At 41.6% G+C, this 144,179-nt stretch overlaps 5 protein-coding genes across 13 annotated transcripts in view; 3 read left to right on the forward strand and 2 right to left on the reverse strand.

Annotated features, from left to right (window-relative positions):
• LOC307058609 (protein FAM24A-like) overlaps nucleotides 1–509 on the forward strand; it is a gene marked incomplete at both ends in the record, with an annotated part of 1,227 nt that extends 718 nt beyond the window's left edge. The window contains one exon of the mRNA XM_079712144.1: nucleotides 332–509. Within this exon, the coding sequence (XP_079568270.1) occupies nucleotides 332–509 (178 nt within the window). The remainder of the gene's footprint in view (nucleotides 1–331) is intronic.
• A 26,129-nt stretch (nucleotides 510–26,638) lies between these two features.
• Nucleotides 26,639–42,804, reverse strand: LOC307048090 (ATPase PAAT-like; the record flags this gene model as incomplete). Its single annotated transcript, XM_079696980.1, has 6 exons — nucleotides 42,628–42,804; nucleotides 41,660–41,863; nucleotides 40,767–40,839; nucleotides 37,728–37,934; nucleotides 32,138–32,592; nucleotides 26,639–26,873 (listed from the first exon to the last, which is right to left on the reverse strand). The coding sequence occupies exons 1-6, from the start codon at nucleotides 42,789–42,791 to the stop codon at nucleotides 26,639–26,641; spliced, it is 1,338 nt and encodes a 445-aa protein (XP_079553106.1). The 5' UTR covers nucleotides 42,792–42,804.
• A 12,651-nt stretch (nucleotides 42,805–55,455) lies between these two features.
• Nucleotides 55,456–67,124, forward strand: PSTK (phosphoseryl-tRNA kinase; the record flags this gene model as incomplete). Its single annotated transcript, XM_079701617.1, has 6 exons — nucleotides 55,456–55,671; nucleotides 58,048–58,339; nucleotides 58,584–58,782; nucleotides 62,685–62,760; nucleotides 63,293–63,386; nucleotides 66,912–67,124. The coding sequence occupies 6 exons, from the start codon at nucleotides 55,456–55,458 to the stop codon at nucleotides 67,109–67,111; spliced, it is 1,077 nt and encodes a 358-aa protein (XP_079557743.1). The 3' UTR covers nucleotides 67,112–67,124.
• A 3,584-nt stretch (nucleotides 67,125–70,708) lies between these two features.
• Nucleotides 70,709–83,042, reverse strand: IKZF5 (IKAROS family zinc finger 5; the record flags this gene model as incomplete). Of its 9 annotated transcripts, XM_079701574.1 has the most annotated exons (7): nucleotides 82,915–83,042; nucleotides 82,093–82,164; nucleotides 81,803–81,901; nucleotides 81,234–81,382; nucleotides 74,510–74,694; nucleotides 72,259–72,441; nucleotides 70,709–71,652 (listed from the first exon to the last, which is right to left on the reverse strand). In XM_079701574.1, the coding sequence occupies exons 5-7, from the start codon at nucleotides 74,640–74,642 to the stop codon at nucleotides 70,709–70,711; spliced, it is 1,260 nt and encodes a 419-aa protein (XP_079557700.1). In that variant the 5' UTR covers nucleotides 74,643–74,694; nucleotides 81,234–81,382; nucleotides 81,803–81,901; nucleotides 82,093–82,164; nucleotides 82,915–83,042. The 9 variants fall into 9 exon arrangements, with proteins under 9 accessions (XP_079557700.1, XP_079557698.1, XP_079557701.1 ...); XM_079701572.1 differs by lacking the exon at nucleotides 81,803–81,901; XM_079701575.1 differs by lacking the exon at nucleotides 82,093–82,164 and having other exon boundaries at nucleotides 82,915–83,009.
• A 204-nt stretch (nucleotides 83,043–83,246) lies between these two features.
• Nucleotides 83,247–119,355, forward strand: ACADSB (acyl-CoA dehydrogenase short/branched chain; the record flags this gene model as incomplete). Its single annotated transcript, XM_079698917.1, has 11 exons — nucleotides 83,247–83,288; nucleotides 105,291–105,450; nucleotides 105,663–105,763; nucleotides 108,211–108,417; nucleotides 108,970–109,140; nucleotides 110,468–110,593; nucleotides 111,800–111,892; nucleotides 115,032–115,121; nucleotides 116,041–116,178; nucleotides 118,454–118,553; nucleotides 119,285–119,355. The coding sequence occupies 11 exons, from the start codon at nucleotides 83,247–83,249 to the stop codon at nucleotides 119,353–119,355; spliced, it is 1,299 nt and encodes a 432-aa protein (XP_079555043.1).
• Nucleotides 119,356–144,179: the final 24,824 nt, after the last annotated feature.

The raw sequence follows: 144,179 nt of genomic DNA on the forward strand, positions 1-144,179 counted from the left end.
TGCTGGAAGGTGAATCCCAGCACCCAGGGGACGGCTGACTTTGGCACCTGTCATGCTCTGCACTTGGAGGACGTGCCGTGATCATCTCGTGACCCACACTTGCAATTCACTCTCCCTTATTTGCTGTAACCTGATTTTACATTTCTGGCAATGTTAGGAGAGAAAGGGATCAGACAGGACCTTGGGACGGGGGCGGAGCACTTTAGTCTTGGGCTGGTGTCATGTGTCTGATTGGCTCCAGCCCCAAACTTTCCAGATACCCCTGACAATTGTAACAGATGGACTGACATGAAAAATTCTAATTCCATACTTTGTGTATATTTTTCTGAAGTGCTGCAAAGGACCTTGTTGCTATGACCATAACCAAGAGTAATCGAGATGAGGTCGCCAAGGCTACAACCTCCATCTCTGAGTCTTATTCCAGCCTCCAGTGCTGCGAAGAATGTAGATTGCCTGTCGACTTTGACCCCCTGCCATCGTGCTTCTGTGACATAAACGATGGACTCTGAATACAGAATGAGTAGTAGAAGCTGTTTATAAATACTAACTGCTACCATCTGACCAGTTAAAGAAACAAGGATTCTGTCATATTTCCTCCTTATTTGTTACGAATATATTATGTGTGTATTTACATATATTAAGCAAATATCTTTGTTTTCTTTCCTCTCTTATTTCCATATCATGTAACATAAGATATATTGACTTTATATCAGCATTTAGTATTTAATTTTACATCATAGAATTTAAGTTACAGGATATCAGGAAAATAGTGAACATCACTCAAGGACTTCCCTGCTCTTCTGGAGAATGAACTAGTGTGTTTTGGGCTGCACGCAGAATAGCTGTATCATGTTAGGTGGAATTATGACCTTATTATTGCCTTTATCTGGAGATTAAGTATGCTTTACGAAGATGCATACGAGTGCCACATTGACTAAGGGTGGACTTGTGGTGGTTAATTTTATGAGTAAACTCTACTGAGCTAAGGGATGCCCAGATCGCTACTAAACCATTATTTATGGGTGTGTTTATGCGGGTGTTTTCAGAAGATATTAGCATGTGAATCAGAGACTGAGTAAAGATCTGTCCTCACCCGTGTGGGTGGGCGTCATCCAATCCCTTGAGAAACTGAATAGAACAAAAGGCAGAGGAAGAGCAAATTCATTCTCTCTCTTCTTGAGCTGGGACATCAATCTTCTGCCCTCAGACATCGGAGCTCCTCTTGGACTCGGGGACTCACACTAGCAACCCCGCCACCTCATCCCCCCTCCCCTGGTTCTTAGTGGCCTCGGACTGGGAGTTACACCACTGGCTCCCCTGGTTCTCAGGCCTTCAGACTCAGACTGAATTACACCACGGGCTTTCCTGGTTCTCCAGCTTGCAGCAGGCATATTGTGTCATATCTCATTCTTCATAATTGGGTGAGGCAATTCCATTATACGTGTCCTCTTATATATCCTATTAGTTCTGTTTCTCTGGAGAACCCTGGCTAATAGAGTTGGATAGGACATGAAAAGCACTTGGAAACTAAAGCATTTTTAAGTAATATGAAAAGCAAACAAACAAAATCCCCTTAATTCTTCTCAGTGTATATTTTCTTGAGCACCTCCTGCGTCTAAAATAGTGGGTTCAGCAAGACAAAGTACAGACACAGAAGCTTTGGTTCCTGAACTCAAGTATCTGTCTACAGTGTAAAATCATACCCTGGAAACCTGTAGGTCAAACAAAATTCAGGTTTCATTAGAGGCACAAGCAAAGGGCATGGAGATCCAGTGGAAGGAATAATTAACGGTGGGGGAGGGCGGACAGGTGCGAGCCTCAGGGGAGGCCTCCTGGAGAGAAGACATTAGGATTCGAGCAACTGGAGGAGGGGATGGAGGGCAGGCCCAGCAGCCAGAGGAAGCGGCCCAGGCTCAGAGGTTTGAACACGTGTGGGCTGTGGGATGTACAGTGGGAGGTGAGGCCGGATAATAAGCTAGGCTGAGACAGAGATGGTGTTGGAGGCCATGCTAAGGGGTGTGCCTTCCATCCTGCCCTGTGGAGCTCCAGCTTCAAGCTCCTGGGGGCTCTCCACTGAGTTGAGGGTGCATCTGTTAGGGGAACCACAGACCAAAACCACCCGTCCTGGCCAGAGTTATGAGTTATCTTACAACAGGAGGGCCTGGTAAGAAACGTGGAACTAACACCCCTTACCCACCCACCCACAGGAAGAATTCGGGAAAGGTCAAAAGGAGAGAGGAGACTCCAGTCCATGTGTCCTACCAGCCTCCCAGAATCCTTCTCGCTGGAATCCATCTCGGCTGAGCAATGCACGCGCCACCAGGAAGGACCCTGAGTCAGACCGGAAACGGGCCAAGCAACATGATTGGCCAGAGACCACCCCAAAACTAACCCCAGCACCATAAACCCTGAGACTGTGAGCCACGTGGCAGAGCAGTTTTCCTGGGTTCCCTCACCCTGCCGTTCTCCGCCCGGGCGCCCCTTCCCAATAAAGTCTCCTGCGTTGTCAGCACGTGTGTCTCCTCGGACTATCCATTTCCGAGTGTTAGACAAGACCCCACTCTCGGGCCCTGGAAGGGGTCTCCCTTCCTGCAACAGATCCAACACTCCCACACGAACATTCCTCCATCTACATCTCCTGCAGCTCTGAGTTAGCAGGTCTGGCTTTGGCTCCACCTCGCTTACCCTTGTGTGTGGCATATAATTCCTCCAAACCCGATTTTTCTTGTCTGTAAAATGGAGGTAATAGGACCCACTTGATAGGGTTGTTCTGAAGATTCAATGGGATGTTGAAGAGGAAAGATCTTTATTTAGAGACAAATACGGTAAAAATATAAGTTTCTCCTGAGAGGATAAGCCTCTAAGCAATACAGTGCTTACCACTAAGACCGAATTTGCAATAACTTTCAGAGCAGTCTTTTTCTCAGGCTTCTAAAATATATTTTCTTGAAAATAAGAATTCTTCTAGTAGTCTGCATGACATTAAACTCTTTTGTCATTTTAGTGTTTGCTTTTGAATCACATCACATAATTGTATACATAAAGTTACAGTGAATATGAAAATTCGCTAAAGTTGCACTTTTGATATAAAAGATTCAGGAGTGTCTAAAGCTTTTCTTAAGAAGACATTTTCTGAGCTTCCCTGGTGGTGCAGTGGTTGAGAGCCCGCCTGCCGATGCAGGGGACACGGGTTTGTGCCCCAGTCCGGGAAGATCCCACATGCCGCGGAGCGGCTGGGCCCGTGAGCCATGGCCGTTGAGCCTGCGCGTCCAGAGCCTGTGCTCCGCAACGGGAGAGGCCACAACAGCGCGAGGCCCACATACCGCAAAAAAAAAAAAAAAAAAAAAAAAGAAGACATTTTCTTCAAACCTTGTAGAGACTTCCGGGGAAGATGGCAGAAGAGTAAGACGCGGAGATCACCTTCCTCCCCACAGATACACCAGAAATACATCTACACGTGGAACAACTCCTACAGAACACCTACTGTACGCTGGCAGAAGACCTCACACCTCCCAAAAGGCAAGAAACTCCCCCACGTACCTGGGTAGGGCAAAGCGGAGAGATTCCCACACAGAGGATTGGTGCCATCCGGCACTCACCAGCCCGAGAGGCTTGTCTGCTCGCCCGCCGGGGCGGGCGGCGCTGGGAGCTGAGGCTCGGGCTTCAGTCGGAGCACAGGGAGAGGACTGGGGCAGGCGGCGAGAACTCAGCCTGAAGGGGGCTAATGCGCCACAGCTAGCCGGAAGGGAGTCCGGGAAAACTCTGGAGCTGCCGAAGAGGCAAGAGACTATTTCTTCCCTCTTGGTTTCCTGGTGCGCGAGGAGAGGGGATTAAGAGCGCTGCTTAAAGGAGCCTCACAGACGGGCGCGAGCCGGGCTAAAGGCGCGGACCGCAGAGACGGGCGTGGGACGCTGGGGCTGCTGCAGCCGCCGCGAGGCCTGTGTGTCAGCGCAGGTCACTGTCCACGCCCCCCTTCCGGGGAGCCTGTGCAGCCCGTCACTGCCGGGGTCCCGGGATCCAGGGACGGCTTCCCTGGGAGAACAAACGGCGTGCCTCGGGCTGGTGCAACGTCACGCCGGCCTCTGCCGCTGCAGGCTCGCCCCGTACTCCGTGCCCCTCCCTCCCCCCCCCGGCCTGAGTGAGCCAGAGACCCCGAAGCGGCTGCTCCTTTAACCCTGTCCTGTCTGAGCAAAGAACAGACGCCCTCCGGCGACCTACACGGAGAGGTGGGGCCAAATCCAAAGCTGAGACCCGGGAGCTGTGAGAACAAAGAAGAGAAAGGGAAATCTCTCCCAGCAGCCTCAGAAGCAGCGGATTAAAGCTCCCCAATCAACTTGATGTACCCTGCATCTGTGGAATACATGAATAGACAACAAATCATCCCAAATTGAGGAGCCAGGAGTCAGTGCTGTGCCTCTGAGGTGGGAGAGCCAACTTCAGGACACTGGTCCACAAGAGACCTCCCAGCTCCATATAATATCAAACGGCGAAAATCTTCCAGAGATCTCCATCTCAACACCAGCACCCAGCTTCACTCAACGACCAGCAAGCTACAGTGCTGGACACCCTATGCCAAACAACTAGCAAGACAGGAACACAACACCACCCATTAGCAGAGAGGCTGCCTAAAATCATAAAAAGTCCACAGACACCCCAAAATACACCACCAGACGTGGACCTGCCCACCAGAAAGACAAGATCCAGCCTCATCCACCAGAACACAGGCACTAGTCCCCTCCACCAGGAAGCCTACACAACCCACTGAACCAACCTTAGCCACTGGGGACAGACACCAAAAACAACGGGAACTACGAACCTGCAGCCTGCAAAAAGGAGACCCCAAACACAGTAAGATAAGCAAAATGAGAAGACAGAAAAACACACAGCAGGAGAAGGAGCAAGATAAAAACCCACCAGACCTAACAAAAGAAGAGGAAATAGGCAGTCTACCTGAAAAAGAATTCAGAATAATGATAGTAAAGATGATCCAAGATTCTATTTCCCAGATCCAAAATCTTGGAAATAGAATAGACAAAATGCAAGAAACAGTTAACAAGGACCTAGAAGAACTAAAGATGAATCAAGCATCGATTAAAAACACAATAAATGAAATAAAAAATACTCTAGATGGGATCAATAGCAGAATAACTGAGGCAGAAGAACGGATAAGTGAGGTGGAAGATAAAATAGTGGAAATAACTGATGCAGAGCAAAAAAAGAAAAAAGAATGAAAAGAACAGAGGACAGTCTCAGAGACCTCTGGGACAACATTAAACGCACCAACATTCGAATTATAGGGGTTCCAGAAGAAGAAGAGAAAAAGAAAGGGACTGAGAAAATATTTGAAGAGATTATAGTTGAAAACTTCCCTAATATGGGAAAGGAAATAGTTAATCAAGTCCAGGAGGCACAGAGAGTCCCATACAGAATAAATCCAAGGAGAAATACGCCAAGACACATATTAATCAAACTGTCAAAAATTAAACACAAAGAAATCATATTAAAAGCAGCAAGGGAAAAACAACAAATAACACACAAGGGAATCCCCATCAGGTTAACAGCTGATCTCTCAGCAGAAACTCTACAAGCCAGAAGGGAGTGGCAGGACATAATTAAAGTGATGAAGGAGAGAAACCTGCAACCAAGATTACTCTACCCAGCAAGGATCTCATTCAGATTTGATGGAGAAATTAAAACGTTTACAGACAAGCAAAAGCTGAGAGAGTTCAGCACCACCAAACCAGCTTTACAACAAATGCTAAAGGAACTTCTCTAGGCAAGAAACACAACAGAAGGAAAATACCTACAATAACAAACCCAAAACAATTAAGTAAATGGGAATAGGAACATACATATCAATAATTACCTTAAATGTAAATGGACTAAATGCTCCCACCAAAAGACACAGATTGGCTGAATGGATACAAAAACAAGACCCATATATATATGCTGTCTACAAGAGACCCACTTCAGACCTAAAGACACATACAGATTGAAAGTAAGGGGATGGAAAAAGATATTCCATGCAAATGGAAATCAAAAGAAAGCTGGAGTAGCAATTCTTATATCAGACAAAATAGACTTTAAAATAAAGACTATTAGAAGAGACAAAGAAGGACACTACATAATGATCAAGGGATCGATCCAAGAAGAAGATATAACAATTGTAAATATTTATGCACCCAACATAGGAGCACCTCAATACATAAGGCAAATACTAACAGCCATAAAAGGGGAAATCGACAGTAACACACTCATAGTAGGGGACTTTAACACCCCACTTTCACCAATGGACAGATCATCCAAAATGAAAATAAATAAGGAAACACAAGCTTTAAATGATACATTAAACAAGATGGACTTAGTGGATATTTATAGGACATTCCATCCAAAAACAACAGAATACACATTTTTCTCAAGTGCTCATGGAACATTCTCCAGTATAGACCATATCTTGGGTCACAAATCAAGCCTTGGTAAATTTAAGAAAATTGAAATTGTATCAAGTATCTTTTCCGACCACAATGCTATGAGACTAGACATCAATTACAGGAAAAGATCTGTAAAAAATACAAACACATGGAGGCTAAACAATACACTACTCAATAACGAAGTGATCACTGAAGAAATCAAACAGGAAATAAAAAAATACCTAGAAACAAATGACAATGGAGACACGATGACCCAAAACCTATGGGATGCAGCAAAAGCAGTTCTAAGGGGGAAGTTTATAGCAATACAATCCCACCTTAAGAAACAGGAAACATCTCGAGTAAACAACCTGACCCTGCACCTAAAGCAATTAGAGAAAGAAGAACAAAAAACCCCCAAAGTTAGCAGAAGGAAAGAAATCATAAAGATCAGATCAGAAATAAATGAAAAAGAAATGAAGGAAACATTAGCAAAGATCAATAAAACTAAAAGCTGGTTCTTTGAGAAGATAAACAAAATTGATAAACCATTAGCCAGACTCATCAAGAAAAAAAGGGAGAAGACTCAAATCAATAGAATTAGAAATGAAAAAGGAGAAGTAACAACTGACACTGCAGAAATACAAAGGATCATGAGAGAGTACTACAAGCAACCCTATGCCAATAAAATGGACAACCTGGAAGAAATGGACAAGTTCTTAGAAATGCACAACCTGCCAAGACTGAACCAGGAAGAAATAGAAAATATGAACAGACCAATCACAAGCACTGAAATTGAAACTGTGATTAAAAATCTTCCAACAAACAAAAGCCCAGGACCAGATGGCTTCACAGGCGAATTCTATCAAACATTTAGAGAAGAGCTAACACCTATCCTTCTCAAACTCTTCCAAAATATAGCAGAGGGAGGAGCACTCCCAAACTCATTCTACAAGGCCACCATCACCTTGATACCAAAACCAGGCAAGGATGTCACAAAGAAAGAAAACTACAGGCCAATATCACTGATGAACATAGATGCAAAAATCCTCAACAAAATACTAGCAAACAGAATCCAACAGCACATTAAAAGGATCATACACCATGATCAAGTGGGGTTTATTCCAGGAATGCAAGGATTCTTCAATATATGCAAATCAATCAACGTGATACACCATATTAACAAATTGAAGGAGAAAAACCATATGATCATCTCAATAGATGCAGAGAAAGCTTTCGACAAAATTCAACACCCATTTATGATAAAAACCCTGCAGAAAGTAGGCATAGAGGGAACTTTCCTCAACATAATAAAGGCCATATATGACAAACCCACAGCCAACATCGTCCTCAATGGTGAAAAACTGAAACCATTTCCACTAAGATCAGGAACAAGACTAGGCTGCCCACTCTCACCACTCTTATTCAACTTAGTTTTCGAAGTTTTAGCCACAGCAATCAGAGAAGAAAAGGAAATAAAAGGAATCCAAATCAGAGAAGAAGAAGTGAAGCTGTCAGTGTTTGCAGATGACATGATACTATACATAGAGAATCCTAAAGATGCTACCAGAAAACTACTAGAGCTAATCAATGAATTTGGTAAAGTAGCAGGATACAAAATTAATGCACAGAAATCCCTGGCATTCCTGTACACGAATGATGAAAAATCTGAAAGTGAAATCAAGAAAACACTCCCATTTACCACTGCAACAAAAAGAATAAAATATCTAGGAATAAACCTACCTAAGGAGACAAAAGACCTGTATGCAGAAAATTATAAGACACTGATGAAAGAAATTAAAGATGATACAAATAGATGGAGAGATATACCATGCTCCTGGATTGGAAGAATCAATATTGTGAAAATGACTCTACTACCCAAAGCAATCTACAGATTCAGTGCAATCCCTATCAAACTACCACTGGCATTTTTCACAGAACTAGAACAAAAAATTTCAAAATTTGGAAAAACAAAAGACCCCGAATAGCCAAAGCAATCTTGAGAACGAAAAAGGGAGCTGGAGGAATCAGGCTCCCTGACTTCAGACTATACTACAAAGCTACAGTAATCAAGATAGTGTGGTACTGGCACAAAAACAGAAAGATAGATCAATGGAACAGGATAGAAAGCCCAGAGATAAACCCACGCACATATGGTCAACTTATCTTTGATAAAGGAGGCAGGAATGTGCAGTGGAGAAAGGACAGCCTCTTCAATAAGTGGTGCTGGGAAAACTGGACAGGGACATGTAAAAGTATGAGATTAGATCACTCCCTAACCCCATACACAAAAATAAGCTCAAAATGGATTAAAGACCTAAATGTAAGGCCAGAAACTATCAAACTCTTAGAGGAAAACATAGGCAGAACACTCTATGACATAAATCACAGCAACATCCTTTTGGACCCACCTCCTAGAGAAATGGAAATAAAAACAAAGATAAACAAATGGGACCTAATGAAACTTCAAAGCTTTTGCACAGCAAAGGAAACCATAAACAAGACCAAAAGACAACCCTCAGAATGGGAGAAAATATGTGCAAATGAAGCAACTGACAAAGGATTAATCTCCAAAATTTATAAGCAGCTCATGCAGCTCAATAGCAAAAAAACAAACAACCCAATCCAAAAATGGGCAGAAGACTTAAATAGGCATTTCTCCAAAGAAGATATACAGACTGCCAACAAACACATGAAAGAATGCTCAACATCATTAATCATTAGAGAAATGCAAATCAAAACTACAATGAGATATCATCTCACACCAGTCAGAATGGCCATCATCAAGAAATCTAGAAACAATAAATGCTGGAGAGGGTGTGGAGAAAAGGGAACATTCTTGCACTGCTGGTGGGAATGTGAATTGGTACAGCCACTATGGAGAACAGTATGGAGGTTCATTAAAAAACTACAAATAGAACTACCATATGACCCAGCAATCCCACTACTAGGCATATACCCTGAGAAAACCATAATTCAAAAAGAGACATGTACCAAAATGTTCATTGCAGCTCTATTCACAGTAGCCCGGAGATGGAAACAACCTAAGTGTCCATCATCGGATGAATGGATAAAGAAGATGTGGCACATATATACAATGGAATAGTACTCAGCCATAAAAAGAAACGAAACTGAGCTATTTGTAATGAGGTGGATAGACCTAGTGTCTGTCATACAGAGTGAAGTAAGTCAGAAAGAGAAAGACAAATACCGTATGCTAACACATATATATGGAATTTTAAAAAATGTCATGAAGAACCTAGGGGTAAAACAGGAATAAAGACACAGACCTACTTGAGAATGGACTTGAGGATATGGGGAGGGGGAAGGGTAAGCTGTGACAAAGCGAAAGAGAGGCATGGACATATATGCAGTACCAAACGTTAGGTAGATAGATAGTGGGAAGCAGCCGCATAGCACAGGGAGATCAGCTCGGTGCTTTGTGACCGCCTGGAGGGGTGGGATAGGGAGGGTGGGAGGGAGGGAGATGCAAGAAGGAAGGGATGGGGAAACAGATGTATATGTATGACTGATTCACTTTGTTATAAAGCAGAAACTAATAAAAAAATAAAAATCCAAAAAAAAAAAAAGATAGAGAACTTTGGGGATTGACATGTGTACACTGATGTGTATAAAATGGGTGACTAATAAAAAAAAACTTGTAAAAGCTCCGTTTTTCTTTTCCATGTTAAGTTGAAGAAACCACTTGACTATTTTATCACTTAAGATTAGGTGTGATTATAACAAAATCTCAAAATAGCAGTGGCTTGAACAAATAAGAATTTGATTTTTCTCCTCTTCAAGATGCCCAGCATCAGACAGTCAGGCTGGCTGCCTTTCCCATGTCAGGGGCCATGGTGCTCTACTGTGGTGTGTTGGGTTTTTTTTTTCCCAAAGTCATATCATGGTCCAAGATGACTGCTGGTTCTCTAACCTTCATGTCCAAATTTTGGACAAAGAGGAAGGAGGTTGAAAAAAGCTGTGCATTCCATTTCTCTTTAAATCCCCTGTGCTAGATAGAACTGAATCACATAGTCTCACCTAGCTGCAAGGGAAGCTCATAAATGTAGTTTTTTATTCCAGTTGTGAATGTGCCCAGTAAACATCAACGTGGTAATAGACATTGCATGTAATGAGCTATCTTCACCTCAATCATGAAGTGATTTCTGACAGCTTATCTTCTAAATATTCATATAAAACACGTTTTGATTATGTTAATTCACATCTTTGCGGTAAAGCATTAACATTTAATATAATCCTTATCATCAGAGTCATTATTTTTCCCCATTAGTGCGCTATTACATCTCATAAGTGAGTGAAGGCATGTAACACTTAGAACAGTGCCTGAGGATGTGTTCCATAAATGTTAGCCTGACTAACACACATTCTGTGTTAGCACAGAAATGGGCAGCAAGATGCGCCCTTGACTGTTCTGGTGCCTTCCACTGAGCCTCTAGCACCCCTTTCTAAGCACAGACTCCCCATCTGTAACCACAATTTGTACTTCCTGTGATAACAGAATGCTTGCTTTATAAGCATCACATGTTTACTTAGAGTTAACTAGTGACAGGTGATTACCTACTAAAAGGGGTAAAAAAGATAACTTGGAAATGAAGGAAACAGCTACTTCCTCTGGGATGAACATAGAACTCAGCATCTTCCAAAGGCCCCCTCTCTGCTGAGTTTCAGTCCTCTCAGCACAGGGCTTGGCTGATGGAATAGTCAGCATTTCAGTGATGCTGAAATTTGCCAGAAGGGCTGATGGGGACAAACTTCCTAGAGGGTGAGTGCTCCCAGCCCCAGTACAAGTTTTAAGAAGCAAATTTAGAATTGCATCTTCCCTGGAGGCTGCTCTGAAACGCTCCACTTTGAAATGACCTGTCCATCTTGAGTTCCAGGACACTTTCTCTGCTCCTCTCCTGGCATCTATTCCCAGGTTCATCTTAGGTGTTCATATGCCTTCCAATTTTCTCTTGCCGCCAGGAAGTTCCATATCAGACATGAAGGCAGGACTGTGTCTCATATTCAATTCTGTATTTCCAGGCCCTAAAACAGTAACTAATGGATATTTTTTGAATGAATGAAAGAAAGAAAAAGAAGAAGGCAACACCACACACACACTTGTTCTTTTTAGTCTCACCTTGGACACCAGGATTCCTTTCTATCATCCGCAAAATGTAGTGCCTGAGAGACTTTAATGTGCCTTCGTCAGGCTCTCTGGACATAGTAGTTTGAAATTCCTCCAAACTGAACCTGGATCTGCATTTCCTTTTTCCTCCTGATCTTGTGCCACCTCCCTACCCCCTCCCCCTCAGGGTCAGCACCCTGGCAGGCTCAGAGGAACCCAGCTGGACCCAGAGTTTGCCCAGGTGCCACACTACCTGCCTCACATGGCTAATCCCTTAGACTCCGAAGGCTTTAATTTTGCAGAAGAGCAGTGAAGGCTTAAGAAGTCAATGGTGCTACCCGCTTCATGATCTGAACAAACAGTAAGGCAAAGGCACAGTCCCAAGTCAGTGCCACGAGGAATTAGTTGTGCCTACTGTGTGCCAGGTGTTGGAGATCCCCTGTGAAGAGCTTTAGCTGGGCTCCTCCTGCAAACCTTCCAGGAAAAAAATTGGGGAGAGCAGACACTCACTGTTTGGGATCGCTGATAATAAACCAGTCACACAGAAGCTATATTCTCACATAAATCTACCCTTTGCATAGTCAGACTGACACACTTCCCTAGAGGTGGCCAGGAGGCTTATGAAACTAGATAGTTATGAAATACAGAAAAGTATAAAAGTCTGCTTACCCTCAAGGCTGCCTCCTCACAAAGATGGAGGCTGTGAGAAGGGTCATCCCTTTGGCCCTTTTAACTGAATCATGTTTGGTGGAGTTGGATTTGACCAAGTCTGAAGGTAAGAAAATTGAACCAGGTTTTTCAAACGAAACAGGGCCATTCAAGAGGCACCTGCCAGAGACTTAAAAAAATTTTTTAACGTTCTGCTGCCCGCAGTGTGGAAAAATTTACTCATATATACTTAGTGGAAGATTAATTTAGTACCAGCTTTATTCAAGGTGATATAACAATATTTATAAAAATATAAAAAGCACAAGGAATTTTACCAGGTATATTACTTCTAAAATTTTAATCTTTAAAGAATTAATACGAATCCTTCCAGAAAACAGAAAAGGAAAGAACACTTCCAAACTCATTTTACAAGGCTAGCATTACCCTGATCCCAGATGTAGACAACACAAGAAGAAAAAGTAACAGGCCAATATCCCAGATGAACATAGATGCAAAAATCCTCAATAAAAAATACTAGCAAACTGAATTCAACAGTACGTAAAAAGGATCATGCACCATGTTCAAGTGGAATTTATCCTTCGGATGCAAGGATGGTTCAGCATACGTAAATCAATCTATGTGAGACAACACATTAACAGAATGAAGGATAAAAATCATATGGTTATCTCAATAAATGCAGAAAAAGCATTAGACAAAATACAACATCCTTTCATGACAAAAGCTCTCAACAAATTGGGTATAGAAGGAACATATCTCAACATAATAAAGGCTATATATGACAAGCCCACAGCTAACATCATACTCAGTATGAAAAGCTGAAGGTTTTTCCTCTAAGATCAGGAACAACACAAGTATGCCCACTCTTGCCACTTTTATTCAACATAGTACTGGAAGTCTTAGCTAGAGCAATTAGGCAAGAAAAGGAAATAAAAAGCATCCAAATCAGAAAGAAAGAAATAAACTTGTCTCTGTTTGCAGATTATATGATGTAATATATAGAAATCTCTCAAGACTCCACAAAAAACTGTTAGAACTAATAAATTCAGTAAAGTTGCAGGATACAAAATCAACAGACAAAATCATTTGCATTCCTTATACATAAACTACCACAGAAATTAAGAAAACCCATTTACAATAGCATCAAAAAGAATAAAATATTTAGGAATAAACTTAACCAAGGAGATGAAAAATCTGTACACTGAAACCTATAAAACACTAATGAAAGAAACTAAGGAAGACAAAATAAATGGTAAGATATTCCCATGTTCATGGACTCGAAGAATTAATTATGTTAAAATGTCTATACTATTTCCAAGCAATATACAGATTCAATTCAATCCCTATTAAAATTCTAACGACATTTTTCACAAAAATAGAAAAAAGAATTCTAAAATCCATGTGGAACCCTGAAAGACCCCAAATAGTCAAGGCAATCTAGAGAGGAACAAAGCTGGAGGCATCATGCTTCCTGAGTTCAAACTATATTACAAAGCTGTTGTAATCAAAGCAGTAAAGTATTAGCATAAAAACCAACGAAACTAATAGATAGCCCAGAAATAAACATACATATATTTAATTAATTTTTGACAAAAGAGCCAAGAATAAACAATGTGGAATGTATAATCTCTTCAATAAATGGTTTTGGGAAAACTGGATATCCACTTCCAAAAAAATGAAACTGGACCCCTATCTTACACCATATACAGAAATCAACTCAAAATGTAGTAAAGAGTTGAATATAAGACCTGAAACTAGGGCTTCCCTGGTGGCGCAGTGGTTGAGAGTCAGCCTGCCGATGCAGGGGACACGGGTTTGTGCCCTGGTCCGGGAAGATCCCACATGCTGCGGGGCGGCTGGGCCCGTGAGCCATGGCCGCTGAGCCTGCGCATCCGGAGCCTGTGCTCCGCAACGGGAGAGGCCACAACACTGACAGGCCCGCGTACAAAAAAATAAATAGAAAAAGACCTGAAACTATAAAGGCCTAGAAGAAAACACAGGGGGTAAGCTCCTTGGCATTTGTCTTGACATTTTTTTTTTGGATTTGACACCTAAAGCAACAGCAAAAAAAAGCAAACAAGTAGGACTACATAAAACTAAAAAAAATTATTCACATAAAACAAGTCAAAATGAAAAGGCAACCTATTAAATGGGAGAAAAATATCTGCAAACTACACACACAATAACGGATTAATATTCAAAATATACAAGGAACTCATACAACTCAATAGCACAAAAACAAACAACCCAATCAAAAAATGGACAAGGGCCTGAATAGACATTTTCCTAAATACTATATACAAATGGCCAACAGTTATATGCAAAGGTGCTCAACATTACTAATCATTAGAGAAATGCAAATCAAAACCACAGTGAGATATCACCTCACACCTGTTAGGATGGCTATTATCAAAAAGTCAAGAGAAAAAAAAAGAATCTTATTTTTAAAAATGTCAAAAGATAACAAGTGTTGGGCAAGATGTGGAGAACAGAGGACCCTTGTACAATGTTGGTGGGAATGTAAATTGGTATGACAATTAGGGAAAACTATATAGATGTTCCTCAAAAAATTAAAAATAGAACTACCATATGATACAATAATCCCACTTTTGGGTATACATCCAAAGGAAATAAAACCTTAAAGAGACATCTGTACTCTCATGTTCATTGCAGCATTATTCAGAGTAGTCAAGATATGGAAACAACGTACATGTCTGTCAACAGATGAATGAATAAAACAATGTGAGATATATTTGTATATATAAAATGGAATATTATCCAGCCTTAAATAGGCTATTTGTGACATGAATAAACTAGGATAACATTATGCTAAATGAAATAAGCCAGACACAGAATGACAAATATGGAATGATCTCACTTATGTGGAGTACAAAAAAGTCAAATTCATTGCAACAGAGAGTAGAATGGTGGTTACTAGGGGTAGGTGTGGGGGAAATGGGGAGATATTAGTCAAAGGGTACAAACTTACAGTTACAAGATGAATAAATTCTGGAAACCTAATACACAGCATTGTGATTACAGTTAATAGTGCATAGTATGTACTTGAATTTTGCTAAGTGAGTAGATATCAAGTGTTCTTGCTACACACACACACACACACAAATGGTAGCTGTGTGAGTGGTAGATATGTTATCAGCTTGATTTCGGTAATCATTTCATGATGTATATGTATATTAAAATATCATGTTGTATACCTTACATATATACAATTCTTATTTGTCAATCATACCTCAATGAATAAAATAATACTAGTAAAAGTGTTATCTTTATTAAAAACCTATAAAATACTATTTTTATAAGGATATCACTCATCAGCCACAGAGAAGAAAAATAAGTTTTTTTCCTCTACAAGTGGAGTTACTAACCATTAGATTCTATTGTAAAGTATGTGTTTGTTCACACTCAATTAAAGTTTCTTTTTAAAACCATCGTTCTTCAGGTCCTAAGAGATTTTTACTCTTTATGAATGCTATGTAGAGAAGTCATAAATGTTTTTCTCCCCAGAGCTTCACATTGGGATGTAAAGTCCTGGTAGTTAACTGTGATTAGAGAAATACAGTTCACTTTTAACAACATGGCTGAATGGGGGTCTCACGTGGGTAGGGCAGGCCCACAAAGCCCTGATCCTGAAACTCGGCCCCAGTGAGGATTGCACCTGAACACTAAAAGACCAGAAAGCAAAGCATCAGAATCATCTTTGCCCACTTTCAGCAAGTAGAGACTTTGGTCTCCTAACAAGGGTGGTTGAAGTCTCTGGCCATATTGAAAACTGTTGGAAAGTCAGCTGCTTCTAGATGATGATGATAGTCATGGCTGATAGTCACTGACTGATGGCTGTGCCCCCAGCTTGGGCTCACGGGGACACTGAGAATTTGTCTCAGGTCATACAGTTTGTAAATGGAATGACTGGAGTTAGTACCCAACTAGTTCCAGATTCTAGGCCCTAAGACACTAAACTTCTAGTTCAGGACTTTGCTACGTATTATAATCAGCCAGGGAGCTTCCCCAAACCCAGATCTGCAGGCTAAACACAATAGAATTAGATCACAACCTCTGGGGGTGGGACCCAAGCATCAGTGGATTATTTTCAACTTTTTATTTTGAAATAAATATACACTCACAGGTGTTTTTGTTGTTTTTGTTTTGTAAGTGCCCAGGTGATCTCAGTGTGAGGCCAAGCTGAGAACAGGGCACTGAACTGCAAGACTATCTCGGGGCCTCATGGGAACTGCCCCAGTTAATCCTCTCAACAGCCAATGAATAAGAAAGTCCAGAGAAGTCACTTAACACAACCAAAGTCACATACTAATGGAAGTGGGAGAGGATATCAGAAGCACCTGGAGAGTTTAAAAGTACAATTGCTGTGCCCTACCCCTCAATTCGCTGATTCAAATAAGGTGGGTGGGGCCTGAGAATTTGCATAGGTTAACAACTTCCCAGGTGATACTGATGCTGCTGGTGGAAGAACTGCATATTGAGAATCATGGCTCTACAGCATTGATATTAAATTCACTTCTCTTTATCTCTCAAAGAAATAAAAGAAGGGGGACTTTCAAATTTCCTAGAATTCTAGGGTTATTAAGAATCATATACATTATTCCTGATGTGGAAAGAGAAAGAATAAAGCATGGAAAGAGTGAGGGGAGAGGAAGATTAACAAGTAACATTTATTGGCCACCTCCTGTGTGCCTGGCCTGTGCTAGTTGCTTCATGTTCAGAATATTATAAACCTCACACAAGATGGAAACTGTGATAGACCCATTTTACAGAAGGGAAAACTGAGGTTATAAAATATTAAATCACTCACCCAAAGTTATACAGCAGTTAAGTGACCAAGATGGAAGAACTCAGATTTATCTATCCTTGTGTTTTTTCCTCTAAGTCATCTTGGAAATATGTTCTCCAAGAACATTTGGAGAGAAAATGTCAAAATGGTAAAAAACTTAAATCCTGGGCTGCTGTCCAATGCAGGGCATAGGACTGTCCTTAAGAAGGAGGAAGTAGTGATGTGAGGAAAGGAAGGGACAACTAGGAAGATGCTGTACTTGCTTTACCTTGAGAGAGGTGGCCACGGAAGAGGAGTCACTTCTCCTTTCAACAGCCTTGGATTTCAAATGTCAAAGGGGATCAGTTCCAAGTAAGAAGGTTCTATACCAAAACCCACATGGGCACGGGGAACAGAGAATGGAAGCAAGGGGAAGGAAAGGAGTCCTGGATTCCAGGCCCATCTTCCCCACTTACTTAATAGAATGGTTGGCAAAGCAGTTCAGCTCCCTGAGCCTGTTGCTTCTTCTTGAAAGTGAAAATATAATGAATAATGTGTGGCTTGACAATGGGGGTGGTGGCTATTAATGTCTGAGAGGTTTCAGTGAGAACAGAGGTGTCACCACTTTGTAAACTGTGATGCCAATGTGAGCAGTTGATCCCTTTGATGGTGGCTCTTCTCCAACCACAGACGTGTTCCGTTCACAGGCTTGATCCAGATGGAAAGTGTGAAAGTGAAAACATTAAGTTTTTGATAGAAACTCTAAAAAGGGGTCTCTAGTTAGTGAAAATCTGCAGTAAAAATGACTGCATTCTGTTTGAATCATTTTGTTTCATCGTATTTTAAGAATTCTGACTCTGAAGAAGTCAAAGAACTGCCTTTATCTTCTACTACTTCTCTTCTGGAACCCATAGTTCTTGTTTAAAATGAAAACTTCAGGAGATACAGAAGGACACGGGTTTTTTTCCCCTCCCCCTCATTTTTTTTTGTGTTAAAATAAACATAATAACATCTTAACAATTTTTAAGTGTACAATTCAGTTGTATTAAATACACTCATAATATTGTGCAAACATTACCCTCATCTATCTCTGTAACTTTGACCTTGTGAAACTGAAACTGTACACCCATTAAACGGTGACTCCCATCACACTCCCTGCAACCCCTGGCAACTACCATTCTACTTTCTGTCTCTGTAATTTTAACTCTAAGTACCTATAAGGTGTGGCTGGCTTCTTTTTCTTAGTATAATGTTCTCAAGGTTCATCCATGTTGTAGCATGTGATAAAATTTCTTTTCAAGGCTGACTAATCTTTCATTCTCTGTATATACCACATTTTGCTTATCCATTCATCCATGGATGGACACTTGGGTTGCTTTCACCTTTTGGCAATTGTGAACAATGCTGATATGAACATGGGGGCACAATATCTCTTTGAGACACTGCTTTCAATTCTTTTGGGTATATACCCAGAAGTGGAACTGCTAGATCATATGGTAAATCTCTTTTTAATTTTGGGGGAAACCTCCATACTGTTTTCCATAGTGACTATACCATTTTACCATTTTACTGTGTACCAAAAGTGCATGAGGGTTCCAATTTCTCCACATCCTCATCACTTTGTTTTTTCAATAGTAGCCATCCTAATCAGTGTGAGGTCATATCTCATTGTACTCTTGATTTGCATTTCTCTAATGATTAATGACATAGAGCATCTTTTCATGTGCTTATTGGTCATTTGTATATCTTCTTTGGAGAAACATCTACTCAAGTCCTTTGCCCATTTTTGAATTGGGTTGTTTGTTTTGTACCGTTAGGTGTTCTCCATATATTCTGAATATTAATCCTTTATCATATATATCATTTGAAAATATTTTCTCCCATTGTGTGAGTTGCGTTTTTACTGTGGATAGTGTCTTCTGATGCACAAAATTTTTAAATTTTCATGAAGTCAAATTTGTCTATTTTTTCTTCTGTTACCCATGGGTTTTATGTCATATCGAAGAAACCACTGCCAAATCCAATGTCGTGAAGTTTTTTCCTATGTTTTCTTTCTGAGAGTTTTACTGTTTTAGGTTTACATTTAGGTCTTTGATCTATTTTTTTTTTAATGTCTTTTTTTTTTTTTTTTTTTTTTTTTTTTTGCGGTACGCGGGCCTCTCACTGTTGTGGCCTCTCCCGTTGCGGAGCACAGGTTCCGGACGCGCAGGCTCAGTGGCCATGGCTCACGGGCCCAGCCGCTCTGCGGCATGTGGGATCTTCCCAGACCGGGGCACGAACCCGTGTCCCCTGCATCGGCAGGCGGACTCTCAACCACTGCGCCACCAAGGAAGCCCTGGTGTTTTACTTTTTAAAAAAAACATTTTCATTGTTTTCAAAAGAAACCAGGACAATTAATTCATTTGTGCTATATTTTGGTAATAAACAAAATGTCATCAATCTACAAAATATATGTGGCATTCTAAAAAAAAAAAGAGGCGGAATATTTCTTTTAAAGTGGTTTCATTGTTTTCTAAAGCTAATGGATTTTTTTTTCTTTTCTTAAAATGTATCTCGCTAGAGTGCAAGGGGAGCATTCAAATCTGGCCATTCACTCTGTAATTAGGAATGGATCCTAGAAAAAAAAGTCAAAAAATATGAGTTTAAAGAATTTTTCTTTTTGAATTTTATTTATTTTTTTATACAGGTCCTTATTAGTCATCAATTTTATACATATTAGTGTATACATGTCAAACCCAATCTCCCAATTCATCCCACCACCACCACCACCCCCCGCTGCTTTCCCCCTTGGTGTCCATACGTTTGTTCTCTACATCTGTCTCAACTTCTGCCCTGCAAACCGGTTCATCTGTACCATTTTTTTAGGTTCCACATATATGCGTTAATATATGATATTAGTTTTTCTCTCTCTGACTTACTTCACTCTGTATAACAGTCTCTAGATCCATCCACGTCTCAACAAATGACCCAATTTCGTTCCTTTTTATGGCTGAGTAATATTCCATTGTATATATGTACCACATCTTCTTTATCCATTCGTCTGTCAATGGGCATTTAGGTTGCTTCCATGACCTGGATATTGTAAATAGTGCTGCAATGAACATGGGGTGCATGTGTCTTTTTGAATTATGGTTTTCTCTGGGTATATGCCCAGGAGTGGGATTGCTGTGTCATACGGTAATTCTATTTTTAGTTTACTAAGGAACATCCGTACTGTTCTCCATAGTGGCTGTATCAATTTACATTCCCACCAACAGTGCAAGACGGTTCCCTTTTCTCCACACCCTCTCCAGCATTTGTTGTTTGTAGATTCTCTGATGATGCCCATTCTAACTGGTGTGAGGTGATACCTCATTGTAGTTTTGATTTGCATTTCTCTAATAATTAGTGATGTTGAGCAGCTTTTCATGTGCTTCTTGGCCATCTGTATGTCTCCTTTGGAGAAATGTCTATTTAGGCCTTCTGCCCATTTCTGGATTGTGTTGTTTGGTTTTTTAATATTGAGCGGCGTGAGCTGTTTATATATTTTGGAGATTAATCCTTTGTCCGTTGATTTGTTTGCAAATATTTTCTCCCATTCAGAGGGTTGTCTTTTCGTCTTGTTTATGGTTTCCTTTGCTGTGCAAAAGCTTTTAAGTTTCATTAGGTCCCATTTGTTTATTTTTGTTTTTATGTCCATTACTCAAGGAGGTGGATAAAAAAAGATCTTGCTGTGATTTATGTCAAAGAGTGTTCTTCCTATGTTTTCCTCTAAGAGTTTTATAGTGTCCGGTCTTACATTTAGGTCTCTAATCCATTTTGAGTTTATTTTTGTGCATGGTGTTAGGGAGTGTTCTAATTTCATTCTTTTACATGTAGCTGTCCAGTTTTCCCAGCACCACTTATTTATTTATTTTTTGCGGTACGCGGGCCTCTCACTGTCGTGGCCTCTCCCGTTGCGGAGCACAGGCTCCGGACACGCAGGCTCAGCGGCCATGGCTCACGGGCCCAGCCGCTCCACGGCATGTGGGATCTTCCCGGACCGGGGCACGAACCCGTGTCCCCTGCATCAGCAGGCGGACTCTCAACCACTGCGCCACCAGGGAAGTCCCCAGCACCACTTACTGAAGAGACTGTCTTTTCTCCATTGTATATCTTTGCCACCTTTGTCATAGATTAGTTGACCATAGGTGCGTGGGTTTATCTCTGGGCTTTCTATCTTGTTCCATTGATCTATGTTTCTGTTTTTGTGCCAGTACCATATTGTCTTGATTACTGTAGCTTTGTAGTACAGTCTGAAGTCAGGGAGTTTGATTCCTCCACCTCCACTTTTTGCCCTCAAGACTGCTTTAGCTATTTGGGGCCTTTTGTGTCTCCATACAAATTTTAAGATTTTTTGTTCTAGTTCTGTAAAAAACGCCATTGGTAATTTGATAGTGATTACACTGAATCTGTAGATTGCTTTGGGTAGTATAGTCATTTTCACAATACTGATTTTTCCAATCCAGGAACATGGTATATCTCTCCATCTGTTGGTATCATCTTTAATTTCTTTCATCAGGGTCTTATAGTTTTCTGCATACAGGTCTTTTGTCTCCCTACGTAGGTTTATTCCTAGGTATTTTGTTCTTTTTGTTGCAAAGGTAAATGGGAGTGTTCCTTAATTTCTCTTTCAGATTTTTCATCATTAGCATATAGGAATGCAAGAGATTTCTGTGCATTAATTTTGTATCCTGCAACTTTACCAAATTCATTGATTAGCTCTAGTAGTTTTCTGGTGGCATCTTTAGGATTCTCTATGTATAGTATCATGTCATCTGCAAACAGTGACCGTTTTATTTCTTTTCCAATTTGTATTCCTTTTCTTTTTCTTCTCTGATTGCCATGGCTAGGACTTCCAAAACTATGTTGAGTAATAGGAGTGAGGGTGGACATCCTTGTCTTTTTCCTGATCTTAGAGGAAATGCTTTCAGTTTTTCACCATTGAGAATGATGTTTGCTGTGGGTTTGTCATATATGGCCTTTATTATGTTGAGGTAGGTTCCCTCTGTGCCCACTTTCTGGAGAGTTTTTATCATAAATGGGTGTTGAATTTTGTCAAAAGCTTTTTCTGCATCTATTGAGATGATCATGTGGTTTTTATTCTTCAATTTGTTAATATGGTGTATCACATTGATTGATTTGCGTATATTAAAGAATCCTTGCATCCCTGGGATAAACCCCACTTGATCATGGTGTATGATCCTTTTAATGTGTTGTTGGATTCTGTTTGCTAGTATTTTGTTGAGGATTTTTGCATCTATACTCATCATTGATATTGGTCTGTAATTTTCTTTTTTTGTAGTATCTTTGTCTGGTTTTGGTATCAGGGTGACGGTGACCTCATAGAATGAGTTTGGGAGTGTTCCTTCCTCTGCAATATTTTGGAAGAGTTTGAGAAGGATGGGTGTTAGCTCTTCTCTACATGTTTGATAGAATTCACCTGTGAAGCCATCTGGTCCTGGACTTTTGTTTGTTGGAAGATTTTAAATCACAGTTTCAATTTCATTACTTGTGATTGGTCTGTTCATATTTTCTATTTCTTCCTGGTTCAGTCTTGGAAGGTTATACCTTTTTAAGAATTTGTCCATTTCTTCCAGGTTGTCCATTTTATTGGCATAGAGCTGCTTGTAGTAGTCTCTTAGGATGCTTTGTATTTCTGTAGTGTCTATTGTAACTTCTCCTTTTCCATTTCTATTTTTATTGATTTGAGTCCTCTCCCTCTTTTTCTTGATGAGTCTGGCTAATGGTTTAGCAATTTTGTTTATCTTCTCAAAGAACCAGCTTTTAGTTTTATTGATCTTTTCTACTATTTTGTTTTTTTTATTTCATTTATTTCTGCTCTTTTATGATTTCTTTCCTTCTGCTAACTTTGAGTTTTGTTTTTTCTTCTTTCTCTAGTTCTTTAGGTGTAAGGTTACATTGTTTATTTGAGATTTTTCTTGATTCTTGAGGTAGGCTTGTATAGCTATAAACTTCCCTCTTAGAACTGCTTTTGCTGCATCTCATAGGTTTTGGATCATCGTGTTTTCATTGTCATTTGTCTCTAGGTATTTTTTGATCTCCCCTTTGATTTCTTCAGTGATCTCCTGGTTATTTAGTAACGTATTGTTTAGCCTCCATGTGTTTGTGTTTTTTACATTTTTTCCCCTGTAATTCATTTCTAATCTTATAGTGTTGTGGTCAGAAAAGATGCTTGAGACGATTTCAATTTTCTTAAATTTACTGTGGCTTGATTTGTGACCCAAGACGTGATCTATCCTGGAGAATGTTCCGTGCGCACTTGCGAAGAAAGTGTAATCTGCTGTTTTTGGATGGAATGTCCTATAAGTATCAATTAAATCTATCTGGTCTATTGTGTCATTTAAAGCTTCTGTTTCCTTATTTATTTTCATTTTGGATGATCTGTCCACTGGTGTAAGTGAGGTGTTAAAGTCCCCCACTATTATTGTGTTACTGTCGATTTCCTATTTTATAGCTGTCAGCAGTTGCCTTATGTATTGAGGTGCTCCTATGTTGGGTGCATATATATTTATAATTGTTTTATCTTCTTCTTGGATTGATCCCTTGATCATTATGTAGTGTCCTTCCTTGTCTCTTGTAATATTCTTTATTTTAAAGTCTATTTTATCTGATATGAGTACTGTTACTCCAGCTTTTGTTTGATTTCCATTTGCATGGAATATCTTTTTTCATCCCCTCACTTTCAGTCTGTATGTGTCCCTAGATCTGAAGTGGGTCTCTTGTAGACAGCATATAGATGGGTCTTGTTTTTGTATCCATTCAGCAAGCCTGTGACTTTTGGTTGGAGCATTTAATCCATTCACGTTTAAGGTAATTATCGATATGTGTGTTCCTAAGACCATTTTCTTAATTGTTTTGGGTTTGTTTTTGTAGGTCCTTTTTTTCTCTTGTGTTTCCCACTTAGAGAAGTTCCTTTAGCATTTGTTGTAGAGCTGGTTTGGTGGTGCTGAATTGTCTTAGCTTTTGCTTGTCTGTAGTTTTGATTTCTCCATCGAATGAGATCCTTGCCAGGTAGAGTAATCTTGGTTGCAGGTGCTTCCCTTTCATCACTTTAAGTATATCATGCCACTCCCTTTTGGCTTGTACAGTTTCTGCTGAGAAATCAGCTGTTAACCTTATGGGAGTTCCCTTGTATGTCATTTGTCGTTTTCCCCTTGCTGCTTTCAATAATTTTTGTCTTTAATTTTTGCCAATTTGATTACTGTGTGTCTCAGTGTGTTTCTCCTTGGGTTTATCCTGTATGGGTCTCTCTGCGCTTCGTGGACTTAGGTGGCTATTTCCCTTCCCATGTTAGGGAAGTTTTCGACTATAATCTCTTCAAATAATTTCTCGGGTCCTTTCTCTCTCTCCTCTTTCTGGGACCTCTATAATGCGAATGTTGTTGCATTTAATGTTTTCCCAGAGGTCTCTTAGGCTGTCTTCATTTATTTTCATTCTTTTTTCTTTATTCTGTTCCACAGCAGTGAATTCCACCATTCTGTCTTCCAGGTCACTTATCCATTCTTCTGTCTCAGTTATTCTGCTATTGATTCCTTCTAGTGTAGTTTTCATTTCAGTTATTGTATTGTTCATCTTTGTTTGTTTGTTCTATAATTCTTCTAGGTCTTTGTTAAACATTTCTTGCATCTTTTCGATCTTTGCCTCCATTCTTTTTCCAAGGTCCTGGATCATCTTCACTATCATTTTTCTGAATTCTTTTTCTGGAAGGTTGCCTATCTCCAGTGCATTTAGTTGTTTTTCTGGAGTTTTATCTTGTTCCTTCATCTGGTACATAGCCCTCTGCCTTTTCATCTTGTCTATCTTTCTGTGAAAGTGGTTTTTGTTCCACAGGCTGCAGGACTGTAGTTCTTCTTGCTTCTGCTGTCTGACCTCTGGTGGATGAGGCTATCTAAGAGGTTTGTGCAAGTTTCCTGATAGGAGGGACTGGTGGTGGGTAGAGCTGACTGTTTAAGCTAATGGATTTTAACTGCACCACCATACTGCACATTAATAATGGCAAGCAGGTGAGGAAAAGTATTCAAATTCTAATATAGGTATCATTTTTAAAATTAATTCATGTGGACTCAGAAATTTAGGCTTAAGGGAATTTTGCTATCTTGCAAATCCAAAGTCTTAGCTTACATTAGTCTGAACTGAAGACTTCATCTCCTTAGAGAGATTTTGGATTCTATAAACTGGAAAATTTAATTGAAGAATATTTTGTATCATGTCTTTTCAATATTGTACCTTTATACATCTTTTTGACATGACCATATTTCTGTTTCAGATGTAATCAAGATGAGACTTGTAAGATGAATCATGTATCTGGAAGGGGGCATTTTGTAAATCAACAGACTACAACTACCAGAAGCTGTAAAACTTAACTAAAGGGTTCAGCTTGCAGTGAGACAGATTTCTCCTGAACAAAAAAGGAAATACTATCTTACAGCTATGTATGTTGTGAATGTCCCATAAATTAGAAAAGACTAGAAAAATATGCAGATTTTCAAGTGGCTGTAGTTAGAGTATGTTCTATATACTGTGTCACCTTTGTAGTATGATACAAATGAACAAAGAGTATATAAATTAGCCCTCATTTTAAAGAATGACCAAAATATCAATTGTGAAACACCCCTTTCCATAAAAATACAACATTTTAAGCAAAGATTAGTTGAAAATTAAAAATTTGTATTTACTTAGACAAGTAGTTTACAGAGTGGATACATTTATTTTTTAAATGCAAATACATCACCCTTCAACACATATACAATAGTTATAATTTCCAAAAATTAAGTGTGCCTGAGAGAATTGCAGTCTCCTTGATTCATATGCCTAACCCTTCAAAGCAGAACCTCAGAATTTCACACTTTAAACATATAGAAGAAGGTTCTGGAAAGAGGAACCTGTATCAGCTCAGAAAGGGAAATAGTTCCTTATATTTTCTGGGTTGACTGAGATAAAACAAGATGACTTCTCTCATTTTACATCAAACATTAAATCTAAAATAATATTCCTAACAAGGAATAGGCTAGTTGTGATTTTTACTTCCCTATCTACTGCTACACTGTACTGAAACAAATAATATTAACCTCAGTGTAAACTCATTTTACACATGCCAAACAGTGCACCTTGTTCATTATCTGAGATAAACAATACAAAATGTAAACTAGTGATTTGAATTAAAGGTCTTAAGTATCCAATTTTCCAAAAACAATTGATTAGAAAAAGAAAAATTATCAAATACTCTAAGCATTATTTTTCAGTCGCCTAAGACTATAAAGTCTTTGTATAAATAAAAAATGTACTTCTATGAAACACATATACAATACGAACTAATGAACTGCTTTAGAAATCCTTAAAATCTTAAACAGTTAATCCAGAAGTATACATAAATTTCAATGAGAGTGAATAATATTGCAAACAAAAATAACTTATGATCCTATCATGTTAACTCAGTGTACAGTACTGGATTCACGAGTGCAGTAAAAATGAACACTGAGATCACTTTAAGTAAGTGGTGATATTTCAAACGACATTAAATACCTGCTTTTCATAAACTTTTTTGGGGGGTTCGGCTTTGTAATAAATATGTAATAAATATCTGTAGTACTTTGAACATGTTCAGTGCTATCTTTCTCCATTTGAAAGTCTTTCTCCAGAGTCATAATGCCTTAGAGGCATGCCAGAGGGTGGGGAGTTGGGACTTTGCAGCAAGTCTACTACCAAAGCAATCTTATTATCTATGTGCTCCTGGAGTTTATATATTCGCTGATCAATGTAGTCCATAAGTTTCTTTTCCATCAGTTCCATATTTTTAGAAAGAATCTTTTCCAAGTAGGAACAAATGGATTGCTCTTCCATTCTAAAAATAAATTAAAAAAAATAATAGAACAATTTTCCCTAATATTATAACAAAACAACCAAACTATAGTACAATAAGCAGCCAACACACATTGCTAAAATTTGTCTCCACAACTATACTCTGTCTCCTTACAACATATTTCCAGGTTCTAAAATACATATGCAACAGGCAACCACAATCCTGAATGCCCAATGGATTCTTACTTCTTAAATTCTTTAAACATTTAAGCATAAATTGAAATGAGAATATAAAAATGAAGATGATAGAATTTCTACCCTCAAAGAGTAGGTCTTTAGACAGAAAGGGTCTTTTTGGTTTTGAGCCTCAAATCAAAAGCGATCTTACTGACTTTTTTTAAGGTCTCCATGTTTGTCTTCCAAGTGCTTCCCCAAGCAGCCCTACAATTTAAAGAGTTTTCTCTTTTTTCATCCAAACAACCTTACTAAAGCAGTGGAAGGACAAGGACAGTGAATTTCAGAGTGTGGTCCACAAAACCCTGGGGTCTCCATGACTTTTTCCAGGGGTTCCATGAGGTCAAAAGTATTTTTATAATAATAATAAAATATTATTTGAACATGAATTGTACAATGAATGTACAATGAATTATCCAGAGGTTATACCATGTATAATGTCATTACTCTGATAACTAATAGCATGTATGGTTGTATATTCTGTTTCCTAGAATTCCTTAAGGTAGTAGGTTTACGGTACAGATAAATGTTTTTCTCAGCGGTAACTCAATTTGTCCTCAGTATTTCTACTGTGGCCTTACTAGCTATGTATGTTTATACATGCTATAATGCAACATATATGAGAATACAATCCAAAGCTAATAAAGTTTTACATAAGTTTAAAACAATACCGAACTTCCCTGGTGGCGCAGTGTTTAAGGATCCGCCTGCCAATGTAGGGGACACAGGTTCGATCCCTGGTCTGGGAAGAGCCCACATGCCATGGAGCAACTAAGCTTGTGAGCCACAACTACTGAAGCCTGCGTGCTCTAGGGCCCGCACGCCACAACTATCGAGCCAACGTGCTGCAACTACTGAAGCACACGCACCTAGAGCCCATGCTCTGCAAAAAGAGGTCACCGCAGTGAGAAGCCCGTGCACCGCAACGAAGAGGAGCCCCCACTCACCGCAACTAGAGAAAGCTGGCACACAGCAACAGAGACCCAATGCAGCCAAATAAATAAATAAATAAATAAAACTATACAATTCTCACTAAACTTTTAAAAAAGAAAATATGGGGCTTCCCTGGTGGCACAGTGGTTGAGAGTCTGCCTGCCAATGCAGGGGACACGGGTTCGTGCCCTGGTCCGGGAAGATCCCACATGTCGCAGAGCGGCTGGGCCCGTGAGCCATGGCCTCTGGGCCTGTGCGTCCGGAGCCTGTGCTCCGCAACGGGAGAGGCCACAGCAGTGAGAGGCCCATGTACCGCAAAAAAAAAAAAAAAAAGAAAGAAAATATGGTATTTTTTCATAAAAATGTTTATGTTACTAGGTAATGATCTTATTGTTATTTCTAAACTAATAAATATTTTTATATAGCCTACATAAATAAAAGTTCTTTGGAGTGCTCAATTATTTTTAAGAGGGTAAAGACCAAAAAGTTTGAGAACCACTACTCTAGAATATACAAGGAGCTTTTTATTTTTCTCTTTATTTTCAAATAATTATAGATTCACAGGGGTTGTAAAGATACTATATTCCCCAGTGGTCCCAATCGTTACATCTTACTTAACTATGGTATGATATCAAAACCAGGAATTTGATGTTAGTACAGTGTGTGTGTATGCCATTTTATCACACGTACACACATTCATGTAAACATCACGTTCTTGACAGAATCAAGTTCTGTCTCGATTGTAAAAACCACAATAAAGAGACAGAACTATTCCTTAACTACAAAGATCTCCTTCCTGCTACCCTTTTATTGTCACATCCATTCCCCTAATCTCCTCTATCCTTAACACCTGGTAATCACTAATATAGTCTTCATCTCTATTATTTTGAGAATGTTACACAAACAGAATCATATAGTATGTGACCTCTTGAGATTCTCTTTTGTCAATCAGCATAATGCCTTTGATAGATAACCAAGTTGTTGCATGTATCAACAGATCATTCCTTTTTATTGCTGATAGCATCCCATGATATGGATATACCTGGGTTAATTTAACCACTCATCTATTATTTTAAGACATACTGGTAGTTTTTGGCTTTTACAAATAAAGATTCTATGAACAATTGTGTACTGGTTTTTATGTGGAAAGAAGTTTTCATTTCTCTGGGATAAATGCTCAGGAGTATGACTGCTGAGTCACATGTAACTAAATGTTTAGCTATTCGAAATTGCCAAACTTATTTAGAGTGGCTGTACCACTTTAAATTGCCACGAGCAATGTATGAGAGATCCAGTTTCTCCACATCCTCATTGGTATTTGGTTTTGTTATCATTTTTAAACTTTTTATTTTAGCCATTCTGTGTAGCGGTTTCTTGTGGTTTCAATGTGTGTTTCCTTAATAGCCATGAGGTCAACAGCACTTATATTCATGTGCTTATTTGCTTTTTGTACATTCTCTCTGGTATAATATCTCTTTATGTCTTTTGCCCATGTTCTAATTGGATTTTTTTCATGTTGAGTTTTGAGAGTTCTTTCTATATTTTAGATATAAGTCATTTGTTGGATATATATTTGCAAATATTTTCCCTCACTTTGTAATTTGTATTTTATTCCTCTTAACAGAGAAGAGCAAAAGTTTTACATTTTCATGGCATCTAATATATCAAATTTTTGATTACCCTGCTTTTGGTGTCATATCTAAGAAGTCTTGTCTTGTCTTAGGTACCTAAAGATTGTTTCCTATGTATTATTAGAAAAATTTTATAGCTTTATGTTTTACATTTAAGTCTATGATCCATTTTGAGCTAATTTTTATATAAGGTATGAGGTTTGGGTCATGGTTCACTTTTTGCCCTTTGGATATCCAATTGCTCCATCACCATGTGTTAAAAAGACTATTTTTCCTTCATTGAATTGCTGTTGCACCTTTGTCAAAAATCAGTTGAGCATATTTTTGTGGGTCTATTTCTGAGCCCTCTATTATGTTCCATTGACCTATGTGTCTGTCCCTCTGCCATCACTACATCATCTTGAATACTCTAACTACATAAGACTCGACACTGGGAAGAGTGATTCCTCCCACTTCATTCTTCTTTTTCAAAGTTGTTTTAGCTATTCTACCACTTTTTTTTTTTTTTTTTTTTTTTTTTTTTTTGCGTTACGTGGGCCTCTCACTGTTGTGGCCTCTCCCCCTGCGGAGCACAGGCTCCGGACACACAGGCTCAGTGGCCATGGCTCACGGGCCCAGCCGCTCTGCGGCATGTGGGATCTTCCCGGACCGGGGCATGAACCCGTGTCCCCTGCATCGGCAGGCGGACTCTCAACCACTGCGCCACCAGGGAAGCCCCAGCTATTCTACCACTTTTGTTTTTCATATAATTTTTAAAATGATCCTGCTTATGTCTGCCAAATATTGTGGTGGGATTTCAGTATGCACAATATTAAGCTTGCATATCAATGGGGAGAATTGACAACTTTACTATGTTAGAAATTGAATTGGTAATTTAACAGTTTCCAGGAAAGAAATAACCAGGCCCAGCTGCTTTCCTTAGAGACTTCTACCAAACATCTTAAGAAGAGATAATACCAATTTTACATAATCTCTTCTAAGATGTAGAACTCATCTTATGAGGCCAGTATTACCCTCATGAAAACCAGACAAAGACAGTATAAGAAAAATACAGACCAGTATCTCTAATGAATTAGATGTAAGAATACTCAACAGAATATTAGCAAATCAGATCCAGCATTGTATAAAAAAGAATTACAGCCCACAACCAAGTGGGATTTATTCTAGGTATACAAGGCACGTTCAGTTTTTGAAATTAATGTAATTCACCATATGAACAGACTACAGAAGAAAATTTATGATCATATGAATGGCCATAGGAAAATATTTGACAAAATCCTATACCCATCTATGATGAAAGAAACGCTCAGATAAGTAGGAACTAAGGAACACTAAGCCTCACAGTCCCTGATCAATCTGACTTCTTTCCACCTTTTATAGTCTTTGTATGTTTGCTGTATTATGTCCAGGGATTTTTATTGGTAAAAAGGGGGATCTGAGAGAAATGGGGACATTCCATCTCAGCTGGACCCAGGAGCAGTTTTGAAATCTGTATAGGTTTTTTTTTTTTTTCCTTTGGGTTTTATTGTTTGTTTGTTTTGTTTTGCTATATCACAAGTTAACACTGATTAGACTATCAACAACTAAAGACTGGAACGTCCCTGGTGGTCCAGTGGTTAAGACTCCGCGCTTCCAGTGCAGGGGCACGGGTTCAATCCCTGGTCGGGAAACTAAGAACTAAGATCCCGCATGCCACACAGCACGGCCAAAACAAAAAACAAAATAAAACAACTAAAGACTATTGTTATCTTTCCTTATCCTTCCCAAATAAGAACCACTTGTTCAATAACGTCAACTCCTCAAATTGAATGCTATTGGAGACATTAAGAAAGTTTCAACCAATACAACTCCCTCATTTGACATGGGAAAAAAGGCTAAGCCAAAAGATTTAAACAGTAAGGCAATAGTTAAGATAGAACTATGATTAGAGTCCTGAATTCCAATCTAGTGTGAAATCTGGACACATTACGTCTATATAAAGGATGGAGAACATACTAAACACTTAGCCACCCCTCAATCAAAGCAGGACTGGAAAAAATGGAATTATGAGATCAGGGGATAAGGGCCTGTACACTAGAAATAATTTAGAGCTGAAAAATGTTTGGATGACTCCAAAATTAGCCTGGGTCACACACGATCTACAGAGGAAATCTGTTCCAGTGGCTCACTTCATACAATCGGGCACAAAATGTCCATATCATGGTCCCCACAGCTCCTCTCCACTCACGCACACAGCTCTCTACTCTGACCCTACCTGCTGCCTGTACCCCTTCCATCAGATGCCTGAGAAGTGCTCGGCACCTCCAGTTTTACCCACTTCTTTCAAAGCAATCCGTCCTACTCTGCTGAGTATTTCCTTCCTATAGTGTGTTAATGGTGAAATGTAAAAGCGCCTAAAATCCTCTCTGGAAACATTTTCAGGCAGTAGTTATTGAAACAAACCTGTTTTCCTCCACCTGCCTCCCCCCTCCTGCCCCCAATCTCAACCACACTTGTCTTAAATACTCACGTAACACCAACAGCGCCTTCGCCGGGCTTGGTGATGCTTTCCTGCCACTTGCTGTCGGGTCCCACACGGAGATGGTTCACTTGACTACACAGATTCTGCAGAACAGGCAGCAACTCAGAGTTAGGTATATGTGAGTTGTCACTTGCTTTCTTTGGTAACAAAGAAGATATTGCATTCTTAAGATCATTCTCAGGAAGAGAATGGTTTTGTGGCACAATTTTACACTCTTGGAGGCTTGTCATGTTTCCTCCACCAGCTGGCTGTGTACTTTGATCAATGTAAGCTTTTAAGTCTTCAGTCATGTTTCCAGATGTCAATCCAGTTCTGGAAGGGAAAGGTGTGGAGGATGACTTGTCGAAGGCTCCTGAAGTAGATGATGATTGCAGTCCAATCATGTGTTTGTATCCAGTGCTTCCCAAAACTGCCTGAAGCTGCTCTCCAGTGGGAATACAATTCTAAGCCAGGTAAATAAGAAAATGTTATTATTAACATTAATGATAATGACAGGTAACCTGTGGAGTAACTCAGAGTCAGGCAATGTGCCTTCTTTCATTTGATCCTCAAAACTTTCACATGGAGTAGGCTATAGCTACTATCCCAATATTAAGTGAGGAGACCAAGGCTAAAGTTAACCTGGCCAAGGTAACACAACTAGTCAGTGGCAGAAGCAGGACTGGAACCCAGGCCACCGAACTCCAGAGTCAGGACTTCTAATCATTTCACTAGTTTTCCTAAGGAAAATATTCAAATAAATACACGCATACTTAGTAAAATTGCACGGGCTTATTTGAATGTTTCCTTAATTTACGGTAATAAAATCTAGTACTCTCAATTCAGTCACAGTAACTGATAACTTTCATACAATTAAAAACCATCTGCCTTGGACTGGAATAAAAATGCAGACGTAGAGAATGGACTTGAGGACACGGGGAGGGGTAAGGATAAGCTGGGACGAAGTGAGAGAGTGGCATGGACATATATACACTACCAAATGTAAAATTGATAGCTAGTGGGAAGCAGCCGCATAGCACCGGGAGATCAGCTCGGTGCTTACTGACCACCTAGAGGGGTGGGATAGGGAGGGTGGGAGGGAGACGAAACAGGGAGGAGATATGGGTATATATGTACATGTATAGCTGATTCACACTGTTATAAAGCAGAAACTAACACACCATTGTAAAGCAATTATACTCTAATAAAGATGTTAAAAGAAAAAAAATACACAGGAAAAAAAGAATCATCTGCCCACCGTCACATATGGTAATTCAACCAAAGAATATGCAATTTATTTTCATTGGAAGATAGACCAGATAGTTACATACTTAAAGTATGATGTTATATGAGTACTTCTGTGACATTTTCAATGACTAAAACGAGCTACCTTTTGGCTAAGTCTGCCTTAATAATTTGTAGGGTAATGATTATGTTTTGTGGCCTCAACTCAACCGGCTATGCTATATTATTTCCTGAGAAAACTCTGGCTCACCTTTGAGAGCAGGTTACACTGTCTCCTATACAGGGCCATGTTCTTGCTATGCTCTTCAATTTTTCCACAAGAGAAAAGCAAAACTACCTCTAGCCTATCTAACTGTTAATTTATATACCTCCATCTTAACTTCTAAACACAGAATTCTACTAGGGATTCTTATAGGGGATATCATCTCATACTTAATGTTGCTCAGTATCTAGTTAAGAGAGACTGAGAAAAATACTATACAAGATTGGCAGAAAACACTCAGTCCGTATATTTTCTGGATATTCTAAAAAATGCTTCTTGGATTAAGCCAGCCCCAAACTCATTCATTCAACAAATATTTACCAGAAATCTGCTCTGTGTTAGGTACTGTTTCAGGGACTGGAAATAAGACAGTGAACAAGACAAATACAAATTTGCAAACATACCCTCAGATTTCTGAAAAAAATAAGTATCTCTGAACATCTTGTAGGATTTCTGAAAGTTCTGTCTTTAACTTTTAAAATTATCATAAAATCCAAAAAGTATCACCTTGAAAAAGCAAGAAAAAAAGATGTTTTTATCTTTTCAGATGAAAAAGGTAAACAGTGAAAATCTTGAATAACTGAATATATTTTTGTTGAGAAAATGGGGCACAGCTTTTCCTCAGATAACATTAAATGACAACTATGCCAGGCACTTTGATTCAGAATTCCTACTCAATTATTCTAAATTGCTAAAGCAAAAACAAATGAAACTCAGCACATATGAACTTCAAATACAAGGAAATAAGAAATCACTTTAAGAAACTTTCCAGAAAACAAGGAACCACAAGGCAAAGGTGAAGCAGGGAGTCTAGAAAGCTGTTCCCCAGGTCCTTTCTTTCCTCATCAGAACAGGCCCTGCCCCAATTAACATATGAAGGTTGCAAACGGTGTGGGTTTACGCCCCTTCCATAGAAGGAGAGGTTCTGATCATGAACCATCCCTACTTTATACTCAACAGATAGTTACAGAGCTTATATGACACTTTCCAGGAAGACATTCCATGGATTCCTTGTTTGTGGACAAAAGCAATCCTAGAGAACCAGGTGTATCCTGTGAGAATCATTCATAAATATAGCCTCCCCACGAGAAAGAAGACTTTTATTAGCATGTTTAAAAGACGATTTAACAGGATCACCTTCTTTCTTCCCCAGGGGGGTTTCCCAAATGTCCCCACAGATAATGATTTAGCACGTGTGTTGGGGGGTTACAACACACGTGCTGTTGGTTGGAGGACTTGTGTTTCTATATGATAGAAAATGTGACAAGGACACACACCAAGCTGGGAAACAGGATGAGAGCTGGGAGAGCACTCTTACAATATACCTTATGTACTTGCGAATGGACGGAAATTCATAGCAAAGAAAATGTATTATTTTGGGAATTTAACAAGAAACCCTAAAAACATGGGCAAAAAACCCCACAAACTACTATTCATGTCATTTCTTTCCCAAAGTCAAGGTTTTAAAACATAAAAATCAGTCCATGAACTGATTTTACTGAATTCATTAACCCTCTCTAATGTTTCCAACATGTTCCACACACAAAAAATTTCTTCTGTTTTTAAATGTTTAATCTCTATGTCCACTGGATCCTTCCCCTCAAACATCTGTTCTTAAACTATGCTATGCATAAGACTCATCTGGCATTGCCTGTATAAGATAGGTGAGTCCTGAATCACAGCCTCAGTGTTTCAGGTCACCGGTGAGGGCCAGGATTCTGCACTTTATAAACATTCCAAGGGATTCTGATACCGGCAGGTTCCTTATCTCTATCATTCTTGAAACAACCCACTTTACCCTGGCTACCTCCACATTCTGACTACCCATTTACTATCTAATCCCTCAAAATCAGGTTTTCATCTCGTCACTATTCAAACTGACCCCCTGAAGATCTCCAAGGAGTAGTTAGTTGATAATCCAAAGGGCATATATATTATATAAAATTTACTCGGAGCCATAAACTAGACAGACAGGTCCTCTTTGCACAAAGCTTATATTTTAACGAGATACACAAAACAACACATAAACAAAAACAGGCAAGAAAGCGCTGATGAAAATATATGATACAGATCTGGAGGAAAAGGCTAATAATCTTTTAATCAGGGTGGTTAGCGAAGGTGCCATTCAAGATGGAATGTTTAAGATGAGGTTGAAATAACAAGAAAAAGGCACACTTGCAAAGACCAGGAAGAGAGGATTCTGGCCAAAGAGAACAGTTAAGAGGGCAAAGGTCCTGAGGTGGGAGCACGTCTGGATATTTGTGGAATACCCACATCAGAATGTCTAGAGCAAGGCATCTGAGGAGATGCAGCAAGAGATGAGGCTGAGGAGACAACGTGGGCCCAGACCTCAGATGAGAGCGTAAGGAATCTGGATTAGTTCTGAGTGTCAAGGGAAGCAGTCAGGGGGCTTGACACAGGGGCTGTCGAGTCTGATGTACCCTTTGAGATCATGCTGGCTGCCCTGTGGAGAGGCAGCGTGGCGCAGGAGGACCAGCTAGGAGCCTCCTGAGGTATGGAGGTGAGACACTAGTGCCAGAGCAGGAAGAGTGTGGACGCTGTTCATTTCACAGCTCTCCTTTCCATGCTTTCCAGGATCATCAGCAACTCTCCTGCTCTATGTCTGCCTGTTGATCCAATGATACTCGTCCTAAATTAATATTGGCAAATCTCACAAAAGTTATGTAAGTTTTTTAACTCACATTATTGGTTTTAAACTTCCATCCTATGATCTTACCAGTATTATCGTTTAGATTGTAAAACACGAAGAAATTTATCCTCAAAAAGAGGAAGCGATGCCAAATAACACAGAACTAATAGCTTTGAATTCAGGTCTCCTGACATCCGATCTCTTGTGACTCTTAAGCACTGCTGTGTCCTGCTCTTCTGGTTCCTTTTTCCTCTCCCCGTATTCTTAGCAAACGCACCTGCTCTCCCAGGGTCTTCCTTCCTGGCTCCGGTCTCTCCCCTCACCCCCTTCCCCATCATCTACCAGGCATGCTCCTCCCAAACCTCCCTCCACTCCACTAGCCCCACCTGTGTTTCCAAAGCCTCAAATCATCATCCCAGGGCATGTGTTATTCACACCTAAAACTCAACACTCCCAAATTAAACTCCTGTTTCCCCCAAGTCGCTTCCCTCCTTGGGTTCCATGTATATTATGGTATCACCATTTTCAAACTTTAGTTTCACGTTTGATTCTGTTTTTCTCCCACAAAACCCACATTAAGTTAGTTGTCAAGTCCCAATGGCCCCACTGTTGTAGCCTCTCACAATCCAGCATCAGGTTACTCCTTCCAAGTTTAGACTCTCATTAACTCTCCTCTGGACGATGGAAATAACAGAGCTGCTTTCCTTCATGTAGCCTCACTTTCTGCTGACGCATCTTTCCTACTGACTCATCTTACACATAATAGCGGATTAAATTTATTAAAACAGAGCTAAAAAACACCCACAAACTCTATAACATCATTCAAAATCCTCTAAGATCCAGCCCCAGTCTACCTGAAACTTCCCCTGTCACTTATTCACTCCAGAGAAATTAACTTGTATTCATTTCCTAGCTACATCCTATTCCTCTAGCACTGAAGATTTAATCCATACTCTTCTCTACCTCTCAAGTTGCATCCCTCCACGTTTACTTGCCTAATCCCACCCTTCCTCTTTAAAGGCCTAGATAAAACGCTGCTTCCTTTAATAAGCCTTTCCTAGCATTCCTCATCATTCCCCACCTAGATGCCCTGACTCCCCTAACAAGACCACAGAGATCCTTAACGACAGGTTATCGACTAATTCACCTTTGAATCTTCTAAAGTAACCAAAACTGTGGTATTCACTAAGAAGGGGCTAAATAAATACGTGCTGAATGCATAAATGAGTGAATTCATGGAAAATTGTGAAGTCTATAATAGAAATATGTTTTTGCAAGAGAGTAGGTCTACAGAATGTTATTTTTAGAAAAGTTAGTAAAACTAACAGTTAAATCAATAACAAAAGTTGAAATAAAAAGATTTATGTTTCTCCATGTCCTTATAAGAAGACATCATTTAAAGAATTTTAACAGTATCTGGAAAGAAATCCATTTCTACTCACCTGTTGCTGGAAAATAACCATATTCATCAATTGCTGAGCTCCAGATGACAACTTTGACCCCATGGACTCCATGATGGTCTGGACCCTCTCCAGGTCTATCCTTGATCCTAGGGCAGGAGAGTCTGCTGAAGAATTTGCTGAAAGTGGCCTCACGTGTACCACAACTTTACTGATGAACACACACTGCTTTTCACCAAAGGAGAGCAGCTATTATAATACAAAAATTCAGCAAAATTAATGATACTAAAAATAATCATCATTTAAGGTCATTTCTTGTTAATACTGAAGAGTGAAGCATTCAAGAATCTAAAAATTAACTTCAAGTACATTTTAAAGGTTTCTGTAGAACAAGTCATAATAAAAAAAAGACTCAAGAAAACAATGTAAATGCAAAAAGTCCCTTTTAAATAAAAGATTATATATAAATAATGTTCTACTTACTTACTTTAGGGAATTAAAGATAAACTATACCAATCTGAGATCGTAACATACTGAAACTTGCTATAGTATTATTTAATACAAAATAAGACTGTCCAGTGTCACATGCAAAGTGTTTGTGAAATACTAAGTATAAATAAGTCAGGATTTTAGAATTTAGAACTGTAGGGAATATCAATACAACCTAAGAGAGCTCAACAGTTTACATATAAAAAGACGAGTTCAGGGTGGTTTCTTTAACTTGCAAAAGACACCCAATTAGCAAGGTTGAGCTCTGAGCTTGTTTCTTCTGGCTTCTATCCCAGTAGCTTTTCCAGTGCTTTATGCTTCTTCACGTTGTCCATGCTTCTAAACCAAAAGACATTTCATGTGTGGTGTAGGACAACAAAGCAGCAGAGTGGAACGAAAACAGCATTTAGAATCAGAGAGACCTGAGTTCAGTGATGGCTCTGCCTGGGTGACCATGGGCAAATACCAAACTTGAGTCAGGAGTAAAATGAGTTCACACGGTTGTTATGAGGGTTATGTGCTAAAATTTCCAGTACATATCATTGAGTAAGTGCTCACACATATGCATCAGTAACTATTACTTTTAACTTACATATACTATTGGCCCAGAAGAAGCTTTCATACAAACCCAAGGATGTCCCTAAATGAAACACTCTTTCACTCCCTGGTACTTCCACAGCACAGTTTCAAACACCATTCACCTTCAGAGACACAACAAACCCATATATCACACAAAGACACAGGCGAATACAGACCCATGATCTAAAAACTCAGTGTGGCACCAAAGATCATCAATAAGTAAGTAAATACCTCATGAAGTGTAAGCACCCACATTCCAACCTCCATATTATCCCTGTTCTGCTTTTTAACCCCCAAGCCCTTCTCACTAGCGAATGTAGTACCTATTTTGCACACTGAGTCAACCTATCATCTGTCTTGCCCGCTATAATATTTGCGATGTGAGGCCTTCATTCCAATTTACTTCATAACTGCCAATTGCTGAATGCCAAGTACAGTATCTGGCATCAATAGGCACTCCAGTATTTGTTGGATGAATGAACGGTCTTATTTAAATGAATTTAGAAACTATTAGTATATACACCTAAAACAACATCTTGGGATAATCAGTTGTGTGCTCTTCTGTAAGTAATAATCAGCACAGAATTTGAGAAATTAAAAATAATCAATGCAAGAATTTTCTTCAGTTCCCTAATATTACCCATAAGGTAGGTCGAAAAAGGTGAAGGAACTTGCCCAAGGTTATTGTGTTAGTCAGCAAGAGAGCTCATTTAACAGTCAGGGCTTATGTAAAAAAAGAGTGGATCCGTGTATATGTATAACTGACTCACTTTGCTGCACACCTGAAACTAACACAACACTGTAAATCAACTCGACTCCAAGAAAAATTCTTTAAAAATAGGGCTTTCGATTTCCAGCTCAGTACCATTTCCTTAGATCTGATGACCTTAGTAAAGTTCATGTTAATAATATTTTTCAGGCTAAAGACACCAATCCAAAGTCCTTTAACTTTGTGGTACCCATGTCTGAATCCTCCCTGATTGTGCTCTATCCTTCTAGATTTGGGGACGAGAACTGCTTGTGGTTTTCTTGGCACCTACGTTTTATATAAAGATAAAAAATGTTTTTAACTCCGTCTTTGTAAGGCTCAAAAGTACTATACTGCTGTACTAACAAGAGTACATGACATGACTAGGAAACGGAGCAGGACCCTATGGTCCTTGCCCCACCTTGTCCTCAGCCTGCCTTTGGTCTGTGGAAAAACTTTAGCCAAAGAATAAGTTTAATCAGAGAAGTGCAAAAGTGGAGAAGCAAAGAGAAGCAGTCAACAGGACAAAACAGTAATAGTTTAGTCATAAAGCAAAGTCAAGGACCTTTAGTTCCTCCTCAAGGGCTACAGATCATATTCTGAGCCACATCCTGCGAGCTGTCTTAGAGATACTGAAACCCTCACCAGGTGGAGGAAGTTAACTACATGATGACCAGACTGTAGCCACAACATAAGCTGCCACAATTCCGAAAACTGGCCTCAAGGAAAAGGGAACCAACCAACCCTGGAACTGAAGAACAATCAAGATGATGCTGGTCAGGCCACCACATGACCAATTTCAAGATGACTGTCAGAGCTGGCTGTGCTGTTTCTGCATGCAGCCCCCTCCCTCTGTCTACAGAAGCTCTTGTCCCCTGATGGTCAGTGGGCGGAGTTGGCCTTCAGACAGGAGTCCAGCACCCCCAACGCCCCACCCCTGCTGTTGCCGGCATCCTAAACAAAGCAAACTTTCCTGTCCACCAACCTTGCCTCTTTATTGGCTTTTGAGTGGCGAGCAGCTGAACACCACTTTTGGTTACAATCGTAGCTAATAAATGGTCAAATTTTAACAGAAGAATGTTGAAAATTTTTGAGAAAAGAATTTCTTTTTACATGTTTACTGAGTATTTCTGACCTAAAACCAGGGACCAAGTTGGACTAACTACATTACCAAACCTACAGATAATAAGTATATATAATAGGAAGACAACTGTAGTTTTTAAATTAGCTTAGGAATGACTATGTGACATTGAGGAATGACTTACCTTTATTTTACAAGCATGTGTGGAAGACTCCAATTTTAGATATTTTTTGTACAAAATAATCTTTTCATGTTCACTAAAAATAAAAAGGAATTAACTTATAAAAAAGTTCACACACTATCACTTTTAATAGTTACATTTAAAAATAAAGGTTTCCGGGACAATATTTAAATCCTGAGATTCAGTTTTCCTTGTGAGGCATAAACAGCTGGGACTTCCTACTGAAGTGCACTGGCTACAAAGACAACATCTGCCACTTACAAGCTATATGAGAAAATGAAATTAGATATCAAATGTAGACTCATGCAGCACAGAGCACACTGTAAAGCTCAATAACATACCCGTTGTATCCAACATGCACGGTATATAAAACACTTCGTATTTTGATTCGTATTAAGGAGAGATTAGGTCAGAATCTTTGAAAGAAATCAGAAAAAAAAATCAAGAAGTATAATAATGGGTTAAATAAGTATACTGGTATGGCAGTGTTGGGCTCAGGCACTATCTGTAAAGAGTTTCCTACAGGAAAATGTTCAAAGTTCCAGACTGATAGACAACTTAATTTTTGGAAAACAGATTGTTGTGAGTTAAAGAAAACAGACAAGAAACACTTACCAGAACTTCATCTGATCAGTCTGCCACGAACTAGCTATGATCTTTTACCAACTTCTCTCTCTTCCACTAGCTCTCAATTTCCACGTTTATAAAAACAACTAGGCTGATCTAGACTGTCTTTCAGATCCCTAAAGGTCTAAACTTTTATGTCTGCTGGTATGTTTTTATCTTCTCTCCCCTAGTATCTGGCACCAATGTCCGAGAATCGATAAATATTGCAAAAGCTCAAGAAAATAAAACACTACTTCAGAAGAACACTTCCACACGCATAGGTCACAAACCTGTTATCCAGAACATTACAAACATTCTTGCCCCTACTGGTTCCACAGTACTCCTCTCCTGAGTATACTTCCATATTTCTTGCTGAACTTAAAAGGCCAATAGAAACGATTTCTTCACCTCCAGGAGGGTCACATCTCAGGTAAAGGAAGCAGGGGTTTTCATCTTGGCTGTTCACGTTCCTTTTCAAAATCACCAGATCCTCGCTGAAAAGAAAATGAAGAATATTATACAGTTCTCTGAACACTGTCATTAACCCACTTAATGGGCCACAGGGGTTGACATGTTATCCTATTCATTTACATTTGCATTTGGAGACCAAGCGCCTTGCAAAGCACTGACGAAATGCTCAATACAGAATTCCTAAGGAAATGATGCTTTAGACGTGAGGGCTCTCCACTCTCTTTTCCCTTGACTTCTGTAATACATTCTAAGCGACTGCCTATAATTGCCTGTCCAGTTAATGAAATAGATGTACTGGGCAGCTAGTGCACATTAAAAAACAGTTCAGAAGTGGGGGTGGGGCGGGGTGCAGAATGCAATAAAGGACCAAAGTGTGCCATTTTCAAAGCTAAGCTGATGAAGATTTTCGACATCTGGATTTTTTTTTTTAATGCCTACTTTGGTCGACAGTAAGTTTTTGTTTCGGGATAGAAAGGAGGTTCTGATCCCGACAGGGGGCCTCAGGAGCCAACGTGACGGACACAAGGGGGATGGGAGTGAAACGCCGAGTCTTCAGGTCACCTGCCCCCCGTCCCCTGCGCCCAACGCTCACGCGGGAGTCCCCTCCTCTTTCCCGCGGGCCCGCCACCCGGGACCTGCCCCCTTGCCCTCGCCGCCCGCACAGACCGTCACCGGCTCGGCTCCGGGCCCAGACCCTCTCCCCTCACGGCCCCCGCCTCCCCTCCCGGCTCCCTCAGGAGCGTGGCTGGCACCGAGCACAACCCCAGTCCCCGCCGGCCCGGCGCACCCGGTTGCAGGCGGCGCCAGCAGCTCCTCCCAGTCGGCGTCCCGGGCGCCGAGACCAGACCGGCTGAGATGGAGACTCTGGGCCAGGGCTCCGCACGCGGCATCCCAGGAAGAGGCCAGCGGCGGGCGGCGGGTCAGTGGCGGGTGTACGGTCTCGGTCTCCATCTGGCCACCTACACACCAGGCCAGCTCCGGAACCTCTCTTACAGCTCTTTAATTTCCACCAGACTGAGGGACTGTAAAGGAACAGAGCGACTTCCGCCTCGTCCGGCTGCAAACCCCAGAGCCGCGGCTTCTCGCCGGGGTCGGGAGAGACCAACTACCGTAAACGCGCATGCGCGCGCCGGCCGGTTTGGGCGGAGGGTTCAAAATCTGCGGGGCGGGGGGAGAGCTGGAGTCCGGCGCATGCGCACTGACAGCCTGGTCCAGCTGCTGGGCTGTGCGCAGGCGTGGTGCTGTGCGCGTGGGAACCCAGTGGTGGTTTGACGTTGGCCCCGGAGATGTCGTGTGGATGTCGGTGGCCGGACTGACCCGCAGGGTCGGTCCGGTGAGGAGAGTACGTCGTGAGGTAGGTGTGGTGTCGTGGCTCTCGAGGCCTGAAGGACCTTGTCCCGGACCCTCGGTGTCTGTGGCGCGGACGCCGAGCTTTTCCGCGGGCTGCGGTGGGGTGCGGGGGTCTGGGGACGCGGCGGCCAGGCGGTGGAGTCGGCTTTTCAGAAAGTCCTCAGCCCGCTCCGCACACGCGCTCTTTCCTTCGAGGGTGTCAGGTGGGTGCCGGTCGTTCGGCTTTAGCTGAGGAGGAGGTTGGGACGGCGTCGTCCTTGGTGTGGGGCCGGGGCGGGTGGCGTCTGAGGGTTTTTGGCCCTGGGGCTTCGCCCTGTCAGGTGGCCCGGGCCGCCCTCGTGTCCCCCGGGCCGGGTGGAAGATGGAGAAAGGCCTGCGCCCGAAGGGGGGTGGGGTCTGCCCTCCCGGCCCCAGAAGAGCGAGCAGGACGGCGGCCTCGGGTCTGCGGTGGAGCAGAATGCGAGCTGGACCTGAAGGACCCTGAAGCTTTGGGTCCGGGGAAGTGGGGGCGGGTGGCTCTGTCCATTTGCCCCCGGGATAGGAAGGTAGATGGTCCCTCCCCACCACCACTACCTGTCCCCTTCCTGAAGAGTCCTGTGCAGATGAATTTTCCTCCTTTTGAAAGAAAAAAAGGAGTTAGAATATAGAAAAGTCGAATGCCAGAGTTCCAAAGGCCTTGAGTGTAAAGGGCCTAATTTGCAAAGGTGTTTTAATACTCCCGACGCATTCTCGGTTGTCTACATCAGTAGTTTTTCTTCTAGTTCCTGCTTCCTATATGTTAACTTTAATTCACACGACCAGCTTTGGCAGCCCAAAGAAAATAGGGTCTTCTTGTGAAACACCCATCTCCACTTTAAGGAGCCAGGTCAATACTATCAGCTGGACTTTGACTTTCCTGAATAAGGCTGAATGACCAAGAGTCAGGAAACTAGACTCCTATGGTCTCCCCTTTTTTTTTGGCACAGCCAGTAAATCACCAAATCTTGGTTTTCTTAGAGGAAACCTGTTCTATCTTTCTTCATCTCTGCTTCTTCTGTTTTCAAGCACTAGCTTTCATTTGAACGGTTCCGGGAGCTTCTTTACTGTCATTAGCCTTCGTTCTCAACCACTTCCACCCCATCCTCTGCACTGCCCTCTTCTCCTCCTGGTGCTTGCTGCTCTTGACCGAGTACAGCCTTTGTACTTTGACTCCCGCCTGCCTCCCTGCCCTCCCATCCCCCCCACCTTTGCGCAGGCTTTTCCCTCTGGAATGCCTGTTCTTTTGGAACAGGGAAAATCCTATGCATCGTTCAAAATGCAGCAGATCTCCACTCTGCTATAGAATTAAACTCATTCCTCTGTACTACTCTTATACTTTTAATTTATGTCAAAGAAAAGCCCAGGGGCTTCCCTGGTGGCGCAGTGGTTGAGAGTCCGCCTGCCGATGCAGGGGACACGGGTTCGTGCCCCGGTCCGGGGAGATCCCACATGCCGCGGAGCGGCTGGGCCCGTGAGCCATGGCCGCTGAGCCTGCGCGTCCGGAGCCTGTGCTCCGCAACGGGAGAGGCCACAGCAGTGAGAGGCCCGCGTACCGCAAAAAAAAAAAAAAAAAAAAAAAAAAAAAGAAAAGCCCAAACTGGACAGTGAAAGCAGATTTTATTCATAACTATGTAATAGGGGAAAAGACCTCAGTGTAGGACCAGGCTCAATTCTGCATACAGCATGGACAAGTGAGAATTTAAAGCCAAGGAGCGGGGTAGGGGGGGTCAGTGGATAGAAAATTACTAATGAGAAACCTCAAGGGTCAAAATGATTGTGCCTGAACCTACCTAACAGAATTCTTGCTGGTGAGAGGCCAGGGTTATTAGACATCACCCAGGGGATGATGGAAGATGAGGAACCTGATTAGCTATCAAGGGGGGTCAGATATGGAGGATGGGGGATTTGGAATTAAAATAAGTTGACTAAATTGACTTAGCAATGTTCTTGCTAAAACTAGATTTTATAAGGAAATGCCCAGATGAGCCTAGGAGAAGGTTCAGGAGCCTGAATAAAGTTTGGCCAAGCAAGAATCTTTGTCAGGTACTATAATTCTCTTATGGTTTCAGACTTTATCAGTTTACATATTTGTGTTCCCTACTATGTAGGCTTGCTGAGATTAGTAATTATTCTATGCCTGGTAAAGGTGTTGAGTACAGGTTTGTTGTATGGAATTGATAGATTGGTGGGAGTTGGCTGGCAGCTTTATTACAAAATAAGAGATGCAGAAAAAGGCAAAAATAGTAAATGCAAGCTTATGCTTTTTTCTTCAAAGCCAGGGGGGTGGTGGTTCAGAACTGACCTCACTCTTAATACGATAAATTGCTCTCGTCATGAATTGCAACTGATTTTTTTGCCCTATTTTTCCCCTTGAAATAAATCATAAAATATATGTTGGAAACTTTCCACCAATATCACTAGGATGTACTATGCAATTCTTTCACTCACTTACTTTAAAGTTTATTACAGCTTAATGTGTAAGAACTCAATATGCTCTTTAGAGGCATATTTCCAATCTGTTTTCAGAATATGAACCAATGCATATTTGAAAGGTACATTTTAGAAAGAAGTGACTTGTGGTATTAATTTTCTTGGGCCCATTCACTTAGTAATACGACAGTTGAGGTGTTGACCATCCTGATTTTAAGTAGAATGAGTTCTTAGTGTATTTGCCCTGCCTTTTACCCAGGAGTGTACTTCCCAGCAAGGTGGTTATAGGAACTTAACTTTCCTCCCAGCTGGTACCGCTTGAGTTGTACCTCTTCTCCTCCCTTCCCGTTCTTTCTGGTCCCTGCAGGCCCTATGGTTGCCTGGAGTTCCTTCTTCTCACCCTGCCTCAATGCTGGACCTGCAGTTAAGTTAAGTTAGAAGCGGGAAAGAAAGAGTAACCTTCCTACCCCTTTTCCCCCAACTTCATTTATAGCTGCTCACCACCGCCACGTCATTTATAACCTCTGTTCTGGTTAGTCCAACATTTCTGGACAGTATACAGTTTTCAATACAGCCTGGCTTCAGCCTTTCTGAAGACATGTAGAAATTATGGGGAAGCTCTTGATGTGTAGCTGAATCTGCCTACATCCATGATTATCACCTGTGTGACACCTTCTTATCCTAAAGCTGTTTTTGTAGTAAAGGGTTAACTTGTTAGGCGTGGGATGTTCAAAACTTGCCCACATTCCAAAGAAAGACCTGGTTCCTGACCAACTCCTGTCTTATCCTCTAAGCTGCTGGAATATCTGCTTAATAAAATTGTCTTTTTAACTATGGGCCTCAGCCCCACCAGCTAGGTTATGCTAACAGCGTGATGTGTGGTGAGGGCTATACTCTTTTTTTTTAATATAAATTTACTTACTTATTTTTGGCTGCTTTGGGTGTTTGTTGCTGGGCATGGGCTTTCTCTAGTTGCGGTGAGTGGGGGCTACTCTTTGTTGTGGCATGTGGGCTTCTCATTGCAGTGGCTTCTCTTGTTGCGGAGCTCAGGCTCTAGGGCACATGGGCTTCAGTAGTTGTGGCATGCGGGCTCAGTAGTTATGGCTTGCAGACCCTAGAGCGCAGGCTCAGTAGTTGTGGCGCATGGGCTTAGTTGCTCCGCAGCATGTGGCAACTTCCTGGACCTGGGCTCGAACCCGTGTCCCCTGCATGGGCAGGTGGATTCTTAGCCACTGTGCCATCAGGGAAGCCCCCAGGGCTATACTCTTTTAGTTTGGCCTCTGAAGAGGCTAAAGACTAAGAAACTAATGTCAGCACATTGGTGCTCCATGCCTACCTGATTGACCGCCAATAAAAACCTTGAACACAAAGACTCAGGTGCGCTTCCTTGGTTGGCAGGACTCTGCACATGCTTTCGCACATCGTTGCTGGATGCTTGAACCTGGTTTCTCTTGGACTCTGCTCCATGTGCCTTTGCTTTGCAATTTTTAGTCTGTATCCTTTCCTGTTTAAGAATCTGTTACAAGGCACAAACAGCAACAAGACGTGAAGAGTTGCACATTCTTCCATTAGTCACAGCAGTTAATTATAAGTGGGGAAAGTAGTAGAGTTTTATTAGGCGATAGTGTGTGCAGCTTTAAAAAAGAACCCTGCACTACTGTTACATGCTTTTCTTGCTTCCCTGTCTCTGCCCACTGTCACTACCCTAGAGTCTTAGTAAAGAGAAGAATTAAAATTGGGGAAAAGATTTCTTTAAAGATACAAATATAGGTATTGGGGGTAAGGTAGGTAGTAATCACATAACAATGTTTTACTGCTAACTGTACATGCCTTATAACAGATTCTTAAACACTCTGGGTTTCAGAGCCTCTTTATACCCTTAAACTGTTGAAAACTGCAAAGAGCTTTTGTTTAAGTGGGTTTTATCTTCTACATTAAAAAAAATTAACAACCTTATTCTGCTTGGATCTACAGCAATGTACACTAATGGGAACGAATCCAGTAAAAAAAAGTGGCTTGAAAAGTAACCAGCATGAATAACATGGTATAATCTACGGAAAAATCCACTCCAACTTCAGAATACCTGGCTTAAAAAGAACTTTCATAATGGACCCATTTCATGGGATTGTTTTATCCTGCATTCTTGGGGTTTTAGACTGCTTACTGAGAGTTTTAAGATCTATGAGAACTAACTCTTCTTTTGGTAAGTTAATAATGAAACAAAATAGTATCCAAGCTAAATCAACTATTGGATCTGTTTTATTATTTTTTTTAATTTTATTTTTCTTTGCGGTACGCGGGCCTCTCACTGTTGTGGCCTCTCCCGTTGCGGAGCACAGGCTCCGGACGCGCAGGCTCAGCGGCCATGGCTCATGGGCCCAGCTGCTCCACGGCCTGTGGGATCCTCCCGGACCGGGGCACGAACCTGTGTCCCCTGCATCGGCAGGCGAACTCTCAACCACTGCGCCACCAGGGAAGCCCTGGATGTGTTTTATTATTTTTTGTTATGTTTTTGTGTCACTTGCACATTGTGAAGAAGTAACTGAGCAAAAATTCTACATAGTATGTTCACAACTCATTTTGAATATTGTGTGTTTTTTATAAAAATTCCCTGTCTTTATGTATAATTGTAGAATTTTGAGGTATGTTTATTAAAGTCCTTCCAGGGATATGTTGTACTATTAGATTGCAGGTTAAGGGGAAGCTATAGAATCCTTTTTACCAGTTTTACCTTTGAGAGTTGTGCTTTTATATACAATGTAATGTGAACAGCCAATGTAAATTTTTAAAATTTGTAGTTATATTTATCTCTGCTGTGCACATTTTATTTTTCTCACTTTCTCTCCTCAAATAAATTATGAGCTTTTTTAAACACCAGACGATGTCTTTATTTATGTGTGAATCCCCAGCATTTAAGGCAGTATTTGGTACACAAATATCAAGTGAACATTGAATGGTTAACTTTTGCAGTGTTAAAATACGAGGCTCATTTATTAGGCTTTCGAGGGGGTTGATTGTTTTAAACATCTTTATAATAATTTTAAACATATGACACCATGATGGAAGTAAGGGAACAGTGAAAATCTCTGTTGGAAATCTCTAGGAATTGCTTTCTTCTGAGAAAATTGTTTTGGAAGCTTAAGAAACCAAGGAATTGACATCTGTTTCATCTGTGAGCCAGAGGTTGGTAGCATTCAGATTCTTCTTAGCAGAACTGCTTCTTGTACCTTTGATCTTTCCTCAAACACTTTGGTGGTTCTTAGGGTTAGTGAGATTGATGATTATTCTGGGTCTAAGTACCCACTTTCAGCATATTAGGTCATTTACTTTGCTTTCATCCTAACAACACCAAGAGCAAAATGGTCTTTGGGAAATCAGAAAAACACTAGATACTGTAAAATTAGTTCAAGATTTGGTAACATTTGAGTATCTGGCTCACACTTTAGGCCGTCTTTGTTAGGTTTTTTTAAAGAAGCTAAGAAGGAAGATAAGACTGGTGACATGATGATTCAACTGGAAATGACATTGATAGTGATTATAGAAAAAGCAAATAAGCTTATAATTTTTACTTTGGCATAAACTTTAGAGGAGGAGTTGTTGAAATGGGTATAAGCAATACCTCATTGGAGAGTAAAGTAAGGAAGTTCATTTTCACAGACCTATAAGTGGGTGGCAGCCAAGGAGACCAGCATTTACTAAGTGTCTTCTAGGCCACAAAGTAAACATGTGTTAGTTAATCTTCTCAGCAACTACAAGTGAGATTTTGGAGAGGTTGTGAACAATGCCATGCTATCAGAGTCATTTTGACGTTAAGGTAAAGCAGTTCAAGGTCTTTTTAAAAGTAAAAATCTGTTTGTGACTAGAAAGGTGTTCCAGAAGGCTTAGCTCTAAGGATCAGTAAAGAAAAGAGAAGATGGACAAAAGTGGTGAGGGATGAGGTCTTATGGCTCTTGCTATGTTTAAATAAACCTGGGCTTTGGCAGTTAGACTGTTAGCAATTTCTGTTAGTGATTAAAGAACTTGAGTGCTGAGTTGGTAGAAAACAGTGTTAAAAGTAACCAGAGGAGAAAACCTGCTTCTGAAGATACTGGGGATGTCAGAAGGTGGAGTCTCAGATTTTCTAAGTCCCCTTAAGAGGACTTCATTCATTATACAGATCGGAAACTTAAACCCGGAGTTGTCACACATTGCTTTTTCTGCTCACTTGCTCTCAGATGAATACAGTTCCCCTTAAGGTCAACTAACATGTTTGGAACAGGCAGCTGGATCACAGTGAATTGAAAGCTCTCATGAGAAGAACAGAATGAACACCCCCAACATGGGAAGATTTAGCTAAAGCTAAAATTGGAACTGGGTGCTGGGTACCTCCTACAGCCCATGTGGTAGTCTAGGTGAGGCAAGAGTCCCATGCAATGCCTGTGGCTGTGAGTGGCAGAACTGATAGAAGAGAACCAGCAAAGTAAGGTCAGTCAAGCAGTCTCACCCCAAGTTCAAAGCAGAGTGACTGTTCCAGCATGAAGGATTACTGACCAACCTCCATTCCCTTCTGAGGATCAGAAGGAACAGAATGATGACAACTAACACTGCCCATGTGACATAGCCAGTCTAATAGTGATTTAAATCAAGTTTAACAATAAATCCTAAACAGGAGTGACTTGTGTGCCTTCAGGTTATGTGTTTATATGTGAGGGAAAATGGGTCACAAATATCTCTTGAGGATGTCTCAATTGACTATATAAATTCTGGAGGAAAGGCAGCAACTCTGAGTTAGATATATGTGAGTTATCCCTTGCTTTCTTTGATAAGGAGATACTACATTCTTAAGATCATTCTCAAGAAGAGAATGATTTTGTGGCACACCTTTACACTCTCAGAGGTGTGTAGTATTTCCTCCACTGAAGTACAGCCAAGAGTAGCTCCCTTTCCTAGGGCGAAGTGGTCAGCCCTGGGGCTGAGGGAAGAAGGGAGTGTATGGAGCAGGACATAGTTCACATACCCAAGTGGTCTGGGCCCCATTATTTGACCCCAAAATTCACCCACCCGGACTCTCAAATATTTTGTCTCTGGTACTAAATGCAATGTTGCCATGTTGGCACCCTGCTAATTTAAGAGACCACATATTCAGTAAGTATCTCATCCCATTATTGTCCTTTTCTGGGTCTCAGGTGGGAGTGAGGTCTGTGAAGAAAGCTTTACAAATTCAGGGTTGTCCTCTAATTATGGCTGTATGCCAACATCACATGCTTATTTTTGAACCTGTCCTTGAAAATCATGTCTTTCTAGATAGTGGACACCTAAACTTGAAGTCATAATAGTTCATTTTGATGTTCTGAAATATAAAACAATTTTTATAAAAATTTTAAAAAATCATTTTGTTCCAGAACAGGTTGTTAAAAAAGATAACTGGTCCAAAATAACTGGTGAATTCTACCAAACATTAGAAGAGGAAATTATATCAGTTCTTTTCAATCTCTGAGAAGATAGAAACAGAGGGAATACTTCCTAACTTATTCTATGAGACCAGCATTAGCCTAATACCAAAACCAGACATTACAAGATATTACAAGAAAAGAACACCAGCGACCAGCATCTCTCATGAATACATATGCAAAGATCCTCAACCAAATATTAGCAAATTAAATCCAGCGATGTATAGAAAGGATTAGGCACCATGACCAAGTGGGGTTTATTCTAGGCATGCAAAGCTGGCTCAACATTTGAAAATTGAGTAATGTAATATATCAACAGGTTAAAGAAGAAAAGTCACAATCATATCAATAGATGCAGAAAAAGCATTTGACAAAATCCAACATTTTCATCATGATAAAAAAACTCTCAGCAAACTAGGAATAGAGGGGAACTACAACTTGCTAAAGAACATCTACAGGGACTTCCCTGGTGGAGCAGTGTTTAAGAATCCATCTGCCAATGCAGGGGATGTGGGTTCGAGCCCTGGTCCAGGAAGATCCCACATTCCACAGGGCAACTAAGCCCGTGGGCCACAACTACTGAGCCCGCGTGCCACAACTACTGAAGCCCGCACGCCTAGAGCCTGTGCTCTGCAACAAGAAAAGCCACCACAGTGAGAAGCCCGTGCACCGCAACGAGGAGTAGCCCCCGCTCACTGCAACTAAAGAAAGCCCATGTGCAGCAACGAAGACCCAATGCAGCCAAAAATAAATAAATAAATAAAATTTAAGAAAAAGAACATCTACAAAAAAAACTACAGCTAACATCATACTTAATGGTGAGAAACTAGATGCTTTCCCACAAAGATCAGGAACGAAGCAAGAATGTCTCACCACTCCTATTCAACATCATACTGGAAGCTCTAGCTAATGTAATAAGAAAAAGGAAATGAAAAGTATACAGATTGAGAAGGAAGAAAGAAAACTGTCTTTGATGACCTGACTGTCCATGTAGAAAATCCCAAAGAATCAACCAAAAACTTCTAGAACTAATAAGTGATTATGGAAAGGTTGCAGGACACAAGATTAACATACAAAAGTCAACTGCTTTCATAACACTAGCAGCGAGCAAGTGGATTTCAAATTTAAAACAATATGATTTACATTACACCCTAAAAATGAAATACTTGGTATAAACCTAACAACATTTGTGCAAGGTCTATGTGAGGAAAACTACAAAACTGATGACAGAAATCAAAGAAGGATTAAATGAAAGGAGATATTCCATGTTCATGGATAGAAAGCCTTAATATTGTCAAGAGGTCAATTCTTCCCAATTTGATCTATAGATTCAATACAGTCTCAATCAAAAGTCCAGTAAGTTCTTTTGTGGATATCAACAAAATTATTCTAAAGTTTATATGGAGAGGCAAAAGACCCAGAATAGCCAACACAGTATTGAAGGAGAAGAAAAGTCAGAGGACTGATACTACCCAACTTTACTGCTACAGTAATCAAGACAGTGTGGTATTGGCAAAAAGAATAGATCAGTGGGCAGAATACAGAGCCCAGAAATAGACTCACACAAGTATAGTCAATTGATCTTTGACAAAGAAGCAAAGACAATGCAGTGGAGGAAAAAAAGTCTTCAACAAAATGGAGGTGGAACAAACAGATAACCCATGTAAAAAAAAAATGTGATACAGGATTTTTATCTTTCACAAAAATTAATTCAAATGTAATCATAGACCTAAATGCTAAATGCAAAACTATAAAACTTATAGAAGATAACATAGGAAAAAGATCTAGATGACTTTGGGTTTGGTGATGACATTTTAGATACAACTTTAAAGACACGATCCATGAAAGAAGTAATTGGTAAGCTGGAATTCATTAAAATGAAAAACTTCCACTCTGCCAAAGATAGTGTCAAGAGAATAAGAAGACAAGCCACAGACTGGGAGAAAATATTTGCAAAAGACATATAAAGGACTGTTATCCAAAAGATACAAACAGCACTTACAACTCAACAGTAAGAAAATGAACAACCCAGTTTAAAAATGGGTAAAAGATCTGAACAAAAACCTAACCAGAGAAGATAGTCATCCCTCAGTATCTGCTGGAGATTGATTCCAGGACCCCATGCATACGTGCTTGTTAGCAGCATAGAGTTAACTTCTTCCACCTGGTGGGGATTTCAGTATCTGCAAAAGAGCTCAAAGAACTTGGCTCAGAATATTATCTATAACCCTTGAGGAGGAACTAAAGATCCTTGACTTTGTTTAATGACTAAACTATTATTATTTTGTCTTGCTTGACTGTTTTCCTTTCTTTCTGCATTTTCTCACTTCTCTGATTAAATTTACTGTTTGGAACCTGGGGAAGGCCTAGGAGGCTAAAGTTTTTCTACAGACAAGAGGCAGGCGGAGAACATGGGGGGCAGGGGGTGTCTGTTCTGGGAAGTCCCCATAGGGTCCTGTTGGGTTACATTACCCACCTATTAGAATATTTTAAACCCTAACAACACCAAGTGCTGACAAAGATATGAAGCAACAAGAACTCTCATTCATTGTGGTGGGAATGCAAAATGATACAGCCACTTTGGAAGACAGTCTGTCACTTTCTTACAAAACTAACATACTCTTACCACAAGATCCAGTAATCACGGTCGTTGGTATTTACCCAGATACCATAAGTTGAAAATTGACGTCCATGCAAAAATCTGCACACAGATGTTTATAGTAGCTTTATTCACAATTGCCAAAACTTGGAAGCAACCAAGGTAACCTTTGTAGGTGAATGGATAAACTGTGATTCATCCGGACAGTGGAATATCATTCAGTGCTTAAAAAGATACAAGCAATCAAGCCATGAAAGATGTGAAAGAAGCAAATATGAAAAGGCTGTATGATTCCAACTATATAACTTGGAAAAGGCAAAACTATGGAGGCAGCAAAAAGATAAGCAGCTGCTGGGGTAGGGAGAGATGAATAGGTAGTGCACAGAGGATTTTTAGGGCAGTGAACCTATTCTGTGTGACACTGTAATAATGGATACATAGCATCATACATTTGCCCAAACTCATGGAATGTATAACACCCAGAGTAAACCCTGTGTAAACTGTGGACTTTGGGCGATAATATGTGTAGGTTCATCGATGGTAACAAATGTACCACACTGGATGTTGATAGCCAGAGAGACTGGGGGTGGGGGGAGGTATATGTGAACTCTGTAGTTTCTGCTCAATTTTGCTATGAACGTAAAACTGCTCTTTAAAACGTCTATCTTAAAATAAGTAAACAAAAAAAACCATGTTTAAACGAGAAAAAAAAAAGGTTGCCTAGGAAAAGGGGAAGAAATGAGTGTGAGTGTGGATAAGTGATGAAAAATAAATTAAGGAGAGGGATCTTGCACTGGGCCTATGACAATAAAATGTCATGAAATGAAAAGTATGTTTAATTCAATGCTCACCTTCAATCCAAGAGAAAGAAAATGAGATAACGTATGTGTACATGCTCTGTAATCACAAATATATCAGATTTAGCATTGGGTTATTGATTATATTTTGTCCCAGTATACACTGATTTTCACTCACTTGTTCACATTTTAAACATAACTTCATATGACTAAGAAGTAATCTCCTAAAATAAGGTGAAAGCTAGAATATGAATTCAATTTTTCTACACCACATCCCCACAGAGGGAATTTGTTTTATACTTCTTCACAGCTTAGCATTTCTTTTTTAACACTAAAATACCTAGTGTGCTCTGCATGAATGCGCTGGACTTGAAGTCTGGGGATGTTCCTTTCCTGCCTTTATTTCCTCACACTTGCTGCCGACTGGCGGCGTTAGGATGCAATGACTACTATTTACTTTGCCCTTCCACCTATCCCATCTGTGAGGGGCAGCGGAGCGCAGTAGTCGGACTCAGATTCGATTCCTATTTTTTGATTTCCAGTAATTGACCTTCCAAAGACTGCTGGAGGAAAAGCCTCGAAGTCTCTTCTGCGATTTTCCTAGGCAAGGGACTTCATCGTAAAAACCAACAAAAACCCGAGGCGCAGATCTTAATGGTTTGCAAGTTTCCGGAAGGAAGGATGATTCTAACTGAAGTTTGTCTAACTTTCTGACTCTTTAGGAAACGTCCAGGTTTTACGAAACGCATCCCCGTGGACTTCCCAGACTAGAGGACTCGTCTCACAGAAAACTCAGTACCAGGGGTTCAGGGGACCTAGGGGACGACCTCGGATACAACCGCGACCACGCATAGTGTTTGGAGCCGAAGGCTCGCCCATTCCTCCATTGTGCCAACAGGCGGCGCAAGAGGGCGGTGGGAGACTGTGCATGCGCAGTTGGCGGACATTTCCGCAGACAACGCTCGCAGCCACCTCGGGTCTCTCGCGACAGCATGAAGGCAGGCGAGGACGCCAGAGGAGCGCGCAGCGAGAAGCCGAAGAAGCTAGGTCTCTGCGTCCTCTGCGGACTGCCCGCAGCAGGAAAGTCGACCTTCGCGCGTGCCCTCAGCCACCGTCTACGGCAGGAGAGTAGCTGGGCCGTGGGCGTCGTCGCCTATGATGACGTCATGCCAGACGCGTTCCTAGAGGAGGCGAGCGCTCGCCCATTGGTCAGTACGGGGGGGGCGGGGCCTAGACTGCTGTCGCGGAGGGAAATCTACAAACTCCGCGATTCTTGTTCTGGGTAATACCTGGTGTGGGAGGTGGATCTCTGATAGAGGAGAGACAGGAGTTCGAGGAAAGGGGAGCTGGTTTAACACGGAATGAGTTGACTAGAAATAGAAAACGATGCAAACAGCCACCAGCATAAGGTTAGGGTCCGAAGTCAGCGTGCAAGGTGGGAGTCCCCCATAATCAAATATCCTGAAAATCCTTTGGGAAGTTTGTTCTGAAAAGAAGGACAGAATCTCTCAAAAATTCCAACACAGCCAATTTAACATTCAGCCAGGCGAATCCAGGTATTGTGGGGCTTTAAGTTATGCGGTTTGGGGAAACACTTTTAAAGAAAAAGGATACAAAATTATAAGTGACAGGGTACTTACTAGGGCCCCTCCTGTGACAATAGAGTCTGTACAAATGAAGGACTTGGCCTCTGAAGCTGGATCTTCATTCAACTGAGGGTAAACCTGCTTCTGCCAGAATAGGAAAAGATGGCTGTTTCTTCGTTGACCACCAGATGAAGTAATAGGCTTGTATTTAGGGGTCAACTTGGGTTCCCAGTACATACTTCTCTTTAAGCCCTCCGATCACCCTCAGCGCTGTGAGATGCATCCCCTTGAGAAGCATGTGAAAACTGAGACTTCCGCGGGGAAGAGTAGATTCACGTCACCCATCTCATGCTCACTCTAGAGAAAATACTCTTTGATTAAGATATTCTGAAAATTTTAAAGTTATTTTTGTCATTTAGTGCCGAATGTAGATGAATTCACATAAATAAAATTCAAATATGGTGTGATTCCACTCTGTAAGTATATATGCAAAAATACAGTACATTTGGCACATGGAAGAATTTTGAACTTCTCCACCAAAGTTATATACTTCCTCATTCTTGGTTAATTGTGAGGTAAATACAGTATCAGGCCCCTGGTAGCACCGGATTTACTTAAGTAATAGTATTTTTACCACTATGGAGAAAGCTGGAAGTTGTTGATAGGGATTGTTGTATCTGCTGGGGTTTTCCCTCACTTTTCTTATTATATTTTTTCCACTCTCCCCATACAGACGAAGGCCATGGGGCTCATCCAGTCATCACGAGTAGGATATCTCACCTTTTAGGAAGTGATCGTGTTTCTGTTTCCTTTTGAGTGGGCTTTGCTGATGTATTTGTTTTATGTGCCATAATCTCAGTGATGTGCTAGAGCATGGACAGACAGGAGAGGGATCCTGATCTCCTGTCCTTGTGTTTTCCCTCCAGCCTTGACCTCATAACTATGTCAGTGTTCACCAGAGCCTTTGAGCAGTGCAAGACTACTTATATTTTCAAGCTATTTATTCTCTTCTCCTCAATCTGCTTCCTCTATCTTTCCCTATCCCATTCCAATCCTGTTGTTAGCCTGAGGTCTTTTCATCTGGACCCAGGGACCTTTCAGCTGATCCTCCTTCTATCTACAACTTTTCTTATTTCAAGGGAAAATGAGCATTGCTATATCTTAGCCAGACTATTTTATTTTGGCAGGATATTGATTTTCTTTTTATTTTTGGCTGCGTTGGGTCTTCGTTGCTGCACGTGGGCTTTCTCTAGTTGCCGCAAGCGGGGACTACTCTTCATTGCGGTGCGGGAGCTTCTTATTGCGGTGGCTTCTCTTGTTGCGGAGCACGGGCTCTAGGCGCGTGGGCTTCAGTAGTTGTGGCTCACAGGCTCTAGAGTGCAGGCTCAGTAGTTGTGGCGCACAGACTTAGTTGCTCCGCAGCATGTGGGATCTTCCTGGACTAGGGATCGAACGCGTGTCCCTTGCATTGGCGGGTGGATTCTTAACCACTGTGCCACCAGGGAAGTCCCAGGGTATTGATTTTGGTTCCTCCTTTCTCCTGGATGGTAACAGCTTTTCATTCTTTCATTTCTTCACTTATTCATTCAGTCATTTCATATACATTTCTGGAGCATCTATTAGGTGTCTGACCCTCTGCTGAAGCCTGGGTATACAGTAGACTATTGATCTAGCAGGGACATAGAGATACCTAAACAATGTAAACCCTGTTAGAGTGGAGACCCAATATACACAGAACAGGGTGTCATGATAGGCAAGGGACGATCTGAGCTGCCTTCTGCATGGTTGAGTCTGAGAAGAGTTCACAGAGAACTAACATCACTGAGTAGTTTTTCAGGCAGAGGGAACAGCGTATATGAAGACATGAGGATGAGAAAGCAAGTTGTGTCTAGAGAACTCCAAATGGTTCAGAAATTATCATGTGGAGCAGGGGGTTGTTGAGGCATGACCCTACTGGCCAAAGCCTAATATAAATTGCAATTCTGCGGTATTTTGCAGCCATCCCAGTGGAAATCGCTTCGCCAGGAACTGTTGAAGTACCTTGAATACTTCTTTCTGGCTGTCATTAACGGGTGTCAGATGTCTGCCCCACCCAGCAGGACTGAAGCCATGTGGGAGGATTTTCTAACCTGCTTGAAGGATCAAGATCTGATATCTTCTTCAGCACTTGAGGCCCAGTCTCACTATCTCTTAACGAAGACTGCTGTTTCTAGACCTCTGCTTTTGATTTTAGATGACAACTTTTATTATCAAAGTATGAGATATGAAGTCTATCAGCTGGCTCGGAAATGTAATTAACACATTTTTTTTCTTACACTCAGAGACATTTATTCGCATATCAAAATCACTACTGTCTTTAGTGAGGACTTGATTGGATTAGGAGGTTTATATGGATTTACTTAATTTTCAAAGCTACATGTTCAGTATTGCAAATGGTCTTTCCTGCTGCAGGTGGATTAACTTGTCTAAGTATGTTTATTTCACATTTTGGAAAAAGTACCCTAGTAATTTTGTGGTTTTTGAATGGTTTTCAGATTCATTAGGCTTTTGCCAGCTCTTTTTAGAGTGTTCTCTCGAGACCTGTCTACAGAGGAATGGCCAGAGACCACTTCCAGTGCCTGCCGAGACCATCCACCTGATGGGAAGCAAGATAGAAAAGCCCAACCCTGAGAAAAATGCTTGGGAACACAACAGCCTCACAATTCAGAGCCCAGCGTGTGCTTCAGAGGCCAGGTAGCCTACTCAAAGGTGTCCTTCACTAGCTGCTTTGCTGAGCCAGGCACTGTGCTGAATGCTTTCCCTGTATCCACCTGGTTACTCTTCACACAAGCCTTGGAGAGGGACATTATTTCCCCTTTCTTTAGAAGAGGAAACTGAGTGAGGAAGTTTAGTTTGCCCAGTGTCACGTCACTGAAATTGTAAGTTACAGCTGAGACGTGAACCCAAGTTTGTTTGCAAATGTGTACTCTCATTAAAATTATACTGTTTCCCAGAGGTCAGGGCAGGGAGTTCAGAGTAGGGCACATCTCTGATACTCTTGCTGAAGTAGCATAGTCTAAATAGATTGCCCAGTAGTTTTCTTATAGAGAGAAAAGGAATAGAACTGGTACTAAATCCTAATTTGCCTAAAACCTCACTCCTGTTACACTGCTTGTGTAGATGTGAGGCTTGTGGCTATGGTGTCTAATGCATTTCATTCCTAAAATAGGTCTTGAGAGTTCTAGAGTTCTGGAGAGTTCTAGTTCAGCACATTTCTGATAGAAGTTTCACTGATGATAGAAATGTTCTGTTTGCCCTGCCCAGTGTGGTAGCTGCTAGCCACATGCGACTGACCATTGAGCACTTGAAGTATAGCCAGTGCAACTTATTACCTGAATTTTAAATATCACTTTAATCACTTTAAACTTAACTGGCTGCATGTGGCCCACGGCTGCTTCACGGGACAGCGCAGTTCGAGAGGTATATTGCCCACAGTTCCTTAGTTCCTGCCTGACTGTTGTCCAGAGGGGATCAGCAGGGGTTTTTTTGGTTTTTTTTTAATTTTATTTATTTATTTTTGGCTGCATTGTGTCTTCATTGCTGCGCAGGGGCTTTCTCTAGTTGTGGCGAGCAGGGGCTACTCTTCGTTATGGAGTACAGGCTTCTCATTGTGGTGGCTTCTCTTGTTGCGGAGCACGGGCTCTAGGCACGTGGGCTTCAGTAGTTGTGGAACGTGGGCTCAGTAGTTGTGGCTCACGGGCTCTAGAGCTCAGGTTCAGTAGTTGTGGTGCCTGGGCTTAGTTGCTCCGCGGCATGTGGGATCTTCCTGGACCAGGGCTCAAACCCGCGTCCCCTGCATTGGCAGGTGGATTCTTAACCACTGCGCCACCAGGGAAGTCACAGATCAGCAGTTTTTAAAAGGCTAATTTTTTAAACTCATTCCTCAAAATGTTTTGTTTCCAGGATACAGTTCCCATGGATTTTGTAATACTCTAACATTCTAAGAAAAAAAGAAAAAATTCGATTTAAGTAACTGTTGTTTATAGGGTTAATGAAATAAGCTATGGCTGAGATTCCTAATTTTAACTTCTCATAATATCTTGAAACTTTGAGAAGGCGAGCATGTAGCCAATTGATGGCTACTCTTTCTGGAATACTGAAAATGTTTTCCTTCGCAAGTGAATGGCTGGTTGAGGCATTGAGGTACCCCATTTTAGCCCATGAGAGCAGCCTAAGGTGAGCATCACTGCTCCGGGGGCCAGCTCTTGCTAGAAGCAAGGAGGAGTGTGAGCTTTGCCAGTGTCAGTACCAACCCTGAACATAATCTGCAGTTTTGTCTTGGGTCTTAAGAATATGGCCCAAAATAGTCATAGCGTGGCTATGACTGCAGTCTGAAGTCTGGTGGCCCTGAATTGGAAGTTGAAAGATGATGTGACAAATATACCTTTCCCAGGCTTCTGTGAAATACTACTACTGCTACTACTACTACTACTACTACTACTACTACTACTACTACTACTACTACTACTACTATTACCACTACTGCTGTTACCACTACTATTACTGTTACCACTACCACTACCATTACCACTACTAATGCTACTACTAGTACTACTATTAGCAGCAACAGCTGTTGAGCAGATACTATGTCCTGGGCAAGTTCTGAACACTTTATATGTATAATCTGATTCAGTCCTCACAACAACCCTTTGAGGGCAGATACAATTATCCCCCTTTCATGATGGGACAACTGAGGCCCATGTAAGTAAAGTAACATATCCAGATAGTAAATGGCAGAGCCAAGATTTGGACCCATTGCAGTCTCACTCATTCCAGAACCTGGGCTCTTTTCTTTGTGAGAAAGATCACGTTGAGGTGAAGGTTTAATTCAGTGACTTCACTGGCTTATGTTTCTTCAGTGCTACTCCTTGTATCTGAGTAAAATTTAAACTCCTTACCATAACTTGCACACTCTCACCCTGATTTTTTTTTTTTAACGTTCTATTCTTTTACTAAAAATATGTCCATTCAGGGGCTTCCCTGGTGGCGCAGTGGTTGAGAGTCCGCCTGCCGATGCAGGGGACACGGGTTCGTGCCCCGGTCCGGGAAGATCCCACATGCCGCGGAGCGGCTGGGCCTGTGAGCCATGGCTGCTGAGCCTGAGCGTCCGGAGCCTGTGCTCCGCAATGAGAGAGGCCACGGCAGTGAGAGGCGTACCGAAAAAAAATAAAAAATAAAATATGTCCATTCAAGGAAGATGTTTTGTTTTTCTAGTTTGGTGACTCACAGGAGGAAAAGTTTAGGTCAGCAAAAACAGAGAGAGTGGAACGCTGGGGGAAAAGAATCTTGTTTTTTAAGATGAGACTATTCTGGAAAACTTAAATTAGAGCTTTACTTTGACATGTCACTCTCTCATGATTGCATTAGAAGTTTTCACTTCGTATAATTAAAAATCTCATCAGACGAAAATCTGCCTGTCGTGCACATGATGTTTGAGTGACAGACTTCATAATTTATATTCTCAGAGACATGACATTCAGTACTTTCTTTTTTTTCCTTTTTTTGGAATTTTAAATCTGATCCCTAAATTTGTTTGTTTTTAATTTTTATTGGGGTATAGTTGATTTACAATGTTGTGTTAGTTTCAGGTGACAGCAAGGTGAGTCAGTTCTACCTATACCTATATCCACTCTTTTTTAGATTCTTTTCCGATATGGGCCATTACAGAGTATTGAGTAGAGTTCCCTGTGCTCTACAGTAGGTCCTTGTAGTTACCTATTTTATATATGGTAGTGTGTATGTGTCAATTCCAACCTCCCAATTTATCCTCCCCGCCCCCCAGCTCTAATCCTGATTAACTCCCCAGCCTCACGTCCCACAACTCTCCCCTTGCTCCTTTTCAACCAAACTGGCCTTTTCTGTCCCATGAACACGAGAAGCTTGTTCTTGTCTCGGGGCCATAGTGCTTGCCGTCCCCTCTACCCTTCCCACGTATGTAAGCTTCACTGGCTTTCCTGTTCGCTCACTCATCCACTTGTCGCTGTCTGAAACTATTATTTTTTGCTTATTTATTTATTCTCTGTCTCTCTCCATTATGTTATCAGGCTTAGAGAGGGTAGGGATCTTGCTACACCCCCAGCTTAGCACATAGTTTCACACACATAGTTGTACATTTTTCATATATGAAGATGCTCAATAAATATTTGTTAAATGAATAAATGAATTCTACTGCAACCCTCGATGACCTCTTGTCCTGTGGGGAACTTTGCAAATTCACATCCAGTAAATGAGCAGAAGCCAGAAAATAAAGACTAAGCCTCCTTCTTTAGGGAATATAAAGTTCTAGGAGCCTAAAGTTCAGCAGTTAATGAGGGAAGAGAGAGAATGTCTTTTAAAACCTTATTGATATGAGTCTTTGGAAATTAATATTTTTTACATGAGGGGATTTGGGGGGCTTATCACTTGTTTTGAGCTTCTACATTTTAATTTTGCAAGTAGAAGGTAGCTCCCAAATCACTTTGCTTTTCCCCTTTTGTTCAGGAGTTTGGATATACCACTTTCATTCCTCTAGAATTCAGCTTAGTACCCATAAACACAAGTTCTTTAAAAACAGGTGTTTGATATAAGGATTTATTTTATCCTACCTTCTCTTATAGACTGAAATTGACTGATTTACTGCTTACTGCTTTGGAAAATCCAATAAAGTACGTGGAGGAGAATGTGGAACAAAAGGTAAGTCTTCCAGTTTAGATTTAGTATAAATGAGAAGGAACTTTTTGTAGGAATATCTTTTTGACCTGAGTGTACAATATGAGTAACATGTGAGAGACACTTTGTCCCTGCCTTGGCATCTTACCAGCATTCAGCTCCTGACACCTGGATGCAGTGGTAGTCTGGAGGGAGCTTGCACTGCCTGGTCAAAGACTGTTCAATTTTCAGAAACGTTGGAGCCTGTTGACATGTTGGTAGCTCGAAGTGGGCATGGATGGGAATATTTACACTGTAGGAACAGACAAAATACTATGGATAGGTTTGTGTTTTGCTCTTTGAGAGCCCATTCTTAGACATTTACCAGCATACTGCCTACATGGAACCCAGTTTACAACTGGATGTGTTTCGTTTAAACCCTCTCCTAGGGAAGAACAACTGAAACAGAAAAGTCACGTTTCCTTTTCTGTATCTCTTCACCTATGCATCCCCTACACTTTAGTTATTTCTTTTGTAAAACTAGATAACTGTTCCAATAACAATGTCTATTACCTAGGAAACAGACAGAATTATTTGTTCAACTAACATTCTTCATCAAGCTGATCAGACCCTCCGAAGAATTGTCTCTCAGACAATGAAGGAAGCGAAAGGTGTGTTGAGTAGTTAAGATTCTATTTAGTTGAGACTATTCTTTCCTGCTACTCTTGTTCCCTGGACGTGGGTAGTTTATTTGCTTTCATTCATAAAGTTTATATCATGTTTTCAGTTTAAATATGCAACTTGGTTATATTAAGCTAAAACTTCTACCTCTGGAACCAGGCATTCATCCATCCAATAGGTTTTTACTGAGTGGCTACTCTGTACTAGGCTTTATTTTGGATACTGGGGAGTTGAGAGGGAGCAGAACATCACAGTGAGGAGACAAACAAAAAATATATAAATATATGAATATATGCCGGTGCTCTGGAGAAAAGTAAAGTAGGGTAAGGCAAGGTAGTGATGGGAGGATTTATTTATTTATTTATTTATTTTGCGGTACGCGGGCCTCTCACTGTTGTGGCCTCTCCCGTTGCGGAGCACAGGCTCCGGACGCGCAGGCTCAGCAGCCATGGCTCACGGGCACAGCCGCTCTGCGGCATGTGGGATCTTCCCGGACCGGGGCACGAACCCATGTCCCCTGCATCGGCAGGCAGACTCCCAACCACTGCGCCACCAGGGAAGCCCAGGATTTATTTTTAAAAGGGTAATCAGGAAGGCTTCTCAGAGGAAATGGCATTGAAGCAAAGGTGTGAATGAAAGGAAACAGCAAGCCATGCTGATGCCTGCAGGATCGTTTCACGCAGTGGACACATCAAGTGCAAAAGTCCACAGGTAGAGTTGGTATGTTCTAGAACAGAAAAGAAGCCATTGAGTCTGGGGTGAAGTAAGGGATGGGGAGAGGGAGTCAGGGGCCAGGTGTAAAATCAGCATGGAGTTTGAACAGGCTTGGTGCATTGTCAGTCTGAACTTAGATGAAATATGTGATAATTATAGTTTTATAAAATAATTCCTTCAGGATTTTTTTTTTTTTTTTTTTTTTTTTTTGCGGTACGCGGGCCTCTCACTGTTGTGGCCTCTCCCCGTTGCGGGGCACAGGCCCCGGATGCGCAGGCTCAGCGGCCATGGCTCACGGGCCCAGCCGCTCCGTGGCATGTGGGATCTTCCTGGACCGGGGCACGAACCCGTGTCCCCTGCATCGGCAGGCGGACTCCCAACCACTGCGCCACCAGGGAAGCCCTCCTTCAGGTTTTAAATATTGAACTCTTTGCTATATTTAAACTTTGATTTAAAAAATAACAGCAGCTTAACATTTCTTGAACTCCTTTTATATGCTAAGTGCCTTATAAATATAGTTTCTAGTCTTTAGAATCCTATCGGGTAAGTGTAATTTTACAAATGAGGAAATGGAAGGTCTGAGAGGATAAGTAACTTGCCCAAGGCTGAACTTAACACCTGCTAAATATTGTACCTGGGCAACCTGATGCTGAGCTAAGTCTGATTCTAGTTGGTGCTTTCTGTTATGTTCCCCCACATCACCAACATTTATTATTAATACCTTTACAAAAACTTAGAACATTGGAAAAAGAAACAATATACTAACCATATTGCTTTTCAGACCTTTTTGAACCATGATCCGTAAGCAGGTTATAATACTGTAACCTAGTGTGTAGCCCAGTACACAGACACACTCCTGCATAGAAACAAGTTTCACAAAACCTTCACATGTTTAATGAACTGTGTTCCATTTGATTCCATCTTAGAAAAACATTGGTTGCAACTTGCAACCCATTTATGCCTTGTAATCCAAAGCTTGAAAAAGAGAGCTGGAACAAAAATGGCATCAGATCAGAATGAAAACAAAAATTGTTGTACGAGTTCTTTCAACTATTTGCCTGTCCATAAAATGAAGGGAAGGGGGCATAGGGTTATACCCAAATTACTCTTGACTCTTTTCCTACCCATTAATTTTGTGTGTGTGTGTGAAGGAGGTGGTACTAGCTTCTAGAACTGTGCTTAAATAAAATTTAAAAATTGTTCTCCTTCCATCAAGGAAGTGAAGGGACAACCCACAGAATGGGAGAAAATATTTGCAAATCACATCTCATAAGGGACTTATATCCGAAATACATAAAGGACTCTCACAACTCAATAATAAAAATAACCCAGTTTTTTAAATGGGCAAAGAATTTGAATAGAAACTTCTTCAGGGAAGATACACAAATGACCAGTAACCACATGAAAACATCATTAGTCATCAGGGAAATGCTAACCAAAACCACAATGAGATACCACTGCACACCCACTAGGACAGCTAGAATCCAAAAGTCCACGTGGTAGGATGTGGAGAACTCAGAACCCACATACACCACTGCCGGGAATGTAAAGTGGTGCAGCTGCTTTGGAAAACAGCCTAGCGGTTCCTCAGACAATTAAATGTAATTACCACGGGACCTAGAAATGAAAACAAATGTTCCTATAAAAATTTGTACACAAGTGCTTATAGCAGCATTATTCCTAATAGCCAAAAGGTAGAAGCAACCCAAATGTCCATTGGCTGACAAACAAAATGTGGTCTATGCATACAATGGATTATTCAGCCATAAAAAGGAATGACGTACTACAACATGGATGAACCTTAAAAACATTATGCAGGGCTTCCCTGTTGGCGCAGTGGTTGAGAGTCCGCCTGCCGATGCAGGGGACATGGGTTTGTGCCCCGGTCCGGGAGGATCCCACATGCCGCCGAGCGACTGGGCCCGTGAGCCATGGCCGCTGAGCCTGCGCGTCCGGTGCCTGTGCTCCGCAACGGGAGAGGCCACAACAGTGAGAGGCCTGCGTACCGCAACAAAAAAAACCCCCAAAAAACAAAAAACAAAACAACATTATGCAAAGTGCAAGAAGCCAGTCACAAAAGGGCACACATTATGAGTCCAGTCATGTGAAATGTCCACAATGGGTTAATCTAGAGACCTCAAGTAGATTAACGGTTGCTTAGGGATTGAGGGCAGAGAGAGGGGGAATGGAGTTAAGAGGGTGATACCTAAGAGTACAGATGATAAAAATGTTCAAAGATTGACTGTGGTGATAGTTGCTTATATCTGTGAATATACTAAAACCACTAAATTGTAGTTTAAATGGGTAAACTGTATGTTATGTGACTTATATCTCTGTAAAGATGTTCAACAAAAAAATCAGTTCTCAGTCACACTACCCACATGGCTAGTGGCTGCTTGATAGAATAGGGCAGATTTAGAATATTTCCATCATTGTAGAAAATTATATTGGACAACTGTTCTAGGTATTGTCTATCAGAGCTTCAAAGCCAAATTGTCATTTTCTAGCTCTGCTTGCATTTTGCCTTACTACCTGTTAATTCAATAAGACTGTCAAGTTATTTTGTCAACAAAAAGTCCCTTTCAGGTTTGCCTTTTCTGCTCGCGCATGTCATAGCAAGTTATTTAAATGATCTGCCTGTATCACATAAATGTGACCTTAGTCTACATATTACACCAACTCAATTATGATTTATAGAAGAATCTGAATGGTTTGTCTGAAGTAATCAAATTAATTTCCTGCTGTCACCAGTCCAGCTTGATTTAATTTACACAAATAATTTGAGATTATCTTTATTTTAGGTGAACAGGTGTTTCCGTACAACTTGAAACTTCTAGCCGAAGAACTTAACAAACTCAAAGCAGAGTTTTTGGAAGACCTAAGACAAGGAAACAAAAAATACCCGTGCTTTCAACAAACCATGGACTTATCAGATGTTATTTCTTTTTTTCATTATGAGAAAGAAAACATTGTACAGAGGTATTTTTCAAAGCAGCATTAAAACTTGATTTCCAATCAAAGCCATTTTGGTTACGATTTTGCAAACTAATTTAAACAATTCTGTATTACTGGATGTTTTCTAGGCCAATGATGTGAATTGCCAAAGGAGGGGGGGAAATCAGTCCATTCTAAAAGATCCATTTGTCATAACAGAAACTACTTCAGTCAGTCACTTGTCAGATGTGACATGGATAATTAAGCATCAGAGGAAGCCTTCCTCATTTATGTGCCAGAACAGTTGGGGGGGCAGGGGTCACACCTTAAATAAAGAGAAGAAATTAGGAAGGAGAAAAGATGCTCATTATGGAACTGTTTTTGCTTTTAACTCATGCAACGTCTTCTCATGGGTAAGGCACTCTACAAATCCAAACCAAGGTAGCCATAAAATCTTCAAAAAAAATTAACATTTTACACACTGGAAAATTATTTTAAAAATTGGATCGTAGTTTTCAAAAAAGAAAAATCGAGATCATTAGAAAGTGTTATTTTTTATTCATATATTACAAAAGCAGAGCTTCATTCACAATATGAACTACATACTAGATAGAGTTATTTCAGCATTAAACTGCTTTCTGGAATCCCTAAACAATAGTGTGTTTTGCAACCATACTCAAGTTTTATGTTTTACATATAAAATACGTTCTTGACATCAAAGTACATATTAACAAAACCAAGTTCTAGAAACCATATACCCTCTAAGACTACTTAATGAAAAGTCCTTAGCAGGGAATTTTTAAAAAAATAATACATCCATTTGATAAATATTTTTGTAGAACTTAAATGAGGTTTATCTCTGAACATTTTTTTAGTAATATTCCCTTTGTCAAACAGTTCTGCAGATGAATGGCAAACACTTATTTCTAAAATGAAATAGCACTGGAAAATATCCAGTGAAATTTTTTCAAAGTAAAAGTCTAGCCTTTACTTGAATTTCAAGAAGTTGTAGCTACATACTATATTCATAAAATCTGAAATAAAATTACTCCCTGTTAATCTCTTCACAGTTTCTTAAAAAAAATATTAGTGGAGATAAAGTATCTACCAACTTTAAAAATCTAAACTTATGTTCACTGAACAAAAATAAATTTAGTTTCAGAACATTGCCTGTTAACAGCAAAGTATTATAAATAGTGCATGTTAAACTTTTGTGAACTCATTTCTATAAAATATTTGATTAAAAATAAAATGGGAGAAACATATTCAATACTTAATAGAAGATATTAACATCTTTCCAATACAGAATTTAACTCACAAAAAATTTAAATAAAATCCTAAATATTTTTAGAAATACAATACTAAAAAAGTTTCTAAGGTAGATTTGCTTCAAAAACTTTAGTGCATTTAGAATTAACTACAGCTTTCAAGCATCGATACCTTTGGAATACAACTGTGCTCTTTAAGTCCTAGGAATTTAAAAATTATACATTCTAGTTTGCAATTGTGAAAAAAAATCTGAACTAAATGTACTTTCAAAACATCTCTTTAGTTCTCAGAAAAAAATGTATTTGTCACTATTTGGCCCAGAATATACAGTAAATAAACTGGTTTTAACATGAGAGTTCTTTTTTGTTTCATGAAGACTTTCATTTTCTATTTTGTGGTATTGCTTTTATATGAAGAATAAAATAGAAGAAAAAAATAACCACAAAAGCTTCCAAATGACAGCAACTTGTTTCTGACAATATATACATACGAGGGCCCAGTTACACATTTGGAAATGGCTGCACTAAAACTGATCTGAGCAGTGAGCGCTCCAAGCAACAGAGCAGAACAGGCTGCAGACTTTAGATTCACAAGCCTCAGATTGACAAGATTTGTTTGCAGAAACTCCTTGATGCTGTTTTTTCAACAATGCGATGGAGATTCGTTTAGATTGGATATTAAACCACAGAACTCATTTTAATGGCTTTCTAGCATTGGGAAGGGAGGGCAGAAGACGCACTAACTTGGCACTTGGGGGTTTTTGTGGACTTACACCATCAACATTACCCTTTCACTTACTATTAAGTGTAGAAGTCCTTCTTAGTTATAATGCTTAATAGTTAGAATACTTGCTTAAGAAGCCAATTAGTCACTTTCAAGATTTGAACCAAATTAAAAATAAAAATTTTGCAAAGTACACAGAAACCAACAGTTAGTCACAATATATTTTATTGTTTGACCAAGCTGTCCTCAGAGTACGCTAGTTATTACACAAAAACAGCCTCCTAATCAAAATTAGTTACTGTGGATTTATAGAGCAAGTTTTACTTTTGTAAACAAATACCATGTTTAAATGCATTTTTATATCTATTTCCACACTTTTTTTATCCTCTTCTACTAATGACGATTTGATTCACAGTTTTATATAGTTTTCTTGCTGTACATTAAAGACTGGTAAAACTGCAAATAAGCATTACAACTTGAATTCACAGAAAATATCTTAAATGGCCAATTCTGAAGAGGAGTCTAGAATTCGTTTTGGACATATGTTCTCATTTTTGTAAATATCACTTCACCATCACCTTTTCCCATGTGTTTCTATACCTACCTTTTCTTGAAAATTATGGGCAATAAATGGATAGAAGGCAGGAAAAGGAAACTTCAGATTTTTGGGGGAAGGACCGCATTTCCTAGGAATAAGATGGATGACTTCCACTGTACCTCTTTGGTCATCAAAGGAATAGGAGGAATAACAGATTCTCAGTATAGTTATCAACCTCACGTGTAACATCAGACTGAAGATTTAAATGAACAGTTCAGATTAAAAGGAAAAAAGGCATCTTCATAGATAATCCTCTGATATTTCTAGCATTCTTATGTATTTACCTGTAGTTTTTAAAATAAATTACAAGTATAATAAAAAGAATCCAATGGAAAACTGCTGTATGTTTAAACTACAAGTTGAATAGGCAGGTATTTTAAATATTAAACTCCATTTTCAATTTCAAGTCTTAAGTTTCATTTCTTTTCAGAACTTTTACCTCATTTTTATAACTTTAACAGAATTAAATGTTTTATATTTTCCCTTATGGAAAAAAGAAAGATTTACTAAACTGAAATTGCTTTACTATTATCAGGTGAAATTAAACTACTGATTCAACTAAGCTATGTTAACTAAATAGTTTTTAATTCAGGGCAATTTTAAAGGCAATTCCTCCACTAAACATTGAAATAAGTTGTAACAGATTTTGTAAGAGAAAGTAATTTACCATTTTGAAATTATGGCAGAAATAACATCTGGCTGCAGTGTAGATGTTGAAATACCAAGGACATCTACCAGCCGTGAAGTTTTTATGAACCATAAATGTAAGAAATTTAAATGACTACTTGTAAGATTATCATTGCACTCCAATTCTCAAATGTCTAAATGAAAGGAAAAAACAGACACCAACGTGTCCAACTGTTCTAAAACATAAGAGACCCTGATGAGGTTTTTATGGGGAAAAAAAAAAAAAGGAAATTTTGTTTCCACTGTCAAATTTATACTATGTATAGACTTTAAATTAGCAAACACCTTAATAGGGATGACACCCCCCACCCCTCCCCTGCAGAAAACAACAGTAAACTACAACACACGAAAAGGCAAACCAAGTAAAGCATAAGTGATTGTTTTCCATCAGTGTTGGTTATGTTGCCCTCTTGCAAAATGACAGGCAAAATCATACCTGTTTTTACATTTGCACCCACATATGTTACACTGAAAAGGATTTTCATACCCATGACATCCCATATGAATAGTGTAAAGGATATTGTCGGCAAAGTACACATCACAGTGCTGGCAGTGGTGTAGAAGCTGAGGGTCCTGGACCGGCAGGGTTGGAGCCGGAGTGCTTGGCTGACTGTTTCCCATGCTGGGAGTACTCGTGTGAGCACTTGGTTCACTGCTCGGACCTGCCACCGGACTATAGTTCCTCTGACTATGTGATGGCCGAGCTTCAGGGCTAGTGGGAGAGGAGCTCTGAGGAATACTGGCTGACACGGCAGAAACTACTGCTTGAGCAGAGGGCTGCTGCATCATGAAAGGCTTCTCATCAGGGCAGGGAACTACATCAGGGGATGTGGGGTTTTGGTTTTCAGGCGGCAAACTGGACAACTGTCCTGCGAGAGTTGACAGCTGGTTTAAAGGGTTGTCAACCATGAGTTCTTGGGGGTCCCTTGGCAGGCCACCAGCTGGTGTGGTTTTTGCCATACTTTCATAGGAGTCAGTCTGGATATTCGGGATTTCATGGGTAAAGTCATTAAGGTAGTCTGGCTTCTGAACCACCATGGAAGGTGGGCTTAAGTTGATTAGTGCTCGTCTGCTATAGCCCAGATTGCTTGTTTTCTTCTGTAAAACCCCCCACATCTTCTTGCTACTTAAGGAAGACCTAGTACCTTTAATTGGTACCATTTTATGCTTGCGCCTTCGGTGATGGGACAGGTTACTTCGATCACTGCAGCGGAAGGAACACAATTCACATTTATATGGTTTTTCTCCTGTATGGGAACGCATATGGGCTTCCAGATGACGCTCATAAGCAGATGCAAATGGACATAAGTGACATCTATGAGGTTTCTCACCTGTTTAAAAAGAAAAATGGGGGAGAAACTGCAAGAGTAGCTCATTTATGAAAAGTTTCATACTTTGTCCATTCATTAGATTCAGAAATTGATCAAAAAATAAAATGCTTTTCAGAATAACACATTTGCAAAAAAATTATTAAAATTTATTAAGAAACCTGCATATAACAACCTTTATACTATATTGACTAGTGGAATGAATCCCTTTCACAGAAGGGATGGCTAAGGTGACATCTGAGGGTTAGCAGGGTAGCCTGCAACCGTACAGAAACCTTTTCCCTGGTCTGCAAAGGAAACGTACTTAGTAAGGATAAAGATAAAAACATTTTATCACTTCATGCTGTTTTCAGCATTAACCTGCCCAACCTGAGAAGCAGACAGATGCTGAGATTATTTAGATTAAGAAGGAAGATGGCTAAGGAAAGGGAAGCTGTACAAGGGGCCTCATTTCCTCGTATGCTATATTCTATTGCTGTGTAAAAATGGAGTCACTTCTCCATTTATTCAAACCTTACATCCACCTTCATTTTCAAACTATCACAACTATTTATATGATAGATCAACCTGCCCGTAAAGAAATGCCCTCTCCAGCCACTTCTCCGTTACCTGTGTGGATTCTAATGTGTTCAATGAGCCGTGCGGTGCCTTTGCTGGCATAGTTGCAGTACCGACACTTGAGCTTCCCATCAAAGGTCCTTTCAAACCCGTCTACTAACATTCCTGAGTTTTCATCCAGGGAAACTTCAACAGATGGGTGATCAAGTCCATTCTGATCACCATCTGTTCCAGCTATAAACAAAGTATAGCAAAAGAAATTATGCGTCTCAGAATCAACTCAATTTAGCAATTTAGTGTTGAGTGGTAGAAAATCTTTCATAAATTGACCGTTTGCTTAGCACAAAAGTTAAATGCACAAAAATCACAGTCTTTCTGAACTGAGGTTAACTTTATACAAAAGCAGCATTCTATTAGGGAGATTTCAAATTACTAACACATAAATTATATCGGTCCTCAACATACTTCTGAGGAAGGTAACAGGGTATGGTATTTATTTGACAGGTAAGGAGACAGGGGGGTAAACAGTGATGGCAGTTACACATGTTTAAACTTCTAGCCACTTCTACAAACACAATGGGCAATCATGATCATCTCCCAAAATCCTAATCTATTTAATCTAAAACAATTAATGTTGAGTTTTGCAGTTCCACTCAGCTTACACATATGTTCTAGATTCTGGGTTGCATTTAGGATCTTAAAATTCTAATTAAGCACATATAGGGAAATATTGTATCTGCTACCTCTGAATGTTATGATCTGTAAGAATTTCAGAGTTAAGAGGTGTTTGGCTGTTTGCTTTTAACCTAATCAAACTACTTCCTTGTATAGATAAAGAAACTGAAGGGGCAAGTGCTCATAATCTGGAAAACCAACAGACGGGGGACGACAACCCTGCTCTCTTGGATCTCAGCCCAGGAATTGTACCCTAAAGTATCAAGAGGGAAATGTCTGTTCCTACAGCTTCATGGGAAAAGCACTTCTACTCCATCTGCAGGAGGCAGCAGTGCAGGTGCAGACAATTCAAGCCCTTTGCTCTACTGTTTCCTCTATCCTTCACTAGGAGAAGTGACTTTGCTGGTTGGTGCAAGTCCAACATCCAACAGGCCCGTTGCACTGGAGGCACAGCAAGGCTCAGTGTCCCCCCTCCTCCCATTGCTTTCCCAAGCCAGTAACTCCCGAAACAGAATGTGTATACGAAATCACTTGGGGATCGTACTAAAATACAGCTTCTGATTCAGTAGATTTGGGGTGGCACGCTGACGTTTTGCACCTCTCACAAGCTCCCAGGTGATGCCTGGTCTCCGCTGTTGCTGGTCCCTGGATTACAAGGCCCTAGACCATCTAGGTCAAGGGTCCTGGTCTCTGCTGTTGCTGGTCCCTGGGTTATAAGGCCCTAGACCACCTAGGTCAAGGTTTAGCAAATTTTTCCTATAAAGGTCAGATAGCAAATACTTTAGGCTTTGTGGGTCACATGGTCTCTATCCCAGCTACTCAACTCTGCTGTTGTAACTCAAAAATAGCTATAGAAAACAGCTAAACAAGCAAGCATGGCTATGTTTCAATAAAACTTTATTTATGGATGCTAAAGTTGGAATTTCATATAATTTTCACGTCATGACATTATTTTTCTTTTGTTCCCCCCGCCACCCCAACCATTTAAAAGTGTAGAAACCACTCTTAGCTTGCAGGTCGTGTAAAAACAGCAGTCCAGATGGGGCCCACTGCCTGTAGTTTGCTACCTCCTGAGCTAAGTTCAGAAATAGATTCCAGTCTTGGTGTGGTAAGCAAACCAGACAGTCTATCTACTGTAGGTCAGGTAGAATAGGCTCAGGTAGGTCACTGCTTTCTCTATTCTGGTTTCTCCTTCTAGGTGGGTATACATGGTTGGCCTTCTCTTCATTTTAAGAGAAGAAACAGAAGCCCCTATTTTGTCTCAGGTCTAACCCAGATTTCCTAATGGCCAAACCCCTTATGTAATGAAGCTGGACCCCCTTTTGGTTCCTTGTCTGCTGTTAGCTAACAGAACCGGGAGAATGGGAAGGGAACTTAGAACCCCTAACCTTCCCACAAGACCATAATGCATCTCTGGGCCACGGTAAGCCCTGCTGGAGCTTTACTTTCACTCAGCAAAAACTTGACATGTTTAAAGAAGGGGAAAAAAACTGCCCATATCTTTCTAGGAAAAATGGAATGATTCACATTAGTGAACAGTAGTGGGCTTCATACTATGGGTAATGACACACAAACACTAATATATTTGTAAAAAGTGAATTATTTAATAGTATTAAGATGAGTCTACCTCCCTGAAGAGCCTCTGCTTCTTTGTCCCCACTAACTGATCCAGAAATCATGTTGACATGATGGGTCTGCTGAGTCAGGTATTCCTGGAAATCTTTCACGAAGTCCAAAGGCTCTGGTTTCTTTTCACCCATCTTTGCTTTTGATTTTTTTTTTTTTTTTTTTTTAGCTTACAGTTCGTTATACCTACAGGGGAAAAAAATGAAATAATTTTACATTATTTAGGGAGATACAGTACACATTAAAACAACAACAGTGACAAAGATTATTATGTGCCAGGCACTACAAAGCAACAGAGAACACAGTCCCCGCCTTTAAGTATCTTATAATCTTCCTGATGAACTAAAGAAACACAAAATGGTGAACAATATATTTAATATTTAAATAAACTGGGATTCAAACTTAGTTTTTAGAGGATAGAAAGAAATTACAAAGAGAGGAAAAAAGAGAAAATAAATTCAGAGGAAAGAAACAGGCATATCAGCAGGGATTATCAATGAATGAGACAGTAGAGAAACCAAGTGGCTCAGTCGGGGCTGTTGCAGAGAATTTGTGGATGACGGACATGGAGCATACCTGCGTGTCCAATCCAGTCGCTACAAGCCACATGTAGCTACTGAGGGCTTAAATGTCGCTAATACAAATGACTTGAGTTTCTTATTTTATTAATTTAAAAGTGAAATAGCTACATGTGGCTAGTGACTATCATATCAGACAGCAAAGGCTCTTAAAACATAGGGTTCACATGAATGAGTACTCTAGAAGTAGGTGATCTACAACAGGGGGTGGCAAACTTTCTGTAAAAGACCAGACAGTAAATATTTTAGCCTTTGCAGGTCATGTGGTCTCAGCTGCAACCACTCAACTGTCACTATAGCTAAAAGCAGTCACAGACACTATGTAAAGGAATAAGTGTGACCGTGTTCCAATAAAGCTTTACGAAAACAGGAACAGAGCCAGGTTTGGCCTATGGGCTACAGTTTCCTGACCCCTGCCCTAGAAATCCAAATCCCTACCTCTACCACCACCCAGCATCCTACTCATTCTGAGAATAAGGAAAAAAAAAAAATTAAAGAAAAAAATCCCTGATGCTGATGTACAGAGAATAAGCCTCATGTCAGATTTTGTAGTCATAAACGAAACTGGTCCTCACACAGGTTTATAGACCAAATTCGCAAATCAAATAACCAAAAAGTTTCCTAGTAAGAACAAGCTGAGGAAGTCTAGCACCTAGGAGACAACAGGTCTTTTTCTTCCAATAAAAATATATTTATGAAAATGTATATGGTCTTCTTAAATATGCCATATGCTAAAAATTTCTTTCCCTAAACCCAACTATTTAATGAGTAATTTACTATCTAAAAAAGTTCTCATCTTTAATAGCCAGTAGTAGGCATTTAAAGCCAATGATTAGTCACTTCTCTGTATACATGCTTAAATTTTTCTCAAAGCATAACATACACACAGAAAAGCACATCAATCCTAAAGGTAGAGCTCGGTGAATCATCACAAAATGAACACATGCCTAAAATCAGCACCAATGTCAAGAAACAGAAGGCTACCAGCATCCCAGGAGCCCCCCGTGCACCCTTCCAGTACTAATCCCCACCCCCACCCCCGTGCACCAGCAAGGGCTCCACAACCCTGACTTCTGAAATTGCTGGGCCACCAGATATGCATATATTCAGCTTTAGATAATGCCAAATCATTTTTCAAAGTGACTTTACCAATTTACACTCCCACCAGTGGGGGACAAGAGTTTTGTTGCTACACGTCCTCACCAACACTCAGGTATTTTTTGCCTTTTTCATCTTAGCCACCCTGGTGGGTGTACAGTGGTATCACACTGGTTTTAATTTGTATAGCTTGACAATTAATTAAGCTGTGTACTTCAATTATCCACTATAACCTCTATTTCATACCCAGTGAAGTATCTGTTCACGTTCATTTTTCTATTAGGTTGTCCATCTTTTTCTAAGTAATATGTAAGAGTTCGTCTAATATTCTGGATATGGGTTCTTTATTAGATATGTATATGTTAAGTACTTCTCCCACTCTGTGGTTGCCACCTTTTCATTTTCTTAATGGTAACTTTTGATGAACCGACATTCTTAGTATAGTCCAACTTACCCATTCCCCCCCACCCCGCCCTTCACAGTTAGTTGTTGGTGTCCTTGCCTATATTTTACACGAAGATGTTCTTCTAAAAATTTTATTACTTTTTTTACCTTTCATATTTTTATCTGGAATTGAGCTTTGTGTATGGTGAAGTAAGAATCAAAATATACTTTTTTCCCCAAGGAGACATCCAACTGTCCTAACAACATGCATTTAATAGACCAGCCTTTCTCCACTAGACTCTTTTATCACCTTTCTAAATCAGGTGATTATATATGTGATTTTACTTCTGGATTCTCTATTCTGTTCCACTGGTCTATTTTTGTCTATCCTCACACTAACACCACACAGTCTTAATAATAAAAATCTTAATATCTCAGTAATTTAAGTCCACCAGTTGTTTTTCTTCTTCAAGAATATTTGGACTACTCTGGGCCCTTTTCAGCCTAAGTTTTTCAGCGGCAAGAAATGTGGAGCTGTGGAAATGAGATAAAAGCACATTTTCTAATTAACAAAAGCTTGATCAACATTTTAAGAACTAAGACTTCTATTTTAATTGACTTAACTAGAAATGTACTGGAAACAGACTACCTTGACTGTGTTGCTACTATAGATCACTGAACTGTATAACGATTAGTTCCTTATTAGGATCTAATAAGGAACACAGGACTAGTTTTGGTTTCCCTTGTTTACTGGCCCCAGACTGATATATTTTACTTTTGTATTTGTCTTCCTCTCTTCTTACATTTAATTTGTTCTTTACTCTGAACACATTTAGCCAAATAAGAACCTGCAGGTGACCAAATTCTCACTTTTCTTGATGCAACATGTACGAATAGTTCCTTTCCTCCCTTCTTAGAAGATGCCTAGGGGGTTATTATTATTACTATCTCTTTTCACTGTTTTCTAGAAAGTTGAAGCTACTGAAAATCTGTCCTCTGGATCAACAGAATATTATGGTATTAGGTCAAACTTACTAGCTTAAAGACTCTGAACAGGGTCTTCTCTAGCCTTAGTTTCCTACTTTGTAAAATGAGATAATAATACCAGTTTGCGGTGCTGTTTTAAGTTTTACAGATAAGTGTAAAGTATCTCACAAGATGTGTAGTTTATGGCATGTTCTCAGACGACAGTACCTATTTCTGCAGCCAAAAATGGTTATACCTTGGATTAAGAAATTCCTCACTGTCCCAGATTCCAAGTGTCTTATGCTACCATTGTATATATCTCTTTTTTAGTTACAATGAAACAAACATGGTCCACCTTAGTCTCAATTATTCATATATCCCAATTTGCAATTTCCCAAATCAATTTACAATTTCCCAAAACTCATCTCTTCTTATTTCACTCTTTTAGGCCACCTCTTTAAATCACTTGCTTTAGTCTGGCTCTGCTTTCTCAGTCTTAAGGATTACTGCTGGTTTCTGAACACATTTGTTTCAGTTGCTTTTTTCCCATCTTACCTTGTTGACTTGAACTGCTCTTCTGTTTCCTAATCACTGATTAGTATTTGTTTTATGACTATACTTGATTCTGCTGATTATTTGTCCTTTAAAATTTGCCCTCTGGTTAGGGGGAAAAAAAGTGAGCCAGTCGGCTCCAATGAAAAAGATTATCAAGAATAAGATTAAAAAATAATCTATAATAAGATTATATCTCAATAAAACTGAAAAAGAAACCCCACACCTCAAAACATACAGGGATGGGGAGCAATGTAAAAGTATACATAAAAAGGTAAGAAATATAGCAGATAAAGATGAAGAATGAATTCCAAAAAGACAGAGAAAATAAAGAAGAGAAATGCTTTTTAAAAAAATGATCAAGAAATTTCCAGAATTAAAGATTTCTTTTAATTCAATCTGAAAGGGTTCATAAGAGTGCAAAATAGAATATATAACAATAAATAACACTTAGACACATTATTGTGAAATTTTAAAATCTCAAGGACAAAGAGAATAATATGAAACTTTCTAGTGAGGAAGAGCAGCCCATCCACATAGGAAAAGCACTCAGATATTGAGTATCAATGGCAACACTGGGTGCAAGGAAACAACAGAGCAGTTATTTACTCCAACTTAGAATGTTTTCACTTCCTCAAGCTGCTACAGGCTAGCTTCCAAAAATCTACATCACCATTAATGGAGAAAATTTAGATGCATTCCCTTTAGAATCAAGAAGGCAAGCATGCTTGCATCACTACAGCTCTTCAACACAGTACTGAAGCAGGTAAAGACCCCACAATATAAAAAGGAAAAAAGTAATAAAAGGTGTAAGGACAGGGAGATACCTCTCCCCCCACCCCCCCCAAAAAAGAAAAGAGTAAGATCTGGGAAGTTGTTTCTTCAATTGTAAACGCTGTAAGGCCCTACAGATTGTCTGTGTTCTAATTATGAAAGCTATATAATTTAGAAAGAAATCTTGGTATTTCATTGCAACTCTGCATCACCTCTTGCCAATCAGTTCACATGAAAACTGATGTTGCCACTGGAAAATATCTGAACATACTTTGATAGGCTTCAATAAGCAAGATCAATCTTACCAAATCCTGATTAGAAAGCATAACACTGCTAAGGTACATGTGATAATGCAGAAAAAAAAGGCACAGGACTGCCATGAAGAAGAAAATGATATTTTTATACATGCATCTCAAGTTTTAAGAACTCAAATAAGCCTAATCACAGAGAACGACTGGCATATTTTGACAGTCTTGGCTATTATCACATTGTCACATTATAAGTTTCACTGTGCTCCCCGCCAAAAATTGTATGCCGATTTTCAATCAAAATGCATGATGGACTTAAAAAAACAACAATAAAGGATGCCAATGAAAAAAGGGAAGATAACATTGTAAACTTGAGAGAAACTCTATTCTTAAGAATTTTAAATATATTGATATGGTTTATAGTTGTAGACATTCTGCAATGATTTAAAATTTGTCTTCCCATCCCTAAGCATTTTTGTGCCCACTTGACCTATATCACCTCCCCACCATGCAGCATTACAGGCCCTTGCAGAGCTCTAGTCTGCACAACAGATGAGTATGCATGAAAGATGCCTAAATCCGGATGGACTCTATGAGTCAAACCCCAGCTTTCTCCATCTCAAGTCAGTATTTCTAAGCACAATAAATAGAAAAAGAATAATTCTGAAACTACAGAAGACTTCTTGATATCAAAAAAAAAAAAAAGTTTTGCATCCAAACCATCTTCCTGTCTTTAATAAAGTAATCATCAGTCTTAGGACCAAATGTTTAATCTAAGAACTCCATAAATTAACTGGTATCTGGAGATGCATCTAAGACAGTGATAAATTTTAAAACCTTTGTGAATGTAACATAAAAATCTACGTTAGGAATCAGCAAACGATAATGCTCTCATTCCCATACTTTATGATTATCATTTCTTATGATACAGCAAAATTTCTGAGTCCTCCCTGTGACCCCTCTGATTAAAGTTAAGTTGGTATGGTATTCCATGGGGTATAGATACATGTCTATAAACAAACTGGCTAGAATGCACCTAAATTATTTTTATGCCAGTAGCTCTCCCAAACTATCCATTCAAAACTCACAAATAAGGTTCTTAGAAAACAACCAGAGACCACTCATGCTAGTGAAGGAAAGAAGCAGTTGAGGAGTAAGCTTTGATATCCCCAAAGAACACAAAAACTTCTTTACCTTTAAGCAGGTAACTTAAACTGTTCTTGACCTTCCTTGGGTTCTGATATTCAAGTCCTCTGATCTTCAGTCTCATAAAAGGGAAGTTGTCCATCAATACACACACAACCAACCCCTCTTAACCAGGGGCAAACAATGTAAAGCAGCGGCATCATGATGCAAATTAGAAGACAACCACAACTATGAAATAGAGGTGATATAAGAACCAGAAAGGGCTCTTTTTTTTTTTTTTTTTTTTTTTTTGTGGTACGCGGGCCTCTCACTGTCGTGGCCTCTCCCGTTGCGGAGCACAGGCTCCGGACGCGCAGGCTCAGCGGCCATGGCTCACGGGCCCAGCCGCTCCGCGGCATATGGGATCCTCCCAGACCGGGGCACGAACCCGTATCCCCTGCATCGGCAGGCGGACTCAACCACTGCGCCACCAGGGAGGCCCCAGAAAGGGCTCTTTAACCTACCCTCCTCCCAAACTCTAGATTTTGAGAACAACATGATTAGGCAATAGTAGGATCTATTTTATTCATCTACCATTTCTGGTAGGGTTATTAAACATAAGGTAACTAACAACTAATTTCCTTATACAGTAACTTAATTTGGGGTTTAGGCAGGCCTATACACATTAAGTGACTGCAGTTCTATTGAATGTGTTTACTTTTATAGCTTAATAATCATGGTCACCGAAAGATTTAGTCTGCCATAGAATCAATGGAGAAGTCTAACAAATGAGGTTTCGTTTCTACAGAGAATAACATGGACTTCAAAAAGAATTAGAACACATTTCCTCTGATTACATAACCATCAAAAAAAAAAACAATTCTCTGAAGGCAAAAAGGGACATTATGAGGTGCTGAGAAATCAGAAAACATAATGTAAAAGTAAAACTTAAATAAATACAAGCTGAGAAAAATAAAAAAGAGGAGTTACACAATCTAACCTTTTCACCCCAAATCAGTTCCTCCTTTTTCTTGCCACTCCAACATGGATGAAATGTAGAGTAATCGAAATTTACTCTGGAGATACACCAAAGGACTCCAAAAGGCCATGGAGGGAATTTCAACTAAAATTGAAAAGCCATACAGAGGTCTGCAAAGAAAAATACACCACAAGTCAAAACCTTTGTGACAAAAAATTAGGATCTACGGGTTTAATAAGCTAATAAAATAACTTGTGCCAATTTTACCACTACCAGAAAAGAAAACTAAGCTAACAGACAAACAACAAAGCAGCAGGTTCACTTCAGCAAAAGCTCCAAATAATCACCAAAGAGTAACATGCATCAGTGCGACTATCCTTTTTTTTCCACTGGTGGATTTCATTTTTTGGCAAAAATGTTACTGTCTTTCCAAATTAAGTTATTAACTTCATTTGTTCGTAGTACACTTCTAAAAGGCTCAGGGGCTCAGGCTTAGTACTGCTGAACAGCTACAATTGCATAAAAACAAGGTACTAGCCTAGCCCCACAGGGAAACATTTGTGAGAAAAGGTTTAGAAAAGAAAACCCACCAGGCACGCCCAATAACAGCACATCTGATTCCCATCTTTATTATCCTCTCTATCGCAACTCAAAACACTTAGGGTTTTCTTGGGAAACACTTGGGACCCCTGGGGGCAAAAAACACAAAACGTCTCAATTCGCTGTAACAAACTCCTAAACTTGTATTAACCTGTAGCTGTGTTGAATGCACAACATAAACCAAAATTAAACGGGATTTGTAAAATTGTTAGTCCAGACGTTTAAAAAGTTGTTCTAAGGAAGTTGTGTTTCTTCCAAACTGAAGTTCTGTAGAGCTCACCATTTAAAACGGCTTTACTTCTTCTCCCACTTGTCACTCCTCTTCGGGCCTAAACAGCACACTAAGGGGACACTAAATGGGCCACGTGGTTAGTGGCAGCTGGAACCGGTTTAACTTCTATTTAGATTCAATTTACCGAGCACTTACTAGATGCATGGCTTGACTACTCGCACTCCGGACAGTTTATTAAAAGACTTAAATCCTGCACGAACCTGAACAGTTCTTCGCTGCAAAATCGTCCCCAAACCTCACATCTCCCCCAAAATTAGAGTGCACAAGCAGTAGAAACGGATCTACGAAGGACCGTCAGATAAAAGACGGAGGCTTTAAAAAGTCCTCCCAACGAACAGCCCGGAACTGGCGTCGGGGCGGCATCCTCACCAGGATTCGGAACACCTAGGAGACGCGCACCTCGGCTGATCCCCTGGCCCCGGGAGCCGGTGAAGACGCAAACCTCGGGGCGCCCCCACCACCACGACCACCTGTCAGAGCGAGAGGCAGCTCCCTACCCAGGAGCCGCCAAGCCCCTGCCAGACGGCGACGCCACCGCAGGGACCGCTCGCTTCCTCGGGGCTCCCGCGGCCAGACACCGCAACCTCCGCGCTCGGGCCAGGAAGGTCCTGGATCGTGACCCCCACCGACCAACCGACCACGCCCGCCCCTTCCCTGAGGCTGAGTTCAGGGCGGAGTCAGCCCGTCGCGAGCACCCTGCTCTCTCCTCCCGCCGCTCCTTCTTAACCGCTCTCCTCCTTAACCGCTCTCCTCCTTAACCGCTCTCCTCAGCCGTGTAACCGCCGTCCGAGCCGGTAACCAGCTACTTACCTCCTGACAGCCGCACCGAGTAACCCCTTCCGCCTTGTTCAACGCCGCTACTGTCGCCGTCGCCCCCGCCGTCTTCGTCACCGCCGCCATGTTTGTTGTGTCTCCTGTTCCCTTACCGCCCAACGGCCTTTCCTAACTCTCGCGTGAGCAGGGCGAAAGCGGAGAGGGAGCTGTTTGTCTCTCTCGGCCTTCCGTAAGGGCTAGGGGGCGGGACGAGGGAGTGTGTGTGGGCGGGGCTCTGGCTCCACCCGCCCTCAGGCATTGGTGTGCGGCCTGGAGGCGCGCCAGAGCTGCTTCCCGGGATCCTTGACGGCGCTTTTCCTGGGCCGCAGATGGAGGGAGCCACAGTTCGGCTGCTGCGCGGCGGCGCGCTGGTGAGTGCGCTCGCAGCGGGCGTCTTGGGGGCCCCGGATGACCTTGGCCCCGGCAGCGGGGTCTTCCCCTGACGGAACCCGCGCTTCCCTCCGTCCGCCGGGTCTCTCTCAGACCCCTCACCGCGGGCCTGCCACGACCCCGACCCCTCTCCAGGCCTCTAGCCGAGCCGGCCTCAGTTTCTGTAAGGAGGGCTGGGAGTGGCAGCTGGTGAGAAGGGGGCTAGGGGCTGGTCTAGAAGCTTCTTTGACGGAGCAATCACCTTGCATGGAGTCGGAGAGACACAGCTGCAAGATATCTTTTGCAGGCCATTGGGTCCTGAAAGCTACCGAGTCTTGAAGCTTTGGAGGCATTTGGTAGAGATGTCATTTCTCTGATGTCGCTTTTCCCCAATGATTACATTTCACCGCCCAACCTTTCCCCAAAAAGATTGTTGAAATACGAGCACAGTCTCATTCTGTGTATTGTTCGCCCGTCCTCCATTCCTCCGCCCTGCTCCAAAGTTAAGAAGGGACCTCGGACTTGGTTGGAGTTACCGGCCAGAAAGACAATTTCCTCTGCCCCTCATCTCACAGCTGGGACATTACATCTTGCATGGTTAGGCTCACCGTAGCACTGGGGAACCCTTTCCTGTTTCACTTCTTAGAACTTGAACTGAAACCTGCCTCCTGGGAATATCCAATTGTACCTAATTCTGCTCTCCGGACCTGCAAAAACTGTTAATTCTTGCACAGCTCTTGGCGTCGGGTTCTCATTACACTGAACATTCAGCCCTTCATCTTATGGCATGCCTTCCAGAACTGTCGCATATTTGAATACATTCCCCTTTGTCGGTACACTTTATGGGAATTTTCCCACTGCTGGTTGTTTGCTTTTTATATTTATTTGCATTTCTCTTTGATGAGTTAAAGGCTCTTTGCTGTTTTAGTCTGATGCCCAGTGGCAAGGTTCTTTTTGTTTCATTAGAGATAATTAATTTAGAGATAATTAATGTTGTTTGACTCTTTTACAGGCTTGGGGCATTAAGGAAATTAGTAAAATCATATTAGTGTATTGTTGCAAAGAAATACGTTTTTATGATTACTCTTTAATACTATTTTATAACTTGTGTAATAGTTTAGCAAAGAAAGTCCCCCGTATTTCACAATCTGAGTCCCTCTTGTTCTAGAGCCGGCATTTATTGACCACATATACTGTGTGGCAGGCATGTGCTCGGTGCCCCACCTGTATCATCTCATTTAATTCTCACAACCATTCTAAAAAGTAGTTTAATCTTTCAGATGCAGAGACTCACGCTGAAAAAGATTAAGTAAGTGACTTGCTCAAAGTCACTCAACTAGAAAGTGTTAAAGCTGGTGTTCTAACTCTGGTCTGTTCCTAAATTTCACCTTCATGCACTCCTGCCTCCCCTTCCTCAGAGATATCAAAGACCTGTTGTTTGGAATTTTTGGTTTTATTGTGGCTTTCAGTCTTGCTTAGCTTTTAGACCTCTTTTGCATAAGTTAGCAAATGTGATTGATGGCATGTTGCCTATAGCACAGTGGTTTAGAGCATGAGTTCTGCAGGCTAATTGCTCAGGTGTGAACCCCGGCTCTGTCACTTCCTACTAGTATAATCATGGGCAGCTTACTTAACCACTTTTGGGTCTTAGTTTCTTGATCTGTAAAATGGGGAGAATAATAGTACATATACCATGGGGTCGTTGTGAAGGTTAAATTAATTCATATGTAGGTATGAATCACTTAAAATAGTGCCCAGCATAGAGTCAGCTGTCATTAAACGTTAGCTTATTATTGCCATGCATGAGATATTGCCAGTGCTAAATAAATAGCTTGGACAGGTATGCCTACAGGAGGTGGGGCTTGAACTGAGCGTCAAAAGAAGGGATGTCTTAGGTTTAGGTAAAGCCGCAGAGGAATGAAGATTCCAGGCCAAGGGTTGTATAAGCAAAGGTGTAGAAGTAGGAGTATACTCTGCTTGTTTGAGGAATAATTATGCCAGGATAGCTGATGTGATACGTTTGCAGAGGATTGGAATGAATTCAGCTGGCAAGACCCTGCCATGTTCAGGGGTTAGGTCCGTACTTGTTCTTATAACAGTGCGTGTAGCCCAAACAGGGTTGCCCACAGTCACGCATAACAGACCTTTTGTTTACTAAAACACAATCATTTATAATGTTATTACTCATCAGTACAGAAATGACAGTGTTTCTTTATAATTTGTTTACCATCCTTCTTTCTCTCTGGTGCCAGGAAGACTAACCATAAACATCTTCTCTGGCAGCCGTAAGATTCTCTCTCCTTTCTCTCAGGATCCTCGAATACTAACCCTATCTTGGGCTCCATTTGTCTTGATTCCTTTTTTCCTAAGTGCTAGACCAGGGTTTCTCAATTTTGGCACTGTTGATATTTGAGGCCAAATAATTCTCAATTGTGGGAGGCTGTCCTGTGCACTGTAGGATGTTTAGCACCCCGGAGTTGTGACAACCAAAGGCAAAATTGCCCCTGATTGAGTACCGCTGGTGTAGACCTGTACTATTGTGTGCTCCAGAAGGGTGGGAAGAACGGACCATTCTCCTTACAACCTGGTAAAAAGCTCTCAACCTATTTCCTGTGCCCAGTTTGTTGACTATACGAATTGATCTTCAAGATTCCAACAGGAGCAGTTGAGATTCTGAGGTGCTGTTTGCCAAAGAGTTTTACAAGCTAAATGGTCAGTAGCTTGCAGAAGGAACTCAAAAGCACAGATACGACTTAGACCCATTTCAAACGTTCACCTGTGGTGTAATGAGGCCCTCAGCTAGGGCGGTACCAGTGACGGTTAGCGAGGAAGATACATTAATAAAGACTTGAGAAGAGCTGATAATTACCTTGAGATGGAAGAATTAGATGAACTCCACATTTTCTAAATGGAGTGGCTTAGTGATGGGCAAAGATTGGGATGTCTGGAGGAAACGTAGTTTAGGGGGAACAGAAGGAAAATTAATTAATTCTCTTTTAGACTTTAAAAAGTGTCAGTAAAATGTACCCCTGGAGAGTTTTGGAAGCTGGGCAGGAGGAGGATCCGGAGACCAGCAGAAAAATAAGAGCTAGAGAAGTAGGAGACAGGCAAAGCCACAGATGAGTGGTGGGGCGTCTGAGGGAATGGAAGCACCGGAGGGTACAAGTCAGCCTTTGGAGTACATTACAGACCATTCTGGGTAAATGTTGAAGAAAGAAAAAGCAAAAGGAGAATAAATGTAGGATATCAGAGGAGGCTTTGTGACAAACATGCTTTATTCAGAATTGGAGCAAAAGAGAGGGATATTTCAGTCCTGTCCTAAGAGCATAAGTACAAGCAGAGTTTGTGCCATGTAAAGGAAACAACCCAAGGAAAGCAGAGGCAAGTGTTTTTTTGAGAAGTTCAAAATACAGCCCCTTAACCCAGGGTCAATTTATGGAGATACGGATTGAAAATTGAGGCAGCGAGTGAACTTGGTCCATTGAACCATGAAGAACTGCCTGAGGTTCTAGTGCTCCCTTGACTCAGTTTGGTATTCATCTGGGGCACTGGAATATGCCACACCTGGTCTGGAACTCAGGTGTCCTTACTTCTATCTTAACTGTTCTTTCTGCTACCAGCCTGGTTTCTCTGAAAAGGAGGGTGGGTCAAAGAAATTCCCAGTACCTGGTAAGGTATTGGACCAAAGTTAATTACACAATTAAAAAAAAAAGTTCATTAATAATCCTATCTTTTAAGATTCCTCTGGAAATAAAGGGAAGTTAGTCTCTGGTTTCGTTTTTGTTCACTGGCAGTTTGGGAAAGAGAACTTGCTGACTTGGCTAAGGTCACACGGAAGGCAAACAGGTCTCCTTTATGCTGGTTCCTGGCACTGCGCCCTGTCTTGGTTTCTTTAGCCCACTCCTGAGGCAGTCTGCTCTTCTAGAAGGTGGTGATATTGTTAGGAACTACTGGTGCTGGGATGAGGAGCCTGAGGCTAATGGAAGGGAAAGATCACCTGTTTAGGAGTTTTTGAGAACACCTGAGAACAGAAGTTACTGTTTCGGGAGAAAGCAAGCAGGGATTAGAGAGATTCTGGTGCCAAAGTTTTGGCTCGGGCATATGAAAACAGAAACGATCAACCTTTTGGGGGCGGGGGGGCTGTGTTGGGTCTTCGTTGCTGCACACGGGCTTTCTCTAGTTTCAGCGAGCGGTGGCTACTCTTGGTTGTGGTGCACGATCTTATTGCGGTGGCTTCTCGTTGCGGAGCACGGGATCTAGGCACGCAGGCTTCAGTAGTTGTGGCTTGCAGGCTCTACAGCGCAGGCTCAGTAGTTGTGGCTCGTGGGCCCTAGAGCGCAGCCTCAGTAGTTGTGGCTCGTGGGCTCTAGAGCGCAGGCGCAGTAGTTGTGGTGCACAGGCTTAGTTGCTCCGCGTCTTATGGGATCTTCCTGGACCAGGGCTTGAACCCGTGTTCCCTGCATTGGCAGGCGGATTCTTAACCGCTGCGCCACCAGGGAAGTCCCAGGATCAACTTTTAAAATCTAAAGTCAGGTATGCAGTACTTAAGTCAGATCTTAAAATGGACATCCCAGGTTTAGTCAGAATTCAGTAAAGTTTTGCTTAGTAGAAGACTGGGAGTCCTTGAACTATTAGGGCATAGGGAAAAAAGCATTGCGTCATTTACTGAACAAAAGAACATATAAACCCTGGAGGATAAAACAGCATTAATAAGTATAGGGGAGGAAAACTTCCCCTTTTCCCTTCTAGGTTCTTTAGCTGGTCTAATAATTAAATTGGCATGACAGATTAACAGGAGAAAAACACATTTTGTACTTAAAGGAGCCCATAAAAAATATGAGACTCAAAGAAGTGACCAAAACCTGCAGCGTTTATGCTCTTTAGACAAAGAAACGATACATTTGTGAAGAATTGACAAGAAAAAGAGGTTTGGGCTGGGGGTAGCTAGTTAGTGAAGAAGTAACAAACTTTGTTTATACAGCCTTCTCTGCCCTCAATTCCCTGTCTCTGATGATGAGGGTGCCTTCTACCCTCCTGGTACAGGGAGAGTACCTTTCACAGGGGAGATTATTTCCTGTTTTCAGGGGGGACAGAGGAGGTCAGTAGCTTTCTTGCACTGCTATTTCTTAAGTATCTTTAATTCAAAACGATCAGTGTGGGAACTTCCCTGATGGCGCAGTGTTTAAGAATCCGCCTGCCAATGCAGGGGACTTGGGTTCGAGCCCTGGTCCAGGAAGATCCCACGTGCCACGGAGCAACTGAGCCCGTGCGCCACAACTACTGAGCCTGCGCTCTGGAGCCCACGCGCCACAGCTACCAAAGCCTGCGTGCCTAGAGCCTGTGCTCTGCAACAAGAGAAACCACCACAATGAGAAGCCCTCACACCGCAATGAGGAGTAGCCCCCGCTCCCTGCAACTAGAGAGAAAGCCCGCAGTCAGATAAGAAGACTTTTTTCTGCATCTGTTGAATCTCAAATGTCTTCGGCTTGGAATAATCTTTATTGGAATCTGAGGTTCCATGTGGGTCCTCATACCATGATAGGGACATGCCATGGTTGCGTAACCATTCACCTGTTGAAAGACATGCAGATTGTTTCCAGTTTTTGACTATTGTGAATAAAGCTGCCATGAACATTTGTGTGCAGGTTTTTATTTGAACGTAAGCTTTCGTTTCTCTAGGATAATACCCAAGAGTACAATTACTGGGTCATATGATAACTGCATTTTTATAGGAAACCACGAAACTGTTTTCCAACATGACCCCCTACCGTTTTACATTCCTGTCAGCAGTGTATGAGAGATCCAGTTTCTCCTCATCCTTGCTGGCAGTTGGCATTGTCAGTAATTTTTTTATTTTAGCCATTCTGATAGGTGTGTAATTATATCTCACTGTTAATTTAATTTTAAAATATTCTTTAGTTTCCAGCAACTTGGAGAATGGTTATTTGAGCTAAAAGATCCTTCTTTGAGTATCCTACTGTTAAAACAACAAAATTCAGCTGAATAAATTTTAAAGATTTTATTGGCTTTGTTCAGCAGTTCATGAATTGGGCAGCATTCCATCTAGTAAACAAAAGGAAGCTCGAAAGAGCTATACAAAATAAAAGACTTATAGGCAGGAGGGGGTGGGACTAGGAAGTTGCTAGCAGAGAGAAGATTGCGGCAAAGTCACCTTCCTTTAGGGGACAGCAGGGTCTGTCAAGCAGATGACCTCACTAGTGCTGACCAGGTAATTCCAGATTGACTGGTCTAAGATTCCACTCCTGGGAGGAGTTGAAACTAATTAATTTAGGTATTAAGTCTGGTTTGGTGATGTGGGCTTAGCACAAGTGATTCCATTTGGGGCCTGTTGTCTTTGTTTTTTAACATTTCACGTTTAATTATAACGTAATAGTATTTTACCTTTCCTTGATCTGTAAAGTTGCTTCATTGCGAGAGGACATTAAAAATACCATCAAAATGTGCTTACCAAGAGTGAGCACTCTAATTATCTAGCTCTGGAATCATCATATGAGCTTTTTGGACTTCTTAAGTCAAAAAGGACTTAGAAGAAAAATTTTGTTCATGCATCTGTTATCTTTAGCCTACATAAAAACTCAGATTAAATGTAAAAATAGAATGCATAAAATTCTAAAAATAAACATGGGTAAATCCCTTTATTAGAGTAAGGAAGGTCATCCTAATTTAAAGCCGTCAATCAAAGAAAGGTTGATACTTTTGACAACATAAACATCAAAACCTTTTGCATGACAAAACAAAAAAACTATACGCAAAATCAAAAGACAGATGACAAAGCGGTTGAAAAAAATTTGCAGCTCCTCTGTCAACTTAAAGAAAAATGCACAACATGAGAGTTGTGAGTTCAGGGACTTAAACTGAGGACTAAACCTGGGAGACAGCCTCCCAGTAAGTAGCCCAACACAAACTGCTACAAAAAGGTAGGGGAGGAGCCAGCATATATAGGAAGATTTCGGCTGGGAAAGACTTGCAGTCAAGCATACATCTTGATAAAAGACTAATACTAATCACAAGGAACAAATATCTCAAGTTAATGATTTTAGTGCTTTTTTTTTTATGCAAAGGAAGAATCTGGGGTCATTGAAATTCTTCCTGAGATAATATATCCATCTAGGGACCCTTTTGTAGAAAGCACAGAGTGCTTCATTGAGCCTGCAGGTTTTAAAAAAAGTCTGAATTACGTTTAGGGTACACTGTTGGTGGGAGACTCCAGTGGGTTGCGACTTTACCCTCGTATCACTGGATGATGAGGGAAGCTCTTTGTGTTTTGCTCACACCTGTCACCAAAGAGCTAATTTCCTTAATTTATATTGAGCTCCTAGAAATCAATAGGAAAAAAAAAGAAGAACTGAATAGGAAAATGAGCACAGGACATGAATAAACAAAAACAGAATTAGACATGGTTCTTAAATGTATGAAAAGGGGTGCAAACTCGTAAATGAAAGACAGCTATAAGAACACTTTGTGATACAATGTTTTTTTACCTATGAGATGGATGCAGAAATCAAAAAATTGGCCTACAAGCTGTTTTGGCAAGATTCTAGGGAAACAGGCACCATTAAATATTTGTTAGTGGGCGTGAGAATGGTTTAACTGCTATGGAGGACAATTAGAGAAAATTTGTCAGTATTTTGAATTTATTTTTAACATTGACAGATTTTCCTCTTCGTGCTTGTGCTACAGATGTGAAATAATGTACATCAAAAGTTATTCATTGCAGCATTTTTTTAGAAACTTTTTACTTTGCAATATGTAATTAGATTCATAGGAAGTTGCATAAATACAAATAGTAGAGAGAGGTCCCCCCTATCCATCACTCAGATTCTCCCATGGTTGTATCTCAATAGTACAATTATTGAAACCAGGAAATTGATATTATTGTAATGCCAAGGAAAGGATAGCCCAACAAAGTGGTATGAAAATTACTCTAAACCTAAAACATTTGACCATTCAGCAGCCACAAGAAAGAAACATTATCTAAATTTAAACAAAGCCTCCTGAAAGTACATCTGTAGATATAAAGAAACTTTGTCTTTTCTCCTGTAAATCCATTTATTGTCAGTCATTTCCTACCCGCCCCCACACCCAACCTCTACCATTAGAACCTAAGGCAGTAGAGAAGTTTTCTTCCCAAGAAATGTGTACATATAGTTCTATGGTATTTTATCACTTGTAGATTTGTGTAACCAAGTCCACAGTCAATATACAGATTGACATTCACGGCAAAGAGCTCCCTTGTTACAGCATTACTTATAATAACAAAGGGAATTGTCACATGTTAGAAACATCTCCAGAATATATTGCTACATGGGGAAATGAATGAATGAATGAATGAATGGGCCAGAATATGGTATATAGTATGCTCTCTTAGAAGGACCAGGAGGAAAATAAGCAACTATATTTCTACTTGCTTATGTTTGTATATGAAGAATACCAGAAGGATACATAAGAATCTCCCCTATCCCCTATGGAGGATGTTGAAAGTGGACTGGATGGGAAATAGGGCAACAGCTTTTTTGAACATAGTTACCTGTTCAAACCAAAAAGTTTTAAGTAAGACAACTGGGGGCATGGTGGAGGGGGAGCAGGGAAGGTGCAGTCATGGATCATTTAACTTGTTCAGCAAGCGAATAATTTGGCTTTTGAAAGTTATAAGGGGTTGGCATGAGTCAAGCATGTAAACACAGATTCCAGCTCATGCTACATGTGAGAGTCACCTGTCAACTGAAAAAATGCACAGCCTAAAAGATGAGAATTCTGTTTTATTCCGCGGACATTCTGAGGACTTCAAGCTGGGGAGACAGCCTCTCATCACTGAGGGACTGCTCAAAAAAGAGGTAAGGGAGGGGCCCAGATATATAGGGGTTTTTGCAACAAAGACCAGGTGGTAGAAACATCAAAAGATTGCTGATAATTAAAAGAAAAGTCCAGGGCTTCCTTGGTGGCGCAGTGGTTGAGAGTCCGCCTGCCAATGCAGGGGACACGGGTTCGTGCCCCGGTCCGGGAAGATCCTGCGTGCCGCGGAGCGGCTGGGCCCATGAGCCCTGGCCGCTGAGCCTGCGCGTCCGGAGCCTGTGCTCCGCAGTGGGAGGGGCCGCGACAGTGGGAGGCCCGCGTACTGCAAAAAAACAGACATCTCAAGTTAATGAATTTAGCACTTTTCTGTGTATGGGAAGATGCAAGAGTTTTGGGCACACTGAAATCATTCCTTTGATGTGCACCTCAGCTATCTGGAGCCAGTATCCTGTGCTCTCTCCTCCTGAGTTTCCTCAGGGCTCACCAATGGAGTGGCTGTAATGTGATGGCTTGATGGCTGCAACATCCTTTGTTTACTGATTTGGCAGGCAACATTTTTTTTTTTTTTCCACTCACACACCTCAGGGAGCATTTTAGAAATGCAGAAGCCCAGGCTTCATCCTGAGTCTGTTAGATCAGAGTCCGAATTGGTAGGGCTGAAATCTTTTACTCTAAGCTCCCCCAGGTGATCTGGGTATGTAGCCAAGAGTGGCATCCCCTGATTTAAATCTCAGGGGGACTTGTTTCAAAGACACTAATAGAGTCATTGGTAAAAGTTCCCAGGATAAACTAGTTTCTTTAGTTTAATTATGTATAACTATATTTTGCAGTTAGGTTCTTAAGAAGTCCATAAAATTGTTCTGTAGTGTGATGCTGAACATATTATTATTATTATTATTTTTTTTTTAGAAAATGTTGGGTGGGGGCTTCCCTGGTGGCGCAGTGGTTGAGAGTCTGCCTGCCGATGCAGAGGACACAGGTTCGTGCCCCGGTCTGGGAAGATCCCACATGCCGCGGAGCGGCTGGGCCCGTGAGCCATGGCCGTTGAGCCTGCACGTCCGGAGCCTGTGCTCCGCAACGGGGAGAGGCCACAACAGTGAGAGGCCCGCGTACCGCAAAAACAAAAACAAAACAAAACAAAACAAAAAAAAATGTTGGGGGTAGGAGTTTATTAATTAATTAATTAATTTTTGCTGTGTTGGGTCTTCATTTCTGTGCGAGGGCTTTCTCTAGTTCTGGCAAGTGGGGGCCACTCTTCATCACGGTGCGCGGGACTCTCACTATCGCGGCCTCTCTTGTTGTGGAGCACAGGCTCCAGACGCGCAGGCTCAGTAGTTGTGGCTCATGGGCCTAGTTGCTCCGCGGCACGTGGGATCCTCCCAGACCAGGGCTTGAACCTGTGTCCCCTGCATTAGCAGGCAGACTCTCAACCACTGAGCCACCAGGGAAGCCCTGAACATATTATTTAAGACCTACATCTAGCATTTTTAAAAACAAGCCTACTTTGAAAGCCTAAAGAATACGTGGTTGAGGTATTTATTCATTTTAAAACGTCTTAACATCAAAATTTTATTATTAAATATTTCTAATAAAGAAATAAAACAATTCTGACATAAACCCTGCACTTCCACCCTCTCCACAGAAGTAACTTATAACCGGGGCCCAGCAGTGAGGCCAGTTTTGGATCACAGGACCGGAGATCAGACAAAAGGTAGCTGATCTCACTCAGTTTATTGCACACAATTAGCACACAACACGGGTTGGTCAAAGTAGGGAAACTAGACAAGGGGATAACAAGCCCTCCCAGGAGAAGTCCGGAAAGGAGGTGTCTCAGCATGAGTGGCAGTCCTGGTCCTGCAACGGGTGTGGAGACAAGCATGGAGGCAAAGTCGCCTTCTGCTCCAGCAGGGCCTTCTGGCAGCGTCCATCTGCAACAGCCCAGCAGCGAGGAGTCGGGTCCTCCAACCAAGAGCCTTCAAGTCATCTCAGTGTTCTTTCTAAGGAGTCGGCCAGTAGGTGTAATGGTCACGGTGCCCAAGGGGTCTTGTCTCCAGCAGTTGCTCCTTCTGTTTCAGTGATGTCTTTCCTCAGGCTTTACCAGACAAATTCCTTAACACTCTTAATTTATCACACTAAGATGCTAGGACTCCACATTTTCTGCCATGACTCCATCTTGACTTACTGAACATACCTCAACTCCTGTGAGTTTCACACAAGGTGAGTGGGAATCCTAACACAAGAGAAATCACAACATAACGACACTCCTGAGGCTGATGTGTATGCTTCCTGTTTATGTTTTTAGACTGCATCTGTGTGTATCAATGAGAATATATACTAACATTTGGTGTGTTTTTAAAGTGTGCATAAACACTGTCTCCCTGAATAAATCCTTTTGCAAATTACTTTTTGTGCTTAATATATTTTCAAGACTTATCCATGTTGATATATGTAGCTCCCTAGTTCACTTTAACTGCTATAAAATATACTGTTAAATCAATATACCACGACTTATGCATTCCTTTGTTGATAGATAATTAGATTCTTAATTTTTCACCATTTCAGATGTCATTTCATTCTTTGCATGTTTATAATTGTGCATATGAATTCAAATGGAATTGCTGGGCCTTAGGGCATGTATGTCTTTATCTTTACTATCGCTTAGGACAGTAATTACATCAGTTTTTACACTAACCCATAAAATATAAGGGTCCGTCCATTCCTTTCCACCCACTACAACAGCTTGTTTAAAAAAAAAAAAAACACAAACTAGTTCATGACCCTTGTAAAAGATGGTAAAGAAGACTTTATTCAGGAAGGGACTCCTGCATTGGGGTTTTGCAGTAGGGATGTGAGATCAAGCTCAACTCCAAATACAAGGACAAGTGGATATTTATAGCCAAGAAGCAGGGTGGGGGTCAGTGGGTGGAAAATTAAAAGAGAAAACAGCAGAAATAAGGGGGATTCTTTCTAGACCACGCTCTACAGGATCTTGCCAAAGGTGGACCAAAGTGATGAGATACTGAGGATAGGGGATTTTCATTCATGTGTCCCAGCAGGATTCTTACTAAAACTGGATAGAGGGGCACTTGAACTCAGCCCAAGGTTGGGACCTAGTCAGAGAAGCTCAACTCCTTTGGTTAAGGAGAGTCTTTGTCAAACTTCTCCAACACTTCCGGGTCAAATGGGGGTCAGGGGAGAAGCTAGAGGGGGCTGAGGAACGTGGGGCGGGAACGAATGGGAAGAGAATGAGGAGAGCTGAGTGTCCTGGGAGTCGGAGAGACGGAGCATCTGAAAGGAGGGGGCGCTCAGCTGAACTGAGTCAGCTGCAGTGACTAAACTGAACTCCGAAAAGCATGGAGATGTTTGATCTTGAAGGGAGGAGATGCTGCCGATTGGTGGGGGGCAGAGCCATGTTGGGGTGGGCTGAGGAGTGAAGTAGAGACAGCTAGTAGAGCAGCTCTTCAGCAATGTGGCTGTGAAGGAAGGAAGGGAGAGGCTGGTCCCCGGAGGCAGATACCAGGCTCAAGGATGGCTCACAGGGTCAGCATTAGAGCAGGGAGAACTGGAAAAAAACATGGAAGACAAAAGTATGGCTGAGCATCCTGCAGAGGTTGGAGGGGTGGGATCCAGAGAAGAGGAGAAAAAATAGGTGCAGGTGCGGGACAACGTATGGGGTTGGTGGTGAAACGTTGAGGCGGTTCCCATTTGTTGGCATTTATTTTCTCCAGTAGAAGAGGTTATAAGCTGCCAGTGAGGGGTGAAGCTTTGAGTGCTCTGAGATAATCATGTCAGAGAATGAGAAAGAGACCAGGTTGAGGTTGGTGACTATAAAGCTGTGAGCGTGTGTGTGTCTGTGTCTGTCTTCTGGATGCAGGCTCGGAAAAGGTAATCATTGGACACATTCTTGGTTAGAGTTTTGATTGTACTTCCAATGAAAGAGGGGAAGGAGTTGATTACAAAGTGGGCAACATGGAATTTGGGGAGTGATGGAACTATTCTGTGAGGAATTGTGTTTGGATACACAACTCTGAATTTGTCAAAACCCATGAAACCATACACCACAAAGGTGAATGTTATTTTATATATAAAAATAAAATCGAACCAGCGTGTAGAGGGAAGATGGAATTCAGGCTGCGGCAAATGAATCTCACTGTATTACAAGTTCTGATGTTGTGATTTATAATAATGTTAAAAAACAAAATTCAACCAAGTAAATTTGAAGATCTAACTGGCTTTATTCAATGGTTATGCATTGGGTGGCATCCCATCTAGTAAACAGAAGGTCATTCTTAAGAGCTGTTCAAAATGGAAGGATTTTATATAAACAGGAGGCTTGGGCAAAAGAAAAGAAAGGGCTATTTGGGGTCAGGACATCTGGGAGAAGGCGTGCGCCCAGGTGTTTTTTTTCTTTTATCAGGTACATTGCTGCTGCTTCCTCTTGGTGAGGGGAATGGAGAGGGTCCAAGTGACAGTCTCATTGGTACTGACCAGAAAATTCCAAATTTTCTGGATTATATACTTCCGGGGAAGGTCAAAACTGCAGTTAGGTCACGTATTAAATCTAGGTTTGATATCATGCACTTTAGCACAAGTGATGCCATTTTGGTCCGGTGGTTTTTCTCTGTAACAGTAAATGTGTGTTTTGGTCTTTCTCCAGGTTCCTGGCTCACAGCTCCCAAAGCTTTGGGGTTTCTTAGGTAACAAGAGCAATGGGAGCATCTGAAATCACTTCAGAGCCATAAAGGTTAAATGGGTGTCTTGTTATTCAAAACAAGCTCCTTTCAATCACTCCTGAGTTTATGTTAATGAGGTGACTTGGGAAACACCCAAGAATGGGGGCTGGTTGCCAGGGGAATGAACCACAGGCTTGGAGAGTTGGAACTTTCAGTCCCACTCAACCTCCTGGGAGGGAAGAGGGGCTAGAGGTTGAATCAGGGGTCACGTGAAACCCCCCATAGAAATCCAAAAGGACAGGGTTCTGAGTTTCCCAGTTGGTGAGTACATTGAGGTGCTGTGAGTGTGGTTCTCTTGGAAAGAGAGCGTGGAAGCTCTGATACCTGTCCCCATATCTTGCCCTATACATCTCTTTATCCTGTTACCCGAAAAACTGTGTTCACCTCTTGGTGGGTGTCGAGCCAGAAGACACAATTGTGGACTGTATGGGAAGACGCAAGAGTCTGGGCTCACTGAAATCATTCCTTTGATCTGCACCTCAGCTAGCTGGGAACAGTATCCTGTATTTTCACATCCTGAGTTTCCTCAGGGCTCACCGTAGGGAGTGGCTGCAGTCTGATGGCTGCTAGGTGGCAGGTATTCTTTTTTCCTGAGTTCCCTCAGGGCTCACCAGCTCACTTTGGAGGGCTGCAAGCGCTGTTGACTGACATCCTTTGTTTACTGACATGGCAGGAAATATTCCATTTCTCACAACCAAGCCAAAGATCAGGAGAAGGAAGGATTTATTATTTGCTGCTAAGTAAGGAGATCTTTCCCACCAGCAAAACTGGGGAAGTTTTACGCTAGGGGTACCTGCATATTCATGAGGGGGCTCGAGCAGAGGAGAATTAAGCATAGAATTGGGGCAAAGGTTGATAGAGTCCAAGCTTTAGTTGACTGAAGGGTCAAAAAAGGTCAACATCATCCTCTTCTTGGATGGGGCCCTTAGTTCCTGCAGAACTCAAAGATATGTGTCAGTTTGTTATGTATATCCCTTGAAGAGGACCTTGGGACTATTTTATCACTGATCTGGGGATTCTTGACTTCTTTTCCTTTTTTCCTGCATTCACTCACTTTCCTTAAGATCATTAGTTACTGAGACATGTTTTAGTGCAAACATTGTGGCCAAGCTTAGATCACAAAATGGCTTAGGCCAAAAGTGGCTTCTCATGTCCAGAAAGCCATGCCTGGTTCTCTCTCTCTGGGGACCCCCTACTCTATCTGCTTACAATCTGGCTGTTCCTGAGTAGTATCCTTTTATAACAAACCAGTAATCCCATAAGTAATATGTTCTTCTAAGCTCTCTAGAGCTGCTTTAGCAAATCAAATGAACCCAAGGAGGGGGACTGGGGACTTCCCATGTATAGCTAGTGGGTCTGAAGCCCAGGTGACAACCTGGGCTTGCAGTTGGTGTGTGGGGATGTGGAGTGTGGGCCGTCGTGGGGCTGAGCCCTTAACCTGTGTGATCTGACACTGTGGTCTCCAGGTGTCACCCAACTCAGGGGCATAGAGTTTGCCTTACAGATTGCGGTGAATTCCTCGCTTTCTGAGGTTCCCAAAATACCTTGAGATTTTTGCACCTGTAAGGAGGTGGCCTTCCTAATTTCCCCGATAAAGCTGCTGGGAACCTAAGAGTTTCCAGTCTCTGGAGGGATCAGACAGAAAAAGTAAATGTTTCAATTCTGCTTACAAATGGGTAATTTACCAAATTGCTGTAAATCATAATGAGCTTAAGGGAAAGGTTTCCTTATATCTGGACAAATACAGATTAAAAGCCAGTAGTATTTCAGACAAAACCAAAAAATTATAACCATATTCAGTTTACTCAAGTTTATGTAACTAATCCTTTTTTGTTAACAGTTTTATGAAATCAGAGTTTCCATTAGACTTTTTGAATATCTTACCCAGTTCAGCAGTATGATTTAAAAGTTATCAAAAACCTGTACTTGTCAAAAAGTCCTTTCTATGAATCTTCTTGAAAATGAAGCAGTTTTGCAAAGCATCAGTTTAAGTGTCTTTGAATGATAAGGGACTTAAAAAGGCAAGGTTAAAGATCTGATTACAATGTTTTTGACAAAGAAGCTTAACCAAGCTGCTGTGACATACGACATTTTAAGATAACAACTAGAATTATAATATACCAGGACATACCCAAATTTCAGAAATTTTATATAATTTTAGAATGTCTGTATTAATAGCATTTATCCATACAGTATATTCTAAATAGTTTTATCACTCATGTGATAATGCTCTCCATGTAATTTAACATACCAAATGATACTACCAAATAGTTCTCTCTGAAATGCCTCAAGGCCCCTCTGACACATCCCAAAGTTAGCTGGAGCGCAAAGGAACTTTAAGTAGATATTTGAGAAGTTTGTGAAAGATATCAAAAAGTTTCAAAACTCTAGGTAACCAAAGTGACAAAAGATTTCAAAAGCAAATACAGATCACTTAAAGGCAAAGAAACTCACACAATCTGTTATCAAAAGCAGCTATCCAAGAAAACTTTTTTCTCTTAACAGGCAGAGAAAACCAAGTCCAGTCTTAAATTACTGGTCCTGGAGCTCATAAGCTCATCTAAGTGCGCATTTCCATTTCCACTGACCAAAAGTGACAATTGGCAGCTGGCCAAGCAGGGGGAGTGGCAGGGAGAATCCCTGGAATGAATAGTTCCTTCCAGCAGCTGCTGGAACTTACTTGAGAATCCCCTGTCAGGGCTGGCTAGCCATGAGCAGCACATTCACCGAGGTCAACCCTGCAAGTCACCGCAGCTGGCAGCTCCAACTCAGGATTGCCAGAAGCAACTAGACGCCCCAAGAGCGCAGCCCCACGTTGGGTGCCAAAATCTGTTACTGAACTCGGGTTCGGCTGCTCGCCACTTAAAAGCCAATACTTGAGAGGCAAGTGTCAGAAGAAAGGAAAGATGCTTTAATCAGAAAAGCTGGAAATCTGGGGAAAAGGTGGGCTCATGTCCCGAGACCAGCTCTGAAGATTCTGCTCAGCCATGACAGTTTTTAAAGGGAAAAAAGGGGGAAGAATCTCAGTGAATCATTGAGGCAGGAGGTTGGATTCTGCATCATTCTGCACTGTGTGCAGGCTGTCTGGTTCTCTTCACTGTTATCTTGCCCAGTGATCTGCCTGCAGGATTGCTATGGGGGATGTTGGGGGTAGGAGCTAGTTATTCTTTCCAGGAAAAGAATCAACAGGTTAGGCAAGGCATGGTGTGCATTCAGGAGAGCATAAGCCAGGAGTTAGGTTAAATTGCCTAGTGCTCTCATTCCTGTATTTAGGTTTTTGAAGGTTAGAGGGAGACAGGAATGGGGCAAAAGAGCTACTTTCACAGGTAGATGGTGTCAGAATTGAGTTGAATAGTAGGACACTCAACTGGTGCTGGAAAACCGCTTGTTGGTGTGGGGAAGCCTCTCGAATGTTGGAATTGGTCCCAGAATCATTACAAGTGAATCACACAACCACACTGAGATACAGGGGTGGGGAAGAAAGAACTTTCAGAAACAATGTTTTGACTGAGAACCATGAGGCTAAAGACAGAACTGGACACAAGCACTCTGATTAATTTGATTCTCACAGTGGTGTGTAGCAGTTCTGAAACGATTTTATATGTGGACTAGGTTTGAATAAGCAAATTCATCCTAGATCATGAGTCATAGCCAGGTTTCTCAGTGTCAGAAGTTACCATAAGAAAATCTGGCTAGAATGAACCCTGTGAACTCTGGTACTAGAATGGAATCAAAATATGAAAAAAAAATACACATTCATGCACACATGCAGTGAGGAGAGCCAGGAGGGCACATGTGGTGGGAACCAATGACTGTCACGGTTTAAGGTGAAGCCCTCTTGTTATATCAGAACTTGTCCTTTGGAAAAGCTGAGGTGGGTCTTCGCAGTTGATCGCAGCACCTCTCCTGTGTCTTCTTTTTACCATTCAGACATGCGAAAGCTTCTTAACTTGAAGCGCTTTAAGGATGTTTCGAACAGTACTTTGTCAGCTGGAACGTAATGGAGACGGATTGTGATTCACTCAATGAGTTTAGCAAAAGTTTCACCAGGACACTCGGCAGTCAGGTGTTCTTAACCTTTTTGTGTGCCATCTGTGGAAAGTAGACAGCAGTGTAGTCGAGTTTTTAGACCTTTTCTCAAAATGTTTTAAAATGCATAAAGTTAAATATATAGGATCACAGAGGAAATCAGTTACAATAAAAGTGATAAAAATATTTTACATTGCGATATAGGACTATGTGCTTCTTAAATAAGACCTGACAGCAGTTTGAATAACTACTATGATTTTGAAGTAGTGATGGGCACCAACAGTATTTCAACTGTTATTTGATATAAAAATATGTGTAATTTCTTTTAGTGACAGTCACAGATAACTCAGTACTGCTGTAACTTGTTGCCTACATTCATAATCAAAGGGAATGCTACATTTCAGTTAGAGGTTCGTGAAATAAAATGTAGTTTTTCCCCCATCCAAGTTTGTGGACTTTGTTGTTCTGCCTTTAGGAGCCTGCAGACCCCAGATTTGATCATCAGGACTTCTAAGTGCGACAGAACTCTAGGCAGTTGAGTAGGAAACAGATCAGACTCAAGCTTCGAAAAGTATTTGGCAAGGCATAAATAACCATTATTCCATTCAAGTAGCAATTGCTGCTCTATACAAAAAAATGTGATGATGTGGTACAATGGCTTATAACTGTGGAAAATCATTTTGATGGAGTGGGCACCAAATCTGCAGAGGCTGAGGTCAACACTGAGGGGCAGGGGACAGCTGAAAATCATCGTGGAAACCTTGGCCTGAGTGGTTAAAGGCAAGGCAAGGAAACATCTCCTTTATTAAAAACTGTCATGTTAAAAAGAAATTTTTTTTTCTGCCAAAAAGGATAGGTGTTATCTTTCAATGCTTCGGTTAAAAACGGATTCCATTCACTTAGCGTATATAGCGACTATTTTATGATAAGTATCTTCAGTAATCTCCCCCTATACTTGTATACCACTTTTTTTTTTTTTTTTTTTTTTTTGTGGTACGCGGGCCTCTCACTGTTGTGGCTTCTCCTGTTGCGGAGCACAGGCTCCAGACGCGCAGGCTCAGCGGCCATGGCTCATGGGCCCAGCCGTTCCGTGGCATGTGGGATCTTCCCGGACCGGGGCACAAACCCGTGTCCCCTGCATCGGCAGGCGGACTCTCAACCACTGCGCCACCAGAGAAGCCCACTTGTATACCACTTTTTAAAGTACATTGGCTTCTCTTATCTTGTGTCTAAAGTAATTGCTATGTGTTGAACAGTCATCTACTTTGTCAGTAGCAGTATTGAGACTAAGGGGGTCACAGTTGTGTCAGCAGGGAAAAATGGGTGTAGTGAGACCCACTGGCTTGTTTCTCAGTGCTGGGCATTCTGCTAAAGATAAACTTCGGTAGAAAGGTGATATATTGACAAAGAGACACAATGAATTCTGTAGTGAGTTTAGTGAAGTAAATCTCCCCTAGAAAAAATAAGAAATGTGTGCAACGTATTGCAGCTTTTGAAATGTCATAGGGCAAGTTTCATGAGCATTTTGTGGAGAAGATGGCCTGGCCCGTTCTTTCATTCATTTGGATACATATTGAGGGCCCCATCCAGCCACTGAGCACAATCGCACCCGCACTTAGTTGCCTCCGTTCTCCCGTTCTTCTTCCCTCTTTGCGCCTGCTGCTGCTGATCACTGTTTCTCCTTCTGCTACCTGGCCCCACTCCCCTGCACGTCCCCTCGCCTAGGCCCCTTCACATTTGCATTTCTTACCTCGCTTCTCCTTACCCTGCTTTGTCATTCATGTCATGTTTCATCAAGAAGAGGACAGTATCTCATGTCTCCCCTTTCCTTTTTCTAAAAATATTTATTTATTTATTTTTGTTGCGCAGGGTCTTAGTTGCGGCAGGTGGGCTCCTTAGTTGTGGCAGGCATGTGGGATCTAGTTCCCTGACCAGGGATCGAACCCAGGCCCCTGGCATTGGGAGCACGGAGTCTCATCCACTGCACCTCCAGGGAAGCCCCCCCACCCTTCTTTTAGCTGGTTCAAAGTTTTCGTGTCCCAGCTCTGTCTTTTTTTTTTTTTTTTTTTTGGCGGTACGCGGGCCTCTCACTGTTGTGGCCTCTCCCGTTGCGGAGCACAGGCTCCAGACGCGCAGGCTCAGCGGCCATGGCTCACGGGCCCAGCCGCTCCACAGCATGTGAGATCTTCCCGGACCGGGGCACGAACCTGCGTCCCCTGCATCGGCAGGTGGACTCTCAACCACTGCGCCACCAGGGAAGCCCCCAGCTCTGTCTTTTAATGAGAAAAAAATGTTCCATGCAACTTTGCCCTAAATTATCTGTCTCCTTATTCTCAAAACAAAATTAGCTAGAAAAATTGAGACAGACACTTTTTTTTTCTGACTGGCCAGTGTTCCTTTTTCCCAGGTGAATCCAAAGCAGAATATATCTAAGACAGAACTGTAAAGATTGACCGATACGTAGGAGAGATTAACAATGGTTTCAAATATGGTGACTCTTGCTTCTTTTTTTCTCTTTTTATCAATAAGCTTTTCAGTGTACACTCAAAACTATTGAGAAAATATATTGCAGCATATTACTACATTTGCTTTTTAATCTGCAAAGCTTGGCTTTGTTTCTTGCCTGTTCCATGAACTGTATCTTGTCCTAATTAGATCCTAACTAAGCTTCTCAGAAGCTGGTGAACTTCACCCCTACATGTTCTCTTAGGCATTTGACAGATGCTCAGTGTATTCTGGGGGTTTTTTGGTGAATGAAAGGAAAACACTAGTTTTTTAAACAGCTTTATTGATATATAATTTACAGAGCAATATAATTCACTATTTTTAAGAGTATAATACAGCGGTTTTCAGTAAATATACAGAGGTGTGCAACCATCACCACAATCCAGTTTTGGAACATTTCTATCACCCCAAAAAGATCATTGTGCCCTTTTGCAGTCACTCGTCATTCTTACCCTGAGCCCCAGGCAACCACCACTCTACTTTGTGTCTCTATGGATTTGCCTGTTCCGGAAATTTCTTATAAATAGACTCATATAATATATGATCTTTTGTGGCTGGTTTCTTTCATTTGGCATGTTTTTGTTTTGTTTTATGTTCAGGGAAAGACTAATTCCTCATTTGTTTCCCCTGTACTAGAATTCTACAGAATAATATTGGGAAGGTATAACAAGCATTCGAAACTGGATGGTCTCTTTTTTCAACAAAATTGTAGCAAATCCTTTGCTGACTTGAAGGATTTGGGGCCCTGCAACAGGGGGACACACTAATGGCAGGAAGAGCTAGTCTTGCAGTTTAACTAAGTTACAACCATGACTCCTTCTGTTATATTCTTAGGGATCAGAGTAGAATTAGTCATTACTATTTGCTGAGCTCTTACTGTACGGTGGGTACCACACTAAACCCTTGTGGTGGATTGCTTCATTAATCCTTACAAAACTTTCCAAAAGGTTATTATCCACGTTTTACCAGGAAGGAAACTAAGACTGAGAGATTTTAACTGAGAGGTTAAAAACCACTTGCCCAAGATCACATAGTTAGTAAATATCAGACTACAACTAGTTCTTTCAGGCTCCAGAGCCCATTTTCTTCTTAACCCATATGCTCTCTTACTAATGAGAAGCTGAAAAAACAAAACTGGCCATGGAAACCAAAAAAGCACAGCTGCTTGCAGCCAGGCAGGGTGGGCTGGGGCACTCTCCTCCCTCAGTTGCCCCTGTGCCCTCACTCAGTCCTGCCCCACGAGAGAATTCTCTTCACAGTGGGCAGTCAGTACTCTTAGAAGTCCGGTTTCCTTATCCAAGAAGTTAGAGCAATGTGACATTTTAAGAATGAGTTCCACCTCGAAAGTTCTGTTTCCTTGAAGGTAGAAGTTAATTATCTGGGAAATGTGTTTATTCAGAACAGCTCATTGCCGGATAAAGGAGATACATGTTGACAAACCAATGTGTGATTTTGGTTACAAGACGGTGAATCTTAAAATAATGTGCCAGGTTAATGTCCCTTATTATTATGATTTTTTATAAATATATTTTATTTATTTATTTTTGGCTGCATTGGGTCCTTGCTGCAGTGTGTGGGCTTCTCACTGCGGTGGCTTCTCTTGTTGCAGAGCATGAGCTCTAGGGCGTGCGGGCTTCAGTAGTTGAGGCTCGCGGGAAGAGCGCAGGCTCAGTCGTTGTGGCACATGGGCTCAGTTGCTCCATGGCCTGTGGGATCTTCCCAGACCAGGGCTCGAACCCATGTCTCCTGCATTGCAGGCGGATTCTTAACCACTGCGCCACCAGGGAAGTCCCAATCTCCCTTATTTTGCTGAAAGAAGTTATACAAATGGGTTATAAAGTTATTCCCAAAGAAACTGATGTTCCAGTACTTTTCTTCCCTTTTGTGTGTGTGTTCCTTATTCAATGGGGACTGTTCCTACAGCTAAGAAGAAACTTCCCAATTTGCCTGTCTTCCTGGAAAAATCCTCCTCATGTCCTAAAATCTTCCCAGTCAGAAGCTGGACTCAAAACAACAAATAAGGGCCTACCCTATGCCCCTCTGCAAACATTTACAGATGAGGAGATGATGATAAAGAGCACCGGTGAGTGAACTTCTCAATTTCACCACAGTATTCCTCTGGTCATTACTTGGGCCTACAATGTGAGATCACATGACATGTGACATGATTGGGAGAGGTGTTCATCTAAGTTTATGAATGGAATTTTTGACATTAATTAAAAAATTTTTTTTTGAAAAAAGTAACATGTCATATTAATAAAATAAAGACTTACCAGTATTTTTTTTTCCCTACAGTTAAAAAATTTGCCCAGGAACAAATTGCTCCTTTGGTTTCAAAAATGGATGAAAATTCAAAACTGGAAAAATCAGTAATACGAGGATTATTTCAACAAGGGGTATATAATTAATGATTCTTCCAATTTCAAACTTTCATAAATACCTTCCAGTGTTAAGATGTATGCATACTCTTAAATTTAGGAATTGTAATGATAGCATGATTTCCTAATCAGAATTATCTGGGATCTCTTTTAGATTGAGATCCTAGTTAAAATTTTTTAATTGAATTAACATTTTAAATTAGAAATACTGCGCTTTTTAAGTAAAAAGGTAGAAGCAAGAGCGATTTCTTTAGACCAGAGGTATTCAACCGGGGGCTGTTTTTTGTCCCCCAAAGGACATTTGGCAATGTCTGGAGACTGGCTGTCACAACTGGGTGTGCTGCTGGCATCTACTGAGATAGACGCTGGAGATGCTGCTAAATGTCCCACAGTGCACAGGACAGCCTGCCAAGACCGAATTATCCAGCTTAGTAACGCCAAGGTTAAGAAACCCTACTTTAAACTTCATACCAGCACATCTACCTGGATCCCTATGTATGTGGAAAACTTAAAAGCAAGAGGTGGTATCTGAATTCCACATTAACAAGGGCAGCCGATTTCTAAGGGAGAGGTTATCAGCATGGGAGCCCCAGGGAGAACATTTCAGAGCCACTGCACTCTTCATCTCTCCCTTCTCTATAGGTGTGAAGATTTTGTGTTTGGAATACCAAGGCTATCCCAGACCTAATAGCTCCTACTCAGATCCATTGGCTTAAATCTTGTCCTGTTATCCTGTTTGAAAATTAGCCTTTTCCACGTAACTGTTTTATTTCTTTTTTTATTAATTAATTAATTAATTTTTGGCTGCACTGGGTGTTCATTGCTGCGTGTGGGCCTTCTCTAGTTGCGGTGAGCGGGGGCTACTCTTCGTTGCAGTGCGCGGGCTTCTCATTGTGGTGACTTCTCTTGCTGTGGAGCGCGGGCTTCAGTAGTTGTGGCGCACGGGCTTAGTTGCTCCGCAGGATGTGGGATCTTCCTGGACCAGGGCTCGAACCCGTGTCCCTTGCGTTGGCAGGCAGATTCTTAACCACTGCACCAGCAGGGAAGGCCCCCTGTTTTACTTGTTACTGTTTAAAAGATACCAGCTTTTTTTTTTTTTTAATACCATGTATTGTAGTGATTTTTCCACCTTTCTTTTAGCAATGAAACTTGGGAAAATGGAATCTTATGTGGAGCCACAGTGGGTCAAACAGCATCTGTGAGTCCACTTCTCAGCCAGATTTCATCTTCGTTGTTTTCAGAACCTCTAGGCTTCTCTGAGATGTCTTGAGCAACACTCTCCCGAGGAGCAGTTCTTACAGGCAGGGTCACACGCAGCGACGAGTTGCCTGCCACCTCCACAGGTGCTCCTGTCTGGATGTCGTACCCCGTGGAGGGTCTGCATTGCACATCCTGCACCAGCTATTCTCGGCCTCATGTGACTCCTAGCTTCTGTTGTCCCACTTCTGTGGAGGTCACCTGCCATAATAACTGACAGATATTTCCAGTGTAGGGGAAATTGGTGACCTTTTTAGAGAAGCAGTGTCTCTGACAGCTGTTAAAGATATGATAGTCCGATATTCTCATGCTGGCCCCAGTCTTCAGGCACACCCCAATCCTTGAATTCTTCCTCATAGGACATCATTTCTGGTTCTCTCAGCCTTTCTGTCCTCCCCCATGTGGTTCTAACTTCATATCAGCTAAGTTTCCTATCAGCTTAGGATATAACAGCCACACCCTGGCTGTAGTGCTTGTGACTCTAGAGTGCCTGGAGAGGATAGAAAGAAGCGTTGCCCTTTTACCTGTTCACAGCTTTGGGTCTTGAATTACGTGTGCACACATTCTCCTTCTGAAATGAGGACACTTAAAAATGGAGTGTTACGGACGTTTCATGTTCCAGACTTAGGACTGGTTACTGAACAGTCAGGCAGTTACTGGAAAGCCTTGACCGGTATTTGGCCATGTTTACCAGGCACCTGGGCCTTGTCTAGTGTGGTTGTAGGAAATACCACCACATGTGGTCTGCTAACCATCTGGACTTGCTAAAATGGTGCAAAAGGAATGGTCATTCAATTATTATCTTGGCTGAAAGAGTCAAGGTGGGGGGTTGACTCAAAGAGATTACGCTAAATGAAACTAGATATTCCACTGCTTTCTTCAGTTTCCTAATTATATATTTTCTCACTATTCCATTCCAGTATCCTTCAAAGCATTTTACCTCTCTTATTCTTGTTTTTTAGATCCCAAAAGGAAACAAATGATAGTTCTAGCATGTAATTTTATCCTTTGCAAATATATTTAGTTTCTGTTATAGATTTTTTTGTTACTTAGAGTGAAAGAGCCATACCAAATAAAAGAAAGATATACATATAGAATTTTTAAATTAAGCTGATGTGGTTACAAATTATTTTTGAACTTGTTCTTGCAAGGAATTGTGCCATATAAAAATAGCTTTCTTAATCTGTGTTTCCTTATTTTTCCTTTAGTTGATGGGTATTGAAATTGACACCAAGTATGGAGGAACAGGAGCTTCATTTTTTTCCTCTGTCCTAGTGATAGAGGAATTAGCCAAAGTTGATGCGTCTGTGGCTCTGGTATGTGACATCCAGAACACAATAATTAACAGGCTAATTGGAAAATACGGAACAGAAGAACAGAAGTCTATCTATTTGCCCAAGCTAGCGACAGAACAAGTGAGTTGAGATGAGTTATTGAAATGGATCTGATCTTTTCTAAATATAGGATATTTTCAGGAGAAAAGCAGCCGCGGTGTTGGCTTTTCTATTCAGGACCACAACACAGCACCATTAAGAACTCAAGCAATGCTCAATAAATTAATGCTACTAGAAAAACACACTCTGCCTCCCATTTGCCACTTGGAAATTTAGGGAATTATCATTGGACAATAAAATTATTTCTTCTTTGGTCCCAATTATATTGTCTAATACCTTTGTTGGTAGTTTCATTTACACTGAGATGTCTTTCTCCTGTAATTATGAAAACCAATTTAATTAAACTTAACATTGAATATGTGTGCTTAGGTCTTGAACTCTGCCTTAGACAAATAGTGGGGTATAGTTTGGAAAATAATACTGTCAGAATACCATTACTATTTTGATACGTACAGGCTTTTAGAAGTAGCTAAAAGTTTGATTTTTCAAATGTTTATTTTGCTGTAAGTGGGTATTTGTTATGCAAAGTATAAATATAGGTATTAATTTGGAATTTTTTCTTTGCATGTGTAGATAGGAAGTTTCTGCCTTTCAGAAGCTGGAGCAGGTAGCGATTCATTTGCTTTGAAGACCAAAGCTGATAAAAAGGGAAATTATTATGTCATCAACGGGTCAAAGATGTGGATTAGCAATGCCAAGGATGCCGGGCTCTTCTTGGTGATGGCAAATGTAGACCTTACTCTTGTAAGTTTGAAAACAAAGCTGCTCCCCGTTTCCCTCCTAATCTTTTCTCTTCATTTCTTTTTTCCTACTTCCATTTCCTTTTTAGGACTTAGTCTTAAATTCTTCATTCTCCTCAGTACTGGAAGGGTTAAACAACTGACATCTTTTCATCCTCTGATTTACTAATATCCTAAAATAAATATTACAATTAACATGAGTAAACATTAGCTACATGGAGGACCATTTAATTAATCTCCTAATCTGTTATATAGGAGGCTAATCTTAAATTTGGTAGAATTTCAGATTTTCTATTTAATAATGAAGAATTTACCTATTTAATAGTACATTTATTTTTAAAAATGTTTTATTCAGTTGGAAAATAGACATATAGCAAAATGATAAAGATATCTTGTGTTTTTTGTCTAGTGTAGCATTTAATTGAATTAAATTTTAAAACTAAAATATGTAATGGGGGCTTCCCTGGTGGCGCAGTGGTTGAGAGTCCGCCTGCCGATGCAGGGGACACGGGTTCGTGCCCTGGTCCGGGAGGATCCCACATGCTGCGGAGCGGCTGGGCCCGTGAGCCATGGCCGCTGAGCCTGCGCGTCCGGAGCCTGTGCTCTGCAACGGGAGAGGCCACAATAGTGAGAGGCCCGTGTATCGCAAAAAAAAAATAATAATAATAATAATAAATAAATAAAATATGTAATAAAATTAAATTTAAAATGTGGAATTCATCATGTAATACTTTAGTGTCACTTAATAATTTTAATAGCCACAATGGTTTCTGAAAGAGTAAAATAAATAGTAAGGTTCTTGATTTTGAACCTAATGCCCTCCCATACTTCTTGTTTCATAATACACATGTTGTAATTCTGAGTCCATTAGTATTTACTGCTAAAGTCTGTTTTGCTTTGTTTTTTTGTTTTTTTGCTGCACTGGGTCTTTGTCGCTGCGCGTGGGCTTTCTCTAGTTGCGGCGAGCGGGGGCTACTCTTTGTTGTGGTGAGTGGGCTTCTCATTGCGGTGGCTTGTCTTGTTGCGGAGCCCAGGCTCTAGGCGCACGGGCTTCAGTAGTTGCAGCACGCGGGCTCAGTAGTTGCGGCTCACGGGCTGTAGAGCGTGGGCTCGGTAGTTGTGGTGTATGGGCTTAGTTGCTCTGCGGCATGTAGGATCTTCCCAGAGCAGGGCTCGAACCCATGTCCCCTGCATTGACAGGCGGATTCTTAAGCAGTAGACCACCAGGGAAGTCCCTAAGGTTTGTTTTTCGTTTTCTGTTTACTTTGAACTCTGGAAACAAGGGATCTTATCAGTCAAAGTGGTTATAGCATTTTAAATCTTCATTTCAGGGGTATAAAGGAATTACCTGCTTCTTGGTAGATCGTGATACTGAGGGCCTTCATATAGGGAAAACAGAGAACAAAATGGGAATCAGAGCTTCTTCTACCTGCCCATTAACGTTTGAAAATGTCAAGGTGGGTATCCTAGATGTGGAATGGCTTTGCCTGAAAGTATAGCTGTGAGAGAAGGCGTCGCACTATTAGGCGTGCATAGGAGAGTACTTTGTAAAACTCTTGAACGATGATCTTAGGTTAGGTTATGACCTAAATGTACTTCCCACGAGAGTTTAGGCCAGAGGTGGAAACCTGTCTGCCCAGCAGCTGGCCTCAAGAGCCAGCCCGAGGATTAATCTCATTTATACTTCATGAACCTGGTACTTGCGCATCACACGTAGCTTCCGAGGAGTGTGGTGTCGGCCCAGCAAGGCCACAAGATGGGGGTGTTGCCCAGTGAGAGTGGAAAACAGCCAGGCAGCGCCCACAGTTTAGAGTTGAGTCTTAAAAAAAAAACGAGGAAAAGATAACTAGAATGCTGTGCTTTAGAACTTTACATAGGTCGGACAGGATGTGATGGATTTTCTACCACTCATTAGATTGTGACCTTTTTGCTCATTGGTGATTGTGTGTGTGCCCATGGGGTGTCCTTATGGATGTCCTGTGAGCCTCACTACTGCACCCCAACTGTCTTTCTTCTCCTAATTTCCCTTTTCTTTCTCCATTCTGCCCACTCTCTCTCCTAACTGCCCATATTAAGAAGCTAAGTGTATTTTCTAAAATACCTAGTCTAGATCTTTTTTCAAGTAAACGGTTGAATAGTTTTATGTATTTCTTCTCTCCTCCTTTCTGTTTGGTACACATGCCTGTGTACATACACACACACACACACACACACACAAGCAAGCACACGGCCCTCAGCTGATTTTTGTTGTGATAATAGTCTCAACAGAAGAAAGGTTTACTACCCTTACATGTTTTCTGCTATTCCTTATATTTTATCTTACATTGTAGCATACAGATAAGTGTTTGGGGAAAATTGTTACTCATTTATGTTATTGATTAATTGTATGAGATTTCATTTTTCTAGATTCACCGAACGTCTGTGCTGGGCTCTGGAGGATGTAATAGTGAACAGCATGGACTTGAGTCCTATCCTTCTGAGAGCATGTGGGCAACAGTTTAGAGGAAGACAGAGACATAGCAGATAATTTCCTTGGAGTTTAATAAGTACCATGCTAGAGAATTATCACAGAAATTGGGAGTATATGTGCATTAAAAAAATATATTACCAAAATGAATTATGTTAAATTAAATTGAGAAATAACTGCACGTTTTTCTTTTCAGGTTCCAGAAGCCAATATCCTGGGACAAGTTGGACATGGCTATAAGTACGCCATCGGGGGTCTTAATGAAAGTAGAATAGGAATTGCTGCACAGGTAAGTCAAATTTTAGCCCTTCAACTTGACTCTTCCACACACAGTCAATTAAAATGTAAAAAGAAAAAATGCAGTAAAACCAATGAGTATTTGAAAGCTTGTGAACACAAGATGGCACCCTTCCCTTCCATGAGGTAAAAGATAGCTTCTGGCTGTGATTTCTTTAAAATTCCACTTTGGTCAATTATATAATGTCCTGAGAACCAAACAATGGCTTAGTGGTAACAGTTTTTCTGCTTTGAGAGCATTAAAGTATTATCTAATACCTGGATTGATAACTTCTTAAGTACATTATAGATTAAATGTGGTATTTTTTTAAATCAACTTTTCAAAGTATGTGATTCATTCTGAAATTTTTTAAATTAAGAATAAGTAACATTCTATTGTATAGTAAGAGTCTCTATAGATAATAAAAGATTTGTTGCTTAGTGTTTTGCATGTGAAAATCAGACAATTTTTTTGATATGGCACTTAAAATGGCAACAATTAAACAGATACGTATGATGAAAACTATTCAATTTTTTACCAAATTTGCCCTTATAGCATATTAAACTTTTCTATTAGGTGATATCAGTTATTTTCTAGAATCACAAAATGAATAAAGTCTTTGGTTTTATTATGAATTATTTCATTTTTGTAATGTATTTATTTTTAATCAATGAGTATCCAAAATTCAAAAACTTACAGCTTTTATATTTTGAAGATGTTGCATATATTAGCTCTTTGGAGTATTTAAATTGTAATTGTACTCTAGGTTTTTTTTCTTTTTTTTTTTTGCTGCTGTTAATTTGCTAACAAAGTATTCTCAGATCAAAACTTAGCCCATGTTTCCCACAAAACTAGATAATAGGTCAGTAAAGAGATCTGGCTTATCTGTTCTTTTTAAAGTTTTTCTGTGATTCAACTTCATCAGATATGACATTAAAAACTACAACACTGGATTTCCTTGTTCCCAGACCAGTAAATAATATAGATATCTGGCAGTAAACGCACAGCCTGGGCTTTAGTCTAATTACTCCAAGTTATCTTATAACCTAATTAAAAGTTAAGGTCAGAAAAAAAGAGAGAAAAAGGTAAAGTCTGATAGTTATTATTTCTTGGTTAATACTGTGGATGCTTTTTGGAGAAAGAGGCACATGTAACAGTGAACTGGAGGCATCCAACCTCAAGACTCTGTAGTTGTAAAGAATTTAGTTTTTCAGTATTTATAGTGAAAACATTTTACACTGTTTTGGAAAAGCCTGTTTTGATTGACAACTGATAATTACGGTTTTTGTGTCAATATACCATATTGTTGGCATATTGTAAACTTTAGTTATAAGGGTTTAATGACATTATCTTCTCTCATAGCCAAAAGTGCAGTGAGTCGCTGTCTCACCTTAATTTACTTTTGGGGTTTTGTCCTTTAGTTTTTAACATAATATTCCATTCTCCAGAAAGTTCAAAATAAAAGGCTAAAGGAAAATTTGAATGAACACTAATGAAATATTGATAAGTTTGTGGGCATTTCCCCCAAAAGCTTTAACTATTGATTTTTCTTTTCCTTTTTCTAAAACCTACATGGTTTGGCATAATTAGATAGTGATTTTTTTATTAGTTATCTATTTAATACATATTAGTATATACATGTCAATCCCAATCTCCCAGTTCATCCCACCACCACCCTCCCCTATCCACCCTTGTTGTCCTTACATTTGTTCTCTACATACATCCGTGTCTCTGTTTCTGCCTTGCAAACCAGTTCATCGGTACCATTTTTCTAGATTCCACATATATGTGTTAATGTACAATATTTGTTTTTCTCTTTCTGACTTACTTCACTCTGTATGACAGTCTCTAGGTCCATCCACCTCTCTACAAATGACCCAATTTCATTCCTTTTTATGGCTGAGTAATATTCCATTGTATGTATGTACCACATCTTCTTTATCCATTCGCCTGTCGATGGGCATTTAGGTTGCTTTCATGACCTGGCTATTGTAAATAGTGCTGCAATGAACATGGGGTGCACGTGTCTTTTTGAATTATGGTTTTCTCTGGGTATATGCCCAGGAGTGGGATTGCTGGGTCATACGGTAATTCTATTTTTAGTTTACTAAGGAACATCCATACTGTTCTCCATAGTGGCTGTATCAATTTACATTCCCACCAACAGTGCAAGACGGTTCCCTTTTCTCCACACCCTCTCCAGCATTTGTTGTTTGTAGATTTTCTGATGATGCCCATTCCAACCGGTGTGAGGTGATATCTCATTGTAGTTTTGATTTGCATTAGTGATGTTGAGCAGCTTTTCATGTGCCTCTTGGCCATCTGTAATTAGATAGTGATTTAATGGCTACCTAGTGTTAGAATTTAGAAACAATTTCTAAGCTTGAGTCATTCAATTGTTACGGAGATTAGTTTGCAATGAGACCGTCCAGCTAAAACTGTCACCACATCCTGATTAGTTCTTGAAATGTATGAACTGATGTTTTTACCAGTTCCTCTGTGCAGTTATCCTCAACTCTAGCTGTGCATTAAAACATTAAAGAGTTTTTAGAATGCTGGTGTTTAGGCCACACTCACCCACCCCCCCATTATTGAGCTCCCCGAGATGATTCTCATGTGCTGCCAGGGTTGAGAAACGCTGCTCTTTTATGTTCCAATGCCCTCCCTACCCACCAAAGCTCTTGTTAATCCTGAGCATATACAAAAGAAGACCAGAAATGACCTTGCACACTTGACTTCTAGAAGGACTAGAGGCAGCTACTCTAGTCTTTGAGGCCAGTCTTTGAGCAAAATTTCTGAGGCTCACTTGGTGCCTGGAGACTCAAGCCTAAGGGAGAAGAATCCCAAAAAGTAACCTGGGTGCATGAGCACAGCCACACCAGGAGATTTAGCTCCTGGAATCAAATGTGCTCTTCTTCACAGGAAATTACTCAAATTTTCTCCCAATTACTAGCACTTAAGTTCTATAAATGCAGTGGATGAAGGTCATTAACGTTAGACCTCACCATCTCGGTATCTCTAGTCCTTTCCCTACCCCAACTTTTCAATTTGACTGTAAAAAGCATTCATAACTTGAATAACTTCATAACTTGAATAATTAAGAGCATAAACTTATAAAAAATAAGAAATTCTGATTTTTTTTTTTTAACAGATGCTGGGACTGGCTCAAGGATGTTTTGACTACACTATTCCATATATTAAAGAAAGGGAACAATTTGGCAAAAGAATATTTGATTTTCAGGTATATAATTATTACCATCTTTCTACAGTGCTGTGCTCTCCCTCTTCCCATTAATGAAGAGCTTGGTTACAAAGCTGTAAGGGAATCCCCTCGGGGATTTTAATGGGAGAGGCACAGAGTGGAAGGATTAGATCTTGGTGCATATACTTGTGCTTGCCTTGACCTTCTCCAAGGGCAGAGCAATAGTCCTTGAGGCCTGGCTATGGCATGATGCAGGATACCTTGGTGAGCACTTGGGAGCTGCCTCCTCACTGCTTCAGAGTTCCAGGGCATGGGGTCTGTAGTCAGACTTCCTGGGTTTAAATCCTGGTTCTTTGTCTTACTATTACTAGCTTTAGTTACCTCACCTCTCCAAACCTCAACTGCCTCATCGGTAAAATAAAGATAACACGCTGTACCGTCTAGGGTGATTCAGAATCAGGTAAATGTTTTAAGTATTTGACACATTGTTAAAAATAAGTCAAAATTTTAAACCTAATTCTATGATCATTTATTTTTTAAATCTTGGCAGTTATCAATTACCTGAACTTTGAAATTTTTTAAAGAAGCAATACACGTAGTGGTTTATTTTATTATTTATTTATTTATTCATTCTTTCACGCATTTATTGTGGCTGCGCTGGGTCTTCGTCACGGTGCGCCAGCTCAGAAGTTGCGGCATGTGGGATCTTAGTTCCCCGACCAGGGATCGAACCCGGGCCCCCTGCATTGGGAGCGCGGAGTCTTAACCTCTGGACCGCCAGGGAGGTCCCTGTAGTGGTTTATTTTAGATTGCAGATTTTAAACTATTCTTGCGAAATGAATGTGAATTTTTGGACGGGTATATTTTGAATCTGTCAGTGTTCCACATCCAGGCAGGACTTTGACAATGAGCTGTTTTCGGAAATCACAGTTCTCTACCTTGGGCCTGAATGTTACAGGGGCTCCAACACCAAGTGGCTCACATGGCCACCCAGCTAGAAGCTGCAAGATTACTCACATACAACGCTGCAAGGCTTTTAGAAGCTGGAAGGCCATTCATTAAAGAATCATCTATGGCCAAGTACTATGCATCAGAGGTAAAAAAAGAAAAAAAAGTCAGTCTTTTTCTTTTTTTAAAGATATTTATTTATTAACCTCTTCATTTAGAAATGTTGGTTACGCATTTGTTTTTCAAGTAAAATAACATGAACTTTCTAGTTTCTGCACCAGAAATGCAGAAAAGTAAAGTTGCCATAGGGAGGTGCTTTGATTCTGTGAGGTCTCCATGTTTTCATAGGCTCTTAGGTGGCAACCGGGGCACTCCGTTCAGGCAGAAGGCCCACCGTAAATCCCTGGATGAGCCTCAGCTGAACGATGGTTGGGACGAAGTGAATGCCCTGGAGATAATGTGAAATAAAAATGCCCAAGAAGGGACTGTCCATGTGTTGATGCTTCCCGCTCATGCATATGCATTCTACATGTAACACACTGGGCTTTGGTGGAAACTTAGCCTCATCACTGGGCTGCTCTCTCCCAGCTTCGGCAGTATGTCTTAGTCATTCCCTGGCTTCAAATATTTATTTAACCTCTTCAGCCCCCAGATTTAATCTTCTGCCTCAGCCTCCCTTCTGAGTTCCAGACTAATAGAACCCGCTTCTGCTTTACCTACACACCTCCCCCCGACCCCAGTCGCAAACCTGAGTCTGCTTGACGCCCTCCTTTCCCTCATCCCCCAGTTGAATCCATCCTCAGTTTTGAGGATTCAACCCCCTAAATATTTCTTTTTTTTTTTTTTTTTGCGGAACGCGGGCCTCTCACTGTTGTGGCCTCTCCCGTTGCGGAGCACAGGCTCCGGACGCTCAGGCTCAGCGGCCATGGCTCAGGGGCCCAGCCACTGTGCGGCATGTGGGATCTTCCCGGACCGGGGCACAAACCCGCGTCCCCTGCGTCGTCAGGCGGACTCTCAATCACTGCGTCACCAGGGAAGCCCCCTAAATATTTCTTGAATTTGTTTTTCTCTCCCTTCGTACTGCCACCTGTCTAGTCCAAGCTGTGCCGTTTCTTTACCAAACCACTGGAGTCACCTTCTAACCTCTTGTTTTCCCCTGTTGCTTTCTCCCATCCAGTGTCCCTTTTCAAGGTCTCCGTGAGGTCATGCCACTCTCCAGCTTTAAACCCTTCAGTGGCTCCTCACAACAAATGGGACCTTTTTATTTGTTTCCTATTGCTACTTTTAACAAATTACCAAAAATTTAGTGGCCTAAGACAGTACAATTCTATTATCTCACAGCTCTGGAGGTGAGACGTCTGAAATGAGTCTCACTGGGATAAAATTAATGTGTCAGCAGAGCTGCCTTTCTGGAGGCTCTAGGGGAGAATCCATTTCCTTTTCTTTTCCAGCTTCTAGAGCCAACTCTGTTTCTTGGACTCATAGGCCCTCCCTCCGTCTTCAGAGCCAATAGTGTAGGGTGTTCAGATCTGACTGCTTTCTGTTTCCGTGGTCACATCATCTTCTCTGCCTCCCTCTTTCCTTTATAAGGACCCTTGGGATTACACGAGACCCGCCCAGATAGTCTGGGATCATCATCCCATCGCAAGGTTCTTAACTTAATCACACCTGCAAGTCTCTATGCCATGTAGGTGATGAACATTTACACTTTCTGGGGATTCTCCTGTGGACATCTTTGGGGGCCAGTACGTTATTCAAACTGCTCACCATCATGTGCGGCCCGCCTGCCCCCAATTCCCTTTTTACAGGTCACCCCGATCCCAGCCCATTGGTCCTCAGGCCCTTGAGGCTGACGAACCCATTTTCCCCTTGGAGCCTTTCCACGTGTCATTCCTCAGCTTGAAATGTCCCCTAACTCATCCTTTAGTTCTCAGCGAGGCTGTAATTTCCTTACCTATCCCCCATCTAAGTCATGGCAGCTTCCCTAGCAGGCTCTTGTCTTGCCCCATACGGTTTTTCAGTTTTAGTGATTGCGATTCAATGTCTGTGTCTCTGAATGACCAGCAGGACAAAAGGGCAGTGAGCGACTGGCTACCCCTCACCATTGTGGCTGGCAGAGTGGGTGACATAAGAAGGCCCTTGATTAACATTTGCTGAGTAAATGATACCTGTCGACAAGTATGAGTCTAAACAAATACCCTAATTTTCTTAAGAAAATAAGAATTTTGTGAACTAATAGGATATTTTACATAAATGTATGTATAGAGAATGGGACTAAGGAGAAATGCTAATTTATAAAAAGACATCAATCCTTCCAGCTGCCAATAACAGTGAATCCATGTTACTAAGAATATTCTACAAGAGTGTTTGTAAGGCATAAGTTATGTGGCTTCAACATGTGATTTGCTGCTGCTTTTTGGTAGATTGCGGGCCTAATAACTGGCAAATGTATCGAGTGGATGGGAGGAGTCGGCTACACCAAAAATTACCCCGTGGAAAAATACTTCCGAGATGCGAAGATTGGTAAACAGAGTTTTTACATTTATTTTGTTTTATTTGACTCTGTAGGTGTTTTAGGCTGTTGTATCGGTTTGACTTTTTTTTATTACTGGTACGTAGGCAAAGGCAATTTTAATCTCTTCAGTTATTACGTTTATTGGCTCTCCTTTTCTTGTGGCTGGGTTATTTTCCCCTACTTCTTCCTTCAAAAAAATAGATTTATATCTATATATTTTTAAAACATCAAATTTCCCTTTTAAATGCCTCAAGGCCTCTGAAGGCCTTTCAGTAAAACCACAACAAAATCTACTGTCTTAATTTTTCTTTTACTAAAAATGTTAATATTTTCTATTAGTTTAATGCTGTTGTTTGAAGCTCAGTTCTAATTTTAGACACTAAGTGCCCACCCAAGCCTGAGCATTCCGCTGCTCCACTGCCAGGTGGGAAAATAGAAACAGCAGTTATGAAAGCTGCCTGTTCCTGAGGAACCATCCAGGCTTGTGTGTTGATAGTTTAGGAACAAAAAACTTCCAACTGTTTAATACTGATTCTAGAAGTCTGTAAACCAAATAGAAAATTGTTATCTCTTAGGCAGAATTACCTTGTCAAATAGTACCATATTCAGGGGACATTGGACACTATTCCTGGTAAAGTTTTACAGTAAATGCAGAGGTAATGTTTGCAGAGCTGTTTCTTGCATAGACTCTTAACCATAGCTCCACTCCTAATTGTTCCTTTTCTCCCCTTTGTTTAAGGTACAATATATGAAGGAACTTCAAATATCCAGCTGAACACCATTGCAAGGCGCATAGATTCAGAATACTGACAGCCACGGGAGTGGGACCCCTCCCTGGTGTCACTCGTGTAAAATTTTAAACTATTGTGCCTTGTTGGGGGCTGCATTGAATGATTTTATTTAGGCCCTTCTCCTTGGATCTGGAGGTAGACCTTTCCTGTCTCCTCTTTCCAATCTGCTTAACTTAGGCTCAGAAAATCATTTTTAAATTTTAGGAAGAAATACATCCATATTTTCTCCAAAACTATTTTTAAAACTCTATATGCATTATCATTTTAGCTTCAGGGTATACAGAATTTCACTCTATTAGAATTTGGAAAAATAAAGACAATATAAGTATTTCTTGCAGACATGGGTATTTTATATCCCTGTCATTGTGCATCAGTCAGAGAGACGTTTGTGAGAGTTGGCAATTCTACAGAAGAAATAGATTCGATTCTAAGTTGCTAAACTAGGTAGCAACTGATAAAAATTTATTCAGAAAAATCTAAAAGTTTTAGTTCTGAATATCTGAAAATGAGTGGAAAATGAGAGTATAACTCTGTAGTTTATATAATCAAAGAAAGCATTTCAACAAAGGAAAGCAATATAATTTGTTACTATAATTGACCAGTATGAAAGGTGCATTTCATTATGGTTTCAGTAGATCATTTTAAAAACAAGTCTCTACGTTAGTTTTCAAGTATGAAGTTTAAATAATTTGGTTTAATAATTAGAATATACTCAATATTGTAATATTCATTTTTTCTGTCTTTAAATTGAATACTGTTTTCTCAAACTTAGTTATTGAGCTTTTTCATGAATAGTAATTCAGAAATTATATTTTGGTTCAGTGATTCTCAAGAGGAGATGTCTTGTCTCCATAAAGAAGTGTACTAAAATCTTGTAAGGAATGAGGGATAGAAGCTAGTGTGGAGTTTGAAAAGCATATTTGGTAATATAAAACATGACATTTCTGGGAAGGCAAAAATAAATCTGTTGTTTTACAGTCAAATTATGGAAAGGCAAAGCTCAACATAATATACGGCTGGCGATGCCATTTCTTCAGTATCAGGGATTCTCAATCAGAGAGACCTTGTAGGGTACAGGTCCTCAGTCCCCTCAGGAGGGAGGAGGACAGTGAAGGGTGAGTGTTTTATATTTTCTGGAAGGGGGCATGGGTTAGAGATGTTGAAAAATGTTTCAAGGCTCATACAGTTGCTTAAAGTAATCACTGCTGTCAAAAGGGAAGCACTTTAGTACTTTAATGAAAGGATAATGTTTATTAAGAAAACTTGACATTTTCAAAGTAATTTTGCTTTGTGCGTTCATGTTCATTGAATTGGGTTAATTTCTATAATGGATACCATAGTTAAATATTCAGAACTGTGTAAATACAATTGAGATAGGAATTACATTAAAATATTAGGAAGAAATACGGACAAATTTAGACCTTAGATCAAAAGAGATAAAGTCTACTTGATTTTCAGATAGGGCTGATGGAAGCCAGTCATTCAGTGTTTTAGAACAAAGACAGTAATCTGATAAGGAAAGTAGGGAATGGAGGAAATGCCCTAAAGGGGGGCTTGGACATCTTTAATTTCTGTGATTATGTGAGAGAGGTGGACTTTTCAGATGACGGAATAGAAGCCAGCGTTAGTAAAAAGAATCCCAGCTTCCTCCTGTAGAGTTACAAACACGTGAAACTACAATAAGCCGCTTTCAGATTAGCATGAGAGAGGCTCCCGTGTACATCTAGACCTTGAATTTATAGTTCATATTGATACAGTTCTAATTGTGTGTATATTTTTTGTGCAGGTTCCCAAATAACAGTTGAAAATTAATTATGTATTGTAATTAATGTCTGTACCTGCCTTCTTCTATTAGTGAATTGTGTTGTTGTACCATTTACCAAAGAGGATGTTGTGGGCTTTCCCCATAGTTCTCCCATTATAGCTTTTCTTAATAACCACGACTTTGGGGGTCTTGAGTTTGTGTCTCGTGGAGGACAAGCTTGTTTACCTCCTGAAGCCTGTCACTACTGTTTGTTAATTTGATGATAGGGCTGTCATGGGGCTCAGAAGGAAGAGACTTGAACACAAGCAACAAGTCGTATTTGTGCGGCAGAGCTGGACTCAACCCAACTGCCAAGGTAGTATTGTTAGACATTTCACTTTACAACACAAAAATGAATTGGTGTCAAAGATTTTAGAATTATGGAAAGCTAAATCTAGAAAGAGTTTAGAGAACCATCCAGCCAACTCTCTCATTTAAGAGTGAAGGATTCATATAGCCCAGAATACTTGCCCAATGTCATCCATCCAGGGCCAAAGATAAGACAAGGATCCAAATGTACTAGGTCCCAATTCAGTGCTCTTCCTACTGTTTACTACTGTCTCTGTTCAACAAATTTTGGATTTCATCCTTGTTATGTTTCAATACTCTATTGATTTATTTTAGGTTTAACTGATAAAAAATTAACACTTCAGAAGTGTTAAGATTGATCAGTGTCATTACTTACATATATTAATCACCTGCCAAACACACTGGCTCTCCAAGAATGTAGCTGGTATGTCAAATGTAAAGATTATTGTGTGTGACCACTTGGTTTTACGATTATGATGTGTTTTAGTAAATGCACTAGTTATATCCTTGCTGATGTATTTTTGCTGATCTTTCATTAAGTGAAACTTTTGTTGTAATGGTACGTATCAGACTGTAGTCAGTGTTACAAAGTCAGTATTCTATGGAGAATGAAAAAATAAAGCACTAACTGGAGACTTTTGCTACTCTAATAAAGCAAAATTGTTTGTTATACATACAGAAGAAGTAAGAAAATAATGTAACCTTCCTGCAAGATAGACACAACACCTCTGTTTACCAAGCTGATAGCTTGACTCTCATGTAAACCAATTTTGTTTGTTTTCAGGGAAGAGGTCTTATAATTTAACTTTAAATTCTTGATGCTAAATAAAATTTTACCAAAGGGACTCCCTTTTTTTAAAAAACAAAATAAGCAGCTCTTCAATAGAGAGGTCACCTCTTTTGAGCACATCTTCACAGTATAGCTCTTATTTAGCTGATATTTATACCCATGTTTATAGTAGTACCTCTGGAAATTTTATATCGTTGAACCTTTTACTCAGTAATACGCTATTGTCTAACCTTATAGGAGATTTCAGCCTATCTGTTCCCCATTGTTTCCTACATTATTTTAGAAATCTAGATATTAGTCCCTGTTTTCATTTGTCATTCAGTGACCTGTGCCGAGCATTCGCTGTGACCAGGGGCCCAAGGTGCTATGGACTCCAAGCTGCCATGCAAAGATGAGTAAGACCAGATTCTTATCGAAATGTATTTATGTCAGGTGTCTTTTTTCTGTTCTCATTGATGTATCCTCACAGATAGAAAACCAGCAAGGCCAACGCTATGCAAAAGTATTTCTTTAGATCTGTTAGAATGATAAACATAGCACTAAGCTCTCTTGAGCTCTTATCATGTGCCAGCCATTATTCTATGCTCTTGACACGTAGTAACTCACAGCCCTATAGAGTAAGCGCTCTTGTTAGCCCATTGTAAAGGCAAGGAGACTGAGGCATGAAGAGGGAAATAAATTGCTTATTGATACATGACAGAAGTGATTCAAACTTGGGCAGTCTGGCTGATGAAGGCCCTCCCAGATTCATTCCTTTGGGTCTTTAAGGTTTGTTAATTTTCAGGAGTCTTCCAGTAAAATGCCACTGCCAACTAGCCCTTTATTAGCTAATAATTCTTCAGGGATTGTTTCAGATCTTTTCAAGCAGAGAAGCTAGCTGAGAGCATGGCCTGTAAAAGAAATAAATAGGTATGGTGGGATCATCTGTGTTCTCAGAGGAAGAATGGGAGCGTAGGTGGATAGGGCAGTAGGAAGATGAGTAGAGCAGGGGTCCCCAACCCCTGGGCCATGGACGGTACCGGTCCTTGGTCTGTTAGGAACAGGGCCGCACAGCAGGGGGGGGGAGTGGCAGGTGAGGGAGCAAAGCTTCCTCTGTATTTACAGCCGTTCCCCAGTGCTCGCGTTACCGCCTGAGCTCCACCTCCTGTCAGTATTATGGTGAGTTGTGTAATTATTTCATTATATATTACAATGTAATAATAATAGAAATAAAGTGCACAGTACATGTAATGCACTCGAATCATCCCCCACCCCCCGTCCGTGGAAAAATTGTCTTCCACGCAACCAGTCCCTGGTGCCAAAAAAGCTGGGGACTGCTGCAGTAGAGGGATGAGAAAAGTACTGAAAAGGGAACTACGGAAATACCCCCCCACGAAAAAAAAATCATCTCCACCACAGCCATCAAAAAGCCGCCCTGAGGTAGGAAGAAAGACAAGCAGGATGCAAATCTGAGTGGGTGGCTCTAGGATGTTTGATTTGCCATCACTTGTATGGATAGCCCACATTATAAAGGGAAAAAAACCTAACTTTACAAAACTTTTTTTTTTCAAAGAAATCATGGTAAGTGTAAACCAAAGTAAGGCAGGAATATAGCCAAACATAGTAGGACTTACAGGTATAAATGGGTTAAACTCAAATGTTAAAAATAAAAGATGTCAAGATGGCACAAAAGGAAAATTTAAATCCCAGCTACATAACGTTAGAAACACCTAAAAAAAGCAGCACAGGAAAGTTGCGATAAAGAGAAAGAAAAAGACCATACAAATGCTACTAAAAGGAAAGCGGGAACAGCAATCAAAACTGAATTAGGGGCTTCCCTGGTGGCGCAGTGGTTAAGAATCCGCCTGCCAATGCAGGGAACACATTGCCACGGAACAACTAAGCCTGTGTGCTGCAACTACTGAGCCTGCACTCTAGAGCCCATGAGCCACAACTACTGAGCCTGTGAGCCGCAACTACTGAAGCCCGCGTGCCTAGAGCCCATGCTCCACAACAAGAGAAGCCACTGCAATGAGAAGCCCGCGCACCACAACGAAGAGTGGCCCCCGCTCGCCGCAACTAGAGAAAGCCAGAAAGCAATGAAGACCCAAAGCAGCCAAAAATAAATAAATAAATAAATAAATAAATAAATAAATAACTTTAAAAAACTGAATTAAAGGCAAAAATAATTTTAAAGGACAAGAAAAGGATATCTCATAATACAGGAAGACTTCACCAAGAAGGTCCAATAGTCATGAAGTTTATGTCTCTAACAACATAGGAACTATATACAACAAAACAAAAAAATACAGTGAAAACATTGACAAAGCCATGATCACAGCCTCTGACTTAGAAATCAACAAGTCAAGTAGGAAATGGTAAGAACAGAGAGGGATTGGGTAGCATAATTAACAAGTTTGATATATATATATATATATATATATACACACAGAGAGAGAGAGGAAACTTTTTTTCAAATGCAAATGAATTGTCTAATTTAGAATTTTGCCACAAAGGAAACTTCTACAAACTCCAAAAAGACAGACTTAACAGGCAACATTCACTGTACACAATGAGAAGTAAATAACCAAAACATAGGATGCAAAAAAGCTCATCATAACTTTAAATAACCTTGGTTAATTGGAAAATAAAGATATAAATTACAAATTGTCGATAAAAGTATGGGAAACTGAGCTGTTTTGGTCAGTGCTTCTGGGAGGATGGACAAGAAGGCACGTCAGGGACTTTAAGGACAGAGTAGTTTGTAGTAGTGAAAAATTAGAAATGGCTAGGTAGGAGAATATATAAATCATGGACATACACACTACGCAATCCTGTGCAGCAGTTTAAAAGAATAAGACCCATGTTCTGAGGTTAAATCATCACCAGCTTATACTGTTTAAGAAAATAACAAATCACATAAGATTTGTGGAGAACAGTACAAATCTATATATTTCTGTAAGTCCAAGCATGTATATAAATTCTTAGAATAAACTGGGAAAATACAGTCATCACACTGAGGGCTGTGCTGGGAGTGGGGACCAAGAAGACGGCGTGAGAGTCGTTGGCATCATCTAGATTGTTTGAATTTTTATAATTTTATAATATTGTGCAATTGTAATAAAGTAAATATAATCTTGCGTAATTGAAAATAAATTAAAGCTGTGTATAGGGTTATGGAAATTTTTCACTCTTGTGCATCAATTCCCCTTTAACCAATTTTTCTGCTTTTCTCAAATAGCCACAGCCATGTAGGCAGCTCCATTTGGCCACACGGGAGACAAAGACTCTGACACAGAGAGGACAGAAAAGGGGTCTGACACCTAATCCCTTGAAGGTTTGACCTCTGTGGGTAAATAGCACTGACCACGTTGAAAGACCCTCCCACGAAAAGCCATGTGTGTCTTTCTTTGTTGAGCGGGGACTTCCCCGGGTTGGGTTGGGTTGGGCGCATACTCGGGTATGAACTGGACCATCCTCTCTGGCCTTGGGATTAGCATCTTGTCTTTAGTTGTAATTTGATTTTATGTGATTCAATCTGAGGTATTCAAACATAATATTTTCTTGGACAAGAAAAAAAAATTTCAAAACATCTCAAGTCCAAGGACCCGGGTTTAAATTGGGTGGGCAAAACTAGGGCCTATGACCTGCAAACTAGATTTTTTTTTAACATTTTAAATGGTACATAAGTATGTGCATAATCTCCTTAATTTTGCCTCTTGCCCACGAGGCGTAAAGAAAAGTTTGCCAGCCCATGATGAAAGTAGTGCCTGCTAAGTCTGATTTTACTCAAGTTGGTCAGTCAGGGTGTCACACCAAAAAAAAAAAGAAAAGAAGACCTCCCCTAGGAACTCGAGTTAGTAGTATTCTCTCTGAATTTCATTTGTAGCCTATCTAGCCTGATTGGCTCCTTGCTTCAATCTACAGAAGTGCTCGGGTCTCCCCATCCTTAAAGGATAAGCTTCCGTGAGCCGCTGCTCCATTCTCCCTGCACCAACCTCTCGTACTCATCGCCTGATCCTTTAATCCCTTTTTGCTTGAGTTTAAACCATGTTGTTAAAGTTATCTTTTTTTTTTTTTTTTTTTTTTTTGCGGTAGGCGGGCCTCTCACTGTTGTGGCCTCTCCCCTTGCGGAGCACAGGCTCCGGACGCGCAGGCTCAGCGGCCATGGCTCACGGGCCCAGCCGCTCTGCGGCATGTGGGATCCTCCCAGACCGGGGCACGAACCCGTGTCCCCTGCATCGGCAGGCGGACTCTCAACCACTGCGCCACCAGGGAAGCCCGTTAAAGTTATCTTTTTACCCTTAATTCGTGGCTGATTATATCCATTCCGAACATAGCTTTGGATACCCCACTTCTAAGATTCTGCTTCCTTTGCTTTTTGACAAAATGTCTCCTTTTGGCTGACTCTTGGTTTCTTTGCCCATACGTGGAAATTCTACCATTTATCAAGATTCCACCATTGCACCTCTTCTATCCTCCACGCTAATGTCCTCACTGTGTTTTAGAATAACTTCTAGTCCTAAAAGTGCAGACCAGGGACTACCAGTCCCAGAACTTCCTCATCATTAGATATGATGTTTATTTTCAGATCTCCTCCAGAAAGATGTCCAGCCGCCTCTTGGAAATGTATGTCTAAATTGCAGGAGAATTAAGGTGGGAGGTTGAGGTCTAGGAGACAATGTAAATAGTTACTAGTGGTATAAAGACAGGTGAAGGTCTTGGGAACCGTGAAACAGCCTTCTCCTGGGTCTTCTGCCCCCACAGCACCACTGCTCCTTGTAAAAAGGAGGATTTCCTGATTTACCGGTCAGATCACTGGGCCTGGAATCTGCCTATGTCAGAATCCCCCAGAGCATTTTCATCACATACTAAAACTTGAGTAGTGTTCAAGGGATTCCAGCCCCAGAGTCCATGTTCCTTTTCAACTTCTGCAGCGCCCCAATATAGCAGGAACAACTAAGCAAGCCCAGGACTCCCCAAACACCCCACTTGCTTAGAGGGGCAGAGTGGGAGGAGCAGGCAGGGTGCCTCCCCCTCCCTTCTACCAAGTCCAGAGGTGACTGTCTCATTGCAGGTGACCAGTCAGTCTTCTAGGGCGCTAGTGAGAAGGCTTGCTCCAGCTAGAAGCTGTGCACCTAGTTCTGTGGAACCAAAAGCAATTTTGGGCAATGTGTTCATTGCAATTCTCCCACCCCAAAATAGGAGACTCGCTGGGGCTTGCGTTAATGAGACCTTACCTTTGTTCGCAAGAGAGTTAATGAAGAAACTACTGATGAGATAAATCACCTTAGATTCGGTGTTTTTAAATCTAATAATTTCTCTTAGAGAGAAATGGATTTTTTTTCCTCTTGGAGATATAAACACAATAAAGTAATACCAGAGTTGTAAGGTTTTGCACCTTTGGAGGGTTGGGGAGTCTGGGGGGAGCACATCTGGTTGAGTGGACAGCTTCTGTGGGTCCCTTGCCTTATTTTGCACTCAGTCATACAACAGAAACCTATCAGTGTATAATATATGTACAGTTCCTTTGCTCATTAATACTCCGCCTTTTCAACCCAATTGATTTTTCCAAGTAGACAAAGGCTAAGGATATACTTATTGATTGCTGCTGAGCTCATTTTAAGTGTATTTTGTAATAAAGGGTATTTTTGAGACTGAAACAACCCTGCACTTGTCCAATGGGCAAGAAGTCTTGGGAATTACTCAGATTGAAATGTACCAACATTAAATTTATTTTTTTAAATTAATTTATTTATTTTTTGGCTGTGTTGGGTCTTCGTTTCTGTGCGTGGGCTTTCTCTAGTTGCGGCGAGCGGGGGCCACTCTTCATTGCGGTGCGCGGGCCTCTCACTGTCGCGGCCTCTCTTGTTGCGGAGCACAAGCTCCAGACGCGCAGACTCAGTAGTTGTGGCTCACGGGCCTAGTTGCTCCGCGGCATGTGAGATCTTCCCAGACCAGGGCTCGAACCCGTGTCCACTGCACTGGCAGGCAGATTCTCAACCACTGCGCCACCAGGGAAGCCCAGAAACATACCAAGATTAAAAGCTGGCTAGATTCATCTGTACCATTTTTCTAGGTTCCACATATATCTGCTAATATATGGTATTTGTTTTTCTGACTTATTTGTAGAGCAGGAATAGAGATGCAGACGTAGAGAGTGGACGTGTGGACATGGGAGGGGGAGGGGGAGTGGGATGAATTGGGAGATTGGGATTGACATATATACACTACCATGTGTAAAACAGATAGCTAGTGGGAAACTGTATAGCGCAGGGAGCTCAGCTCAGTGCCCTGTGATGACGTAGATGGGTGGGATTGGGGGGTGGTAGTGGGAGGGAGGTCCAAGAGGGAGGGGATATATATATACACATATAGCTGGTTCACTTCATTGTAAAACAAAAACTAACACAACGTTGTAGAGCAACTATACCCCAATTAAAAAATATATATACAAAAGAAAAAAAAACTGGCTAGATATAGAAAGGCATAGATGTTGTTTTTTCAGCGTTAAAAAATGTAGGCTCCGTTCATCTACTGTCGTGCTCTAAGAAGGCATAATTTGGTGGACATTCATGCTGTCTTGGGGTTAGCACACTTCTCACCTCAGCTGACCCTAAGTTTATACAAATGTTTGCCTCATTCCAGCAGATTTTTTGGTCTGAAATTTCTACTTGGCTTCAGCAATCCAGGGCAATCTCCAGAAGAGTAAAAATTTCAAAACAAGTTAATTTCTTCATCTTTGACGAATAATATAGATGAAGAAGAAGCTGAATCCAAATCAAATACTGTAGTGTTCACCACTGGCCCCTTAGAGGAAAGAGCTTCATGTGATTGTGCAAAAGTCAGAATAAGGCCTTCCTTGGTGGCGCAGTGGTTGAGAGTCCGCCTGCCGATGCAGGGGACACGGGTTCGTGCCCCGGTCCGGGAAGATCCCACATGCCGCGGAGTGGCTGGGCCCGTGAGCCATGGCCACTGCGCCTGCGCGTCCGGAGCCTGTGCTCCGCAACGGGAGAGGCCACAACAGTGAGAGGCCCGCGTACCGCAAAAAAATAAATAAATAAAAATAAAAAGTCAGAATAGTCCACAGGCACCTAAAAGGAATATCTCTTGAAAGAAAATCCCCATGCTTCCTTGGTACCATGCAGAAGAGAGCGCTCTCAGGTAGGTGGGTTGGTTTTGAGGCTTTTCTGTAATTTCTCTCAAGACTCATTTTTCTCTTATGTTCTTCTGAAATTGTCCTATGCCCTTAACTTCCAACATTTTTCTGGCCCCTATTTCCTCTTGCATTTTTACTACCTCACTTTATGGGTTTCCCACAGTAATTTCAGCATGCCCTGTGTAAGAGAGAACATCTCCCCTGCCAGCATTTCTGCAAGTGTTCTCTGAAGGTGAGGAGGCCAGGCCCTGATGTCCCTGGGCCTGGGGCTAGCCTACCACCGGAGGCCCAGCTATGGTCTTGTTGTTTTTTTAAAATTAATTAATTAATTAATTAAGTTTTGGCTGTACCACATGGCTTGCAGGATCTCAGTTCCCCGACCAGGGATTGAACCCTGGGCCACAGCAGTGAAAGTCCAGAATCCTAACCACTAGGCCACCAGGGAACTTCCCTAGTCTTATTGTTTTAATCAGTAATTACTTTTTTAATTAATAAAGAGGGTGAAATTAATTAATTAATTAAAGAATGTACCTTCATAAAAATGTAAATTGAAGTTAAGGCAAAATTTAAAATTTAAATTCTTCTTCATCTGTTTCCAAAAGTTATTTTTCTTTTAAAGTACTCAAAATTATTAACATTAAAAGGCCAGGGACTTCCCTGGTGGTGCAGTGGTTGGGAATCTACCTGCCAATGCAGGGGACTCGGGTTCAATCCCAGGTCTGGGATGATCCCACATGCTGTGGAGCAACTAAGCCCGTGTGCTGCAACTACTAAGCCCTCGCGCCACAACTACTGAGCCCACATGCCTAGAACCCATGCTCCACAACAAGAGAAGCCACAGCAATGAGAAGCCCACGCACCACAACGAAGAGTAGCCCCCACTCACCGCAACTAGAGAAAGCCCATGCGCAACAATGAAGAGCCAACACAGACAAAAATAATAAATAAATAAATAAATAAATAAAGTTTACAGGCCAAATAAAATTCCAACTTATATAAATTTTTTGTTATTTAAATAAAACAATTTAAAATTTTGATTTTTGAAATTTCAATTAGTTATTAAATACTTTTTATAAAAAAGAAGACCATTCACAATTCTGGTATTCAGTGTCCATCAGCTAATGTAATGAATTGGTGTCACATGCCATGCATGTTACATGTAGACATACATAAAGTTAAAAGTCGTGTGAATTATTAGTATTACAAAATGTTGTCAGCCACCATGTAAAACTGTTGGAAAGCTATGCCAATTCATGGGAACTTCTGGAACTGTCCACTGGAACACAGAGAAGCCAGAAAAGGGAAGCTCTGTGCTTTGGGAAATGATCATTGGTTATGCAAGGATCTATCCCACTCTTGTTTTCCAAGAGGAAGGATTTGACAAGTTAGTGAATTTGTCTTTTCCCTAAGCAAATCCTCCTCACCTCCAAAGCAGTATCTCTCTCTGATATTGTCCTCATCAGGATTCAGGCTCCTTTTGTTCCAGGCACTTTGGGCAGAGGAGATGCGGTCCCCCATGACTTGTAAGGTGTTAGTCACGAGAGTGGATGTTTAGGGCTCAGGTCGCCATGTGCCGGCATGAGCACCAGATCCCGGTGAATACAGGGATTGTGTGTTGATGAAATGCAGGGCCTGGGGCAGCAGGTCCCCTTGCCCAGGTCCAGGTGCAGTACGAACATTGAGAATATCCGTACAGTACTTGTGGAATACATCATTCTGAAATGCTCCGAGAGGACTTGCCAAATTCTTGGAACTGGGATGAAATAAGTTAAACTCCTTTATCTAGTTTTTTGGGTTTTTTTTTGCGGTACCCGGGCCTCTCACTGCTGTGGCCTCTCCCGTTGCGGAGCACAGGCTCTGAACACGCAGGCTCAGAGGCCATGGCTCACGGGCCCAGCCGCTCCGTGGCATGTGGGATCTTCCCGGACGGGGGCATGAACCCGTGTCCCCTGCATCGGCAGGCGGACTCTTAACCACTGCACCACTAGGGAAGCCCCCTTTATCTAGTTTTAAAATTGCTTTTGTTGCCACATCTTCATACAGGTTGTTAGTTCTAAGATTTGGTTCCTGACACAAGGAAAGCAAAGCTGGATACCACCACAGCCATTCCCGGTGTATGAACCAGGCATGTGATATCTGAAGCAAAGCTTCTGCTTCTCAGCCTTGACTGGGAGGTCAGGTTCAAGACCAGAGAGAAAGTGGAGGCTCTGCCCCCTTTTCCCATCCAGCTTTATCCTAAAAGCAGCTGATAGCCGTCGGGTAGAGGTGCAGGTACTCTGAGGAAGGGAGTCCAATGCTTTTATTCTTTTTCTTCAGCCACGCTCCGCAGCACGCGGGATCTTAGTTCCCTGACCAGGGATCAAACCCGAGCCCCCTGCACTAGAAGCACGGGGTCCTAACCACTGGACCGCCAGGGACGTCCCTCCCAACGTTTTTATTCTTGACAAGGGAAGGATGAGATGAGACCTGGAGCCAAGAATCGTTAGGTACTGGCTTTCAGATGTGGGGTAAAAGGGAATCAAAATCTTAAGAACAAGCAAGGAGGCAAGCTCAGGAAGCTAGAAAGAGTCAGGAAATGCCCAGTGGTGCTGCCTATGGGGGTGGGAGGGAAGAAGAAGAACATTCAAAGGGAGAGCCTCCAGCAGTCCTGGCCCTGGAGAAGAAAAGTGGACTCTGGAGCACATCTGTGGGATACTCCAGGCACTAAACTGAAGGTTTGCCTGCAGCTGAGCCTGAGTTCATGGGCGCTGAGTGCATTTAGACCAAAGGAGGACTCAGTTACTCTTCTTAGGGAGGAAGAAAGGAGGAGAAATATGTCAAAATAAGTTTGGGGAATTAAAAGGTGGGTTGTGAGGACTTCTGAAATTAGGAGATACACTTTTTTTTCTGGATGAGGAACTTTTTTTTTTTTTTAGATGTTGGGGGTAGGAGTTTATTAATTAATTTATTTTTGCTGTGTTGCGTCTTCGTTTCTGTGTGAGGGCTTTCTCTAGTTGTGGCAAGCGGGGGCCACTCTTTGTCGCGGTGCGCGCGCCTCTCACTGTCGCGGCCTCTCTTGTTGCAGAGCACAGGGTCCGGACGCGCAGGCTCAGTAGTTGTGGCTCACGGGCCTAGTTGCTCCCCGGCCTGTGGGATCCTCCCAGACCAGGGCTCGAACCCATGTCCCCTGCATTAGCAGGCAGATTCTCAACCACTGCGCCACCAAGGAAGCCCTGAGAGGAACTTTTGAGATAGCCAGGGACAGAAGGGAGACCCAAGAAAACATGAAAAGTTTTGGTGGAATTACCTAATTTGGGGTAAGAGAGAAAGAATCTTTCCCATCTGCTATGGACTGAATGTTTGTGTTCATATATTGAAATCTTAACCCACAAAGTGGGTGAAAGTATTAGGAGGTGGGGCCTCTAGAAGGTGCTTTGAATGGAATTACTGCCCTTATAAAAGGACCCGGCTGAGACCCCTTTGCCCCTCCAGCCACAAGAAGTTACAGTGAGAAGATGGCTGTCAGTGAGGAAGCAGGTCCTCACCAGACACCGAATCTGATGCCGTCATAATCTTGAACTTCCCAGCCTTCAGAACTGAGAAACTGAGAAACAGCCTGAACAGACTAAGGCATCACCCCTGCCCCAGCCTCCAAAACAGCTGAGGCCAGATGCTGAGCAAAAGTATCTGCAGGATGGATGGCCAGATAGGAAGCGCTCTTTGGTTAGCGTTTTTTCTTGAGAGAGTAGCCGCTTAGTAAATGTTTCTCCTTTCTTTTACTCACTGTCTTCATTCAAGTGGGGGCCAGCTGGGAGTTGCTGGGGACACTAAAACATCATTTGGAAAATCAACCAGATAGGGACAATGGCATTTGCCAACACTCTTCTCAGGGGGTTTGGAGTTTGATAAACCACTTGGATGGAGGAGGTATGAGCCTTGTCTCAGTCACCTCACAGAGCTTGGAACCCCAGAGTCTGGGGGGCCTCAGGGCTGTTTGATTCATCAGCTCAGCAAAGTTATCAGGCCCAGGGTCTTCCCATCTCTATACTCTGCCATCCTTCCACGGACATCATCCTCAGGCAGGTAGCCAGGGTGCTGCCACAGCTGCAGGTGTTACCCTTTAACACAATAATGTCCAAGAGAAGAAGAGCTTCTAGGAGAGACGGAAGAACAGTCCTCCACAGATTTCTCTTCTTATCCTCTGGGCCAATTTTGAGTCCCATACTCGTTCCAAAATCATCCCTGGCAAGAAAGTAGTATTACCTTTAGGGCAAAGGAGTACTCACCCAGGAAAGGTCCACTTCCTTAGGTACATGGATACTGGAGGAGGGTAGTTACCAGAGCAAAATCTAGGTCTGCTAGGCAGGAACAGGGAGTGGATGCTGGCTGGGTGGCTCTATTTCCCGGGGCTGCCGTAACAAAACACCATAAACTGGGTGGCTTAAAACAACAGAAATACATCCTCTCACAGTTCTGGAGGCCAGGAGTCTGGAGTCAAGGTGTCAGCAGGTCCATATCCCCCCTGGAGGCTCTAGGGAAGAACGCTTCCTTGCCTCTTTGAGCTTCTGGTGGTTGCCAGCAATCCTGGAGCTCCTTGGCTCGTGGCCGCACAACTTCCATCCCTGCCTCCATCATCACGTGGCCCTCCTTGCTCTAGGCGAATGTTCCTCTTCTTTCAAAGACACCAGTCATGTTGTATGTAGGGCACAGCCTAATCCCATATGACGTCGCTTTAACTGGATTACATCTACAAAGATCTTATTTCCAAGTAAGGTCACATTCATAGGTTCCCGGTGGACATGAATTATGGGAGACACTATTCAACCCAGTACATGTGGCAACCAGCTGCATCCCCCTCTGAGAGAAGACCTGTCCTCTTTCAAGGGCTCTGTGAGGATTGAGTGGTTCAGAAATGACCATCGAGAGTGGATCTGTTTAACTGCAAATGGGGTCTTCAGAGTGGCATGCAGAGACCCAGTAACCAGTGGGCCTCCTCCACCAGTTCTACCTCCAAAATAATTCTTAATGTCTCTAGATCTTTCTACCTCTACTAGTACCTTAGTCCAATCGGAAGCATGATCTCTCTCTGGGAACGGTGTAGTCACCTCCTAATTGGCTTCCAGCTTCTACTTTCCCCAGTATCCAAGCCATTTTCCATAGCAGCCTGAGACAGTCTTTTAAATGTAAGTTGGGTTATTATCACTCCTCTTCAATGATTTCTCTAGAACTATTCTGTCCAGTATGAGAGCCACTAGCCACGTGTGGCTATTTAAATTAAAATTAAATAAAATTAAAAATTCAATTCCTCAGTTGTTTCAGGTGCTCATTCGTCATGTTTGTCTAGTGGCTACCATATTGGGCCGTGTGGATATAGGGCATATCAATGATTGCAGAAAGTTCTATAGGTCTCTGTGGCTCTAGAAGATGGAGCAGCTGCTTCCGCAGAAGAACAAGTGGCGTCCAGGGTGCCTGGCCAAGCACACTTTACTGGTCTCCAAGAACTTGTGGCTTTGAAGCAGTATGGAAACATTCACTTGGGGAGGTATTGCTCTTTTTTTTGGCATTTTCTCCTTTCTCTTCTCCCCATTTATGCAGGTTCTATGTTCTGTGCTTCCCACAAGGCTGGTAGCAGCACTTTCCCAAATTTCATCCCTGTTTTCAATGGACAAAAGGGGTTGAAGGAAAGGAGAAACCTAAATCCAATGTGGAAAATAAGTCTTGAAGGGAATTGCCCCAAATGAATCTGCCCTAAATTAAAGAGGGATTTCTTCAGATTGGAAGAGGAAAGAGAGGCCTTCCATGCCCCACATGTGGCCTAGACTAGCACCCTGGAAATGTGTGCCAGAGGGAAAGGTATCTGGGACACCAAGAGGCTGGATGTTGGGCAGAGCCCTCTGGCCTCACAAAAGATGCTGAACCACAAGCAGGTTCCAGACGCGGCAGAGGAGCCATCTGGAAGGAAGGATCCGGGACCAGAGGAAGAGACGTCTCTCGTGGAGGCAGATGACGGAGGCACTTCGACCCTGCGTGAGACCCCAGAGCCCAGACAGAGCTGCTGAGAAAGGAGCCCTGAACAAAGCTGGATACCTGTCCATTTGTTGGGATGAGGCTCAGAGCTGGCATCACACTGATTGATGGTAGAGAGGGTGTAGGATGTGATTTCTCCCTTTTCCAGAACTGGAGCTAGAGTCCAGAGGTGCTCGAGGATCAGGGACCACACGTCTCCGTCTCCCCAGACAGTCCCAGGTCATGTCTGCTGTCTCGGAATGATTATTAATAGTGCCGTCCTTCATCTTCAAAAGAGCCTTCCAATTTGGGCAATAAATGATAAGGTCACCATACCTAAGTATCTCATATTCTGAGTTCAGAAAACCCCCAGGGGTAGGACCAGCCACCTTCCCCTGGGGCCTCAGAGAGGCACCAGTTTGGTAAACCACCTTCAAAATGAGGGGAGGCCACCCACCAGAGTGGAGGAAGGGGTGCTTTACCACCCCAAATCCAAGGTTGAGGATCCGACAAGGAAGGCAGCCTGGCATTTTGTTCCCAGTTGGACACCTTACTTAGCCAGTGGATTGTTGATTTTCCCCATAAAAGCAGGAGAAAAGAGACCCAGGAAACCATGGCACAATGGGGGAACCCCCAAGAAAGGGTCAGGACCACCCCGTCTTGAGTTCTTGGCTCCAAAAAGTTAAGGAAGATGGATCCTGCTTGTGCCCACAGGCCGGAGAGCTGGCACAGGAGGTAGATGAGATTGTGTTATACCATCTCTCTATAGACGCTTTTCCATTGAGGACAAAGAGGGATGCACGGAGGAGGAATGCCACGAGGCAGCAGTAAAATGCAGCCGCTCTTGCAAGAGACCCCCAGGGCCCAGGAAGCAAGTCCCCGTGACAGCCAGCCCGCATTCGTAACATGCACATAGGGAAGGAACACAAAGTCATGGAGGGGAGAGACAGCTCGTGCCCAGGCCTCCCCCTCCTTCAACCCCAACTCATAACCACCCCCAGCGCCAGAGGGAAAAAGGAAAAAGTCAAGAGACACCCTGCGCTCTCCCTCGTACACACACACACACACACACACACACACACACACACGCCACAAACTGTTAGAGACACGAGACAGGGCCATTGCTGAGATGCGGGACACACGAGCCTCAAAATGGACATGAGACTGCAGTTTTTAAATGAACGGGGCTAAGTCTTAAGAACAAACCGAGGCTGTTCGATGAACCCAAAGTGACTGAATTTGTCACGTTGGACTGAGATCTACTACTGCCACGGGAGCAGGAGAGAGGGCGTGGGTAGAGGGTAACTGGGAATGATTATTAGAGAACAGCCCCGAACGTTGAGCCTCAGTGCGCCGCTTCCTTCTCGCTCACCCGAGTCGGTGGACCAAGATCCACACCCATCACCTGGCACTAGGCCACCTCCCGGCAGCTTCAGCTGCCTGTGATCCTTGGGTACCCAGCTCTGTCCTCTCTCTGCTCTGGGGACTACATATGGCTTTTCAAAGGAAGCCCCCCCAAAGCAAACTAGCTGCTTCAACAAGATAACTTGAAAGGTTTTCTGAGAAATCTTGTAGTGGTAGATGTCAAGCTGCTTGGGACCCTAGGGCTTTGTCAGCTTACCCCCTTCTTTACATCCAGGGAACCTGAGTCTGGAAAGGCCAAAGCCCCTGCTCTCATGACCAGGGGCTTTGATATCAGACTGCAGGGTACGGATGTCTGGTCCCCATGTCTTAATTATACAGACCGAGGTAGCTTACTTGACCTCTCTAAGGTTTTATTTTCTTGACTGTAAAATGGAAATGATAATACCAATGCCCCCCTCGAAGGCTTGCTGTGAGGAATGAGAATACAATGCGTGTGAGCCCCAGCCAAGTACCTGGCAGATAGTAAGCCATCCAACAAACCTTAACTTATTACCAGCTGGGACCACAGGCTGGTCTCCTGGCTCCGCATTCAATACCCTTGTCTCATAAAGTCAAATCAACTGCTAACGAGCAGATCAGAAAGTAAAGTTGAAGAACTTCTGAAGTCCCACTTTTTCTCAAACTATGGCAACTCCTTTAGCCAAGAGTGGAATATCCTGACCCGCTTGGTTAGAGGTTAGCTATCAAGGCCACTGCCACATCTGGCTGTGCAGCCAGCAGAAAATGCACAGGCCGTTCAAGCTCTTCGGCTTCCCACTCCAAGATGATCTGCATGACATTTGGGTCAATCAATTTAGAGATAATGATTCTTGCCGCAGAGCTGTGCATGTCCAATCACAAGAAATAGGGGTCCCCAATTGATTTTTGTGGACTGGTTTCATTTTCTCAAAAAGCTTTTCAGGTCAAACATTGGCCAGAGCTAGGGTGCTGATAGGAGGTGGCATATTTCCATCTGCTTTTGCCCAGAAATGTCTGGCTATCATTGTGCTCTGTTGAATAAAATTGAAATCATCAAACGCTTTGAGGCATTGCAAGCAGGACTTTTAATCCAGGGGGGTGGGGGAGGGACACAGAGCATCTGCCTGGAGGAGATACACACACACACATATACATGTGTGGGATTTTTTTTCTTTTCCAGAATAAATTTCTCACAGCAACACAGTGAGATTCAAGAACCTGGAGGGGGCGCTCTTTTCCTGTAATGTGTTTCCACCTCCACGTGTGGACTTCATTTATAGCATCTTTAAAATTAAAGTATAAGGAAGCCTAAATGATAGTTAAAGGGGTAATTAAAAATAGGCAAATGACTTTATTTCTCTCGTACACTGGTTGATTTATGCCTTGTTGTGTTTTTTTTTGAGAGCACAAAACAATTTATGTGTGCAAAGAACAGTGAATGAATCCTAAAGAGCCCTGCAGCCTTTAAAGACCTGAATCATATGTTGAGCTCGTTTAAAACTTGCATAGGAAATTAAGGGAGAATAAAGCCCTTTAATTTGAAAAGTGCATCTATAGTTGCCGTCCCTGGGATATCTGCCGGGTCATTATTCAGAAAGATTAAGGAGGACTTTATTTTTTTATATGCACTATGTATTTCCCAGTTCCAGCTCACCATGGTGCATTTCAACTTATAAAGAGAAGGAGATAACATGGGGGGAGGGGAGCTTTTTATTCACTTTCCACTTAATTTCCTTGCCGCCCGGCCAGTCCCAGCTTAATGAATGTAATTGCTACCTTTGATGAAAATACTATTATCAAGATCACACATTACATTGGAAAACAGTTTTTCTTTAAACACAGCTACTGCAGTCTCTAATTATGCATGTAACAAGTGTCTCCCGGACAAAAGAGCATGTTGTCTACAATTGCTAGGAATTGGAGCAAGGCAAATTCGAACAAAGGACAGATTAGATTTGCTCCCTGCTCCACAAAGCCCATCCCTCTGATTAATTTCCTGCAAAAACTAAAACAATTCTCTTAAAAGGCGCTCACCCCCTTCTCCAGAATGATCCATATGCCATTTGGGTCTTTCTATAGGGTGATAATGGCCCCTGATTTGAACTCGTGTTAGAAAATAAGAAAGGGCTTTTATGAACTTCCTCTTTCTAATGTAAATGAGCGACACAGGATCTTGAGGGATAATGAGTCCCCCAAAAAGTGACTTTTCAGCGGCTATAAAAGAGCTCACTGGTAGGGGAAAGTCTGCATTGAGCATGTTCAACCCAATTATTTTATTAGTTTCAAGAAATGAGTCATCTTTGAGAAAATACTTCCCATGCCTGAAACTGAGAGACAGCAGCCTTTTCGGGGTTGAATTCCTAAAAGACGGAGAGTTTCTTGACTTACGCACAGAATTTTCAAAATGGATTCATGAGTAAACATAAAGTACACTTGTTAGTTTCAGTATGGCACTTTGCTATTGATTTTGGAGGCTGCATTTGGCAAGTTTTCTTCCCTTATCAAATGTGGGACAGGAGCTAGATTATCCTATAACTAGTCAACTCTACACCCCCCAGCATTATTCAAACCCAGAAGAAAAAAGCCAAGTTAGTTTCCAACACAGTATTAGTTATGAGTCTGAGGTCTAGAGTCAGACTTCCTGGATTCAAATCTCAACTCGCAATTTATCATCTGTATGATCTGGAAAAAAGAAATCAACTTTCTACATGTTTATTTTCTTAACTGTAAAATGGGGGTAGCACTTAAAGGGTAGTGAGAATTAAGTAAGATAACACTTGTGAAATGTTTGCATCAATACCTGGCACATAGTAAGCACTCAACACATTTTACTTATTACTATTATTATTTATTATTTGACTTGGAAGACCACAGGTGTTTAATGAAACAGATGTCCCTAAATATTGCTCACCACTTCCTTGGGTCCTGCTGCCTGGTGCCCCCAGGGAAAATGGCAGGAAAGTGGCATCTCAGATTGAATCCTATGCTCTGTCCAGGGATGAGAAGGCTGCCGGAAACCAAATTAAGGAGGGTATGGTTAAATCTGGAGCTCTTTTTGATAGAGTTGGCTGGTCCTTTTCAGAGGCTCATGTACCCTACCAGGATGAGTCCCAGATGTGGTCCAGGAGGAACCAGCAGAGACCAGGAAGATGAAGCATGTTGCCTCCACTACTCTTCACAGAGAAGGATCTGGATACATAAAATGAGGAGTACCACACATGGATCCTTATTATCCTAGGATTCAGTACCTGAGTCCCCCAGTCATGTAGCTTCCTTAGGGCAGTTAGAGACATCATAACACGGTGTTCACTAAAAAACTGACCATCTATAAATGTGGTGCCCACCCAACACCCCCTTCTGCTAAACTCTGGTGTCCATCTTTGCCCACCTACGCAAAACCCAAATAAATTGATTGCAAAGTATAAATTGATTGCAAGGTGAAAATGCAAATTGTGCCAAAGTAACAGGATTTCATGAAGTGAAAACGATGCTGAAGAAGCATTCAAATTCTATGCAAAACCATTGATAAATGAGGATCTGGCCATTCTTGATATGAAGTAAAAAAAAGGGCAAAGGTGATGACACAGCAGACACTCAAAAGGGAGCGATTTAACTGCCATGGATTAACGAACACCTCTGTGAAAATGTATGAAGCCTTTGGATAATTTTGCAAAAATGACACCTGGTGAGACCATTCTGTGAAAATCAAGCACAAGGAATGGCTACAGAGTGAGCCATGACACAATTTTTTGCTGAAAAATTTATACCCCCCCAAATCAACATTTGATTCATTCTTTGCTCAAAGATTATGGATGGAATTATAGCCGTAGCTTAAAACACAAGATAAATTAATTTTAATAAATTGTAATACAATTTATAAATTTTAAGACAAATTTAAGATTTAAGACAAATTCCACATCAAGTCTTTTTAGTTTTCACCATTTACTAAGAAAGGAGATCCCTGTTTAACACAGATCCATTTAAAGTGGGCCTTTTTCAGCACCAATTTTCCTAGGATGAACGGACTTTGTATACCCCAGGTGAGGTCTCAGGATCCCCAGGACAAAAGGTGTACATTCTTTATGTTAGGGGTTCAGAGCTGCAGAGATGCATCACTTACATACCTTTGCCCAGAGTGAGTGAGGGGGACACACACACACACACACACACACACACACACACACACACGAGTCATTTCCCCGGAGCTTTCACTCCCAGGTTGCAGGTGGAGCCAGCCACTGCAGGTCTCTGTTATCTAGGTAGGGAGGGCTGTCCCAGTATGGGTGCCTTCTCCATGGCAAAGGACCGTTGGTTGTTGGAAAGAAATGGTCCCAGGAGGACTGGACTCAAGCTCAAAGTACTGGGGCTCCAGGACTGGGACACAAGAGGGACTGAATGGCAGACAAGGAGACAGCCCCTGGTTTGGCCTGAGGCACGTCCCAGAATCTGAGAACCGAGCTCTGCACGTCTCAGACAGCATTCTGGCCCTACCCTCATCCACCACCCCATGAGCAAGGAGAGGGGCCACCTCGGGTCTGAGAACCAGCACAGAGTCCAGAAATGCCCGCTAGCCACAACGGGAATTCTGTTCTCTTATAAGAGCCTTTTGGCCCTGGAAGCAGCCCGCCTGCCTCTTGGTCCAGGCCACAGCCCTGGGAGGGAAGGCCCCATGGGCACAGAAGCAGAAGTGGAGGTGCTGGGACTGCCCCAACGGCACCCGGTCACTGCTGGGACCCCAGGCAGTCTGAGTGCTGGCGGAGGGCTCCTTCCAAGGCCCGCACCTCCGTCACTCACCCCCTCCTCCTGCCGCCTGCATCTCTGGAAATTGGCTGGAGCGATCACCCTGAGGATCCTCAACAGGGGGAAAGCATTAAAGACAAGTGAGCTTTGAGGCAGCATCTCTGTCTGTTGATGGCGGCACAAATAATCGGCCATTTCCTGGTCCACTGGTTAGCGGAATTAGCATACTGTGCGCGGGACAGCCTCCATCTGCCTCCTGCGCTCTTCATTACTGGTGGCAAGGTGGAATCGGCAGCTGACCTTTGAGTCCATGAAGGGTAATGCCCCCCACTCCTGAGAGGACACTCTCACCTAGGACGGCCCCGTCACGGGACCCTGGAACATCCTCGCCGGGCCATCCGGACCACATCCGCGTCTGGTGGAGCTGGCGTTTACGGAAGGCTTGGGGTTAATGTGGACCCCAAGGGGAGCTCTGGGTTTGGAGTCGGGAGGCCCGGCCTCTCTCTGGCCTCATCAGTGACTCACGGGTTGTCCAGGCAGATCCTAAAGGTCCTCTAAGCCCCAGCTCCTGAGCTGCCCTCCCAGGAAGGCTTTTCCAACCCTGTCCTCACTTTCTCCAAAGTCTCGGGGAAGCAGCCACTCCCCCACCCCCAAGATCCGTGATGGCTCCCCACCCACCCACCCCCCACCCCCCACCCCCCACCCCCCTGGCAGCTAACTGGATACTCTGGCCCCGCCAGGCTGCAGTCCCAAATCTGCTCAGCCTCTTCCCTTTCCTCAGCGGGAGTAACTGGCCGTGGCTCCATCCCTGTGTTTGCTTGTGGCTGCAGCATCACAGGCTGGATTGGAGGGCAGAGGACCCGGGGGAAGGAAGAGAGACAGTTTGGGAGAGGAGTCCTTCCTGCGCCCCTGTAACAGGGTCCCTGAGAGACCTTGGCCATCTGCCAGGAGCCCCTCCTAGGTCAGCTGCGGCCATATCCTCTAAGGTGGCTGGTGCTTGTGGACGGCTGCTAAGCTGAGCTGCCTGGGGCTTACGGCCTAGGAGGGCTGAGGTCTGTGAACAGGGGATTGGACCACTGCCAGAATGCCCCCAAACAATTGGTTGCAAGGTGTCATTTATAACTTTTGCTGAGTATAATTTCTGTTGTTGATTGCACAGGAAGGCTCCGTGTAGGACTGGAAGGCCAGGGAACTGGGGTCCAGCAGCACTGGACTGGACCAGGCTGTGGAATGTGACCTTTGGCAAGGTTTTCCCCTCTCTGGGACTCAGTTTATTCATCAGTTAAATGGGCGGTTGGACCAGATAGTGGCTAAGAGAGACCTTCCAGCCTTGACCTGGAGGACTCCAGAAACACTGGCGGCGCTGGAAAAATTGCCAACTCAGGGCCCTTCCAGCTTCATTTGCGAAGTGTTAAGTTTTGGTCAGAGGAAGCTGGACCTTGAGAGTCAAATGCCCTGACTCCAGCGTCTCCTTCTGGAATGGGCTCAGGGCATGACTGCATAACCAGAGGCAGGGAAATGCCATCTGGCTCCCAAGAAGGGCTCTGTCCACCCTGTAGGGATCTCGAAGCCTCCCTCGATCTGGCTTGCTCCCCACAGAGAGGAGAGGAGGGGCTGGGGCCACTCAGGAAGTGGGTGGCCTCACCTGTGTGGTCAGCTTCATTCACTCGTCCATCCACTATGGCTGCATTCACACGCCACATGCTTGGTGAGCTCCTATTTATCCCTCAAGACCCCACTCTGTTGTTGGCCTGCCCTTCCCCTTCTCCTTCTCTTCCTGTCCCTGTAACACCATCATCACACAATCCTACCTCTATGCTGGCACGTGGAAAACTTCATCAATGGGCACTGAGTCCATAGGCCCCTGCAGGGTGGGCCCTCTGTTCCTTAGTACGTAGCACAGAAGGTTCTTAACCAAAGTTTGCTGAATGAATGAATGAAGTGAAATGAGCAGGTGTGTTGATGAGGACATTCCAGGGTGAGGGACAGTGTGGGCAAAGACCAGAGGTGGGGAACAGCCCGGTGTTCAGGGAATAATCAGTATGGGCGAGTGTGGGGGAGGGGAGAACCCATGCCCCCTTTTTCTTACTCATCTCAATGGTACTTGGGTATTTGTCTTAATACTCGTTTTACGCACTGGACTGTGAATCCCATGTGCCAATCTGACTGTTTTCACAGGACTTTGCCCAAGACTGAGCACATAATAGTCACTTATATAGATGCTCATTAAATGAATTAATTAGATAAAATGGGAGGTCTAAGTGGACAGTCCAGTGCTTGTATGGCAGGTCCACAAGCACCAGAGACCCAGGCCCATTACAGGATTGCCATACAAAATGCAGGATGCCCAGTTAAATTTGAATTTCAGATGAACAATAAGTAATTTTATAATTATAAGTATGTCCCCAATTTTGCATGAAACATACTAAACCAATCGTTCATTTTTATCTGAAATTCAAATTAAACTGGTGGTTTCTTTATTTGCTTTTTTTTGGTTTTGGTTTTTTGTATCTCATTTTGTTAGTTTGGTTTTTGTTTGTGTTTGCTAATCTGGCAACCTACCCTTCCCTCTTTCCACTTTGCCATACTTATCCCTGGCTCGTATCCTCATGATGGCTTCAGAGTCACAAGATGGCTGCTGGGGCTCCAGCCTTCATGTTTGTGATTTAGGAAAACAGAAGGTTAAAGCACGGA

This window comes from Hyperoodon ampullatus (assembly GCF_949752795.1).
Source record: "Hyperoodon ampullatus genome assembly, chromosome: 1".
NCBI lineage: Eukaryota > Metazoa > Chordata > Mammalia > Artiodactyla > Ziphiidae > Hyperoodon > Hyperoodon ampullatus.